Source organism: Haemaphysalis longicornis, unplaced genomic scaffold (genome assembly GCF_048455015.1).
Source record: "Haemaphysalis longicornis isolate Haplotype H1 unplaced genomic scaffold, Haemaphysalis longicornis Haplotype H1 scaffold_6, whole genome shotgun sequence".
NCBI lineage: Eukaryota > Metazoa > Arthropoda > Arachnida > Ixodida > Ixodidae > Haemaphysalis > Haemaphysalis longicornis.
The window spans coordinates 9,627,450-9,771,628 of record NW_027526407.1 but is presented as its reverse complement, the minus strand read 5'-3'; the positions used below and the strand labels follow the sequence as shown (position 1 = coordinate 9,771,628).

Genomic DNA, 144,179 nt, shown 5'->3' with positions numbered 1-144,179 from the left:
TGGTGTCGGGCTCGCGGAGCAAAAATCTGGCATTGCGGAGCACGTCGTTGCATACGCGAGCCGGACGCTCACAAAGGCTGAGTCCAACTACTCAGTCACTGAAAAAGAGTGTTTGGCCATAATATGGGCATTGGGAAAGTTTCGTTCATACTTCTATTGGCGCCGATTTGATGTCGTCACCGACCACCACGCACTGTGCTGGCTGGCCTCCCTCAGAGATCCTTGTGGTCGCCTTGGTCGATGGGCTCTTCGCCTCCAAGAGTACGATATCAACGTCGTCTACCATTGAGGCCGGAAGCACTCAGACGCGGATGCCCTCTCGCGCTCTCCGCTGTCGGCTGACGTCTCTCACCTCGCCACTACCGACTGCAGCTTGTCGTCTCTCAGTGCTACTGACATGTGCGCTGAGCAGCGGAAGGACCCATGCATAGCTTCATGATCAGCTTCCTCTCCGGTGCGTCATCTGACTGTGTATCAAGGGTCCTGCGAAGGCAAGCTTCTCACTTTCAACTGCGCGACGAGCTGCTTTACCACCGAAATTATTTCTCGGACGGTCGCAAGTGGCTTCTGGTTATTCCACGCCATTTGCGCGCAGATATATGCGCTTCATTTCATGACGACCCGAGCTGCGTCCATGCTGGCGTCATCAAGATTTACGAGCGACTCCGCCTCCGTTATTATTGGCGTGGAATGTACAACTTCGTACAGAAGTACGTTCGCTCGTGTCCGGAATGCCAACGCCGCAAGTCGCCACCTTCTCGCTCGACCGCGCCACTGCAACCACTACCTTGCCCGGAAAAACCCTTTGACCGTGTTGGGATCGATCTATACGGGCCACTGCCTCCTACAGCTTCCGGTAACAGATGGATAATTGTTGCCGTTGAAAACTGACAAGGTATGCTGAAACTGCTGCACTGCCCGCATCCACGGCTCGTGACGTCACCACTTTTCTACTACATTTATTTTATACTTCGGCACGGGGCGCCTCGGGAGCTCCTGAGCGATCGAGGACGTGTCTTCTTATCCGAAGTCGTGAAAGCGCTACTCGTCGAATGTCACGTGGTTCATCGAACGAGCTCATCATACCACCCACAGACGAATGGGCTCACGGAACAGTTAAACCGCACCTTGGGCGATATGCTTTCAATGTATTTGTCATCTGACCACTCCAATTGGGACCTCGTGCCCCCATTTATAATGTACGCCTACAACACGGCAACACAGACGACGACGGGATTTTCCCCGCTTTTCTTGCTTTTGCGGACGTGAGCCGACATGCGCCCTGGATACCATACTCCCTTACAACCGCGATGCCACACCGCGATGCCACACCGCGATGCCACACCGGTATCACAAATGGCGCAGCACGCCAAAGAATGTCGACAACTAGCCCGTTCTTTTACAACTGCTGACCAACCGCGCTAGTAGCATCGTCGTGACGACTCTACCGGTCCTAAGACGTTTGATCCTGGTTCGCATGTGTAACTTTGGGTGCCCTGCCCAACACCCGGTCTCTCCCAAAAATTGGTGGCCAAATATCACGGTCCATACAAGGTCATTGCCCGCACTTCGCCAGTGAACTACCTTGTTGAGCCCATTACTCCGTCCTCGGATCTTCGCCGCCGTGGCCGTGAAACAGTCCACGTTGATAGGCTCAAGCCTTACTACGAGCCGCTCGTGTCGACATCACCCTAAGTCGCCAGGTTGGCTCCTTTTTGCAGCGGGGGCGATTGTAACGAGGGTAATGAACAAATGCAATAGACGCAACATTCCATCCAGACATCGGGGTATGTGCCTCACCAGCATAGCCCATATAGGATTATGCCAAATTCCCACACGGGGATATGCTCCAGAGAGGTGTCAGGGAAGACGATGAACCCCAGCACGTGCATGCGCCAGAAACGCGCTTGGTGATCGCTACGCTCAGACCTGCGTTATTCATGGGCTTCTCTCCTGCAATTAAACAACCTCAACCGGCTACCGGCGTGTCGGTTGTCTTTTTAACAATATATATAAATAAATATACATAAATATATACATATATATATATATATATATATATATATATATATATACGTGTGTGTGTGTGTGTGTGTGTGTGTGTGTGTGTGTGTGTGTGAGCGTGTGCTTATATATATATATATATATATATATATATATAATCTAAGATTAGCACCAGTATTTACACAAAAGCAAACACCGCGTTGGCCGTAGCATGTACCTCCATTCCCTCAAGTTCTAGCGGCCCCTCGGAGAACCAGCATGCCCTTTGTGATCCGTGTCGCTGAGCCCTAGGACGTATCCACAACGTTTGTGCTATGCACTTTCTTTCATTCTCCGGCACCGAACACATGGTGTGACAGTGCATATATATAAAAAAAAATAAACAGGCGCGCCAACGAAATGTGTAAATCATGCATTCTTACAATGTAAAAATTGTTTCCGTGCGCAGGCTCTACCATTAGAGAAGACCCATTCTTCAGGTTGTGGTACAAGTGTTGCTCAATATAGGTTCCATTTTCCTGCAATATTTGCACAAAGACACTAACGGTTCACGCGCATCTTTTCGGTTAATGTTTTAAAAAAGGCGGTACTCACTTCAACGTATTCGCCCTGATGGTGAATCATAACTCGGGGAGACATTACGGAGCTTTTTTGTAAAGTTAGGTGGGCATTTTTTTCTATGTATAAAATTTTGTCCCCTTGGTATTCGCGATCTTCGTAAACAAGTGGGTACACCACGTGGCCGTCACTTCTAGAGCTCTGTAACGTAGCAGAATCTGTAACGTGGCAGAACAAAGTTCACATGCAGATGTGTTTTATCGTGAATATATAGTTTATTTTTTTCTGGTGACTAAACAATCAAGATAGTTTCAAACTTTTTTCGTGAGTGCTGCTCAGAAAGCGGTCAAAAGAAAAGTTTCGAGGCAGGCAACCTCAGTATATAGTCTGGTGAACTAAGTTCTTGTTTGTGGATTGTTGCCAGATTCACATTTTAATAAATTAAATTTTGATGAAGAATAATGCCAGCATCCGCTTGTTTTTTCAGCGCGAAGACTCACAAAGCTGCTCTTTTTCAAGGAGAACGAGCGAAAGTGTCCGACCAACGTAGATTGTTACATTTCTTGATTACGTTTGTCTCGTAGATACCGGGCCATCTCCTTCATCAATGTACAACACGTTGGCGACGTCTGATCGGAGGATCTCTCTGTTGGAGGTACGCCCTTTGTAAAGATTTGCTAGGACGATCCAAAGCTTCTGGACTACGCAAAATTGAAATAAGGTTTACGTTTGGGTGTGTTCAAATTATTTTATAAAAGTAAGAAAGTAAAGTGTTTTATCTAGCTTTCCGGGATAAAACGTTTTCGCCACGGTCGTGGCGTCAGCTTGAAGATTTAGTTTTTTGTAGACTGTATACTCTCGGCGTAACCTACAAAATTTTAGGAAAACCCTTATGTCCCATGCACGGAGAAGGGCGGTGAAGTGAACACATCGGCGTAATGCCGAAGCATCCTACGCTAGGGTTTTTTCTGTCTGCCATCCTATGGACTTCAGCCTCGCAAAGCCGCATTGGGGGAACGAGCACAAATTATAATATATTCATCATCATCGTGTTCCGGATCCGCTTATGTACTTCTAGGCTTAGTCCTCTGCGGGGACGACATCAGCGAAGACGCTTTAATAGGCTACAGCCACAAAGTCCACTTTTCCCCTTAAAATCTCTTTGGATAGCACATCATTTGGGGAAAGCATCGATCTGACATCAAGCTGAACGGGCGGACCGTATTGTTTCGTCTGTCGGTAGATTCTTTATCAACTTCTGTGCCATTGAAGATCTCTACGGTGACACGCCGCGCTAAGCCTAACTTCCAAGAAAATGAACTACCAACGTGTCTGCCACACCGCGGAGGGGCTAACCCGGTCGGCATGGTCGGGCGACTTGAGACACCACAGGAGCAGAGCATGGTGGCACGTTGTGGCATCCAATCAACATTGCAACAACCCGTCTTCAGTGACGACGAATACCACATGAAACTTCCTGACGTCAGCAAGGAAGATACAGAACTTCACAACCATTACACCGATACGCCGACAGAGCGAGACCACGACGACGACGACGCCGGCTGGAAACATTCCCTCAGCCGAAGAGGGAAGAGAAAACTGCGCTAAGAAGAAAAGTTCCATCCGAAGTCCAAGCTACACCTGTGGCGTTGGAAAAAGATGCAAGACACGCAGCAAGACCGTGTTGAATTGTGCTAGCCACAAGCACAACACGTCCCGCAAGTGAGTGCCCCGCCTACCAAAGGGGACATCAAAATAATCTTGCTACAAACTAGAGGGCTCCTATTGGGAGCACAGTTTTGTAGAAACAATAAAGGCGATCGCCGAAGGCAGCAAGAGCGGCAAACAACTACCGCACAGGTATGTGGTCAGACCTAGAAACAGTTGGAATATTTTTGTCGTCAGCACGCCCGACACAGAGGCTGCCGATGAATGGAGAAAGATTACGAAAAGTACCCTTCGAGGGGTCAGCCAAAAAATAATCACCTACGTGGATTTCTGCGAGGAGGTAGTGGGGGGTGTTATACATGGTTTTCCGGCCGGCACCACACCCCAAGATATAATAGAAGGACTAAGATTGTGGCCACAAAATATTATGATCCTTCAAGCAACGATAGCTGGTAAATCCAAAACAACCTTCATTACTTTTGAGGGCAACAGAGTCCTGAAGTTGGTGTACTAATACGGAGGGAAGATGCCTTGCTTCCTCTACCGGCCCAACGAACAAGTGTTCCAAGTGTGCATGAAGCCTGGGCACTGCTCAAAAGTCTGCCCGACTCCTAAAGTCAAGACATATCATCAGTGTTTGACGGACAGCCCACTGGAGGGACACAAGTTTAAAGTAAAGGGTTCATTCTGGGGGCTGCCCACCTTACGGGGGCTCGTGCGTGAATGATAAAACTGAGACGTCCAGTGATCCCACCGGGCAACCACGATAAAAAAAGCTGAAAAGAGACCTCGAAAATTACAGACAGAAGAGCCAGCGGTGGTTGAGCTATGAATCACAACGTGGGGAAAAACGAAGCCAAAGCGTGTCTACTTCAAAGTCTACGGTGAAGAACCAAACACCAGAGCACAACCCAAGGCCCATCATCCGAAACAACGAGAAGGACAAGAAGGAGACACTCAGGGTGGAGAGAACATCAGAAGAGGATCATGTGAGCTGGCCCAATGTAGCTGCCTCCCTATCTGATTACAATACCAAAGACCATAATAATATTCCGAAGAAGGCGGACAGCTTATGAATACGTGTTTCACTGATTAAATACGATTAAATGACCACTTGTGTGTATAAAGCAAGAATTCTACAGGAATATTCTAACGTACATTTGGGCATCCTTCAAATCAATCATTTCTTGTAACATAAATAAAGGCCCTGATATGCTCGTTAGCTAAGAAGAAAAAATATACAACCGTTTCGTGACATTGGCAATGTCACCGTTTACACATGTATAACAGCAGCGTACAAAAAAATGACAAATCAACAGGATACATTCAATCTACAACAATTATGGTAATGAATACAGAGCATAGCACATGAAGCCTATAATTCTGGAGCAATGCGTTGAAGAAATGAATCACACCATCCGTAGAAACAATCTCCTTACTAGGTTGCTGAACGGCGTTTGAAGTGTTGTAATTGAGCCGTGTTTAACATCTTCGGTAAATGACGCATCGTGTTTTTTGCCTAGTCAATCAGCGTGATCAGTGTAATACGATACTGTTTGATTTTGTGGTGCCGTAATGCCATTTATTGTTCTTTATGTTGGTCCAATTGAGGCAATATTTTCCGAATTGTTGGTCAGTTCTCCGCCTAAGTATATTTGAGTATACAGCGCGAAGTCAAATTTATTGTCAAGGCACATCGAAACTTGAAACGAAAAATTGAAATGTTGAGATAAAGCTAATACATCCCAAAGAACATGGTGCGTGCTGCAAACGATCGCGTCATGAGTTCGTTTGAAGATATCAAATCTTTTGTTCCTTGCTGGAACAAATTATTCTACCAAGTCATAACAACGTCTCTTCTGTCTAGCATACTTTAGAAAACCAGGACATTTTACTATCCTTCGGTTTTGGCATTCATATATTGCCACTCAAAATCGAGCACCTACTCATCAAAATACTTTGCTTAGTAATCCAGACTGCCGCAAAAGTAATGGCTTCCTTGAGCTGTGTGTACTTATCGAGGACTGTCAGGCTACATATAATGCAACAAGGATAGAGATAAAACGTTCTCGCAAACCAGTGTTTTTAAAAAACCTCACCAATTTATATTAACACTCATAACGATTGTTTGGTGAGTTATAGGAATAATTTTTTCTGCATGATTATCCAGTCGAAAATTAAAATACTTAGCACCATTTCGTTTTAGCCAGTAACTGTAAGAGGGAACTTTGGAGCACTGACCTAAACACAACTAAAATACAGCATCAGCATTTTTAACAGTGTTTCTACTGTTGGTGGCAATATTTATATACCATTTGAAATAAAACTGACAGCTCCTCCACTTTCCTCCAGGGGGAAGCATGATGAAAATTCCGCAATAAAGTCGGACAGTATATAATAATCACGTAAGTAAAAAAAACTGTTGGTGAGATAGGCGAAATACACATTCTCTAGTCAAACGCAAAGTTCAAATGGCATGCTTCATACCATTTTTGCATTATTTTACCGCACCACCTGAACATTTTGGTATTACGTTTTAAGGACACCTGGAAAAGGGAGTGCTATGCACGACAAAAAAGAAACTGCGAAATCTTCTTTATTGAGCCATCCGGCTGGCACCAAAAATTTAAGTATTAGCTCTCTAGACTTGTCGATACCCACTTTAAAATGTTTCTTTTTCAAAACACCGTCGTTGAGCGCGCTTGTATAACGATTCACTATCTGATGAAAAAAGAAAGTCTTGGGTAAAGGTGCACTTTTGTTGTTAACATTAAAAACACAAAGCTGAAAGCCCAATAACCGCAGTATGGACCGTTAAAAACGGTTGTCTCGCACTTCATAACATATTGTATCTGCAAAATGTATGTACTTTATTCTACTAGCATAATATATGATTTCGTGTTTTCTTTGCTTGGGATATTTTCTTTATTTTTACTGCTTATTTTCTTTATTTTTACTGCTGTCAAACTGGCAAAATTGTGCGTTTTGACACAGCATTTTAGCCCACCTTCAAAAACAGCGCCTTGTATGGTTCCCTTCTAAATGATCTATTAGCTCATTTCATATCTTTATTTCGGCGTATTAAATATAATATCTCGTCAAACTGAGCCCTCCTACAAGCTTTAAAGAAAAGTGTTGGGCTTATCTATGAATTTGTACTGCTACATAATGGTTCATACGTTATTTTCCTTTAATTACATTGTGTTTCGAAGCAAATAAATCACGTGTCACTATTGAAAGCGTAAGACGTCTATTCCATATGCACAGGTTCTGCTTAAATCCTATCAGGATAATTGGTCGCGCTTCCCACGTCAGTACTATTATTCGTCGTATGGCAGAGTCTGAAATTGCTCAGAGGCCACAACCACGACTGCTGCTTTGGGCACAATGTACCAAATGGCACGTAAACCGAAAGATGCTTTTATTTGAAAGGCGTAAACAGTTCATCACGCCTTCAACGAAAGGAGTTGCATGTAGAGTAAGAACAAAATATCCTAAAGCGGAGACCTTTCTTTGCACAATATGGTCTATATCAGTATTCGCTCTGCAACACCAGCGTGAGAGAAACGTTTTAGTCCAGCACCGATGTCGCTTGATGAATAAGAGCGCATCTTCCAACCTTTTCCACACCACAGTAAAAAAGGCACTCTCCCACAGCCCTCTCGCTCGTTATAAACGGAGTGGAAGATTGAATACAAAATCCCAGCACTGTGGTCCACCGCGCCCATTTACGGTGGAAATACTAACAAGCGGTCCAACGTGTACTGGTCAGATCGAAGCTATTTCGAATCGTCACGGCGGGTCACAAAGCAAACCGGCTCCAAAGGAAAGATTCCAAAGCCTTTCCTACTAAAGGAGGTGACACATTTCATTCTAGATGCTCGGCCTGTTTTTCTTGTTACCGGCTGCATGAGAGGGGCTAAGGCATCGTGTGATCATGTATTTTGGTTTTTCAGAGGTGGACAGTTCGATATGATATCTGTTAACGGCGATGATAACGACAGTACTTTCGCTTTTGAGAATATATTTGGTACGCTGCTTTGATAACGGCCCAAATGGACCGTATTTATTCGCATAAAGACCGTACCCGCGTTATAATCGCAACCTTAAAAATTTGTCTTCAATATTACTTTTTGAAGACACCTTGAGCTTGTCGCCGGACTGCGTCGCATGGGTGCCAAGTCTAGCTGATGATGGTTGTGCTTACCTCTGTTTCCTTCCCTTTGAACGCGGACATTTCTACGTTACCATCGACGTCTTTCGGATGTTCGCGATATTGCCAAGCATGCGTTCAATATTGATCCGGTAGAAACTCTCAATAAATCCGCATAGAGTACTCACGAGACAAAGAAAAAAAAACAAAGCCAAGCTTTCTGTGTTGTGCGCCATGTGACTGTTTTTGTAATTCGCGGAAACACTGCAGTTTGCGTCACTTTGCAAGGCGGCTGACGGCGGTGTGCAAAGGTCTTGTTGATTTTATTTATTAGTTTTTGTTTTGTTCATGATGGTTATTGTAAAACTTTCGACCGGCCACTAGTTCGAGTTTTTTGGGCTCAAAATCTTTTCGCAAAAAAATTTATCTCGCGTAATGAACGCATCTTTGAAACGGCATCACTTGTGTTGCAAAAAAAAGGGCAACTATTAGGCGAATAAATACGGTGCATGTATCAGCACAAAAATAATTTTTGCAGTTTTCATCCCCTACACAGATAAGGCTCAAGAAACAGAATTTATTTCTGAGACAATATATCTGAACCTCAGATAGGCGTTTTATTGGGTGGTAGGACAACCGATAACGAATCAATAAAATTACTAGGTAAATAACAATAACAAGCACATGCAAATAATGTTAAAAGGTGGCAGAGGAGAAAAGCGTTTACGAACAAAGAATTTAGCTGTTATTTCAAAAATTTTACGAAATTTTGTTGATAGAAATATGTGTTCTACAAAACAACGTGAGACACAAACGGGGTGTAGCCTTGTACGCAAAAAAATAAAAAGAGTACTTACGTGCAACGGAGGTTCCAAGAAAGCTGTGAAAAAGAAGCGACGTTATTAAAAAAGAGATATGACCAACTTCCTTCATTTGCTGCTGCTTGAACACGTAACGAAGATGTTGCGTTAACTACGCCTTTTAGAAAAGCTAGGAAGCAAGGTGGAGTACAGCTTGAATTGGTTCACGCTTCCGCACTTGTTAAATTGAAAATGTTTAAAAAAAACCGTCCCAGAATTTACACTGGATAACAAAAGCACTTGAAATATTTCCAGCGGCATTCGGAAAAAAGTCAGCGGTTTGCAAAAATTAAAGGCGCTCCTTCACCGTGGAGCATTTTAGAAGGTTGTATATTTTAGTCGTGCGGACAGAAAAAAGTAATCAGACGATAAGCAAACCGCCTTGTCCTAAATTTTGTCGTGTAAACTATTTATTCAAAGAAGTTTTTGTATAGTATAAAATTGGTCGTTAGAGAATTGTGAATTCGTGTTTGCTGAAGTGTAAAAATGGGTAACAGTCGTTCGCTTAGATGGTGTTTGAGTAAAGTTGGCTTATGTCAGACGAAAAGAACGAAGTCCCATACAGATTATGGTAGGTGCTGGTTGTTTTGGAAAAATATGCAAGTTATTGTGTTTTGTCGTTACTTATAAGGGTACATAAATTATCGATTCGGTGATTGAAAAAGCATCTTTGTAAGTGAGGAGACGACCCAAAAAACGCAGTGTAAGCAAGGAATAGGAGTAGTGGTAAATTAATTACTACTGAACACCGAGGGAACAAAAGAGCTTCGAAAATTCTTCTTTGGGGAATTTGGGATGGTCCTAATAAATTCACGCGAACCTCAGCGCCAGCGCTTCACAACAAACTGCGGCCAACTCTATGGGTAACTGAGGCACTGCTGGCGTCTGGCTGTTTGGGCAGATTTGGTAAAGACAGTCTGCTGGTGCTGCCACAACTTCAATTACCTAGACAGCCGGCACTTGGTCTTCGAATTGAATGATGCTAGGAATACTGCGTTTACATTTTTCCCTCTGTCAGAACTTTTTCTTGCTAATTTTTGTGTTTGTAGCCCCCTTTTATCTATGGAATAAGCATTGAGAGCGGTTTGGTGGATTAGACTTAAGTCTTTTCGTTCTGAGAGGAGGTATATGTTAGCCACGTTGCAATTCTTTCTGCGATAATGGAGCCGTACTGCAATCTCTTTATTCTGCCAATACCTTTATTTTTCTCTCAAATTACTTTTGTACTTTTTTGCTTTGGTGCGAAGCAACTACTTCATAGTCACTGCCACTGGCTTTTTATGGATCAGGGGAAGTAATCATGCAATCGCTTTTTTGTTGTGGTTAGAACCGAGAATCATGAAAATGGCAATCTTTGGTGGGGTGAAGATTGCAGGTTTCTTTCTTTCAATTGTTTTAGTATACACATAAAGGAGCAGATGAATTACATAAGGGGGAGGGTAAGGAAACGACATTTACAGAAATACAATAGAACCTAAGTGAGGTTAACAAAACACAAAACACGCAAAAACTGGAAAGCATCACAGTTAGTAAAAATTACTAAAGTAAGGGCCCCGCAAAATAGGTCTTACAAAATTTGAACAGGGTAATAATAGATCGAAGGAGCACCGTAAAAACTTGAACCAATACATCTTGCTAAAAATATCTTCTGTTAACAGCAATAAAACTTCAATTAGAACCTTGTGTAGCAATATTTGTTTGTAATTTATGTGTAAAACGTTTATTTTCAGTGCATGTGAAGATGCGATCGGGCAACACGTTCCATAGAATTACAGCGTAAGGAAACACAGATAAGCTTAATCCTAACGTACTGCCGGTACGTCGCAAAAGCACTGATTGGCGATTTTTGAAAAAGCCATCTATTATAACTTCACTGAAGTGCCACACTTATATAAGAGCACATTTCTTATAACATTTGCACTTATATAACCCAAGATAGAGTAATACATCAGAAAACAATAAAGTCACGTGTTGTGCCTTCCGTTTTGAACCGACACCCGTAACGATGACGAATCTGAGAGCTGCGCGTGTAATGACCCAGGCCGACTCTTGTGAGCCGTGAACATTCCGTAAAAACATGATTTACACCGCCCATGAGTCGTTTTATTTTGTCTGCTACCCCGTTGCATTTATGGCAGAGTGTGCTGGTTCACCCCAATTTTGTTCCCAGCATTGTACGCCTCCGCATCAGGGCTGTGGTAGAGGGCAGGTGTGAACTTTCTCTCAAAAACACTCCCAACGTAACCCTAACTATGCCGCGTCCCCTTCCCTGTGTCCAAACTCCGAAACACCAGTAGCCCCCCCACTGGAGCGAAGCACTGTCGACACAAGGTTATTATGGGCCTCCAACCGTCTCATGTAAACACTCAGAGTACCATTCAGGACCTCGTTATTGCTGGATAAGGTATGAATAACATCGTCATCTTCATTTGAGAAAAGTGATTCTTTACGTACATCTAAATCGCATAACTCATACATACAGGTATCCTCTAATTGCCTCGATTCGACTGAGATAGTCTTTCTTCATCATGGTTATATCGCAGGACGCCGGGCAAGTTATCCCCCTCTGCCATGACCCAGTACCTATGACGGCAAAGAAGTGACTACCACAAAAATCGAACCTGCTCTCTTATGGTCGGCTTGTAGATATTGCTAATATATCGCGCAAATCTCTCAACCAGGGTTTGTTTCGTCTGTTCTGGTGGAACTTAAATATATTATACTTCAAGACCGATGATCAAAACGGCAAATGAAGGTATTTCTTGAGGTTTTGTTTTACAACATTCTAAGAACAATCATTGAAGATGTTTATACATTTAGGAATAAAAGCGCTGTCGAAATAAAACATGTTTTTCGACAGCTAATGTGCTTTTAAAGACACCCACAAACTTTTTATTGACTCTATGCCTTTATTACCAATGCAAGACTGTTTTTGGGCGTGTGTAGTTCGAAACACGAGAATTCTCCACAGCTTTTCCGAAGAAGCAAGGCTCGTAAAGTCACATACATGTACATTGAAAGTTTGTTTTAACCTTAATAAAAACTGGTCTGCTGGCGGACTGATATTTTCCCGTCTCTTAAGGTATTCGTACTTTGCATACTTTATTCTTTTAAGAATTCAGGCGTCAGCATTAAAAGACGCATTCATGGAGTGGCGGTTCGTTTTTTTCCACTATAATAAGTGCGGTGTAATAAACAACCAAATTTAACGGAAAGTAACATGTACGAATAGCTCTAAACGCATTAACGGGCCATGTTATGTAGTCTCTTGGTAACTCTTTTTTCTCATAATTTGTAAAACAACTTTACACCGTAGGACTCCAAACTGTATCGGGACGATTGCTGACACTAGATGGGATATATGCGTTAGAAATTAATTAAAAATAATTACAAACTACAATTTGACTACAAGCCTGACGGGATGAATAGTCGCTTTAATATTCGTATTGAAACGGCACGTCTCCCTTATTATTACATATTTTTCAGCTGTTTGAAAGTAGACGGTTAGCAGAGATGATAAAATGATTGTTTACATGTTGTGTGAATAATACAATATATAACTCGCCCTTTCCGACATATGTAGCAGGCTGCCTAAAACGTAATTGAGGTAACTCGTTTTTAGGTTTATTCGGCCTTACTCGTGAGCGAGAGCTGTTGTCATAGACCTTTGGCGGTTGCTGTTTCCGTAGCACGAACAGACAAGCGCCACCGACGAACGCACTTGGTGTTCTCCCCTTTTTGTTCCTGCCTCTTGGCACCCGAGCAGAGATCGTGGATCGAGCTGCCGTCGAGGAGGCTGCACCATTTGTCAGCCCAACAGGGAACCTTGCGCTGCCTGACTGGAAACGCCTTCCCCTGGCGTGACGGAAACCGCCGCACAGTCTGATCCCCTAAGCAGGTCCGCGATTCAAACGCTTCGTGGGGAGACGGTACTATCTAAAGGCTGTGCTGAAAAGTTTTTCTATCTCATCACGTGAATGGAGCGCACCAGCGTCTTGTATGGAGTCGACCTGCGTTCGTCCTTGAGTTAAGAAACGTCACCAGTAGCCTTTTAAAATATTCATACCATTTCTTGTTCGTTCCAAGTGCCCTTGTGGGTGCGTGGTTTTTTATGCATAGGATAACTTTGTGTATCTTTTTTCAGCCAGTTCACTTGGCCTTGGTTTTAGTGGAGCATTTGCTATAATGACAGTTTCTAAATTTTGTAGTACACTGTTTTAAATACAAACTCAAAACTTTTGGTCGTCTTATAAAAAATATATTTACTGCATAGTTGTTAGGGCCTCCATTATGTTTGATATGAGGTGTAATGCGGGATTCCTGAGGATCAATTGACGCCCGCGCACAAAGGTTCTTTCAACCGATTACAAGAAAACGAAAACTGCCAGTTTTTTTAGGAGAATTCAAGGATGCGTATCGTGAGAGACATAATCATTGTTGCGTGGTAGTGGAGCTGGGGGCTATTAGGAGGAGCTCCAATACAGACAAGGAGGAGGACAACAAACTGAGGTCGCAGCTTTATTCCCATGCTTCTATATAAATAAATACGCGCAAAACCAGGTGCATTTTGTTGGTATGCTGATGTGTTCATAGAATTTGTAAATACACAGAAAAAAACGGTTCGCCTAAAATTTTTTTTTATTTGCGGACCCCTACTTAGTTGCCATAATATGAACTAAAATGTTAATTGCAGTACGCGCTCTTTTTTAGTGGGACGATGAAGTTTTAAAGTTCAAGAAAACAAAGTACAAACGTTTTTTTTTCTTGTAAGAAAACCACAATCCCGTCGGGAATGATAATAGCCATGCGGTCTCTGTTTCCACAAAATAGCTATCGCTGAAGTGCGCAGCATTTTGTCGGAGTTCAGAGAACAGCTACCTTTTGTCAGGGCAAGTATGTGCCGGAGACCCGGCATATACAAGTCAATGGCACACGAGCGACTCAACATGTTTTTCACATTCCAAAAAAGTTTGACACGTGTTGGTAGGTTAAATATAGTCCTTTGTTTTTCAGTACATTGGTTTTCGGTTCCAGAACTTGCCTATCTTAATACAAAAATTACCTCCAGAAAAATTGCAGCAGCTAAATGTCATAGAAAACATAAAATATATCGTTACTGTTCTGCTTTTGATCCTGCTTATTCCATAATCCATGTGAAGCAGAAGGTTGACGGGCTTCAAGGATTCCAAAGTCAGTGTTCTCATCCCTCGTAAAAACGTTTACTACACCATTGCATCCCGATGCTATTACAGAAACCTGGTACCCTTCCTTTTATATCTGATAAGTTCTTTCGGTGGTGGTACATAAAACTGTCTTGCCAGCAAAGAGAAAACACCATTGGGCCAGTTTTAGCACAGGTATGGTGGGCACCAGGGTATGCTAAACCCTATGTTAGCAAAAGCTGTATTAGATTCACTACGTAAAATTATACTAATACTATATAATTGTGATTCGGATAACCTCAAAGGCTTTCGTAGTGCCAATATTGTACTTCACACGAGTTCACATGGTTTTCTGCATCAAGAGTAAGAAAAAACCACCTCGAGTTACCGGTCTGAATTATTGCCATGAGTGTTTTATTTGCTAATACATGCGAGCATCCCGATGAAGAGACGGCTCTTAGAGGAAATATTTGAGAACCCCAATTCTTGTATCCGCCACATTAGTCTACTGTACGAAGAGGATGGAAGAAAGCTCCTACCAGAACTAATGAACCAGAAACTGAAAAAGGAAGAAATAATAGACCACAAAAAAGCAAAAAAGAAGATGGTTTTATATGGCATCACAAGTTTTTTTAGCTTCACAAAGGAGCGATATTAGTCATTTTTTGTCTGAACGACACAGATTCCATGAATGCCGACATATAATGTAGCCAGTAATTTATTTTGGGGCAACGAGAGACAGAGAAAGAGAGAGACCCTTTTTTTGGACTTGTTTTAGGGTGCGGGAGTGGTGGTGTCAGAGAGGGCCGCGGCGAAGTCGAGGGGACGGCTGGTGATGTGTCCTTCGCGGTCGTGGTCCGAGCACCCCCACAGGCTGTTCTCAGAAGGTAAGGGAGAAATGGTCGGGCAGACATTCGCGGAAAGAGTGATAAGCGTGTCCGATGCGTCGAACAACGCCCAGCTGGGAGGGTAAAAACTGTGCGGGTATGTATGCACTAGTGAAGTTCGGTGAGGGAAGGTGTACGTCTGAAGAAGGCGCCACATGTGGCCAGCCTCAGCTGTGAGAGAGAATTGTGGTTGGGTATGTTGTCTACGAAGAAGGCGGTAATTTTGGGTGATGTCCGGTATGTCAGAAGTGTTTTTTTTATTTCCTCAGTAGTACGAGCAGGTAGGTTCGGACTAAAAGCTACAAAGCCTGATAGAGGTCCCAGCCCGCTTTGGTACAGTGCAATAAAGAATAAAAATAAAACAATCTGGAAATTTTATTGTTTCAGTTGTAAAACTCGAAGCAACCTCTAGAGCTCACGACAATAATGAACAATATGGGAGAAGTACAGTAAATTAAATTACAGTACGAAAGAATAAATAAGGGCAGAAATATGGTTGCGTTTCAAAAATAGACACAACTAGAAACCCTGCGCAATAAACAAAAACAAAACATCTCGGGAACGCCGTGTTTAGATGTAAAAAAACGGTTGGTCGAGGTGTCAACGCTCGGGTTGGGCCTTGCAAACCCATTTAGCACCTATGCGGTTAGAGCCCAGGTACACAGCAGCATCAGCGGTTCGGAATGGGTTCGAGGGCGAAGAATTCGGAGGAAAAGATATGAAATGCTACCCTTGAGGTAATTTGGGATTTGGTGTTGCGAGTCTCAGAATACAATGAGGGGAGGTGGTGCTTAGGTGAGGGCAAGGGTTATTGCCGCTTGCTCCATGATCAGTGTAGTCGATGTAAGTACGGTGGCAGAGGCTTTCGGGTCGGCGCTAGATGCCCCTATGACGAACGAGCGTAGGCGGGCTTTCTCGGGTGCTGAGCAGTCTCTACTTATAGGGAGTCCTGCGAAAGGGGTCGCGTCTCTGATGATCGCAGGAACGGGCTCAATGGTGACCAGTGTGGAAGGTGGGATGCTCATTGCCAAGAATGGGTTTGACGTGGATGCCGGAGTAGGTTCAGAGACAGCTGGCACCATTGGGGGGAGTAGGTTGGGTGGCTTTAGTTCCGCTCGTTCAAGAATGCAGCGTCGTGTGGGCGGTTTGGAGGCGAGTGATTTTGGCAGAGCGGTGGGCTTCGAGTAGCTGTGTCACCATGTTGTGCAGGCCCAGGGGAAGGAGTCTTTTGGTTTAGGACGCATGTGGACAAGAAAAGCGCTGCACGATGGGCACATATTAAAACAATAGTTCAGGAATTGCCGTTGACGGGTGGTGTGTGTGGCGTACGGATGTGATTGAAGAAGCAATACATGTGGAAGGTATGAAGGTGGCAAAGGCGCTCTGATTTAAACAGGCCATTTTGAATCTTACAGAAAGCGCAACACTGACAAAACGCGACACGAACAAAGTGAACATTTGTGGCAGTTGATTATGTAGGTGTTTGGTTTGGTTTTGGGTTTTTTTATTGTTTTTTGTGGTTTTTGTGCTGTTTCCATCTGATTGTAGGAGACGCATGCCTGGTCTGATGTCTGGGAAGATATTTGTGCTTCGTCTTTTTTTAATAAACTTTATTTATGAGTAAAAAAACTCTCGTCCTGTGTTTCCTTTGTTCGTGTCACGTTTTGTGGGTGTTGCTCTTTCTGTATGTTTTAAAATGCAATTTCACCAACTAAACAAACTCGCCATTCTGCTGCAGCGTAAAGCGGCTAGTTTCCCGCTCTGTTATGCGTCCATTGAGGCCAACAATGTATGTGGTGTAATTTCGAAGTTGGGGATAGTGTGTGTGCTCCTCCGAGTTGAGTGTGCGTTAAATCAGAGGATGAGGACTTCTGATACATAGGGCATAATTGGTGAGTAACTGACACATAGATGCCTTGAGTGGAACCGTGTATAGAGGTGTGGTGGTGTTTCCGAGGAGGTAATGTTTGTCATTCTAATTTGGGGACAGAGAATGTGAGCTAGTGAGAAGGGAGGAAAGCGTGTGTTCGATCATGATATCACTACCGCTGTACACCAATAATGTTTTGTTGTCAGCAAGATGAACAATCGATAGTTGGGGGTGTGTTCAAAGGATCAAGCGAGAGATAGCCTAGCCAGATAAAGAAGACGCGGAATTAGGACGGCACCTTGGGTCGTGCCGCGTAAAGGCATATGGAAAGTTGTGGATAGAAGTGAGCCGATGCTCAGTGTGCCGGTGCATTTAGAACGAATTTTAATATGCAGGTGTGTGCGGCTACCTAGATTGCTGTGGCTGGCGCAGACAAGAATGGCTGTTTAGGAGAATTGACCAAAAGCTATGTCCATCAAGTGCGAGGATGGCAGCGTTGTCGGTTTTAGGTGAATGGGTAAGGCCGCCGGCTTGAATGTGGAGGTTAGCAAGGTTAGCATAGTACGTCGGAAGGCCAGGAATAACGCTCATCATTTTGGGTCAGGGTAGCTGGTGCTCACAGAGGAACCAGTAGGGTGGTGGTAATTTTATGCTCTAAGAGACTGAATAGAGAGAGAGCGAGCGATATAGGACGGAAGTGTTCAAGTGCAAAAGCTATTTTGAGTATCTGCAATTAAACATGTTTTGATCTGGTAAACAAAGTCGTGCGGCTATCACTATAAGCATCGTTAAGATTTGTAAGTAGGTTGGCAGAAGTGGAGTCGGCGCCTAGTGCGGCTTCACGGTGCAGGGAATGAATGGCCTATATGACTTTATTTTTGAAATTTCAACGTTGAGTGTGAGTTTGGAAGCTCCGGCGTAGCATTCAATTGTTTGTTCAGTACTGTTAAAGATGGATATGCATGGCTCTAAGTATGGATACAGCATCTTCCTTGGTGCCATTTTGCTTCGTGAAGAGCTGTGTGATACGTAAATATTAGTTGGATTTAGATTTATTTTAGTTATTTATGTCATTGTACCCTCATGGCCCAAGGGCACTGGAGAGGGGAGTGGTACAGCGTACATTTTTAGCAGAGAAAAATGTTCAACAAGTTCGTTTACAGACAAACTAAACGCAAAAAAAGATTTGAAAAGGGTCAAGCAGGTGTCGTAACAGAACCCAAATGCGACACAATTTGCCATTTTAAGGTGTGCGGCGTGTCGCGTTATTTTAATGAATTCGTGGCGCAGGGGACGGCGTTGCTTGTGTTAGCGCCACAGTCACTCAAGGCTACTGTAAGCCACACCTGGTATATCATTTTTGAGTCCACGTAGAGGGAGAAGATCATCGAGTCTACAAGTTTCTCGTGTTGCTGTTTAACTTGCAGCAGGTTGGTGATACACTGTGAAGGTCAGCGTCTTTGTCTGGGGTCGGGAAGGGATAAGCTATCTGTGTTCTGGAAACACATCCCGGTCCGTTATATGCGTGTGGCATGGGTTCTCGTGTTAACAGGTGTGTAGCGCGGCCTGCAACTCAGAAATGAAGTGGTCGCTTCCCAGGTATGTCACAGGGCTTCTATGTGGCACGATCGAGGCGACACGAGCAAGTAATATCGCGGGCCGAGTCGCGTTGTACACTATCCCCTATGCATGTGGCGAGATTTCAGTCGTTGCGGAAAGTCACCTGCCGATTGCCTCCCAAATCAGGCGCCCTTAACAGGTTGTAGGGGAGTATCCCTACATCATAAGCATGGCATTAAAGTTACCCGTAATGACAAGGCGATGATTGCCGACAAGCTGGAACCCCAAATTGAAGATGTAATGGAAGATGTGGTGCGTCTTGCTGGTGAGCTGTAAAAGTTTAGTATATTTCTTCGTTGCGGCAGGACACCGGTGCGACAAACAATTGCAGACGATGAATTATCTATTGATATTATGTGCAAGCAACGATCTCAGAGCCCACGTAGGCTGCACACAAACCACTCTTTCGTAGTCGTCATCGTCATTTTTGCAGTGGGTCGTGGGTTAGGACCCCACGGGGCATTGCTCGCCATGTCCCATCAAATACCCCCCCCCCTCGCCTTGGTAGAGGACGACGGTCCGGGTCGAGCCCACAGCCAATGGGTTGGTGGAGTGAAATGCAAATGAGAATGAGGAGAATAACGGTCGAAAAGGTCTTTCCACCATGGATGATGTTGAGAGGTCGGTGAGCAGCTGCCGATGAACAGCGATACCGGCCGATGCAACGGGTCAGCGTGCCAAAGTCCTCTTAGTAACGGTTTAGAACTGGGCAGGGCAATCAGTATCGTCTTGTTACGTCACTCCTGATCACACCAGCCGGTCACGGCGGATCATTGGCTTGGACAACGCTTGTGGGGATAATCACGTCCATAGCTCACCAGGGCCAGGGAGGGCAGACGTGATCCAAGAGGCTCGGTGTGTTTGCTTGAGGAGCCGAGGCCAGGCGAGTCTGTGGTCATGAGAACGATGTATACCCCTCTCCTCTACCAAGATTGTACGTGGCGGCAGGACACATGTAAGAGAACCATGCCAGATAATGGAGGATTTAATTGCATTATGCAGAAGAGGCGAGAGACAGAACGCGCGTTGGCTGCGCACCAGCACGTTCGTCGTCATTGTCGTCGTCGTCATTCTTGGCGTGGATGGTTGGCCGTGACCCCATCAGCTTTGTCCGCCATATCCCATTACAATATGAAGTTGTCTGTTTCCTATACGTTTGGATGGGATGGTCGGAAAATGGGTAAGCTGGTGAAAAGCAGGGTGTGCTGCTCTACACACTAGTTGTAATGTGTGACAGTTACGAGGTGACAAAAATCAAGGCTTTGTGATTTAGCAGTATGACATTTGGGCTAGTGGTCTTAAGTGCAATCACTATAGGCATGTGTAATAGCGTGGTGCGGAAAGCTTGAGACGATGCCCATACCTCTTGACGTTGCCTGTTCCATTGTAACATACTGGATGTCATTGTCAGCTTCTGCAGGTTTGGTGGCGTCCGAAGAACTTAAGATCCTTGAGGACGGTGGTTTCTGGGAAAACTAGCTCATCAATTGTAGAATCTCGGCCTAAAATTCTTCGATAGATAATTGTAGTGCCCTAAGTTTGCCCTGATGGGACATGAACATGAATTGATATTCAGCGCGGAGTATCTGCTGTAAGTGGCCATCAGTAAAGACCGGCTGACTATCGCTTTCGGCTTCATGATTCAGACGAGAGGTGATTGTGCATGTCTACGACGAGGGGATGACAGACCAGGCAAAGGCAGTGTGGACGGCGTGGCGGGGATGGCGCGGAAATGATAAGATTTCACGAAGTGTTTGCTTTTCTTGCACTTAGCGGGATTTTGTATGAGGTGTACGACTGTTTCGCGTGCTGCTTTTTATCCAGAATGACGTGGTCATATGGGGTAATAGGTGAGGTGCTAAGAAGGGTACACGGACACTAGGTGATATAATACCCTTTCCTACCATGGCCGTGAAAGCACCCCAGCAAGAAACGAGTCGAATAAAGGACGCTATTTTATGTAACTTCTGGTAGCAGTCGAACACAGTCACCCCTGGTGAAGAAGAAAATTAGGCCAAAATTAAACCAAATAACATTTCGTTGTAGCACATCGGTCACTTGCACTTCAATGACATTGCGCTCAGTAGCTGATACGCGGTATGGTCGCTAGCATAAATGAGCAAGGGGGGTGGTGTCAATGTGGTGACGAACATTCGAAGAACGGCCCAAAAAAAGTTGGTTCATGGTTGAATGAGCCAAGGAACATGATCAAAAGCGTGATGAGGCGACCGCGCTGCAATGGGGAGAAACCAGGGTCGATGGAAGGTAGAAAAACGCGTCATGTCGATGCACAGGTTGGAGTGAGAGCGCTGACAGCAGGCGGAGGGGTATCGTCAGACATGTCCGCGATGAAAGTGGGGTCTATACCTTCGACGCATCTAAGGCACTCTCCGTCAGTCAACGTCAATGGCGATAAGGAAGTATTGCAGACGGAAAGGTGGAAAAACAATTCTTCAGGTGAAGAACAGCAGTAGGAAGTATAAGGTTCCTGCGTCGTGAGAACAGTTCGGAAGGCGTGAAGAGGATTGTGGAGTCGGGGACAGATGCACACGACACGGGAACTGGAACGGCAGAAAAAGGGGGAATATCTGTATATGTAGCGGCGACAAGCATAGAAAGAAGAACCGGTGGCATATCGGCCAATGGCACTGTACACAGGGGAAACAGTTCAACTTCCGCGACAGCACAATCAATGACGGCTTCGTGACGTGACAAAAATCCCAGCCCAATATAATATCATGTGAACATGACGGCAACACTTAAAATTCGACAAAGTAAAGAACGTCTTGAATTACCACTCTTGCCGCGCACGCAGCCAAAGGAGCCACGTGTTGAGCGCTGGCAGAGCGAAGACGAAGGCCAGGTACCGGAGTTGTTTCCTTTCGAATTTTGCGGCAGATCTTCGCATGCATGACGGACACGGCAGCTCCTATATCGAGAAGGGCGTACGTGACGACTCCTTCAACATTGACTTTAATCGCATTCGTAGGAGAAACCGGAGGACATCGGTAGTTTGACGAAGCCGCAGTTCTTGCCTCCGGAACTGCGCTCATCAGTTTTCCTCGGGCGGTGCACTGGGACGACGGTGCATCGGCGGCAAGGAACGGCGATGGTGTGAAGGCGACCGGTGGCGGCTGTGTTCGTCAGAAAAAAAAACTAAGTGGCTGCCCAGGAGGCGTGGGTTCGTAGGGTTGGCGTGTCATATAGGGTTTGCTGTCATTGGCGAGACACGGTAGACTTGTTCGGGTCTCTGAACAAGACGACGGCAGAAACGAGCCACGCGACCCGGCATGCTGCAAGCAAAACTTATTGGGCGATTATACGCCCTGCACCAGGGGTTAGGTTTGGCGGACGTTGTGACTCAAATGGGAGGACGTGCTGGTGTCAGTGTAGAGCGCACCAAAGGGGGGCCGGTGTAACGAGGTCTGGCAATGACTCCATCATAAGCAACAGGCTTGTACAAATGGTAGGGCGTGGAGGAACCTTGATGTCGTAGTGCACTGGCCACGTCGCCATAAGAAAGAGGCGCCGTCCCAGTTGTCGGCTGACAGGTTGAAGGAAGAGCCTCAGTGAATAGTTCCCGAATAATACTGATGAAGCGAGGAAAACACGCCAGGCACTTGAGCACACGGAATCTGTAGTGTACACAAGAGAAGAGAAGGTTGCCGGGCTACCTCTCGCGCACGAGGTTTTTAATCCTCTCTTGTACTGAAGGGTCGTCGAAGGACAGCGCTGAAAGGGATGCGTCGATTGCAGCTAGTCGGTGGCGAGTGTAGACGCGCTGCTTACGCAGCACATCGTACCTTTGACATAAGCTAACGACTTCACCGATATTTTGTGGTTTTTTGCTCAGCAACATCTTTACTGCGTCTTCTTCACTGCCCTTCATAATGTGTCTTATCTTTTCACTTTCGGGCATTACGGTATTGACGCTCCTGCACAAATCGACAGTATCCTCGATGTAGCTGGTGAAGGTTTCGCCAGCCTGTTGTGCCCGTTCACCTAAACGCTGCTGAGCGAGAAGTATGCGCAGTGCTGCCCAGCCAAAGACATCCATAAGTTTGGGTCTTGAATGTGTCCCACGTTATGATCTAGGCTTCGTTGTTATTAAACCGCCATTCGGCGACTTCGCGAAAGCTGAAACCGACGTTGTGTCTCTTCATCGCGTCATCCCACCGATTGTACGCGCTTACCCTTTCGTAAGCCAGTCTTAGGCATCCTCGTCGCTAGTGCCTTTCAGGATTGCCGAATCACGCTGTAGAATCGCCATGAACACATGATCGCCGGTGGCGCGGTTCTGCTGTCATACGGCATGGCGGGAGCAGAGAGGGCTGGTAGCGTCCGGTTGCGCTGTTCCAGGCTGGTGGATCGAGTGGCGTTTACCGCGAAGGAGCCAAGCTGGGGTCAGGATGGGCTGAACCCGCACATTCCACCAAATGAAATGGTATATATTGGGAGGATAGATAAGGGTGCGACCATGAGCAGTGCCAAACGAAGCGTTCGTTGCAGCCGGTCGGACCAGGGCGAGCACGAGACAAGCGGGTGCGATGAGGCGTCACAAAAACAGGACCTATGATAGTGTCCTGACACTGGTGCATGTCCACAGATGGGAGATTGTCCGTTGCAATACCTCTGTCACTACCTTTTTTACAACATATATATATATATATATATATATATATATAAATAGTACGGAGTGCGCAAGTTTAAAAACCTGCTCGTATGAGTCATACATGTCAAATTGCTCGTCTCAAAGCAAACTTCAGGCATGCTTGAAGCAAAAGGAAGGAAGAAAAGGCAGGCTACTTTACCTGTCTATTTGGAATTTACATTGGACTAATCCTTGATATAGGGTGAAAAACAAGACAAACAACATCGGGGTCAAAGAGAGGTCACAGAAAATCAAACAGACGATAAAAGTGCAGGCCCGATATAATGCCAACCGAACAAACGAACATACTGAAACAAGTACTTGCTTCAAGTTTGCTTTGCGAGCAGTGCGAAAATGACATGAAAAAATTTAGGTAACATACAATCTTCAATCAATGCTGCATCTTCGTGGTTACTTGATCAAACAGAAAGACTGAAAACTGAGTGCTTAACGCACTTGCTCATTTGTTATTCTTTATCAGCCACAACTGTTAACTAGGCACAAATTTTTGTGTTAGTTTTCGAAGACTTACATTAAGATAAACTTGTTCATACAAATGACAAATTTTAGTTCATCAAATACGCACACTTTCTTGCGGTTCAAGTGTTTCTCCGCAGGCACAGAGTCGGAGTTACGGCTTCTAAACATACGTAAAATAAGTGGCCTCAGCTGCTACCACTATTGTATCACCTGCTCAATCCAATATTAAAATAAAAGTATTCGTCAAAAGGCAAAATAAAGTTTTGGGAACTAGACGTGGATACAAACGAAAGGGGGTGAGCTACTGAGCATGTCCACAGTCCGGAGAGAGGCCCCTGTGAGGCTCTCCTTATATCCACTGGGAAGTAGCTGAAAGAATTTGTAATGAGAAAACCGGAAGGGGAAATTTGAATTTAAAGGGGATCGGGTACATGAAGTTGTTGATCTAATGCTTAGTTGGGTGTGTCCTTCTGTAGTATTGAATAGTTCAGGATGGGCATCAGATTATGTATAAGTTGTTGTTGTTGCTAGTAGATCTTCAAAAAGGTACGAAATATCATTATTCTTGCTGAACTCCTCAAATTTTCCCACACACGGGAAAACTATGGTAAGAGCGGAAACAAAAGCCTTTAACGTTTCAAGCAGCGGACCTTATCAACATTTGGCGTGGCAACAGCAGCAAGAAGAGAACGCATGTAACGCGCGCGAAAAGCCAAACTATGGTTATCAGTATTATTTACAATCGAAACTACGCTAGGCGTCGTGTTCTGTAGCGGTGAAAAAGCAGTACATGTATTTTCCAAAATGATTAACCCCCCTTTGGTCCGAGATTGTCCAGGAATTGGGGGACGCCTTTTTCAAAATTGTATTGAAAGCAAGCATTGTGGGAAAAAAAAAACAGCGAGTCATGGCGCACACCCCACACATATGTGGGCAACAACGTGCATTATATATTACGCGTTTTCTTCTCTTCTCGTGACCAAATTAGGCATTTGGTTATGCTGAGTGAGACACGTTCCTGGACAAGGTGATTCATGTCAGATTTGAAAATCATATATATGAAAATGACACACAAAATGCCACATGACAGACGCAAACTCACAACTGCTTAATTTTACCGAAACATTCCCCCTAAATACTCTTGCGCATCCATAGAAACGTATTTTAAATAATACGTAAAATTAGCATTTCGATACAGTTGAATAAATGGTTTTTCCTCCTCCTGAGTATAACCAACCACTGTCCAAAAATGGTATTTATTTTAGAAAAAGTACGGAATGACACGATCACACAGACGCTTGCGGGTGTAAAATACGTGTCAGATAATGTATGGGCGATAGCGCACGGGTCGTGTGCAGTGTAAATGTTTTTGTTTATTTCTTCTTTCTATAAGGACACAGCGCAATTTTACAGGGGTGTGGAATTTGCATGCGTATGCACAGGCCTTGTCCCTTCTTACCCGTTTCGCGTACTAAACTTTTATCCTTTAAATAATCGCCACGCCACCTTCAAAAAGCACCCTTCGACGTTCCCGAAACGGCAGACGACTGCACTCAACAATAAGAAAAGTGCAATGTGTGGAAGCAATGTTTATAACACGTTTCACACTCAAGCGGTGACCACAGCGAAGATGTTTCGTGGAATTAAACCAGCTCATTAACCCGCACCGGCCGCTGATTCTTGCGTTCCTAGAGGAAATGAGCACGCAGAGGTTACTATGTCATTGCTTACTGCCAAACGAGCACACATATTGGTTGTTTTGTCGTGTGCAGCACGTGTCTTGCGCCGCACGCAACGTGAAAAAGCAGACGACGCGAGAACGCCATCCACACTAGGAGCGGTTCGTCCCGCCGCCGCCAGGGGCCGACTGTGTTCGCGCTGGGGGCGAATACTTTATTTGGGAAAAACCTTAGCGTAAATACACAGTTCGGATGTCATGAAACGGAACACCAACAATGTGTGGAATTCTTCACGTGTCCATCTAAGAACTCGAATTATTTAAGTGATTCCCAACAATAAGCTTAATTCCCAACAATTTAATGTTAATCCAGGACTTTATATTCAGCCCCGCTTATCTCGTTCAACTCGAAGCACCCATGAGCACAATCTAACTCCAATGTTTGCACGCACTAATCTTTTTAAGCACTCCTTCTTTCCCCGCACAATTGAGCAGTGGAATAGATTGCCTGTTGATGTGTTTTCGGCGCGTGATGTGTGGGATTTTGAAAAGCGTGTACTTTCTGCAATATTTTAAACATTCGCTGTGCCGCTACTTTTCTTTGTGTACTGCTATCATTCCTGTTTTTTGTCAGTTTCTTATTTTTTCTTTCTGTTTTTTCACACTTGTTTGACTGTTTTCAGAAATATGTACCAATTTACCATGCGGATTGATGCTTTTTTATGTATTTAATCCCTGCCCACCTGCTTGGTCTTCGGACTGCAGTATGTCTTAAATAAATTAAATAAATAATGCGACTCATGGTGTACTCATGCACTTGTTTACCGCCTTGTGAATTGAATACGCCTCCGCAATCTGCCTTTCATGCTTATCCCTGACCCATTTTAAAAACGTGGCCTGTTTGAAGAGTGGAGTGCAGTTTCAACACTGCAGAGTGTTGAAACTGCAACACTCTTTTCGTGCTGCTTGGTTTTTCTTTTGTTGAAGTGAGTTTGTGTTATGGAAGGCTCTGCAATATCCGGATCGTAATCAGTGGCTGAATGAGTGTAACCGTTTATTGTCAATTCCTTCCTTCTCTTACCGTGATTAAGCATTTTGTGTGGGCAACAGGTTCAAGATTTTCTCTTTTTTTCTTTAAATTCTGAGTTAGGCTCTCCCACTTGACGCTAGAGAACGGCGAGCATTCTTACGCGACTATTTATTTGTAGTTTACTTTAGTTTGTGTCTGTTCAGAATCAATTTATTTCTTGATTTGTGAGAGACCAACCGGTGTTGTTCCTTTTGCCCCTGTTTTGGCTAGGAGACCCAAATTGGTTCCGGTATCAGTTTTGGTCGGAGAGCATGCCAGTGTGCCTGGTAGGTAAGGCTCTGCTGATTCCAAGGGCCTGGGTTCGACTCCCGGCCACGGCGGCTGTTTGGCAAATGCTACAAGAAAACTGTAACGCGCGCGTATCGACATTTTGGTGCACAATAACGATACCGAGGTGGTGAAATTTATTCCGGAGCCATATATACTACGGTGCGGCCAGGAGCCGAGGTTTAGCTTGTGCACGTGAGTTACCGGAAATTTATTTTGGTCTCCTGGTGGAAAGACGCTTTGGTGTGATGGCGGCAATTGCAGGCACTGCTGGTGACCGTGTCAGTCGAGCCTGCTATCACTGACTGGGCGTTGGACGAGCTTCACTCTGAAGGAGCACCACCTACTGAAAATGCGGGTCCTGTGTTTCATCGCGGCCGTAGTATCGTTGTCCTTCTATCCACAATTCAGTTGCCCCCACGCAATTGTCGGATTCTTGCCAGCCCTCGAATCTTGCTGCCTTAATCGTAGCTTACGGCTGGCAGCGCTCACGTATTTTCGCGGACGTTAATGGGCACGGCTGATAGCGGATGGCATCCAGGCACGGCAAAATCGAAAAATATGACTAATAACGCTGTGGCCTTTAAATTTTACATACATATTTGGGGAGGGAAGTTTGCTTTTCTAGACACACTAGGGAGAGCGTGTTGATCCCACATATTGGGCGTTTACTGTGGTGCAGGAGCACGAGGAAAAAGTTTTATTTTTTTTTTTAAAAAAGAGGAAGGAGAACGAAGAGTGGGTGAAGGCCTCAGTACCGGCCGCCTTCAAGCCGCAGTGCAGTGTGTGCTCAAGAGATAAGGTACTACGCATCTTCGGGGTGGTAGCTGCTCAGCATGAGATATTACTGCTTCAATGCGGGTGATGAGATTGGGTTGGTATGTTTACCTCACACCGCCCCCACCTCCAGCAGGGGATAGATAGTGTTTGTTGCTTTACACGTTGCTCCGGTGAAAGAAAAACTGGGGTGATATGCGACCTGCTTGGAAAGTTCCATTAACTTCCACCGATAACTTGGAAAGATCCAGTTGTTAGTGTGCGATGGCCTTCTTGTCTTTTTCGTTCAGTCCTAGTTTTTTCTGCGTTCAAGTTACAGTCATGAGATGTCACATAGAAGTGTGAGGTTGTAAGTCTGTACTCGACTCTTGCGCGAGATTTGGGAGCCTGGCTTGTTTAGTGATAGATGAGAAGGTCCTAAATGAGATCCCGGCAACACTGCTACCAGTTTGATGTGTGCTTTTGAAACTGAATTTCTGGCCACGGCGACAGGCGTTGTCGTCACCGCGGCATTACGGGAAAGGAAAAAATGACCAGGCGTCCAAACAATGCTGAGGGGAGATAGAGCTTTGGGTTGTTTTAAAATTGAGTAAATGCATAAACATTCGGCCGGATAGGGGATGCCAGTTGTCAGTCAGTAGTCTCTTTCAAAAATTGAAGCCGTTCCACTCAACGTGAAAGCTACGGGATAGGCAGAGAAGTGATTCGCCATAATGGGCTGTAGCGCCGTTATCCGCTCACTACTGCAACCCAATCCAATTATAATTTACCGCCCCACAGTGCCCCTGCCTCAAACAGCGCCAGAGGTAGTACTATTTTTTTTTTGCGCTTGCTTTGCTTCCCGCATGTGCTGGTGTTGCACGCCACTTTGTTTTCGCTTAAAAACCAACCGAACGATTGTTCTTAACAAAATGAATGCGGGCGCTGCCGGTTATTACGTATTTTTTGGGTGAAATGCACTACTCTTTGCGCTTTAGAATGAGGCGATGTATAACAAGTGCCGGCGGATCACGGGTTTTGAATGTTTTTACTATATTAACCGCTGGGCATTGAGTCCTCTGGGTTAGGCCGCGACAACAGTGGCTGGAACGGAATGCCCCTGTGGTTCCAGTTGGGTCCAGGGAGCGATCTGCGACTACAACGCGAGCGCCTAAAGTTCTCTGCACTTAGAACGTCATTTGTCCTTGCAGTGGCCGCTATTGCGATAGCTACCTTTTTTGCGGCTTCAGTGTGCAATGTCTTAAGAGTTGCAACAGAGATAGTTGTTCGTTCGGAATCTACGACACCCGCGACGCTGGCCTGGTGGTCGTATTTCTTGTCCTGTCTCTGGAAAGAACATCTGACTTAGAGAAATTCATAATTATCTTGTTTCTGCCTATCCTGTGCTTCTGTATTCCGTATGCGTGTCTTGAAATAGGGACGACTGAATGAGAGCCAACGTTTGATGGGATGCGGTAAGCGCCTTTCCGCGTGCCTAGCTTTGTAGCCCACTTTCTGGACAACTGTCCTATCCATTCGAGCTACAGCAGGTCATGTTAGCTTTCTTATATTTGGCGCTTTGAGAATTTCACTCTTGGGGTTCAAGACGTCATTACGTGTACGTGTTCAAGGGGTGAGTTTCACCAAACCACTTTTTATAGGGTTTGAATTGAGGCGTTTATTTTGAGAGTTCCTTGGTTCGTATTTAGATGTGTGGGGTGCCAAAAACTAAGAGGCTGGTCCACCGTTCTTTGACTAGGCGGCCGATCTGTTATTCTTCATTGCCATTTTAAATGGCCCATATTACTTGAATCAAGGCTATCAACTGCCTTATCAGGGTGATGGGTTGTTGTAGCAAGTCGGTAAGTGAGCCATCTCCACAAAATGTACCTGGCCATATGCGATTCTGACGGTTGGGTCAGGTGCGTGGTTTGGTGCTCTACCCTGTGTTCTAGCCCTTTCCCGCCCAACAAACAGTTTTCAGAAAAAATGGCCACATGTAATTAAACTTTGTGTATTTTCTCGTTCCTAATGGGGCTTCGAGAAGTGGAAATGAAAAGCTCAGAGTATTTCACGCAGAAAAGAGACCCACACATATATGTGGGCTGGGCTTTGGTTCGAAAGATCTACGCATGGTAAGAATACCTTCAAAGCGGCATCAAGCGCAGAAGAACTGCTTTTTCACGTATTATTTATAAGTGTTTTATTGTTTTCAGGAGAATTGATATTAGTAATGAGATTTTGAGACAAGAAATAATTAAGTCTCACTTATAAAAACAATAATTATAAATAACATAATTACCATAAGTAATTATAAAACTAGTTCAAGCTTAGGGCGCAAGAAAACATCACCAACGAGCCACCACAAAACCGCAGATAAGTGAGACACCAAGAAAGCAAAGTTTTTTTATCCGTAGCGCTGCATTGCACGAGCACATCACCCGGTACCTCCCAGCCAAATTTTCGTGAAAATGAAATTCCAGCCCACGCAAATGTGTGGGGGCATTTTTCCAGCGTGATGACGGAACTCACAGAAAGGGAATGGGTGCATTTTTTAGCCGATCGTGTTGTTCATGTCCTACAATTCCTGTCTACCGCTTGTTACCCAGTAAATACGGGAATAGAACGAAGAAATATCAGTTTTCATCTTGAGGGCAGCTGGCGTGATCGCGCAGGAGAAGGCGCCGTTCCTAATGGGCCATTCCTCACCACCTCGTGGCGACATGAGTGAACTCCAGAAACCAAGAAGTATCGGAAACGTTCGCAGCGACTATCCAGGGCTGTGAAACCGAAACCGAAACAGGTGCCACTTAGTAAACAAATTTGTTGACCCACACGTTTGTGTGGGCTGGGGCATAAAGGGCTAGCCGCCACCACCAGTAAAGACAACTTAGCAGGGCCGCGTGGAAGGCCCCTTCATTATAATTACTCCGTCATACAGTGAATCGTCTTTTGAAGTCGGTTGTGCTGCTCTACGGTTTATCCTGTGTTAGTCCAGATGGTGAAATCTTCACCGCAGAAAGTGGTAAATAGCTTGGGAATGTCCGATAATTTGGAAGGCATTTCAATCGGAGCAATAATAAATTGTACAGGAAAACAACGGCGCCTTGTGAGAGAATAAGGATGAGAGAAAACATTTGATACAAACTTTTCTTGCGTCAAACAATGCCCGTGGCTGCAATCCTGAGACGGACGGCGGCCTGGGTAGCTAGGGTAAATAAGGCCGTTCGCACGTGTCGGTTTGAAGCTACGCAGATGATATTCTGAATGCTCTTCGGATGTTATTAGGTTGAATGCATGTGATGGTAATGCCATATTTAGTTAAGCAGATTGGCTGGGGCACCGTGTAGGAGGCACTCAGGGGTAACGTTAATACACAGATGAAAGTGTTAGTAAACTACACCCTTCACTAGTTAGGTTGGCACCTCGTGCAACTACCTCATTCGCAATACCGTTGCGGGGATTCGGATTGCGTTAGTTTACTGAGGCGTCAGGCGTATTCTTGCTCTTTAGTTTGTTGTGCGGCGGGGGGCACAACTTCCGAGAGAGACAATACCGTTGTGCCATTTCCTTGTAAGAGACTAGTCTGTACAACCCTTGCAGATATGGCTGCATGGTTTAGCTATAAGCGTGTTTCTCCCCGCAAAATGCGCCTTCGGGGCATTTTGAAAGCTGCCTATTTTTTCAACGAAAGCAAGAGTGCGTCGGTATTTACACTAGTTCTTCTGTGGGAGCAAGAAAATTAGGTTCAAAGTTTTAAGTTTTAACCCAAATCTTCCAGCGTCCGCTGTAGAACTTCAGGCGGTCGTTTGATGGTCTTGAGAATATGCCCATTTGCATTCCACCTAGTCAAATTTTAGCAGTATGGCGTGAAAAAAGCGCTCATATAAAGTTGAGTGATTGTGAGATTTAACGAGCCGACGCTACACAGGCGATGAGGCGTGCCGTAGTGGAGGGTTACGCGTAAAATTTGGCCACCTGGGAATCTTTACGTGCGCCGAAATCTCGAACACACGGGTGTTTTCGATTTTGGCTTTTCGCTGTCATCATAAAGCGGCCACAAGGGCTGGGAATCGAACCTGCCTCCTTGTGCTCAGCAGCACAACGCCTTAGCCACTGAGCCACCGCGCCTACATAGTTGTACGCTACTTCTCCGCAATTGGTTAGCTTACATTGCTACGAACTCTTTCGTTATTTTGTGGAGTCGTCGTCGAACGCTCCTTGATTGTCTGTAGACAGTATGGTACTAGGGATGTTGGGGTGAGGTTGTCTATACTTTTTACCAGCGTTAGCAATGCGTCTTGCGTACACGCATTGGAGCGTAAATAAAACATAATTTGAGAGTAGAGTTTATTATACGCAAGAAATTCTGTACCCGTCGTTTTTTTTAAATTCGTTTTTTATCAATCGCTTTTTTTTCTAAGGTAGCATTCACGGACATCTACCAGGAAGTTGTGTCGCTAGCCTTGGGATCTTTTCGAATATAATAATTTACATTCAGGCGGTGTCAGCCTGCGTTGGTAACTATTCATCTCATAACATCTTACTGTTTATAAGTGCTTTGTATACCGACACAAGAATAGTAATTGCAAAATGCATGTTCAATGGCGCGACACTTTCTTAAGCAATTAGAAAGGTGTTTTTTTTTTTAAATACTTGGCTATGTAAGGCTCCTCCCTAATGGCAGACATTACTAAGTAGCGGAAAGATGCTTTGGTTTACCAATGATTCGCTTGACATGTATTTACCACACTTTTAAGGCATTAAAATGTGCACTCTACCATTTAAACAAGTGACTTTCAGGTGACATTTTACCTACAGCGTGAAAGTGATGTTTAATTTTAAAATTGTTAGAAAAGGATCGAAGAAACTGACGTATTATGAAATGCTCAGCTAACCTACGGGTAAATTGAAAAACATAACCTTCACAGAACTCGAATTATTTGTAACTTAAGGGAGATGTTTATCAATGTGTAACTACTGAAAATTCCAAATGGGAAAAATAGGTTCCACATCGTGAATAAACACCCGAGTCTAAAAACAAAGACACACCCAGAAGAACGTCCAGTTTTTTAAATGCAGAGCATTCCTTTAACTCACGATGTTCTGCGTCCGTAACTTGGCGTCCGCACCACGGCAGCTGCGCCCTCTCCCCCACTCCTCCTCGCCCTCAACACGCTTGCAACAGGTGCAGCGCGCGCTCCGGCGTTGCAAGCACCGTAGCAACAGCAGGTGCAGGCGCATCGTGGCGGGACGGTGGCGTGATAGCGCGCTCTCTCCGCCTCCTCTCCCTCTACTGCGTTCGTTGGGAATATAAACCCGGGTGTCGGCGCGTCAGCCGCACTCCAGTTTTGCTTCGCTCTCTTCTCGTCGTGGTTGTCGCAGTTGCTAAGCGATGGAAGCAAGACCTTCAACTAGTACCACCACCATTACAACACCCATCACCACAGCCACGCGCGTAACGCGGCTAATGCTCTGCATTTACTCGTGCCCCTCCCGCGGGCGCATGTCGGGGTCCCTTTTTCGCATTATGCTATGAGATTCCGCCTAGAACAAGTTTGCCCATAAACGGGAAAAATATGTCCGTGTCGCTTGAATTATATCGATTTGTAACAATATTTACGGCTCCAAAACTATCGCCCGAGCAAAAACAACTTTCGAGTAGGTTGTTTGAACATTCATGATAATGATTGTTTTTTTTTTATTTCACTGCTGACACAGGCGATTTGAATATACGTTTAATATGACAAAAATCGAATGGGTAAGCTTTCCGCGAACAGTTAGCTGAAATATCTTTATATGTAATGTTTGGTGTCGTTGCGAGCCCACGCTGACTTTTTAGGAAGTTCAACGTGATTAAGAAAGTAATTAGTGGTGAACCAAGTTACGAGAACAACGAGACAAATAACAATGGCAAACGTAAGTCCGAACACAAATGGGGAGAGCCCCAAAATTTTTCCATCGTTGACCTCGGGCTGCTTGCCTTGGCCGCGACCCACTTGGTTACCTGGAGGCAATAAACGACATGCAATGGAAGTATGATAAGGCTACTCAACTTCTACTTTTTTATGCGCGGAGCACTCTAACGGCTAGGTTATCAAATCGCCGTATTTTTAAATATTATACAGCGAGCTAAACACAAATAAGGGCCAAGTCGGAAAAAATGTACATTATATGTGTAAAAATCACTGATTCCAAATAAAAGTTTGTATATTGTATTTCTGCATGTGTGTTATATACCTGCAGTATTTTTTTTAGAACAACAGAAAGTGAAGTTTGCGGATGGGTACGAGATTACCGATGTTGCAAATAAATATATATTTATATTCCTCGCTCCATCTATTTTCTTCTGTTTGCTGTTTAGTGTAATATTTGTCGGTTATGTGGGTCCGTAATTCAAAAAGGAATCCCTGATCATTTTACGACTGACATCCTTATATTCACAATTATCATAATCCTCAGGGTAATCTGTCTGTACGTGCCCAATACAGGTGGAAGGTACTTCCATAGAGAATTCAAGCCATGCACACTATGAGCGGGCTACGAAGTTTTCATTCCCTTTGACGCCAAATGGGACGAAATCCATTGAACCCGTATATAAAACCATTGCTGCTCAGTGCTTGCACAATAAGTAAGGAACGCTGACACGCTCTTTTGTGGGGATCCACGCTGCAAACGTTGTAGTTCTGGTTTCGAGTAAGTGAGAATTCATCTTTTTGAGGTTTGTGGCAACTTTCCTGAAAGAAGCGCCGATGGCACTAGGTGGAGCGCACTGCACGATTGAGTCTTGCAGCTCAAGAAACCTTGGTATGAAGAATGACATCCGCAGCTGCACTAATTCCTATATGCAGATTGACTGAGAGATTCGTAAAAATTTCACGGTCATTGGGGTACGTGCTATGCATGTGTGCAAAGGCCAAAAATCTGGCTTTTTGCACTGACGTTTTTCTATTGTCTCGCATCTGTGGAACATGTAGCTTACACTCGAGGCTCTCATAAGACCATGTCGGCATTGAGGTGAGAGTTTTCTTCAGTCGAAAAATGCGGAGAGGTGACAAAATGCGCTATCATTTGCACCGACTGTCTCCACTGATCCCTAGAATGACTTCAGGCAAACAATTACCGAAAATGTCACGTCCTTGGGAGATCGTTAGCATTAGTCTTGCATCACAAAAAAGGTACAAAATCGGACGCACATCTGCTGTATTGCTTCCGGACGGGCTTAACGAAGAGCACAGCACGGCTTTTCAAGGTGGGCCTCATGACATCACCTCTGCGATTGTCATGGGCAGTGATAGAGGATAAGCCGGCCCAGCGAGCGCGTTTCAAAATGCATCCCCGCGCCATCTGATATTGCACTTCTGGTGTGGAGACATGTATACGCGCGTGCGCGTCCAACCACACTCGGTATCCGGTTGTTTTCTTCATTACAAGCTGCAAAGGTGATCACATTCAGCGGTTGGCGATAGGGTCACGGTCCTTGCTAACATGCCTCGCTCGCGCACTATTCGTAGGCAAAACTTTATGGTGATGTGTGCGTTGCTCGCTCTATCCCAATTCGTCAGATAGCATATACTGCGCGTGGCGGTGACGAACATGTGCCACAGATGGGCTTAAAACTAATTCAAATTATTTTCCTTCATCTTATGACAATGTAGATAGATCTAGAGCTGCAAAATCTCAAACAATAAAAAATTTTCACAAAACACTGTGCACGTGCCTTCTTTTAGAGCACATAACTTAGTTTTGGGGGTGTTAAACTTTACCCGCTAAAACGAGTATGACCAGGATAAAACAAACGGCTACCCACGAGGACTTTAAAGTTGCCACATTGTAGTAGGACCCTTTGCTACCGGGCAACAAACGCACACAAAAGAATTACAACGAATTATCGCTTCAAATTCAGCTCTCTTTTAAGAATTATAGTTTTTGGAAATCAGGAAAAGTATGAAAGGCGATCAGTGTGCCAATGTATCATCCACATGCTTCCCAATACAACTAGACACTATGTCATGTATTGCCGCTGCGACCAGTCGGATAATATTGAAGAATAAAAATGAAAAATTCAGACGAGCACATTTTAATGATCCTAGATATATCGATCCGGCTGTTATACCGACCATACTTCTGGCCACCTACAACTTCCCTATGCTACTACGCATTAAAACTGTGTCCAGATATACCGAATCATTTCCAAAGTGTGCCTCTTTTACAACAAACACTTCTGACGCGGCCAAGGTAATTATACTGATTTTATGGTTTTATGTGCAGAAGCAACGCAGGCGCTGAGGCGCGCCGTAGCAGAGGCCTTCGGATTAATTTTGACCGCCTGGGGATCTTTAACTTGCGCCAAATTCTCGTACACACAGGCGTTTTCTTTACGCCTTCATCAGAAAAGCGGCCGCCACTTCCGGCAATGGAACCCGCGACCTTTGGTTCGAAGCGCAACGAAGTAGTTTTTGAGTCACCAGCCAAGATAAAACTAAGGCGTATACTAAGTGAAAAAAAAAATAAATAAAAAATGCCTTAAAAGCATAACAGAGGCGGGGTGCTGGTGCATTTGCGGCTTCAGTTTATGCGCGATGAAAATATCCGAGACCGGAGAGCACAATTTCTATGAGTCAGAAAGGCAGTAAAGAAGAAAAAAAGTTGCATTGACATCTATGTTTATGCCTGAAGATGTACGACGCAATACCGTTACTTCGACGCCCAGAGAACGTTTTAGAACGGAGTTCAGGCATTTCCCATTTATGCTTTACGAACACCTCAGTTCAGTCCACAGAGCAAGAATAGCCTCAATGGATTTAAACCACCGCAGCACATGACAGACGCGCCATCCGCGGAGGTGTGGCATAGTATGTAGGTGTGAAAGGTTGCGAGTGCTTTCTGTTGATCAGTTTCCGCGAGCCTCGGATGCAGCATCTCGATGTCTGCCCTTTCAATCAGTTCAGGCTTATGTTGACCTGGGACGATATAGGTCAAAACTGCCACCAATCTCTGAACAGAAGTGGAATAAGTATTGTCCGAGTTGGTCTCCGCTGTGCACACCCTTTGACACAGCTAATTTTTTGTGGAAGAGGGAGCATAGTTTCCGCATTTACACGGTTTCCAGATAAATTAGAAAGTTTCTTACCAAACACCTTTGCCTAAATTGATTTGTGAATATATAGATTGCTTTGATTTCTGCTCAGCACCGCTTATGTGTCCCGATAAAGGCATTTTTGTGGTTGTGTTCGGCGAGCGTAAGTTTGCAGTACCACAGGCTGTACGATAATCAGTATCTGCATAAATCTTGTTGTTGGCTCTTTCATTCTTGCTGCTTCCCTGGTTAGGCGCTTTACAATGGGGCACAGTTCGTTAAAGCTTTTCAGTATTTTGGAGATAGTGAGAATAGTTCTGCCGCTTTTCTGTAGGGCCATGCCGACGAGTCATGCGTGAGTGTTCTCTGTAATGACACCCTTAAATATTTTGGGTTCTTTTTTTTTTTAATCTTAGCTGAGTGGCACCATCACCCGTTTGCCCCACACACTGAGGTTATGACTGAACCTGTAAAAGTTTTAAAGTACATCAATAATAAAGAATCTAAGCGCAATAAACTCGAATTCATTTTTATTAGGAGACGTTTTCGTTCGTTTTTGCTTATGTTCTAGACGTACCATGTTTTATGAGACACTGGCGAAGATCTTTTGCCCACCTGTTTCTTTATGTGACCCAATGTTGATGCCCGCATACGTTGCGATTGGACAACCGCTTTCCTGATGGCGTCAGTTACGGGCACGGCTCGTGACGGTGCACCGAGCATTTTACCACACACAGAGCGTACTCACGCAGGCGCTGCGCATGCTCCACTCGCCTATAATTTCTTTTGTCTCGGCGGTACTATAGTTATTCTTCTTTTCGTATATCACTTGGTGCTGCTCATATTCAAGACTCAGGAGAGCCCTCGCTTCTGCCTGCATCAGTTTTAGCTTCCTGTTGGAAGCGGTGACGCATTTCTGCGGAAGCTTGATGAGCACGGCTCCTAGCTTACGGCCTGCAGGCACGGAAAATTGAAAGCCTTATAAAGCTATCGCGTTAAAAAGTAAGGAGGGAGCATGAAGCCTGACGGGAACTTGACGTCACTCGTGTCGACACGAACGGGGCACCGTGCGCTGCAAAAAGTCCTGGTGGTTACTTAGCTACCATCGCGGTGGGTGACACTTTGTTTGCACAGTTGCTGGTAAGATATCATGATGACGTCCAAAATTTTGAACTTCGCTCTTCTGCGGCTGAAGCAATGAAGGTGCCGGTATAATTCAGCTGGGCGTGGCTGATGATAGCTATCGAAGCCATTACGGCGAGTTTGGATTTTGAACACGCTCTAAAGAAATAACTCAGATTTATTATGCCGGTAGTGGCAGTTAAGATGCAAACACAGTTTAATTCGTTCGAAAGCAGGCAGCGGGCGTTTCTTCATAAGGCGAAAAGGCTTAAATTGTCACCTAAGAGGTTTTCCCACATGTTCGCTAATTTGCGGTTGGCTTCAATGCCGTATAAAACGAACAACGTACGGTTCAACCACTTTTCGCGCCACTTCCGAGTTCGCTATAAGCTGGTGTGACTCTACAAGAAATAAGCCCCAATATTACAGGATTCGATAGACTGTTTCGTTATATTTAAAGAGGAATGCTGAAAAGGACTTTCAGTTAGGTGTCCACGTGGTTGTATTTGCTACTGTTTTAGTCACCGGTTCCTCGTGGGTTAACTTTGTTGGCCTCAATTTTATTATCATGCAGGTTCATCTCACCAAAACGGCACAGCCATATTCGGTAAACGGTTGCACCACCCTTGCTGCAAAGGCCATTCACAACTCCGAGTAAGTCAATTGTCACTGTTGTAATATAATTTTTTGAATTTTTAATACCTAAATTGTTCTTTGCGTTGGTTTGAACCAACGCTGTAGACAACGCCGTACAAGTTTCTTAGAAATTCGTCGCCAATTATGGTTTGCATATAGCCGCGGCAGAATAACGTGAGGAAAGATTTACTTTCGACTGGGTTCTCCGGAAAGTAAAGCCTGAAGCTTAGTGACTACGTAGTACAATACACGATTGCGTGCTTGCTGTGTGCCTTACCTTTTCCACGAGTAATCTGGCTTGGAATCGGTGTTCCTGCCGCTGGTAGCTTTCTTTCATTGGCCGATGATGCGTCGCTGTGATGGTGGGTGGCAACCACATCTTCATCACTGCTGGCAGTATCAGATGACGCTTTGAGTCGTTCCTTTCGCAGGTGCGTCAGTTTTTTCTTCTCAGCCATGTTGAGATCCAATACTTCCTGAATGTTGTCGAGGGTATCCTCCAGCTATGTACCTTCACCAGTGGTTTCGCTGGAAGAAGATGTGGACGTGGCTTGTTGGCTTGATTACCATTTCTGCTCGGCCATCGCAAACATCACTGTTCGTCGTCTTCTTCGTCGAATGACCCTGCGCTTTAGTGCATTTACCATAGAAACAAGCTGTTTTGACTGTGTCACAAATCGTCACCAACGTGCCGACGAGAACATACCCACGTAGGGTATGTGACGCCCCGAAGTGAGTATACACGCCCTGAAGTTATTATAAACGTTAGGCGCTGATGTTTACAACGTGAAGTACCTCTTGTTGTCATGTTAATTGGTGTAACTTTTGGGGGGGATTGTGCAGTGTACGGTTTAACCAACGTACGTAAAAAGCGTTCAGATTGACGTGAAGACACACTGTCAAGACGCGCTTTTTGTGAAAAGTAGAGTCCGCAATCCTCTCAAACAATGCTTACGACGTCCCTCTCTACTTCCAGCTGATGTACAAAGGGAGACACAATCTTCTGGACCGCGCAAGTGGGTGGGGAGAACTGCCGCTGCGCTATCTGGAGGCATAGTGCCGTCTGCCATACCGGCGCGCCAAAGATGGGCCTTCCTGCCAATTGGCATTCAGGCCACTCCTTTTCTGGATTCTGAAGCTCACGTGTTATTGTTAGTGAAGTACCCAAGGCCGACGCCTTTGCAGCAACAATTTCACCGCGACGACCAGTACAAGGCCATCTACAAGGCCATTTGGAGCATGTTTTCTTTACTTCACAATAAGTCGGATATCAGACAATCAGAAAACAAGAAACAGCAAAGAATCATTTCCGCCTAACTTAAGATAGGCTCGCTGTAAACCCACATGAATAAACCAAGTGAAATATATGCGAACGCTGGGCCGGCTTTATGTAATGAGAGGCCACCGTATCGCTCAGTGGCATTGCCTTGTGGCACGTCACTAACAAACGAAATGCGGCTGCCGAAAGCCTGAAGATTTGCGGGCGTGCAAGTAAGGGTATGTCCGGTCTTACGACGTAAATGTCATATAGTGATCTATGGACATAAAAAAAGCGTGTCTGGCCGTTCATTTGGCTGAAACGTGGAATGCCGACACTCTCAAAAGTTATTACGGCAGTTTCGGCAACAGTCTGAAATCGGCCTAAGCCATGAGGCGCTTGCACACAGCGCCTCCTATCACTAGGTGCAGTGCCTCAACTATCTCCTGCCGCATGTTTCTCGACGCGCTCGCGCGGTCGATAAACTTGTGTACCCGACAGTAAAACAGGGTTAACATGCTTCAAAATTCTTTAGGAAAAACTGGACAGGTACTGAGCGTTAACCACAGCAAGAGTGGTATCAGAATAACGTAACTATTGCGTTTGCTATCTCTTACTCTTTGGAAGTTTGGTATGTACCATATGCAACATAAGGGCAACGTTACATGCCTTCCAAGAGCCCTCACCCAACGATGTGTATTGGGCAAAGATTTCCACCATTTTTTTTCATTTACGGTTGTGCGAAAGCCCACCGACTGCTTCATAGTACAGAATCGTTTTTTACCCGCCAATGTGTATGTGAAGCCCTTTTCACAGACCCGATAACAATGCGCCATAATACTTGGTTTCTTTTTAACTCGGGATTGTGTCCCTTACCCACCTGGGAGATTGCCCAAGTAGCAGCCCGCCAAGATTAGGCTATGATGTGGAATAGCTTCGGTAGAACAAAAGAGAGTAAGGAGAATGCTTAGTGACATTTTTTTGAAGATAACAGATTAGTAAGCGAAGAATGGGATTAAGAATTCTCTTAAAGTAGGGCCACCTTCCTGTCACTGCATCGAAGACATTAAAGACGCATGACAGGCAATTTAAGGCCTGCAATGGATATTCCTTCGTTGTGCTTGGTTGATGGGGTAAGGAGTGGCCAGCCTATCATTGTGGGGCATTGTCCACTTTGTTAGCTTTTGAGAGTATATGTTTAATTGAGTACTATCCCTGTTTCGTTTTATATACACCTTTGGAGATGCGAAGTCCTGTCGAGCCTAAGTAGGTAATCGACGAGGAAGGGCCGGTTGCAAATAAGGTGGCAGCGCCGCTGCTTTGTGATGGCAACAAGACAGCTTTTCCATCCTTACATGGTGGCTGCCACTCTCTGGTGAGCGGCTGTGGTTTTTCTCAGGTATATTAGACGGATGCCAGGCAAGCTCCAACCTCCGGAAACACCCTAGTTTTTTACTCCTCCTCCTGCCTGCAGCGTGTGCCTGCACAACACTCCCCTAGTTATACTACTGTTATGCACTCAATGGAAAGTTCCTTAAAGCTGTGAGAAGTCCTGTCTGAATGATTTCAATTTTTTATTACTGGGCTCAAGGTTATTGAATAATTTTGTGGTTACCTGCGTTGTATCTATTTGTATTTCGTTCACCCTATTTATCCGCATATAGTACCCGCTATTTTTTGCATTGTTCCTAAAGGGTACCCACTTTTTATTTTTCGTGCCTTCACTTCCTGATCTTCCTTGTTTCTTGCCTCCGAGGCAAAAATCTCGCGCTAATTTCATCACAAAACAAAATGTTCTAACAAATGTGGATTTTTGAAGCATAATGGTTAAAAAGCGAGGATTGGGGATTTTTGCGTAAAAGATTTCTTAGAAGCGCTCGACAAAAAACAGACGATTGCTACAAATGCGGCCTAAACATAGGACGTGAATATTGCCCAAAAGCGAACATCACTCACAAAACTGCTGGGATGCCGGACGTGTCACGTATATTGCGGCCAAAATTTGGAGTTGTCTGTTCCAACATGTGGCTACCGATGCATATTAGCACACCCATATGCCGAAAGTTTCCAATGATCGCTAGTTTCACTGGAATTAAAGTTGGCACGAAAACGTTCGCTCTTTTTAAAAAGAACACATTTCCTCATGTTTTCTCATCTCTTGAATCTCATCGACGTATTTAAAAGAACAGTAGCAACAATACTCACAAATAGCTTGCTGTTTTTTATTGTATTTTGCAAGCACAGGGTGAAACTGCACGCTCCACGTGTTCACTGAAGATTTAAAAAAATTGTGTAAAGAAAAACGTTCGAAGAGTGCCATAAGTCCAGCAGGGATTTCACCGGAGTGAAACTGGAGGATTTCTCTCAGCGCGAGCACGGAAGGTCACATCACCACGTTTTCGTGCAAGTTTAAAACTGTTCATTTACATGTCACGTCATCCCTCCACACTGTGCTAGTAGTAGTCATCCTCATCAGCATCAATATTGTCGTGTTTGTCATGCGTAGTGTCACGTGAATGGCAGCGCTTTACGACAACTGTGGAGCAGCGGCGGCGAGCACATGCACGACACATGAGGGCGTTGCAGGAGTCGCATTGAGGATCGGTGTTGTAGGTGTTGCGGCAGGTGTGACGTTGTTCGTTGCTAGGCAACGCTAAATGAATCTCGATGTCCTCGCGAGTATTTGTTTTTTCCAACGGCACTGCGTGAGCCCAGGAGTTTCGGCGCTCGCCGCCATGCACTCGCTCCCGAACACCCGCATTTTTGTCGTATTACAAGGCGTTGCGTGTGACAGGTTACGCGTCACACATAACGGCCACCCCGCTGTTAAAAGCTTGGAAAAAGAAATACACACTTGCATGTTATGCAGTCCACCGATTCATTATTCGGTGCCGGATAAACATTTTTGGAACATAACGTATAGTGCAGTTATGAAAGGACCACGACGCACATTCAGGCATACGCAGAATTGCTTATATGTTTGCCATGTAAAAGGGTTAATAAACCCTTTCAAAACGTCCATTCACGCAACGCGGAACTACATAAATCTTTGCCTTCTAAAAGGGGGATTGAACCACAAACTACAATATAGAAGCTCCGTAGTACGCTTCGCAAAGTGAAAGTCTTCGTACGTGCCTAATGTATGGCGCACACCAATTGTGCAGACTACGTTTTTTTTAAACCTGAAATGATGGGAAGAGAACGGAGCCAAATATCCTGCAGCAAAACCCAACCACACAATAAAAAAATTCAAACTTAATATTTCCACAGCAGGTTATGGTGATATGGAAGCCAAAATACCCTGTTTCTATTTTAAACGAGAAGTGAAACTAATAACTTTATCGCCAACTAAACAGTTATTGGCACAACTCAAAATTTGAGGTTACTGCAAAAAAAACACTTCTTCAGCTTATCAATAATCTCACTCCTCATCTTCTTTTCATGGGGATCTCACTCCTTGAGTCGCAAGTGTGGCTTTAGAAGCCCCTCTAAAGGTTACGAGGAATGACCGTGTCTCTACCCGATGATTCGTACAGTTTCATGGCCCTGTCTTTTTGAAGTGACACATGGCAGTAGTTGCATTACAGCCTAACATTATCTTGTCACCCTCACCTAAACAACAGTAAGGAGTTGTACCATGAACGTCGGATGCGGTAGGCCTGCCTTTCCGTCGAATGTGGTTTACTTATAATACTGCTTACCTACACGGGCCCAAACACCAATGCACAGCCTGAAGCGGGGGCTGGACAGCATACAATAAAAACGTTTTCCTTGGGAGCGGTAATTCCGATGCATGTTTTTATGTTTTTTCTCCTATTTAAACAATACACACCATCGCCATGTTTAGTCACTAAATAATTCACGACTGTTTTCGTGGACCCAGATTGTGACTTCGATTACCGACGGAAGCTGAAATCCCGTTTACTTCAAATTTTCATTTATTACCCACCGACTGTTCAATAGAAAAGGTGTGACCACCTATTTCCATGTCATTTTGTCACCTTGCTTTGAATTGCACAATCCACAACTTCCCCTAAAAAGCATACATGAAATAATTTTTAACAACAAAGACGAGCATATCAAACTAAGAACACGAACATAAGCATTGTTTTAGGTTATATGCGCCGTCTCTGTTTGAGCGCATCTGATAGGAAGTTTTCAAGAGTAATTATGACAAGGCAACGGCATGAACGAAGAGACATGTTTTCGTATGTGAAAGGGGGGATGTGTTCCGAGCCAACTGTGCTGATTGTGGAATTGCCATTTCACAATTCAATAAAACGTGAGCTACATATTATCTTCAATTGAACTAAGTAAAGAAATGGGCCTGTGAGAAAAAAAATTATTCTGCTCTATTATTTTTTCGACATTCAAGCCATCAATCCTCTACCCAAGATACGAGCTGTTCTCCTTAGCCCCTGAAACAAAATTTATTATATAATGTGGCCAGAGAGATTTTTGAAAATAGAGCTGCTGGTTTTATTGTCAGCAAATAGACCAATTACGTATAAAACAAAGAATATAAATTGCAGGTGTAACTCTCATTGTGCCCTCAACACGGTGAAAATTGTGAATATATATTGTAGGATCCCAAGAAGTTCCGGAATAAGTCACATATAGAAAGTTCCTACGTAGCGTGCTTGCCAGAAGACAAGTGAGACAATATATTCAGTAATAAACTACAATAATGATGCCAATTTTAACTCAAGGCCGAAAGTAGATTGATCGGCCGACATAAAGTATAAATTGCTGGCATATGCTCAATTCATGCTTTCTAGTAAAACGAGTGTTTAGGTCTGTTCATGCTTCTTCAAGGAATACCCTACGGCACCACAGTTCCCAATCATGCTACGTGCCTTTATAACGATGACAGCCCAAGAAAATAAATTGATCTCGATAACTTTTTTAGAGCTCCTTTATTGGCAAGTATTATGAGCCGCATTCAGAGCGTTTTGAAAATTTTGCAGACGATGCTTTATTAAACCGGACAATAATTCAGAGCCAGGTGAGTATAAGAAAGGTGTTCGCTAAACATACATATTTGTATACCCTTAGGTGTTTGGTGGTCCACATGCTGGGTTTTGCGAACAACATATTAAGTTCCAATGCCGCAAGAGCGAATGAACGAAAAGCGCATTCATCTATGACGGCATGATTCTTTGTACTCCCGAATTGCCGCCAAATCGGCACCTCAGCTCTTATATGCGGCATTTTAAAGGGTCTTCATGTTCGTTGAAATATTAGGTGAGTGCTTCTTCTGTAAGGCAGAAGACCTGTTTCCGAAGTTGTACTGTTATTGTTCTGAAATATTCAATGGGCGAGAACCATTCTCAACAGAGTCATTTTGGTATGCGTCTTCTCGTTTTGCGTGTGCTAATATTTATGCCTTCTCTGCATAGACACCATCGAAAAACCTTAGCAAATGAAACACCGCTTCTAAAAAGGCCCGTGGATGTATGTATTATCCTACTCGTAGTACAAACTGTACAACCTAGTGTATTAGGGTGAGCAATTACCGATAACCGACAACTGTGAGATTAAAATGTTTTTAGCGGAAAGATGGTTTCTCCGTGACTTGTCGATGTAAAATCTTTCTCTGCCCTAATAACCATCTCTGTAACTTTATCACGCATTTTTGCAGGTTTCCGTCATTAGTTTTGTGGTAAGCGCAACTTTAATTCGTATTTGTTCAGCCACACTACAATAAGGATAAATCAGGTCAACAAGCTTTACAGTGCGTAAAAAAGTTAAGGGTAAAAGAAAGCTGCAGCAAGAACTAACCTTAATGTACCAACAATGATGTGTGCTGGACTCGGGTCACGCAAGAAGTGTTGTAAAAACATTTGCTCAGTACCAACTTGAGTTTAAAGGCTTTAGGGCCAAACACTTGGCTGGGGTTAAAAGCAAACTCCAATGGATAGTTTTTCACCTATATGATGTAACGTCTGTGCCTACAGGCGAATATTGTTAGAGAAAAATCAACACAAAACACAAAGATAAATACAACAAGGAATAGGCACATTCGGCTCTTGTAAATGTAGTAACAATTTTATTTACCAATGTTTGCCGGTTCTCCGACCACTGCTATTAAAATTGTCACGCTACAAGGGAGATAGGAATATTCCGGTTATTATAAATTACAGCCATACAATCGCCCCTGTACTGAAAAGCGGCACCCAACCCAAACGTGGTGTCTCGTACTAATAAATTATTGCAATCAGAAAGCATTTTTTCCGACCACTTTTACCACAAGTCCTAGATGATTGTATAATATTCCCAAGAGCTCTGAGTCATTGGTTTTGTGGTAATCACTACTTAGAGTAAAGCTATATTTTCTTCAGGCTGTTATACTCACTACAAATCATCTCTCCACGCTCTACAGCACTTTTAAAATGTAAGCGTAAATAAACCTGCAGCGAGAAACTCAATATAGAAAGAAAGTAGCCGCACTTCATGCCGCTTATGCAAGATGGTTTCTAGGAATAAAGAGTAAATGTGAACTTGAATTTGGAGGCTTTAGAACATAGTGTAGCAAATGGCATTGTGCAGTGTCGTGGACAATATGCTGAAGAGCGGGCCCAGTGCTTGCGGAAGAGAAAGCTCCAGGAAGGATGATGAAGAGGGAGAAGAGGCAGTTCTGAAGCGGTCGGCCAAGACGGCAGCGGTGCCCTCGCGGTGAATGCCCGAGGTCTGTCGCCGTTGCTGCCGTCCAAGTCACCATCCGTCGTGGTGTAGGCCCGACGAGAGCCCTGTACGCCGCCAGAAACAGCAGGAGTCCGGCGCAGGAGTAAGCGATGCGCCGTTGACGCAGAGTGCAGGAAGCGAGGCCTCGTTTCGGGCCTAAGCTGTCTCCTCCTGCGGCTAGTCATCGGCACCGCCACGCTCTTCGCAGTGGCAACATAACGACGGTTTGGAGATCTTCGGCGCACAGAGCTGAGCAGCCTCGCGGACAGTGCAACCTCGCATCGATACGCCCAAGCCACCGCCCCGTCTCTCCGTGACGCTACTGCACCGTGCCAGCCCCAGCGGACTCAAGTGAACACGTTCCTTGTTAGACCTCTTTGAATGTTGTAAATATTGTTCCCCGCTTTCCGTACCTGCCGGTTGGGTTGTCTCTTGAAAATATCGCAAATGCCCATTTGGATACATTTTTCACGGATCACAGCTCTCGGCGCCATCCGGCACATTCCTTCGTAACACCGAGCACTTTTCTCTGGTTTGAAAATATCAATAGCGGTATATATTTCAACACCTGTACGATATAAAATCTTTGGCAACAGGCTCGTCCTGTTAGGGGAACATGAACTGCAAGCGCAAAGATAATTACAATAGTGTAATATTCGCGTTCGGCTAGTGAAACTATAGTCGCATTTCGTATAGCCTAATCTTCGCTGACTATACGACGATCACTTTTAAAATCATTAATTGAGAATGCAGACAGTCCTGTGGAAGTTTTCGTTAAATAGTCAGATAACCTGCCCTCCTAAACGAGAATGCCTCGCACCATTATGTAAGTGAAATACGGCATGTCGCCGCTACAACCACCGTGACCACATGTCCTAGAATAACTGTTGAATATTCCTGAGAATTTTTCTGGTTCAGATTTTATGAAGATTGCCTAGTGTTGTTGCAAACGATACGCATCATGCGTGTAAACCCGTTCCAGATAAAGTTGTCGGTGATTCTTGTCAAGGAGGAGTGTGTTGAAATGGGATGACAGGATTTAAACCCCCCCCCCCCAAAAAAAAAGGGTGAATAAACACGGGCTTCGCGCGAAAAAGATATACACAGAAAGGACGGGACGAGCGCAGATGCCCTCGTCCCGTCCTTTTTGTGTTTGTGTCTTTTTCGCGCGAAGCCCATGTTTATTCACCAAGATGCACCAACTCGCCCAACAACAAGTTCTCCCAATAAAACCGGTTTAGAGCATTTTTAGTTCTTATACGTGTAATGAAAATCGGCGCAACATGGTTTGTTTGCATCCGCAGTGGTCAGAGGTAATTTATGGTAGTGTGTTATCCACGCTGTTTTCACTTCTTCCACACCACATTTGTCGGTAGCATTCGCCCTTACAGCACCAGCCAAGTAGGTTTGGTGTCTCCATCTGCCAAAAAAAAATAACGTCATACTGTTTGTTATTGTCTAATGGGAACTGAAAGGGCAAATTAGACACAGAAATCGAAAGGAGACAACAGGATGAGTGCTAAATGTCTGCTTATACTTATCAGGCAGCACGAACTGATACCTGCAAGGGGTGTTCTCGAGAGATTTTTTGGAATAGCTATATTACCACTTAAAGCCAAAATCAAAGGTACAAGACAACTATTCGGCGGTCGTGCTTGCATACAGTCAATTTTTTGTCCCTTTCAGAATTTCTTGTGAAAAATGTAAGGTATAAATTGGTATAGACTCACAGAGTCTACCCTACCATACGTATTTATGCAACAAACCCCAAACTTTTTGTTGGCAGCCTGTGAAAAAAATAGTGTTAAAACATGACCCAAACAAGGCCTCGTCATGGCGGAAACCTAAAACCGGCTACCCTAACTAGCCACAATACTTTGATGAAACCACAAAAACAGTAACCCGTTTTTGTTCTCGAGCCCTTTTGAGATACCCGGTAACATAGCTTCCTGCGTTGTCTGAAAAAACAACAATGGTATGAGCAATATATGGGAATAGTTGGCACTTCTAAGTACTTTTGTATATGCAACGTGCCGCTAATATTTTCTTGCTAACCAACGCCCACGCCGAGGGCAAGGTGACGGTTAATATATAAATCATTTTAGTGCGTATCTGTGAGCAAAAAGAGCATAGTTACTGTAAATTTGGCGTTAAAAATTACGGCACAACCAGCTCACATGGCTTGTGTACCGCATTAGCATGGCTGTCTCGGGCTGGCAATTTGACAATACAAAGCAGGTATTCCACAATAAAAAATCTCACGAACCACTGGGACTCCGACCCGACATATCCAATTCGTGTTACAGTGATGCTCCAAAAAATTCTGGGTATAATGAGCATCAACTTAACAATTGAGGAGACTGAATTCCTTCCGGAAGCCGGGTATAAATCTGTACAAACGGTCAATTTCTTCCACAAAAGCCGAAGTTAAACTGCAGGCGTCGGCTTGGAGTACAGGGTGGAGTTCTGGTAAAAATGAGAACAACGACTATACTTCCTATAAATTTCGGGTCTCTTCGAATGTACTTTTTCATTTTCGAAGAACATGGCAATATTTTGAGTATCACAAGCAAAAAGGGCCTGCTATTTCAGCGAAGTTTAAACAATAATTTTGTGAGGAGCACAGACCTAAGAAGCCTTAGACAGACTGTAGCTTCCTGTGATAAGGACAAGCTCTGGCCCTTTAAGACACAGAGCCAAAAGACAGTTTTTGTTTCAAGCAAAGCAGCACCTAATGCGATGAGTTATAATCTCGGTGGACTGTATCAACTTAAAAACACCCGTCAGTCATTCGAGGTTATATTCAAACATGGCTGAATAAGCCGCCATATCGAGCTACAAAGCTGGTTGGCCGCTTTAGGGCGACTCGCCCTCGTTCCTTGAGAACAACTGAACGAACGCCAAATACTTTAAGTTCACAGTGCTTTCCAGGCAATACGAAAATAGATTCTACGCCTTCTTCTTTGTTGGTCCGTATTTTTGAATATTTGCTCATCAGGAGTGTATACTATATATGTGTTTATGTGTCGGGCTTGGGGTAGTCTACGGACCACAGCCGCCATTTCGAAGGAACTGATAAGTGTGATTGTCGCTCCTCGTTCAAGGTGTAGTGTCCAGAAAGCATATCCGTAATCCGTAATGTCAGATCTTTGTTTACTGCTACAAAGATCAGGTACAAACAACCTTTTTCGGGAGGTGTATTTGGGTTGCGTCCGGCATGGTTTCTTCTACCGGCTGTTTTGCCTAGCGCGTAATATTCACAAAATATTTGTTCAAAAATATTTGGTGTTGTGTTAATAAGGCCAGAAAGAACGCAGTCTTCCGCATGTGAGTGCATGTCTAGCAGTGTTTTGTGCTTTTTAGCTCCAATGTTTGTGTGCTGCTTTTACGAGAGTTCCACTTTTGCTATTGTGGTTGCGTCAGATTCCGGCAGAAGAGAGTATTGTGTGTTCGCGATACTCATCAGCAAAGCTATGACAATTTTTTCACGTCTGCTTCGCTGAAGCTGAAAGTTGTAAGGCGAAGGAGGTCTTCGTCCTCGGACACGTGAAGGAAGTTTATGAGGACGGTAAAGCAGGTCACCGGTTAAGGAAATAAATAGCTAACTATTGCAGTAGCTGGTGCCTGTATCCTGGCATGTTATAAGAAAACCCGCGTTGCGGAAAGCCCATGTCGAAGACTGCCGGAAGAGGCAAACAAGCGCTGTTTTTTGTACTGACTTTAAAGTAACAGCTTCGATAGATTCACAACGTACAGTGCATTCTCCAATGCTTCTGACGACAGTTAATTTATTCCCAGTGCCTTGGGTGCACTCTAGCATTACTGCGAAAAAATGACGAATGAGTAACAACAAATGTAGCACCTCCTTTTAAAAGGCTATACATAGGTTTTCGAAGTGGCCAAAAGCGCATTAGAGCAGCTATCGGCACGCACCTCCCATTGCGCAAGCAGTTTGTAAGGCCTTGAGTGACAATTCACAAGTATGCAACCATGCCGAGTACAGCAGTCTCCAACTTGTCCTCTCTGCAGCAGCGCCTTCGAAGTAATCAAAAAAGAGCTGTTGCAATTGTATTGCGTTGCTGCAGCACGGCTGCTCCGCTGACGATAGGTCTGCGTCAATATTTACATTGGTTGGAGTCAGTGGTCTCTTATATCTTGACACCGTCAATGTTTATCCTTGATTCCCCAGTTGTTATGGGGAGTCTATGTGGTGCACTGAAAAAAACTGTCCCTGAAGATCACACCTATGTAGTGGGAGGAGATGGTGGTGGTACTCAAAAATACCGCAGACCATGTTGTGTGCGACAATATAATTGGTCATTTTGCAGGCCGCTGTACGACCGGATCACGAGCCCGAGAGCAGCAACGTAGTTCACCTTTGTGCAACCGCCCTATTAGCTGACCTGCTGTGCACCGCAAATCCTGGGTACCTTCGTAAAGGACAATCGCACGTTCCGGTGAACGGCCAGAAAAGCAGAAAAGGGACTGGAAGAAGGAGTTGTGGAAGTGGTCACAATAAATTTGGCTCACGAATTTGTATTCCCATTGAAGAAATTTTTTTGCGGTCAGATTTGGGCTTCCGAGGTACAACCCCGCTAGAAAGGAACTAGCTCACGATATACAAACTGAAGCTTTCTGAGCCCTTCCCGGTAAACAGTCCTGATTACTTTGTCAAAGGTATTCCGTGAAATCTCAAGCTGCCTTGTGGAGAGAAATGTGTTCTGGTCGAGTGTGTGGCCCGGCACGCTCATGCCTAACCCTCTAAGTAGCTGGAATGTTCTCGATAAATTATTTAATGTGTATTGTCGGTTTCTCACGAGGCCGGAAAACCGTTACTCCGTGACAGCTTTGGTGTGGTAATGTTTACTTGTTTGAAATTGAACACGGTGATTTCAGCGAAGGTGCGACATGTTCTTCACGAGCATTGTGAAAGTCTCTTTCGCAATATGAGTATGTCACTGCAGCAAACAACAGTTTGCAGAGACGGTTTTTACTAAAATGCGTTTACTAGATGCACGGCGGAAGTAGTTTTACGTCAACAAAGTGACCTTTGGATTAGTGTACCAAGTGCACCCCATTCTTCGCACCCGGGGTCACACCCTCTACTTCCTGGGAATGATTAGTTCGAGCTGCACCGCTCCTAAAGCGAGTTATACTTTCTTCAGTATCTTCGACCCCATTTTCACGAAACACATTCGGGATGAAGGGTATCTTTAGTAATGCAATAATGGGAAGTTGTGAAGTTTGCTCCGCTTGAACGGTAAACATCCGCTTGAACGGTAAACATCCACTGGGACCTTCTGTCCCTGTGGAGAGGGTATCAATGCGGCGAGGCGTTTCTACGATAGCAGCACACCGGACTCAAAGCATTAGAACAACGTCTCCTTCAGCACCAGTGCCACGACACGGTAGTTGTAGGTGAAAACAATGAGTTGTCGGAAAATCTATTACATGATAGGACGCCGAATTTAAAAAGTGTGGAACCGCAGGCACTGAAAAAGCGCAACTGAATACATTCTGCGACACCAGTACAAGAATGGAAGAACAACGGGGTTCGACGCCGTCATTTGATAATGTTGGCGGTAACAATACACCCCATGTAACCCTCACTGGGAGATTTTGCTACGCACAGGGACACATTGCTGACACGTGTACACGCATACGAAAGGGAGTTTATCGACTTCACCCGTCTCAAGGAAGCAACATGTTGACACAATAGTTTTATACAAGTAGCATTTGTAACGTATATACTCGATAAAGAGCGCTTTTAGGTATGCATGCGTGTTACCTGTATTCAATAACGATTGATTGACACTAAAGAAAAGAAAAAGTTCAGGAACTTGAAATTCAGGGCGTTTGTGTAGTATCCGGTGAATGCATCTAGTGCGATTTAGATAAAAGGAGGAGGCCTTGTGACGCTTCTAAACTAAAGCCCTGCACAATTAATGCAAACGCTAATTTCCTTTGTCTCATATGATCCACATTTTTATTTTTATTGACATTTATGAATAATAGCGAACTGCCTCAATATGAGCTGATAGTTTGGGTAACCCTTTGTGGATACTGAAAATACAGAATGATTTTTGTGAAAAGAAATTTTGGTAATCGATCCTGCCCTTTTGCGAAAAATATAATGAACATCTCGTGGTGCAGAAAGTAAATGAGATAGAAAATATGCTGCAGCAATGTTAGAACATTGAAACATTTTGGTATCAATAGAGTGAATCCCGGCTACCTAAGTGCTGTTTTGAGATATCTATTTTAATCCATCTATAAAACGTGTTGCATTCAGGACTCATTGAATAGAGAATGAAATATATTTTGCCTCCCTAGAACTACACTTATAGTTATGTTGAGGAGACTAAAAAACTTCTCAAATACGCGTGGATCATTTGAGTACCTATTTGCAAAAATTGAAAACAGAGACAACAGATTGGGACAACCAATTTGGGCAATCCATGCGACCCTCGAGCATGAAAATCAATGAACCTCTTGTGGCACGAAAGCAAATATCACACAAAATATGCTGAAGCAGTGATTAAACAATGAAAAGATATCGCTGCCAACACAATGATTACCAACGACCTAAATTACGCGTTTTGAGATAGTTATTTCTAACCATCAGTGTAACAATTTGGTTTCGCCTGAGCGCTCTACATTCATTGGCGCGAGAATAAAGTTTGTTTGTCGGTCGTATATTTTCATTTATTGATAATATTTGTGCTTGATAAAATAAGTCAAGAAGAAGATCATTCTGACCAAAACATAATATAAACGTATCAGACATGTGCACTGCATAGGTTTGCAATATTCAACAACGTTTATAACCTGTAACGATGCTGCCAGCACGTTTTATGAAACAAATCAGACGTATCATTATAAAATAACTTGACTACAATAAACAAGGTGAGGGGTTTACCTGACAAGTAGTATTGCCCATGTATGATCCCCAGTACCAGTTTTCACCAACCTGGCAGTATTGGTGGCAGTCAAAAACTGCCCGTCTCTACAAAAAAGATAAAATGTTTTATTCGCTACGAATCATCCACACTGCTTAAAAAGCCACATAAAAGATTTATACTATATGTACAGCATATGTAGATTAAGGGTTTGCTTTTACTGTGTTCTTGTTTTTGTTCTTTTTTCAGCTGAATATTCAACGTAGAATACAAGTTGTATTTTTCTTAATTCTCTTTTGAACTTTTTAGCTGCAACTGAGCCGGCACTAGCCTTGATGTCATACATAACGACATCACTTGCTAAAAACCACTGCTTCTTTAAATTTGCCATACAACACCAGACGGAAAAGCACTGGTATTTTGAAATGTGTCGAGCGGGTTAAAAAAGATGAAGATTTTTGACAAGCTAACAACACAAGCAAGTCACGAGGAAGGGGAACAGCAATGAGAGCTTGTGCGGGTAAAATACAGCTACGGATGCCCATACACCTGCTATAGAGTAAATATTTGCTAAAAGGGAGGCATTTATACCTTTATAGTACATATTGGATACTATACAGAGCTACTATACTGTGTATACAGAGTTCGATAAAGGGAGGGCGAAATTGGTGCCGGGGACAACTTCACGTTATTAACAGCACCAAGTATTAAGGCAAAAAGACGAGTGCTCACAAAAAAACTGCTGTACAAAGAGACTATGCAAAGGAAGTGTCATAAAAGATATCTGACATATTTCGCATAGCTCACAGGCGTTGCACGACCAACACAGCCGATTGATTGATTGTAGAGTTGAAGCGCCGACGCAACGAAGGCGATGAGGCTCGCTGTAGCGGAGGGCTCTAAATTAATTTTGACCACCTGGTGATCCTTAACGTGCGCCGAAATCTCGTACACACGGGTGTTCCTGCTTTAAGCCTCCATCAGTAAAGTGGCCGCCGCGTCCGGGAATTTAACCCGCGACCTCGCGCTTAGCAGCACAACGCCTTAGCCACTGAGCCACCGCGGCGGGTGACCAACACTGCAGAACTCTAAGCAAATCTAAGGTGGCCTCCAAACCAGTCAGCCATTTTTACCATTCCACGCATTTCGTTGAGGCAAAAACAGTGCTTGACCATGTGTACGATCTATGTGTCTAATACCCACGCGTCTGCTTCCTTTATTGCGAACAGAAAACAATGCAGAAAAATAAAAAAGCAACAACCTCTGCGGGCTACTTACAACGGGTAAATTCAGACACTGTGATGGGACATAAATTTATACAAATTATCTGAAAACGTTGTTTGGACAACCCCAAAATTGGGGTTGTAATGCTTTTTTCTGGTTTTCCTTGAATGATACTGTCATTGTATATCTGTATTCTTTCTTGTGTGTTGGTTTTTGTCGCGAAATAAATATTACCATTGGAATAATCTGAAGTCTGCACTGCGGACCTGTTTACCGTATAGGCTAAGATTCTTTGTAGACGTTACATCATTTTTGTTTGGTTATTTTGTTTTGAGACAATGCTTAATATATTATCCCTCACCAGCTTTCCTAGAAAATCAAATATTTCGTTCCTTTCGATAAATTGTGGCTTCAATTTGTAGAATCCGATTTTAGATGGTTTGCTTAGTATATCGCGTTCTTTTTTGTAATTCTGAAAGTTGTGAGATAATGGCCAAATTTTCTTCGTACCACTCCCAATCTGCCAGTAATGTGATCGGAATTAATGAGTTTTTTAGAAATGTAAAGCTGCCATGAACCCACTTGCGGACCCACAAGGGGGGATTGGCCAGGGCTAACTCAATTGCTCAAATTCGCGAGGACCTCAAAATACCAAATTATTGCCTGAAAGAACCATGCCGTAAAAAGAAACTTCCAGCACAAATTGCTCTGGTTCGTTTCTTCTTCTTCTAAAGCCACGTCCAACCTTTTTAAACGTGTTCGCTGCAACGGTGGCTTTATTCTTGTTCCCCGAGGTGAGACGGCGTTTGAAAGTGCTCGAAAATCCGCTTGGTGTGGCTCCGTATGTAGGTCCGTAGGTCCTTTGTTTGAGTCTTTGGGCGTGATATATGCGAAAAAACGAACGAGCCGCCAAGACCTGTTCTCATGAATGCTTTAATTTGATAGGTTAAGACCCTCGTATGCATTCAGTAAAGGACCAGATATGATACCGAGTGGCTGACGTGTTGGTAACCACATGCAAATAACCAGTGACAACCAAGTTTGCAGCTATTCAGTTTGCCAGTAGCAATCTTCGCCGGTGGTAGTGCACCTAGCTGACTTAGTTATAGCGACATACATTGCGAGCGGGTTTCATAAAAGGTTTCTGTATGGCCGTATTCCCATGCAAATAACATTTTCTTCATAATTTGCTTGAATAAAAATCTGTCCTACGCAATCTCGCTTAATAAATGGTAAGGTAACAGTATTTTGGAATTCCTCTATAAAGTTTTCCTAAAAATCAACGCAAAATTCACTCAGCAGATTCTTTCTAACAAGGCCTTCAACCCACCTGGAAATGGCTCTTATAATGTCATTAGGTTTTCAACGCATCGAGAGGACATTACTGTGCACTTGTAAACACGATGATAATAGTAGGCGGGTCATAATGCAGTGCATTACACAAAAAAACAAAAGTCTTTTGAGGCAACTTGAGCTGCTTGCAATCCAGAGTGTGAATCTGGCCACAGGATCTTGGTACCGATACTTAAGAAGCCGTTGCATCAGTGTCCCCTCCACTTGCAGCGCATGAGGCTGACCTTGCAGCGCTACCCGTTCAAACTGGTGCACAAGCCAGGCCAAGACGTTTTTCTTGCGGATGCTTTATCGTGTTTTTCGAGCAAAGGAGCATGCGTAAGCAAACGGAGCAGTTTCAAGTCAATGTGCTAGAATTTCTTTCCGCCTCGGAACCCCGTTAAAAAGCATTCTTGCAGCAACAAACTACGATCCCGTTCCCGTCAAGCTGCGGGAATACGCGCTGACCAGTTGGCCTGACAAAAAGCACGAGGTTCCTGAAGCACTCCAAGCCTACTGGTCTTATCAGGAAGCGATGCAGGCACCACACGGTCTCCTGTTTTGCAGCAACAAGGTAATTGTACCACGCTCGAGGAAAAGAAACTTCGGCTATTCTGCACGTCAGTCGTCTTAGAGCCGATTAGATGAACGCGCGGGTGCGAAGCGTCGTGTTCTGACCCTGCAGGGCGAGCGACATTGAACAATTTTGCCGACACTGCGAAATATGACAAAAGCGTTCGCCGCGAAACGCAAATATGCCGCTTTTCCGCCATGAGGTTTCAACCTTACCCTGCGAGCCTGTAGGAATAGACCTATTCTTTTACGAGGGCCGACAATTTGCTAATATAGTTGACTTTCATTCCTTTTTTAAAATTAATGAATTTCGCTATACCACTGCCAACTTACTTAAGTCTTGGTGCGCCGAGATTTTTGCAGTTTTTGGATTAACGCTAAAACTATGTAGCGAAAACAAGCCGCCATTCAACAGCACCGGTTCAAACGAATTCTACATGCACTCGGTGTTACCCACGTAACATCAAGCCCGTATCATCCACGCTCAAAAGGGATGACGAAGAGGGGAGTGCAAAAAGCAAAAACACCAACTAAAAAGTGCTATCTTACAACGCCCGACTTCCAATTGGCTCTTCTTGCATGGCGTAATACACCTCGAGATGCTGTTTTAAAGTCCCCAGTGCAGAGACTGATGGGGAGGCAGACGAGGACCCTGCGGCCCGTACCCACAAGCCACCTGGTGCCGGAGGCCGTGCCCAACCAAGCCGTCCAGAACCGCCTACAGGAGATCCGCCAACGCCAGAGGATCTACTACAACCGCGGCTCCAGGAACCTGCCATCTCTATCGCCTGGGCAACAAGTGACTTCATACGACACCCACTGAAAGACTTCGACACCTGCGGTCTTTCTGTGGCCGGCTGAGACGCCGCGATCATGGTTGTTGAAAACGGAAGAGGGTCAGAAACTTCGACGTACGTTCTCGCGAGCATTTGTGAGAAGCACCTCCGCCACATGGCGAAGAGAGACCGCCTGCCGGTTCCGAGCAACAACTCGATGCCCTGCCCACTCAAGAGCTACGCAGAAGCACAAGGGCACGCTAAGAGCCATCCGCTACCCCCAACCTGAAAGAAAATTTTAATTGTTTGCTTCCCTAAGAAAGGGGAGATATAACACGGCACAGTCACTCTGACGTCACCGACCCTTTTGGTAAAATCACGTGACCTGTTACATCACCCTTCGTTCCTATTTCTACTTCGTTGCAACAACAATAAACGTTGTTCGTCACCCGACCGCCGGCCGCTTACAGTTTACAAAATTACTCTGAACCCCTAATTTCGGCTTTTATATGGCGCAAGGCACATTTGAGGTTGCGTGCCGTGTTGCTGCATGTAAAAAAAACGTTAGGTTAAAGGGCAACAATACATTATACTGTATAGGAGGCCTTAAAAAATTTATATGGGTTCTTCGAACCTAGAAGCAATTAACGTTGGTTGTATGGAATACCCAAAGCAGTGTTTATGATGGCTTCTAAAAAACCTAAAGTGCGCATAGACCGGCCACCTTAAATGTTAATTGAGTGACGGCTCAATTGATAATATTTCTATAAACAAAAAAAATCGCACTGCGTATACTTTTTCAGCTCTTAGTCTGCATGGAATTGGCCTTGAGCGTTCTTGCAACGAGGAGCAATTATAATGTAGTCCTTCTATTAAAACTTGTGAAGACGCCCCCCAAACAAAAATGTCAACCGTTCAGAGTCACCATAAGGTACTAACGACTTAGAAAAATAACACAAAGAAGGTGTTTTCTACTAACTTTTACTTTAAAAACACAGCTTATATAAGCGTCAGCCGCAAACTGAAACGCCCTCACATAACAGCACTGCACAAGCCATACTTACCCCAAAGTAAGGCTTTTCCGGACAAGCATAAAGGCTTGGGTGGAAAACTTTTTTCAGGATTGTGGGGTAATCGCCCTCTGCATATAAACACATTCATAAAAATAAGAGAGCCAAGAGTGTAATCGTTTTTAACCAGTGTTCTCAAAACATAAAGTACAAGTACAGGCCTTAAATAAAAAGTGTGTGATCTTCCACAGAGTGCAACGAAAATTTTTAAACGGTACATTTTCTTAACTAAACATATTGGGTTATATGACAGCAGTTATTACCTGGAAAACGTTCGGCTCATTGAACTCGAAATAAAGCACCATATTTTAATGTACTGATTTAGGATTTATGAATGCTCAGGTATATTGGACAGGAAATAAAAAAATCTAAAACAGGTCAATCCTAACAACACACTTTCTGTATTTATGTTGCTAATTTGATAAAAAACAGCTTGCAGCAATTTTTCTTGCAAACGGATGTATGGAGTAAGCTTCGTTATATGTTACTTCTCGTGCAAAATTTAAAGTGTGTGAAATTGCACTGCGGTCTAGTGCTTCTTGCTTTAACCGATATGTTGTACAAGAATCAAAGCAAGCATTTCTCTTTGACAAATTAGAAAAAATCGTAGCCAGTTACCAAGATAAGCAGGCATTCGGGTAAAGCTGCGCGTACGCCTAATCGGTAACGAGTTAATAGATGTTTTTTGCACTTCTTCCTGAAGAAAATTTAGAAAGTTTTTTTTTTCCCTAAATGTGATATCCTTCGTGTTACTACGAAGTGTATTCCAGAGAATTTATTTCTTTCGTTGAAACAACGTAAGAGAATTCTTCGCAAAGATACCTAAGGAGGTTGTTGAAGACGGGCGCGCTGCAGTACCCGTTATTAGAAAGCAAATGATCGCACATTTAGGTTTGTTGGCTCTGTTAGGGTGCTTTAAGCATGGCCTGAAATCATCTTGTTGATGAAGAGAAATAAAAAAAATATTGATATTTTATAGTTTTTTACTTGTATGCAAAATGTTCATTTTTACAATCACACAGCTTTAGACGAGATTGGTTAATCAATAAATTTTCGCAATAACGGGAGTGGTATAAACAAGTCTGCCAGATTTGCAGCTGTGATGCGCAGACAGGAAACAGCGGACCTGGTGGGCTTTACTAGGTATAACTGCCCGAATCCGAATATACAGTCCGCTTAAGTATAAAAAAAATTTTTGCGGCTCTGCTCAACTAGCCTTGGATGTGCAAAAAAAAACTTTGGATTAGTCGGGCTGAGCCTTGGTTTTGCTTGGTTAACCTGCGATGTAGCTGTGTTGCCGACCACGGCTCAAGGTTAGTCGGTCCCGTGCAACGCTCACAAGGAGGAGGCCCGCTTTCACTTTCGGCGAACGCGGCGTTCCTGTTTCAAAGTGAACGCGGGGCAAGATGAGTCACATATTCCGAGACGACCTTGCGGGGCATGCGTGGGAGGCCACGGTTTTGGTCAACTGCCGATCAGCTGAGCAGCTGCCACCGTTAAGTCACCAAACGGGTTAAAACGAGGCCTTGTGCGCAGCGCCGACAACGGGCACGGAGAATCGCGCGATGCGCTTTGAGGGGTGTGTCGCCGGGGGAGCGTCCGCGGTCAAAAGGTTAAATTGCGTACCCTCCGCGAAACCGCTGGACGACAGTAGTAAAGCTTTTCTTGAAAACATGGATGTAGAAGCAAGTTGCTATGGGTTTATGGTACGGGTTAGTATGGGTTTCTTGGTTTTACGAGGGTACGCGGTACGGGTAGCACTTTGGGCGACAGCGAAATGCAGTGCGTTGCGGAGCGCAATTTTGTTGGGCTAACTTAAGATTCAGGAATCCTCCAATCACAAATACCCCCTTCCAGCCAATCGAATTCATGATCCCGTACCCCCTATCTCCAAGTACGGGTTTCTTCAAGACCGCTTGATAAACGTAGATAAAGCAACACTTACCAACCCTGCGAGATAGCCCTCGTGGTAGTGCAACCGCACCAGACAAACCATTTTTCTAGGTATCCCCGGCTGAAGAAACAGAAGAGTCGTTCAAGACGCAACAAAGCATCCAAATCTCTAATAGATTGGACTAGGAGAGAACTTTCCGGCATGTGTTTTTCTATTTGAAGGTGCTGCTGAACTCTTTGAGAACCACGTTTGCTCTTCCGCAGAATCGACTTTATTTAAAGGGCATTCACCATGCTCGTGCAAAACATAACAGGTGGCGCTTTTCCTACAAGCACGCATCCGAAATCCCAAAGAAAGGGTCTCGATATTTGGTATGTAATGAAGACCTTGTTTCGCGGTGCGGATACCGAGATGGCGCAAGAAATGAACTAAGATTTTTGATGCGAGGGGTAAAGCACGATTCCTTCACTGGGGTTTTCTGTAACACCACGAAGCCGGTTTCAGTATTCGCGTCTTAGTTGGCCCCGATGGGGAACACAATTGATCTTCGCACGTGGCAGCTAAACCACAAAGTGAAAACACTGATTCGGAGAAAATTGGTGCCGGAGACTTAAGTTCCGGTAAACTGGCGAAACCATTCGCGCAGTGCTCAGGAAAAGGGGCAGAAGCTTTTCTTCCCGACGCCGAAACTCCATGTCGTCTTCTAAGTCGAGTGATTCGTAATGCAGTCATACAAAACAAGTTACTCAACCAAGCCCAATGTACAGTTCACGGAAATATTGAGGAAGCACACAGAAATCAGGGCGGCCCAATTATAGAGGCTGCACATACACAGCGCGTGTTGGTATCCTGCTGTGGCCTCTCTTTATCTGCGGTATTTTGTTGCCGTGATTTTTATGAGGACACATTTTTATAGGGTGTTTTGTTTCACATCAGGAATAACCGTTTTGCGTTAGGATTTTGACATCAGGCGTCTGATTTATAGTTTCGGCACATATAACTGTAGGAATTCTTTAAGACATCGAAGAAAACATCGCATGCTGCAAAGACAGTAAAAATTTAATTATAGGGTGGAGATGATCCTTCCTACTACACTCGCAATACGAAGTCTGTTTCTCTTGCTCTTACAAAGAATGCTTTCCCCATGGTTTCACTTAACGCCCCATTCTGCAAGTTTCTTAATTGCAAACTTTCTTACGGTGTATATGCGAAGACTAGCACGGCCGAATTGCGAACAGTGGGAAAGATTGTAACATCGCGGTCGTTCCTAATTATCGTTGAAATTGGACATAAATATATGGCTGTCACTTAGCGCACTGTGCCCAGTTTTTCAGAACATAAAGCCCAGGTAAAAAAAGCGGATTATTGACACTGTCAAAGTAAGGGAAGCCCTACCACTTTAGAATGTTAGTCTCTTATTTTATCTTTAAAATCAGATCCAGAGTATAAATTTTATTCTAGGCAAAGCAATAATTAAGGTAGAAAGATAGGTACATATTTTTTTTATTTGGGGGGTAGTAAGATCTACCTCCAAGACTGCTACATGCTTTTTCACCTCCAGCTAGCAGCCTGGTTACAAAAGTTCGACCACGTATGTAACATCCTCATGTAGAAAACACTCAAATTTGCCGCGTAAGTACCGAGCAACGCAATTCACTGTGCAATATCAGCTTTAGACTTGAAATCTGCGATTCAGTTATTCCCCGTGGGAAATTAATGGGGTTTTATGGAACAGACACGTAATATTGCATTTTTTTTAATTCCAAGCAACCTTTTTTATTGGTATTAGGCCTGTTGTTCCGCTGTTTGCTTGTGACACAGTGGGTCGTTTTGAAGGCTTAGATGTCTATAATAAATTGCTTTAGAGATTTCTTTCTCTTAGATGTAATGTTAGTAAATTGTATGTAAACTGCAAATGAAACAGGTAACTCTGAACTCCAATTTTTATGTTTATTTTTACTGAAAAACATCCTGAGCCATATTTTGTTGTTCGTCTATGGGTAAGGTCTCCCGAACACAAATTTCAATGGTTTTTGTGTGAGCGGGTAGTAGTTGTTACGTAATGATTAGAAACCTCGGGCTGATGATGCCTGCATAGGTATTTCGTAAGCATTAGAAAAACCCAGAAACAGGTAAGTCGGCACTATCGTTAACAGTCGCAGTCTTGTGGACAAAAAGCGCTGGGTAATATGTATGTGATTTAAGAAAAACAGCACGTCCTATATTGTGAATTTGATCACTTAATGGAGAACGAGGCATTGCAATAATCCCATTGCACATCACAATAATGCCCACTCATACGGCCGTATACCAGGACAAGTATGATTCCACATATTTCAGTGATTTTACATGTACTCGTTCCTTCAGACTCTCATTAATCTAGCAACCGATGTTTTTGATACGGTGGTGCTTAAGTATTCTAAACCAGATTAGTACGCATCATTGCGCAGCATCACATAAACAAGAACTCACCTATGTCTTCGTGCGGAATACATGTGCCTCCACTGCAGAGTCCAGCGGGCCCTACTCGCCTATTTCCATCTCCAGCAATCACCTACATATATCATAATGTCATGCGTACAAGTGACAGATAATTAGGACTGGTGAATGATTCGCAAATTAAAAAAACTTAACGCCTTTCTGTGTAGGCGATTGCAGTTAGTAGTTTGGTGGATCTGTAAATGCTGTATGAATGATTTACTATATATATTGCTGTCAGGCGTGCAATAACTGGTTTGGCTTTGCTATTTCTTTCTGAATGTTTGCTTGCAGAGTAAGCTTTATAAAATACAATGTTGCAATACTTCCTTGCTGCATAGTATTAGTGCAGCTGTTTTGTTGAAACTATTTTTTTCGCGGATTTCTAAGTTCCCAGAGGCATATCATGGTCAGTGCTTTTTAAACAGGCAGTATTCTTTTAAGTATTTAATCAATTGTAAAAACAGTGGATATAGTACAGTTGGTAGAGCACTGGCATGGACTTTGCAGACCGGGACTAAAATCCCATCGATGATACACATGTTTATATATAATTTTTACTCCGGTTGCTATTTTCTCCACCGGATAATAAGAACAAAAACAACGTGGCAATTTCGAAGAAGCGTGCGCTTGAGACGTTTATATTAAACAAAGTACTGACTCATCCCACAGAAGAAAATCTTTTATGTTAATGGGCTGGGGGGCAGTATTTTATTGCGGATCTAACAAAAATGGGTTAAAGGAAGACGGCTTGGCAAAAACAAACCACTCAAGGATGTTTAATGAGGTGTAGGGTTTAATAATTTGTAAACGTTAGTTGAAAAAGAGTTCCACAATAACGTTGTCGAAAAGGTTTCGAAGGGTGTATTGATGAAAAGATATATATGGAGGCGCGGGTTTTTAAAACCTCATGAAGCATCGTATGAATAACACAGACACCACTTTTAACACAAAATTTATTAAAAAAGGCTCTGTATTTAGGAGAAAAGAGGATGTCCATGCGACCTTCTGGCTCATTTCCCAGACTAGAACGTACGATATATTATCGACAGCTTAAGGAAGAGGAAAATACGCCAAACAAGGCGTTTTTTCTAAGCGGTACCAACGTTTCGGAGCCCACTCGGTGCGGTCATCCGGGGTGACGGTGTATGACAACAAACAGCTGTTATATAGGGTGCCTTATGTTTTTTATTTTTACTTGCATGTTGCCCTAGCGCGTCAGGAGCCATGGGCGTAGATGTTGGGAAGGGCTCCCAGGGTCCGAGGCCTTCCCGGTTCCTTTGTAAGTGCCAAGACTCGAGGAGTATTCTTTTTTGAGTAATTGGTTTCGGTGGCAGTCACCAGCGCGCCGTCACAGTTAAACCGCTGATCAGCTCTTTCGCAGTGTTCGGCCAATGTACTGCGCTGTGTGTCCGGTTTGCGAACATCGTTTTTGTGTTGTAGGAGGCGTTCAGGGAAGTTGGTGGTCTCGTCAAGATAACTAGCTGGGTATTTCGCTCAAGCACTTTTGTAGACGACACCTTGGGCTTTTACTTTTGTCGGACGCTCTTTGTGACGGTGCATGATCCGTCCACTGGCTTGTGGGAGACGGCAATGCCTGCCCTCCGAAGAATGCGGATGTTTCAATCACTCCTTTGACGTAGGGAAGGGAAATATGTGTGGATCGGTGGGCGGAAAGGGGGGTGGGGAGACGGTGGTGGTGGGAAAGAGATTGTCGATCTGCGGCGTTAATAGAGCGGAATTTTTGGGTTGCTGCCCTATAGGAGGAGACGGCGTTTGACGCACTGTATGAAGTTCTGGTGTGTCCAGTTTTCGACCGATCACCGATTACGAAATATTGTCTTCCTTCCGGTTGTCTTCTGGTGACCATACCGTTGAAGCTCTGGGTAAGAGAGCTTAGATAAGAAAAGATTTGTGGGAATTCTGTTGGTAGGAATACAATTACAGTGAGCGGCCGGTATGGGTGGGTTTCCTGTACACCGGGACATTTAGTCGATCTGACTGTCTTTTTTTGCAAAACCTCAAGGAATGGTAAGGTGCCGTTCAGTTCGTTTTTCATGGTGAACTGAATGGTTCGTTTGTTCTGCTTTAGTTGCGACAGGAAATTGTCTGCTGTTGTTTCTTTGACGATACATAATTAGTCGTCGGGGTACCGGAGAAACACCTTCGCTTTGCGGGATATTTTCCGGAGTGGTCGTTTCAATTTTTCTCGTTACCAGATTCGCTCTGGTTACGGAAGTAGCAGCGCCCGTCTCTCTTCCACTCGTTTGCTTAAAATATTTCTGCTTGTAGCAAAAATATTTGCTCTGCGGGAAGAAACCCCAATAGGCGAGGGGATAGGTGCGACAACCAGCAATTTCCGCTTGAATGTACTCGTATTTGTTTAAACCAATCACATTAGTGGGACGTACAATAAAGTTACGGCCGCTTTCGCAAACATAGCAGCAGTCTTGCGTAATGCGCTCACTATGCTTGTTATAACTACCCAGCAGTCCACCGCTTTGGAGTTGTCTCACATGACAATGACCAATTCGAATAGGCGACACTGTGTTACGTAATGCTGTATGTAGAGCATACCCGTAGTTTTACGGAAATGTTGTGCTGAGCGGTTAAAAAAAAGGCCATGTGCAAATCCGGTAAAAAACAAACCGAGTGCGGATAGTGTGCTGCTGATGATGATGATGATTCCTATTGGTTTCCCCTTTGAATCGGGGTGATGACATGTCATCTTACCAAAAAGGACTAATATAACCATGTTTTACACTCTTGGTTTAATACTAGCGCTGCTTATGGCAGGCCCTAAGGCTTATTAGGCCCGAAATACTTTCTTTTCCCTGTTACAGGTGGTAACTGTCCTAGGCAATATTCCCCTCTCCGCTTTTCATCCACCAGCATTCTAATCTTCTTTTCGTCCCCTCGACAGCCTTGAAGTTAACTTCCTCACTGATACCCTTAAATCCTAGGGCTTCTGAAAGCCCAATATTCCCTTCATGTAGATTTGGATGGATACCCTCACATTCTAACACTATGTGCCGCATAGTTTCTGTTTCTTTTCCGCAGACCACACATACCCCATCATTTTGTGAATACTTCCCCACAAAACTCTTACTTCGCAGGCACCCTGCTCTAGCCTCAAAAAGCAAATCACTGCCCTGGGAATTATCGTAGAAATTTTCCTTTCTGATGTTCATCTCGAGCCGATGTGCTCGATGTGCTCGAGCCGAATTGTGGCGCCCTCTAAAGGTTGAACGGTAAATGAAGCAACTAAGGACGTTTCGTCATCTGCTGCAGCCTAAGTCATTACACTTCAGATTTGTTTCAAATTCCTGACTCGGATGCGTCATCCCTAACGTGACAAAGGATGTAATTTGGAAGGGAATTGAATGTCTTGTTTAAATATGTATTTTTTATTAAAGCATCGCTTGCTGCCGCACAAGCACTGGGACATTAAAATCTAATCTTTCGAATAAATAAACTTGTTTTTTTATACCAGAAAAAAAGTATAAATAAACGCCAAGTTACGATTTTGAAATTTGCGTAAGAAAGAACGTAAGGAAGAAAAACAAGCGTCTAGAGTGGGGACTAAACCCGCGCCTTTTGGAAGGCGTGGGCGTGTGAAAGGTTACCTTATTTAATTCTTAGCATATAGTTACTTACAAGGCAACGTGTGCCTCCAGGGTAAGTTCGGGATTCCACGCGACCTGAAAAGGACTCGCATCTGTACGAGCAACCTTGCGCATAACCAACCTGAAAAAAAATACTTGTTAGCAAACTTCCCGTAAGGAACGTTTTATCAAGAAAGAACAATGCAGCAAATTCGTTTAGCAAACAACGTATAAGCTGCTAGGACAAAACTCTTTAATGGAACAATTTTCTTACGGGAATAGGTTTACTCATTATTCCCTGAGTCATTATTTGAACCCCAAAAACCATATATTTTTTGAACAACATTGCTCAAACGGCGCTGACGGGCGTTTCCCAGTGCCGGTCGGAAAGTGGGACAGCTAGAAAAACGTTTTTCGACATACAATACTATTTTTTTTGGCTATAAAAGCATTAGAACTAAATATTTCAATCCTAATTTAGGTTGGTACAAAGCATTAGGTTCTCCTTATAATAGAATAATTTTTCTTCTAGCTAAGAAATCTTACAATAGGCTGCGTTTTCTTGTTTTTTGCCATAAATAAATTTGCCCTAATAAATTGACCTAAATAAAAATAATTAATACGCTTTCCTTAGGAGGCTAAATTATCTGTTTTCTTGAAAGTAGAATTTATAAGGGATTTTTGTAAGTCCTATAGCTAAAGCGCTCCACTTCGATTTTCACTTCCAACTTGTGCTCTGGAGTGTCTCTTTGCATTGCGCACTGGAAACTTGGCTTTAGATATAGCCTCAACCATTCAGATTTTTTTATCTGCATAATGCAGGTTGCGCAGTCTCTGCCCCTGTCATCGTGCAATTTAACAGTTGAGGATGAGGCGCAAATTTACTTGCTTGTCTATTCGCTGTTTCCGCAGCGCTGTTTGGTTTCCCCGGTCTCAACTTTAGTGGCATGGGCGACCGAACCATGCTACTTCGGGGTTAAGGTTGGTGTTGTAGGACGCCCCATCCTCGGAAACTCACACGGCGCCCACATCATGTTTCGTAGAAAACGTAGCATATTTAACAAATTTGCAGTTTTTATAAAGTAGTTACAGGCGGTGTTTAAAGGCAAACCAGGCCACTAGCATGCACTCCCAAGCCCCTCTAGCTCCGACATCTTCCTCATCGTCTCCCTGGCTATCTACCAATAACAGCCTTGCAGCAACAAATCACTGAGGCCGTTGAACACCTGATTCTTTTACAACATTTTTACAGTGCCGATTTTTGTGCTGTATAAATTTATTTGATAACTCCATTTATAGCGGACGTTTTATTGTATAACACGTTACTCAATGCTAATTGAAGTTGTGCAGTAAGATTTATTTGGCAGTGTGACCTATTTTTGATGCTCATCAGGAACTGCTTTTAAAATCCGCAGCCACGTTTAACTGTACTGTACTTTGTAGTATTTTATACATATTACGGAGCAATCGAAATAAGCACGCAAATAATTTTGCCGACATGCCATGAGAAAACAATTTTCGTGCATGATTAGTTATGAAAAGAATTCTTAAAAAATCTTTTCCAGAAGTTACTAACGAGCTACGTGTAACTAAAGAAGTTCTACATACAAAACCAACGCTGACAGAGATCATGTTTAGGAAAAAAACATCACTCTCACTCAAGAAATAAAAACCCACTTAAATCGCCCCTAGAAACTTGAAAAGACGGAATATTCGATCAGCATTTTTATAATTTATTTGTTTACTTAAACATAGTGTCAACACTCATTTAAGGGTCATTACATGGAAGGAATACAACAGACTAAAACCTACAACAGTTCACTTTCAATTAGCGAAAAAACAGCATGCTGATATCGAACATCACGATATCACCAATTAAAAAATTGCAAGGAGGAGCTCCCAAGAAATTAAGAACATCGAATGAGTTTCAAGGAACATACTTTCGAGGAACATAAGTCTCAAACCGGTTTCAGACACTTTAACATCGGTACACTCAGCAATTTGAGCCGTAAGATCATTCCAGTTTTCGATTATACCAGAAAAAAAACGAATAAGGACACATGTTTGGGCGGGCGGCATAGGGTTTGATTGCTGCATTATAGTTTAACCACTTGCTATGTCTACCAGGTGCTCGTATGTACATATTTTTATCAATGTTTATATGACTATGGAGGACCAGAAGTCATAATGTTCTCCTGTTCTCCTCTCGCCTGGTTGCTAGCAATTCAAGATTGCACGTGTTTAGCTTGTCGGTAACCGAATCAGTTTTTTTGTATTTTGAACATATGAAGCTGGCGGCGAGTCGTTGAATTCTCTCATGTTCAGCTTTCAGACCTTTTTTATGGGTTTCTTCAGACTACTCCGGCGTATTCCAGAACAAGAAGAATAAATGTTTTGCATGCCATTAGCTTGACGTCTTTCGTTGCGTTTAGTAGTTTTGCCCGAAGAAAACAAAGCTTTTTATACGCTACCGCGCCACATTTTTAATGTGGTTGCACCATCTGAGGTCAGCAGCAGTCACTGCAACGGAGTATCTGAAGATTGCGACCTTTCACAAAATAACATTTCCAATGGTGTTCTAGAAAGATAAAGCACTTTTCTTTCGGGTAAGGTGTGCAAATGTTGTTCGGGCAGAATACTTTCCTGGTTCCATTTTTTGACACCAAGCATAATTACCCTCGAGACACTGGTTATTTTGACCTGGTAACCTCCACTGGTAACTGGGCAATAAATTAAGCAGTCATCTGCAAAAAACTTCAACACCACTGGCGGCTGAACAGCTTTGGCAACATCATTCTAATGATGCAAAAAAAATACACCAGATAGGATTCCCAGAAACTCGATACTGAATTACTAACACGCACAACTTGCTTCCGTTCAGTTAATAATGCTTGTATTCATTCTAAAACATCATTAGCGATACCAACATTACGATGTTTATAAAGCGGTTTGCTATACGTCACCTTATCGAATGCTTTCCTAAAATCAACACAAATCACATCTGTTGTGCCGCTGCTCGTCTAAGGCTACTGAAAAGTCGTGGACCGTTTCGACTAGTAGTGCAACCGTCGAGCGGCCGCGCCTAGAGCTTTGCTGGTTTGCACAGAGTAACTTATTTGTTTCTTGAAAGCGCAGAGTGTGTTTCGCGATTACTTGTTCTATTTGATTGCAGCAGACAGATGTCAAGGAAACAGGGCGATAGATGTTCGGAAACAAGCGATTCCCGCTTTTGAACACGGCAATACCAACAGCGCAAAGCCAATCTTCTGGAACAGAATGAGTCCGCATTCGCAAGAATTTTTAAAAATAATTACTCGATAAAACGTCACCCACTCGGCGTATCGTTTTAGCAATGCGGTTGGTATCTCGTCAGGGCCACTGCCTTTCTTTGAATGCAATTTCAGCAGCTGATTAAACACACCTTCAGGGGTAACAGAACGAAGCTCCATGGAACATGCGTTGGAATGGCTTTCCATCTCGGCGACGTCATCTGCTATCAATCGCGCGTCTGTCCGAACATTGCTTGCAATTGTTATGGGGTCTATTCTTGATTTCTGTGCTCCCTCAAAACGCCAGAATGTCGTGGTGAGGATCTAATAAAGTTGCAGAGACTGCCATCGAAAAGGTTTCTTTTTGATTCTGATAGCTGTGTTCTGAGGCTTCTACGTGCGTGTGCGAGGTCATTTAGCTTCTTTGGCTGTTAGCATAAGCATTTTAGTTTTCGCTTTTGTGATATTCTCTCGAGTTAGGCATATATTTCGCTGCTTTCTTTTTAAAAACGACTTAGAAGAAATCTAGTAATGCTATTTGCAATAGTGCATTGAAATCTCTGCAACAATTGCTCAACTGTCTCGGACCGCGACGAGATTTAAAATTAGTCGACATATTGCTCTAGGTAATCCAAAACTGCAATACTATCCACTCTTTCATAATCTTTGACCGACACTTGTTGCTTTCCTGAGTTATTAGCATGATAGCATGACGAGGGCAGGATGTTCACTGAGACCATTGTGTGGTCTGATATGCTATCTTGACTTGATACACTAATTTCCGACTTTAGTACACCAGAAAATCAAATTCAATATAGACCTGGATTCAGGTGTTACACTCGTGTACTTTTTACCAATCTGTCTTCTTCGTGATAAAAAGTGTTTTCAAGTAATGTATTTGCATTGGCCTTATCAGTGTGGTGGCATGATAGAGCCGCCCAATACATGTGCCCAAAATTGAAGTCGCCGGTCAGTACTGCTCGGGTGTTACTGTTTACGTGAGTGCCGAGAAATTCGTTAACGTAGTTTAAAAATTGAGGTGGAAAAGCATACCAAACCCAAATTTCCATCCGCCATAACTTGACTACCAACGAAAAGAAAGACCTAGGGGAACCCGCCGGCTCTCCCGACATAATTAATAAACCGGCCGATAAGGGAGGCGCCATCGTAATCCTTGACTAAACCGACGATGTTAACGAGGCCAATAAGCAACTATCGGTATCGACGTTCTACAAAGCCCCACCCAATGATCCTACTCAAGTAATAAGCAAATCATCAAAGATAAACTAGTTGAGCTTGCTAAAAATAAAACAATAAATGAAACCACGGCTCGTCCAATGATACCCTTATAAGCCCAGTAGCCGGTAAATTCCATCTTCTCCCTAAAATTGACAAGGTGAACAACCCAGGGCGCCCCATTGTTTCTGGCATTGGCACTGTTACGGAAAACCTCTCTCGCTATGTCGATAATCTCATTTCCGATATTCCGCCCAGCTTTCCCTCCTTCATTAAGGATACACTGACTTTCTCTGAGACATCTCATACCCCCATGAAGATGGCATCACCGCTGTATCGCTTGCGTATGAACAGTCCTCGTGCGAAAAACCTATCGATTCGTCTCCTCTCCAAACTTTCCCTAGGATTATTTTTGAACTTAACAATTTTGAGTTGGATGGAGTTCGTTACGTGCAAGTCAGCGGAACGTCAATGGGAACCCTGAATCCGACGAAACTACGCCAATATCTTTATGGCTCACCTGGAATCAAACTTTCTTGACACTCAAAACTTCAAGCCACTGTGCAATAAAAGGTAAATATGACATATTCCTGATCTGGCAGCACGGTCACGCGGAGCTCCTAACCTTTATTGAGGCATTTAACCTAGCCAATCCTACTAATCCGCTGGCTCATTCCTATTCGGAACACAGTGCAAACTTTCTGGACGTCACCGTTACTACTTCCCAAGGTTGGCTTCAAACTAAACTGTATACAAAACCGACAGACACGCGCATCGTTTTCGGAGAATTTGCACGAACCAAGCCGAGTTTCACTCAAACTTTCGAGAACTCAATTCCACCATCCCGAATAAGAAATACCCGGAACAAGTTCTAGAAATAAGTTCTAGAAAGAAATATCCGGAACAACCCGGATCCTAGTAATAGGTCAAAACGTACGTGCAACACTTGGAGAACACTGAACAGGGATTTTATTAAACTCCTTCTTCAGTGCTCTCCAAGTGTTGGCCCCCAATTTTTGATGTGTATATATATATATGTATTAAATATACATATGTTATGTGTGTGTGCGTATTTGTGCTATAAACGTGGTGCTATACTGCAATTCTTGATGCAGTGCATTCTGCATCTGGAACCCAAATTTTATAGTTTTGTCTTTTATTTCGTGCTTTTATAGTGCGCCTAGAATGCGAGTGGTAGCCGAGCGTTGGAATAAATATTAGGGCGTCAATTTCCTAAAAGAAAGTCGCATAGCAGTCAATGAGCAGAAATATCTGCAGGTATATATAGGATTGTCAAACTATAGTATGGAGAATAACACTTCAAAGAATAGAATTACGGTTGCTAGCAATGAATAATAGAAATTTAACGCATAGCAACGCCACAAACAACTTTACTAACGCACTTTTGACCGATAAGTTAACTGCGCAAAAGTACCCCCTATAAGGATTACAAACCACATACCATGGTGGGAATTTCATTGCAAGAAGGAAGTGCCTCTGGTGGCCCTGGCCGAGGATGTGAAGGTGGGCGAGGAAGATCGCTTCCTGAAACAGAAAAGCAACGGTACCAAAATTGCATTTATAGACCGAAATTTGCAGCCGAAGAAGATACATATTTCGGCTACCTCGAAATATTGTTGGTTACATAAAAAAGCGGAAGAGTTTGGTATACTTCAAGTGATTTCACACCGGGATTTCATAATTTTAAATACTTAGGTCGACGCCGGGCTAAGAAGCGTGGTCCCGCACAACTCAGGTAATGTGCTCTTATCTCCTGAATGTATAACCCCTTTCATTTGTAGGGTATGAAGTGTTTCTAAAGAATACCCGGTGCATTAAAATATAGAAGAAAAAAGCACCCCTCAGCAACTGAACACTGCACTTACACAAAACTTCCCTCGACAAGTGATAAACTTTAAAGTATATGTGAGAGCCTGTGATACTCGGAATATATTAATTGCCCCTGCTTTACCGGTTTCCTACAGAACAGGCATTTAGTCTTTCATTTGTGGTAACGCGCCCAAGAAGGTACTTTTACATACCGAATACTTGTGGAATATATATTTACATACAATACATTTCATCATCATCATCATCACCAGCCTATCTACGCCCACTGCAGGGCAAAGGCCTCTCCCATGATTCTCCCATTATCTCGGTCCTGTGCCAACTGTGACCAATTTATCCCCGCAAACTTCTTGATCTCATCTGCCCATCTAACTTTGTGCCGCCCCCTGCAACGCTTGCCTTCTCTAGGGATCCACTCTGTTACCCTTAATGACCAGCGGTTATCTCGCCTTCGCATTACATGCCCTGCCCACGTCCATTTCTTCTTCTTAATTTCTACTAATATGTCTTTAACACCAGTTTGCTCCCTGACCCACTCTGCTCTCTTCTTGTCCCTTAATGTTACACCTATCATTTTCCGCTCCATTGCCCGCTGAGTCGTTCTCAATTTAAGTTGAACCCTCTTAGTGAGCCTACATTTATTGATATATAAATTGTCCAATTTATTTATAAAGCCATGTTATTTCAGACATCCGAATGTTGTAGTTCATGTTTGCCCATATTTGTTATAGAATATGCTTTGTGGCTCTCTAAGTAGACATCCGGCAGCTTTCCATAGATAAAAGGCATGCATGTGCTTAAAAGGCACATGGTCACTCCCACTTTTTAGAAGTAGAGGTTAACCATGAAGTAGAAAGCACCAATTTCAAAACCTGCCAATGATGTCGTTAGTATTGTTAGTATTGTGCGTGTCTAATGAACCGGGGCACTTGATAAGAAAACCAATGTTATCTGCTTCCGAGGAGGGCATGACGTCTAGGAGCGCAATGACGACGTGTTGGAGAGGAATGCTTTTTCAGCCTATTGAGGATTACAAAGTGCACTAAGTTGATGGCAAAGTTAGTTAGACTTACACAAATGTTTTTCATGAACTAATTTGTATTGTTTTGAGCAAAGCTAGGGCCAAGAGGAACGATCGACGGAAGTGATATTATTGAATGAACAACAGAACCTCAGACTAACAAAAAAACGCGTGCAGCGTACTTCACCTGACACTCAACATGCAATGCAAAAAATTTGGCTAATTTATTTAAGTCTTGGTTTCACTTGGAAAAACATGTATCTATCAGTAATTAGTGTACCATTCATTCAAAGCACGTCTTTTTGCCATGTTGTAATTCGGCTTCCGGCGTTTTCCGAACCAAGCGGGTTGTTTGGGCGATATTCGCGATGTTGCCAGACTCCGCGTGCTGACGACGGAGCAAGGCTTAACCTGCTGTCTAACCCTTAAAAAGACCACCTGGGCTCGCCCTCATTCCAGCCGAAGCTAGCATGCACGTGGGGAGTTACAGGCGGAAGCGCGCACAAGCTCGTTGGAGGGCATTTGCCTCGCCGTAAACGGTGGCGGTAGCGTGTCAACACGGGCGTCCACTAGATTGGTCCGGTAGGTAACGTGAAGCGTTTCCTATGATACATAAATAGAATAAAAAGTTAGAGATCGAAGGGCTAGCCGGGATTCAAGGAAAAGAGACAGTGCTGTCGAAAGCAGAGAAGAGAAGGTCTTCAACACAGGCGACAAAGCGCCTGCCCAAAGAGGGTAAGATGCGACCACACGCGGAGAACACGCCGCTAGGAAGGTAACGCTACGGCAGGGACAACCAGTTTGGTCCTGAAAATTGACAGCACGCAGAACCCTCTTCTTAGGGCTCCGCTCAGGGGCTTGTGCCGTGGTAACGCCCGTGGCCGGAAGGCTTCGCACAAAGTTAAAGTAGAAAACAAAAGCACCAAACCTGGCAATTCACTTCACGTTCTTGAAAAGGTGTAAGGATTAGGGGTTGTTTTTGCACACGTAACGAATGATATGAACCAACTATGTTGCTTATAGAGCATCTTTTATTACACACAATTGCGTTTTGGCCCATAAGGTCATCACTTTAAATCAAGAAAATTAAAAAAAATGTGCTACGATATTTGTAAAAGCCGACTTCACCACTTCATTGTGATAGGGCGGTCGTTTGAAAGTTTCTGCATTCCAGGAGCAAAGAAGCACATAGGAAAGCCAAGTGCGGTAAGGCCTAACAAAGGCATTGAGTTCAAAATGTCGCGAGGTAAATTAAACCAGATTACACAGGGAAGATGACTTAGCCCATTCTGACCGCCACAACTAGTTGAAAACTGTGTTATTCTGGACAAAACTACTATTCTTACTAATGGCTTTGGTTTAGAAGCCCCTGTCGGGGACCAGACAAAGTCATTCTTGAGTCCTTTGAACAATACAGTAGTCCCCATAATTTATTGTCGCTTAATTAAAATCCTTGTGCCATTGCAAGTGTTTTGCTGGTACTGGTTATTTTAGATCCATTCCACGGGAAGAAATTGTTTAATACGTCGAAGCTGGAGCCCAATATGAGGCACAACTTCAAGTTTTGCTGTGGAAGCAGCATCAATGTTATCGTCCTTACTCGACAAAATTAAGAGTTTTCAATCGCAAAGACACTATTGTGTTTTCGTACTGATGTCGGCGCCATGGCAAATGATGCAGCCGTGGTAGATAAAGTGGCAGACCAGTTGCGGCTAGCTTCAGCGTATACATCTTTTTCATTTGGGTGCTCTAAATAACCTCATGTTGCTGCACACAGCGTTAATTATGTAGGCGTTGTGGTGAACGCTTCACCGTTTCATTTTATTGATAAGTCACAACTAGCATGGCAACCCACGTCGTACGCCCAACTTTGGGATGAAAGCCTAGATTCTGATCATTATAGAGACGTGTTGTGGAATGATCAATAGGATGTTGTTGTCTTCTTGCTTAATGGAATGCTCTATTCATTGAAAAAATCTTCCCATCCTCGCGGATATTCTACTAGCGGGGGTAAACTGTATACCTAAAAAAGAGAGGTACAACCTTGCAAAAAATCACGACATTCTCAAGTGCATCCTTGTTGTAAATTATTGACTTCCATTAGTCACCTGGCTGATTTTTGCCGGGTTGAAGTAATAAAATGTGCTTAGGAAAAACATTTTTATAGCCACCTCACATCTACCCAATAACCTGATCACAAAACTGCCCTTTGCTCTAGGAAGTGCTCCCGCCAAGATGGGAGGAACATTGAATAGCATCCTTTGCCTTTTTTAGTTTTGTTCACCACGCTTTGCTAGCTGTAGGGCGGGTTCATTTTTTACCGTATGTTCCCAAACTATGAGCGACCGGCAACGAATGTGAAGTGTCTATTTATTTTCCTTCGAGCCGCACATTACCACAGTTTATGCATGAACCCTTTTGGACAATGCAGCCTTCTAACGGTCGGGCAAGTTTGCGCAAGCTCATTCGATTGACTATCATTTACCCAAAAAACAAGCCGTGAATAAATTTCCCCTTCCATCGTACGAGATTTTTTTAAAGGAAATTCTGGTTCGTGTGCTGTTAACGTCTCTGGTTTATATCAAACCCCCCCAGAAAATCGTCCAGCACTTTACTGGCCATCTGAGGAAAGATGTTCCGTTTTCGTATAGTTGTGACGAGCTCAGTGCTTATGTATTGCAACTGAGTGTCTCATTAAATGTTGTTCATTTCTACATTGCTTCAGTAGAAAAAACTTCGCAGTGGCCCAATTAGCCACAGTGTAGGTGTCGCCCTTCCTCCAAGCAAGAGCGCTGAAGACCCGGTTTCCTGATGGCTGCTTTCCCTAAAAGAATCTCCAGGTCCCTAAAAGAATCTCCAGGCCGTCACAAACTTTTCGAGTCGCGCATAAATTAGGTTGTTTCCACTAGGGCGCTAAATGCTTAGCTTGGGAATCAATATTATTGTCTTCGTGTCCCTTGATTGGGTCTGGATGGGTATGTTTTCTTCTATGTACACGCACCTTCATATCGGTGTCGGGCTGTACCACCGCGGGCATTGCGCAGAATAAAAAGCCTCCCTTTCCAGTCGCCTTTATGGATCGATCGAATGAAATGCACTGTATTTGAAGAATGTCACGTAGTGGTATATATATATATATATATATATATATATATATATATATATATATATATATAGTAAGGAAAATGAGGGGCTCGTTGAGGAAATACAGAAAGATAGATCGACAGTCTACAACGCAAAGGAGGCATAAGGGTGTGGTTAGGCTCTTTTTTGTTTACTATGGTTAATGAAGTTAACATTTTTTCAGATATACGGAAGAAAGAAATAAAAACACGCGCCTATAGTGGGGACCGACCCCCGATTTTCGATTAGATCTCGATTAGACCTTGATCTCGAATGCCGAATTGGTAAGGTATCCGAGATCTTTCTGTTCAACTGATGCCGGTGACGTCTTGTTAAACACGTTATGGTCGCCAGCGCTTTCCTCTCTGGGGACAGAATTCTTTGTTTAAAGCTGATGTCCACACCTGTCAGTGCTCCTCTACGAGATATAAACTGTAAGCCGTCAGCTATAGGCGATGCGTGTTATCTGTTTGCTAACCTGGATCCTAAATATTTCGGTTCTGACCTATTTTTCTACAGATTGACATGGTGCGGTTAAGTGTAGGCTAGAAATGTTTTGAGAAGACACACGTTTCTCTTTAGTGCTTAATTTCATAAGAACTCAGACAAAATATATAGTATTTAATAACTTCTGCCCAGAGAGACTAATATTGGAAGTATCTCTCGCGAGGCGCACGCTAATTTGTTTTTTGTATTTTCCTCTGAACCATTTTTTTATGAGTAGGCCAACGCAAAGCTTAATGTGAGTCTTGAAGTTTCAGTATTGCCCACCACTGCCTGAAGAATTATCCACACACTATATGACTATTTCAGGCACGCCTATCGACCTCACAAAAATAAATTCCCAGGGATGTGGTTTATTGTGGACAAAAGAAAGATTCTCCTAATAAAAAGTGTGATAATGTATATAAGAACCCAGCTGTTTGAAAGTGGCCGTACTCTCACTCTGCACTTACAGCGCTGCCTTATACAGTGGCGAGATATATACCTGGTTATGGTGTGATCAACTGGATACTAATAATTTAACGAAACCACATCATTGGGTGCGCTTTAGTTCCTTCCGTATTTCAGTGTAAGACAACTATGCTAAAGCATACGATTCCCGGTGCACTTGAAGAATAGGCATGGGACTACAAGAAAACCTTGTGCAAACAGCGTGCTGTTGGCGTTAAGGATTAAGGGCCTTATTCTGGTAAACACCTTTAAAATAAGTACTCTCAGGCTCGTTCAAGCCATTATTCAAAAGTACATAGTATTTCCCTACCGGCAGGGAGTTTTGGGGGATTATTTACAAAGCACCTTTGAGTAAAAACCCTTCCAAGTACGAATCGCAGTAAACTGAGATAATTGGCAAAGTTCGCATTAGAGGTACAAGGCTCGACTAACACCAAAGCTTGCAGCCCTCTGCTGTCGTCGCAGACCCGGCTGTTGCAGCTCACATGAATTTGCTAACCTGCCCCGAAAGTCCACGATGACTGGCAGGCCCGGATCGTTTTGTCTGAAGGCCTTCACATCTTTCTGAAAGAGAAACGTGTTAGTACGCGCTAGAACCCGCGGCAACCGGCATCGGAAAATCTCCTTCGGCAGTGTGAGATCGGCGTCTCTGCTCCCAACTTCATTCGTGCTCCTGCGCGAACTGAAGAGGAGAACAGCACGCTTAGTTGGCACCATGTATATCTTCCTAGAGAAGCCAGTCCCGAGATAGACAGGACAGAGTTTGCTGGTGGCACCGTCGTTTCGGCACGGGTGCTAGCCGCTGCACTCAACCTTGCTCGTTTCCGGGAAACGCTCCGGCCAGTCGTTAACAGCGGCTTAAGACATCGGCCCTCCACCCAGCAGCCTGTTCTTCGTAGTCGACCGCGGAAGCAACTCGCGCCTGGTAGTCGACACGGGAGCCGAAAACGTATTGTCCCAGAACCCCAAAGATCGCCGACGTAGCAAGAACATATCGTCGCTGCAGGCGGTAAATAACACTGCCATCGCTACGTACAGCTTCCGCTCGCTCGCTGAAACTAGACGCCGGGCTCATTCGCCTTGTTTCTCTGCGTCTTCGTGGTAGCGGACGATAATTTCGCCATACTCGGAGCAGACTTTCTCAGCCCCTTCAACGTGGATGTGAGTTTACGTGACCGTTGCCTCAATGATAACATCCCTCAAAGTACGTGGCTTGGAGTCAAACAACGCCTCATCTGGCAGATGCCCGTTCCGGCCAGTATCTGCCTACCACCACATTCTGGGCGAATTACCTTCCCTCACCAAGCCACGCAAAACGGAACAGCCGGGCAAACATACGTTACTCACCACATGGTCACTACCGGGCCGCCAGTCACCGCCCGGCCACGACGGCTGTCCATCAATAGGCTTCAAGCTGCACGCCGTGAGTTCCGGCAGCTGGTAATCATTCGCACTTCGTCTAGCAACCATTCATTGCAGCTGAACATGCTGCCTAAAGGCGACTGGGAGGACTGGCGCCCGTGCAATGACTACAGAGCCTTTGACGCATCGACAACGCTGCACCAGTATCCTCTGCCACACATTCACGATTTTAGCGCGTGGTTGGCAGGCACAAAAATATACAGCACGATCGACCTCATAGTGGCATACCACCATATCCCTTTTGAACAGGAGGACATACCAAAAAGAGCCATAACAACTATATTCAGCGTGATTGAGTTTTTTCGTATGCCCTACGGCTTAAAAATGATGCACAGACCTTTCAAAGCTTCATGGAGGAGGTCACGCGGGTCTTCCTTTCATATTTGTCTACCTGGATGACATGTTGGTCGCGAGTAGAACTCCTAGCGAGCACGAACACCACCTCCGCCAGCTCTTTCAGCGTCTTGATGAGCACGGTCTGCTGTTGAAACCTCAAAAGTGCGCGTTTGGTGTCGAGGCTCTCAACTTCCTCGACCACCACATCACTTCTGAGGACATTATGCCATTGGAATCAAGGTAGAATCCGTCAAGAAATTTTGTGCTTCAACATCTTTCCGCAGGCTGAGAGAATCCCTGGGGCACTTAAACATCTACCGGTGGTTCATTCCGTCCTGTGCTCGAGTACTCGAGACTTTCACCGTCCTGCTCCTACCGAGACGACCAAAACGCACTAGAATTTTGTTGGTCTGGCGAGCACCGAAACACTCTGCAGAAAGCTAAGGACGAGCTGCTCACGGCTACCCTTCTCATTCATCCACTGCCTGAAGCTCCTTCACGCCTCATGGTGGACGCCTTCTTCACATCGGTCGCGGAAGTGCGGCCGAACAGGAGGGGGCACAGTGGAAGCCTGTGGGCTTCTTTTCGAAACGCCTGAAGCCTGCCGAAGTACGCTACAGCACTTTTGGAAGGAAGATGCTCGCAATCTATTGTTCCATTAAGCATTTCCGCTACTTCCTCCAAGGTCGTGAGTTCTACATCTTGACAGACCACAAGTCCCTCACCCACGTTTCATCAACAACAGTTCCTCCTATTTTGAACGGGATATTCGTCAGCTCTCTTTCATCCCCGAGTTTTATACAGACATCCACCATGTTCCCCGGGTCGAAAACAAATCAGCCGAAGCCTTTTCTCGCGTCAGCGCTTCCCACAGGAAAATCCTGGACTTCGAGGCGATAGCCGCGGCTCAGCGGGAGGACACTGGGTTGACGGCTAAAGGTGGGGGATCTTCACTCGTGCTTTCAGAGGTCGCACTTCCTTACGTCCAGGGAACAATAACCTGCGAAACCTCCCAGGTAACCCCGAGAATTTTCGTCCCACCTCATTTTCGCCGAGTGGTATTCAACACTTTCTCCTCCATCAGCCAGAAAGCTGTCCGCGCCACCTATCGGCTGCTAACAGAAGGCTTCGTTTGTCCCGGAGTGAACGCGGAAGTGCGACGTTGGGATCAGGCATGTGAAACGTGTCAGCAAGTGAACGTGTACTGCCAGTTGGGCTTGTTGGTAGATTAATAATGGTAAAAGCGCTACTTGAAAACAACGACTAAGGAAGAAAGACAACTCGAAGCGCTACTATCAACTGAATTTTATTGTGAAAATCGAACGTACATATATACTAGGAAAAACGAACAAGAATCTGCGTCACCACCAACACATTGATAGCAACAATACATTTCAACCATTCATACATACATCACTGAGTTCGTTTTCAAGTAGCGTTTTTACAATCATGAAGTGAAGGTGACTCGCTACACTCGTGCTGCACTACAGGAATTATGGACTCCTGAGTAGAGGTTTGACCACGTAAACCTCCACCTGGTGGGACTGCTACTGCCCTGGCAAGGTTTTAGGTACCTGCTCACATGCATCGACAGATAGAGCTGATGGCTCGAAGCTATACTAATTGCGGATATATCAGCTGAGACCGCCGCGTAGGCTTTTATTCAGACATGGTTGTCCCACTTTGGCTGCCCGCCCGCATATCAACTGACCGGAGACAGCAGTTCTAGAGCAAAACTTTTTTCCCCGCTTGCGACCCTCCTCGGAACGAGGCTGCAGCATACAACCGCCTAACACCCCGCCAGCAACGGAATGGTTGACCGATTGTACAGGGAACTGAAAGCTGCACTTCAGCGAACCTCGATCGGCTGTGCTGGCTGGAGAAGCTTCTGCTCGTTCTTCTTGGCCTACTCTCAATGGTGAAAGAAAACATCGGCTTCAGCGCAGCGGAAATGCTGTATGGCTCAACAGGGCGCCTCTCGGAAGACTTCTTCTCCGACCAGACACTTTCCGCCCAGCAGCCTCCGACCACATCAGGAAGCTGCGTGCATTGCTTGCGCAACTCATGCCAACAGCACCTCGCATCATCCGCCACAGAATGTTTTCTCGTTTCCCGCAACGAAGCCTCCCCTAACTCTGCCATAAGACGGTCCTTTCAAAGTTTTCGTACGTAATATTAAGACCATCACAATCGACGTGCGGGGCAAACGAGAAGTCAACGCCGTCGACCGCGCTAAATCAGTTCCTGTTGAGGTTTCTGTTAATGCAGCCTCTCACGTAAGTTTTCAGTGATAACCAGTGGACTCTGACCTTCCGCCATTCAACCGGTAACAGCTGCCTTTCTTTATATGCTCCGCAATATAGGGGGAGGGGGAGCCTCTGCAGCGGAAGCCGTTCGGAACTCCAGAGCAAACGGCTCTAGCGAGACGGGGCTTTTTCTTTATCTCCGGTCTGCCGCCGGATCGTCGACAGTGCGCCTTTTGTGGGGGTCATTCCCCCGTTTTATTCAAAGGTCGCCTTTCGGGGGAAAGCTTAACTGGTTGTCCGACCGACTCCTGGCATTAGTCCTGGCGCCGTTGCCATCTGGTCGCTTGGGGGGCCTTTTTCCTGTCTTTTTTGACAGACGCGGGAGTTCCCCTTCGTTCCCTCATCGAAGCACGCTCTCGGCTTTCGCATTGCTTGAAAATAAATAGTCTTTTCTTGAAACTGCAGACCATCTTCAACTCTGCTTTCTCACCTCCTTCAGCAGCCGACATTCCGGGCTGCTACAAGCAAACGCTCACGGCGTGCGCAGAAAAAAAACATAATACATACCACCTAAATTGGCGAGAACTGCAAAACCTAGCATCTTCAAAGGCATTACTCAGGAATAATTTGACCTTAAGGACGATTCAAACTTAAACTGTTTGTCTCATTGACTGTGTGAACAAGGTCACCCAGCAAATATGACACGGCATTTAACTCAATCGACACGTCTGTACAAGAATGAAAATATTTATGGTGGCTTTCTGGCTAGAATACTTTTAGCTAATAATTAAAAAAAGGACAACACATTTATCTTTGAAAACAAACCCAGGGCTGTCCATTTATCTCTGAAGAATACTATGTGTTTACACCAGATATCAATATACTATACTTACAACTTTACTGTTAACCTGTAATTTTAAAATATAAATGCGATTGGCCGCAATGCTAGAGCCGTGTGATCGGCTACTTGCCCTATGTACTTTTATGCAGTTTTAATAAACAATACTTACAGCGTTTTTAAGGCAACAATACTTCATTTTGTGTTCAGGATTTGACAGCAGAAGGATACTTTCTAACATGTGCACCTTCACTATGAAGTGTGTAAGACAAGTCAAAGAAACTCCGCAAAAATGTTGAGTCATGGTAGCCGCCTCTACAATACATTTTTTTCAAGAACACTAATTTATAGTGAGTGATACACAGCATTTTCGAAAACCTAATTATTTGTGGTGTTTCATTACGATGTGTTGACTCATAAGCCTCCACGACCTCCTGAAGGTCGGAATACACATCCTTCCTGCGAAATGTTAGCTGTTCACATTTTCCTAAGAAAACTTTAACAAAATTGTTAACGTCATGTAAAAAAATGAATCCTGAAGTAATGCTTAACTCCGAAAAGTCATACTGCCGATGGAGTGGAGGTTTGCTGAAGTACTGTACCTGCGTCACAGTCATCTGCAAATTTTGGCTGCTTTGCCTAACGACATACCTTTAGAACGTACCGTAAGTGATTTTAAAAGGAAGAGCAACGTTTGATGAGATGAAGTGTGCGAGCGAAAACTCAAACACAGAAGACCTCGCGATAGACATACACCATCATAGTCGTTTGCCGCTTTCCTCGAAATAATTATTTTACTGATTTTTTTCTGTACCCCAATCGTGCAAAGCGATGGCTGTGAATACGTATTGATGGGAAGAAGTTGTTGTCAAGGCACTATGGACATTTTGGTCCACTCCATTCTATACGTAAGGTGGAAAATTCGACCTACTATCTCGTGTACATGAAACAAGTTAGCAGTTGCCCAATAGCCGGACTTCGGCATCCATGAAACGACCAAGCTACTCAAATGTCCTTTGACCTAACTGCCGCATTGTCTGGTCGGGGATGAATAAAGTAGCCTTAAGATTTAAGAAAGGAAACTTCTAACAAACACAAGTATAATAATTATGTTCAAGATTATGCGCAAGGCGATGCTATTGGTAATGAACAATGGGTATTGATTCAGAGATTGAGAATATTTTGAGATTTTGAGGAACATGAGGAGAAATTGTCATGAAATGCAGAGCTCCTGAGGCCCTCTTCTGTGTGCGTTCTACCCATTGCTCGAGAAAGATGTGCGACGGTTCCAAAAAGCATGAGAATTAGTTTGATCCGTAGGGCACAACTGTTGGATACCACTTGTCAGCTACAAAAGGGGTGTCTTTTGGCCTTAAAGACTTATTTCTGTAACAAAAACAGAAGTGGGATTTTTTGAACCTGCTTTGGTGGCTCAAGCTCTCCAAAAAATGTCTGTATATGGTTAGTCGACACAATATGAATGTAGTTTTATCGATACCTAGTAGATTTAAAGCATTTAAAAGAGTCTGGTGGTGTCGTCTAGAAATACAAAGGCAAAAATTACTCCTGCAGCTATTACAGACATAACACAACAAAAAAAACATTTACACATTTTTCAATTTTATTCTTCTTACCGAATAAAGACCTCAGCAAGAACAGAAATCTCTTTGTACATTTTTATTGACGACAGGCGTTTCTCACATACCGCCTTCTGTACACACATAAATGCAATGGCAAAATTACTCCTGCAGCCATTACAGCCATGACACAACCAAAGAAACATTTGCACATTTTTTCAATTTTATTCTTCTTACCGAATAAAGACCTCAGCAAGAACACCACTCTCTCGGGTTTTTTGTTGACGACACGTGTTTCTCACATACCCCCTTCTGTATTTTTTCCAATTACCTTTCCAGTCATCGCACAATTTTGCGGGAGTTCTGACCTCATCAGCATGAAGTACATAATAAAGAATACGCCGACCACCAGAGAAAATAAAACAATGACATTTCGGCCCCCCGAACGGGACTGTGAACAAGGCTCCCGTTCGGGGTGCCGAAACGTCATTGTTTTATTTTCTCTGGTGGTCGGCGTATTCTATATTATGTACTTCAGTGTCATTCCCGACCAGACCAGCGTCCGTCGAAGCCTCGATCTCATAAGCATGCTAAGTTGGACCCGACAATCGGTCAAAGTATGTTGTAAAATGCGGCAGAAGAAATGTAAGTACACAAACGGAGACCAGCAACATTGCGCTGTTAAACATTTTGCCTTTCGTTAATTATTTTACTTGCTAAAACAGTGAAAGAAGAGCTAGGCTCGTTGCTACTTAACTTAGTTCACGCGGTATTTTTCTGCCCGCTTTGCTGATATAACGATAAAAAGTATACGTAAATAATAGTGCCACTGCACATACTGTTTTTATTTTAACTGCCAGCTTCCGATTTGGCAGTCTTGTGTTACCTAACAGAGAACAGATAATCGTTTTTATCAAATGCACTTAGCAATTCGACATGGCTTTCTCACTTCGGCCGTTCACCACGAGATCATCCACCCAGGCGTCGAAGTTTTTCAAGATACCCCTGTACACTAACAGACAACCATTTCTACATCTCAATAAATGCGCTGACCATTTCAAAGCCAGACAAAGATTTTTCGTGGTGTCATGTTTGTTTCCTTGATCATTTCTAATATATATTTTCCGCGATGAGGTTCATGCGGAAAGAGCTAAAAACAGCCCTGGCAAATTGGTGGGGCATTGAGAAAAGGACGACTTCTTGGGCTTCTTAATCGTTCAGTGCATGGAATTTGTTTGTGAGAAAAACTGGCAAAAATAACAGCCGTGTTGTTGTATTCGAATTTGTGTGACCCATGGTTTCTCTGGTTATTTTACTCACAGCTTGGGAGCTTTAACCCTTAAAGGCTCATTATATGAGTCAAAATAAAGCTATTCAATGCTAAAACCTCATTCGTATATTAAGGTGTAAATATGTAACTTTTCTGGAAAACATGCGCGCAAACGTTCTCAAATCTAACAACACCTCAAATATCCACGGCGTGTATTGTCCAATTTTGTTTGAGACACAAACGAAAACGAAAGGACAAATCAATGTTGCCAAATCAGCAAACACTAAAAAAAAAGTTGTTGACCTCCTACACACTACACTACTGTGTGTTTTAGAGTGGTATATTGGTATTAAATTCCCTTGAAAATAGCCTAACTAACCAAAGCTATATTGTCATGTTTCAACTAGTTTAGCATACACATTACGGTGGTGTAGGTGATGCAGCATCATATGGTTCATACAATTGCTCAGCTAAGAACCGCTGTCGGTGTTTAGCTTAGCTAGCCTTCTTACCTGAAACCGGAATGCAAACACCTCGCATACACTGACCAACACGCCCTCTCTGGCCTCGGAGCTGTAAAACACGAACAAAAACAGGGCAGCCACCTTTCAGTTAGCTGCACGTATCCCGAGTTCGGACTGGGTACCCTTAAGCAACCTATGCCAAAAATTTTGACAAGATACAGGTATTCTTGCTCCAATAGTCCAACTGTAATATTTTTGTACAGGGTTCGATATAAAATATTGTAAAATGCCAACCAGCGCTGTCCCTGCAAACCCTTGTAGATTCAGAAATTCTTGGCTTTACAATTTTAAATGGGTAATAAAAGTAAAAAAAAAAACCTCCCCAGACAATTCAAGAAACAACGCCAAAACAGACGACTGGGGGAGTTGGTACATTGTCTTGCTTGGTAACAGCGCAAATAAAACAGGACACAAAAGGAAGAAGGAACGAACACAGCGCTGACACAGCGTTCCTTCTTCGGACACAGCGGACACGGACACAGCGTTCCTTCTTCCTTTTGTGTCCTGTTTTATTTGCGCTGTTACCAAGCAAGTCAAGAAACAAGTCCGGATCAATAAACATACATATCACCAAAAGAAATGAAGTCGTTCAGGTGAAAAACATTTTAATACGTTTAGTTTCTTGCGATAGCCGTTCACATTTAATGATATTTGTTTTACTAATAAAAGCAAACTTGAGTTCAACTGGCATTGTTTGCAATCTACGACCGTTCTTCTTTTGAAATACTTCGTAGAACAATATTTACGTAGCATGTACCTTTCAGACCCCACAGCATTAGTAAGGCAGCTGGGTAATACATTTATTCTGCATAGAATCGAACACGCTACTGCAAATGACAAATGGCCTGAATTGGGCAAGCTCGTATTATACGATGAATAACCTGAAATATGTAGGAATTTTCGCTCATTCTCCAAGCGGCGACGGCATTCTTGTGGCCTTGATGTGTTTATTTATTTATTTATTTATTTATTTATTTATTTTTTATTTTTACCGAGCCGACACTTCACAGGTGATGAGGAGCGACATAGTTAAGCTCCGCATAAATTTTGGCAACCTGGGGATCTTTACGTGCGCCGAAATCCTAAACACATGGGCGTTTTGTGCTTTTCGCCTCCATCCGAAAAGCGACCGCGGTGGCCAGATTTTTGGCCGCTACCGCAAGGAGGCCACCAACCACGGCCTCTATGGCGTGTGGTCTCCTGTTACTAACAAACACAGCGAGAAGATAGTTAAGCCTACGGTGACAGCAATGGTGAGAACTCCAGCTCTCTGCAACTTTTAGGTGGAGTTTTGAATTTGGTGAGCCAACCTACACAAGAAAAATAAGCACAGACTGTCCGAATTAAACTGTGACCTCATCACCTGACTGAACCTCCTCAACAAATTGCTTACGAGGTTTATATATGGGGTGGCCAACACATCAGTGCAAGCATAACTTCTACTGCTCCTAAAAAGGCCAGGTAAGCATCGTATTGCAAATAAACATCATGTACTGCCTTATTCCACCCAGGTTTTCGGTTGTTTCTCCAATTTACGTCTAGCCGATAACAGTGCCGACTGATTGCGCCTTGAGAGCTTACCTTCCTTGTTGTTTCGACCTATTCATGCTTACTAACGTGCACACTCAGTTTTATAACTATTCTGGCTTGCAATGTATGCATATAACGTGGGGTACGTAAGCATTGCTTTGAATATTGACTACACGTGTTCTCGTCGAAAGTGAGTTACCCTAAAGTATGAAGGTTTTTTCGAAAAATATGTATTTTTGATGTGCACGGTCACAATTATGTGTTGCCAGGTGGTGATAAGTTTGCTTGATCCATAGTTACCAACTGCCTATTTAAAGTTCAGAATGTACAGTGCAGTTTACTGGTGGCGTTCTTTTGAATTTAAAGCTTGTTAGTGGGCTTGAGGGCGTTCCGTAAAAAAACTAATCTATTTTCCTATAGACCCGTTGTTCAACGAATACGCCGCAATACGATCTCCGGAAACACGGCGGATGGGTAAAACCGGCTTTGCATTGGATCAAAACGGTAGCTTCAAAATCCCTAAGGCACGGTTAAGATAAGGCAATGCACGCATTCATGCTAAGGTATGTTGCTACCCTTGAAAACGACGTTTTTTTCGAATGTAGTCATTTTTATTTTCCGCTATTTTAAGAATCTAAATCTACAACAATTTGCTGTTGTAGAAATTGTGTCTCTCTCTGGTTTCGTTCAAAAGTTATGATGTCTTCTACAACTACCGGTAGACCTCTTTGAAACCGAAACTTACATTTTGTGAAAAATAAATCTACATTTCAATCAATAAAACTAATTTAGGTTTGTGCCTAAATAGGAAAGATACATTTGATTAGTTTTTGGTGAGGTATTTTAGAGGTTGATAACATTGAGCAACGCGAATGAATGCTTCAGTGGGATGTTTGGGCAGCGTCTCCCTAAAGATGTCTACTTATTACTGCGCACGGTTTTGTTTGAACTATACGATTGTATATGTCACAACAATAATGGAAATAGCGGCACGCTGGACATCTTGAAGAAGGCTGGGGTCGATCTTGGCTACTACACCACAGTAGCTTGCCGACCGAAGACGCTTAAAGAAAGCCAAGCGCCAGTCAACGGTGGACGAAAAACAAACCAGAAAAAATGACGAGCTACTAAACGATCTCACGGTGAAGTCTTGGCAGTTAAGGAAGGGCCCAGGTATGAGCCTGGTTGCTTTTAGCCTCCCTCCCACGATCTTCCAATCATATATAAAACATGTCTGGAAGACTTATTTCTTGTTTTTCTGAAAACTTCAATTTCAGTTCTGTTTTGTTTCGCAGGAAATCATAACTTCTGAATAAACCAATATTTGCTGAGGAAACTTCCCAAAGTTTTTCCTGAAACATAAAACTATGCAATGAACTGGGATAATTGAAAAGCACGAATACCTTTTGAAATTATAAATTTTCGACACAAATGCAACCACCTGAAGTAACGCCCTTTTTGGTTTTTTGGCTATACCATACTTAATATTGATGACAGAGCAAAGATTCTAGTTTATTGCGTAGCCAGCATGTATAGCTATATTGCTTCCCAGCCATATTTGTTTTGCATCACAGGATCGGTGCGTATGACGGTTGGCCTGACGGACATATTTTGGGTAGTTTCAGAGATTAAATTGTTATTTATTTTCTTCCTTATTCTATTACATACCTAAGGGTCTTTTTTTAAAGTCCTTGTTAAGGCAGAGACAAACGAATCAGTTTAGGACCAAAATCTAAAAAGATTTCTAAAAAGGCAGCAACATACCTTAAAGCAACTAATAATAGTCCGTACTTATCTCATAAATTACACACCGGTATACATTTAGATCGTGCGTTTTTAAGCGCTTCTAGAACGGAAACAATTATTGCATGTGTCCGCTCTTTGTTTCAAATTTGTGTCTTTGAAGGTTTGACTACAAATAGGACGCACTTTTAGCGAAGGATGGACGCACTTTGAGCTTTCGCGCTTCTCTGAACTTTTGGTATTGGGTTAAGGTATATTTTTATGTATACACTTTAGGCGATATCTAGGGTCTTACTGAACACCATGGTATTAGGTATTTACGCTGAAAATAAGCCTAAGTCGCACTAACAAAGTTGGAAATGATGACCCAGAAAAAGCACGCAAGAAAATTTGGTCTGGCATAAATAAAACTTCACTAAACGTTATTGTATTCCGCAGAAATATATAGAACTATCATAAATTGTGACTTGCACGCCAGTAGGAGCTATCTAAGCACTGCAGAATCTTTACACTAATGTGCGTTGTTTGGATGCAACCTGCTTAATGCGAAACAAGAAAATTGGATATCAAAAGACACATGACTGCGCTGAATCACGCAGCCGCAAAGAGACTACACAGCTGTTGTAGTAGGCGTCCAGAATCCCTCCGGCTCTTCGAGAGGTCGGCCGTTAGTTCAGCAACACAGCCAAGCCTTCGAAAATAGTTTTTGCCTGCTAAGAAACCGAAGCATTACCATCAAAAGCTTTAAAAGTTTCTTTTTATTGCAGGGTGAAAACCTTGTTTGTGAATGTATCCGGGGAAACTGCGGTGTAGTGCTCACCAATAAATTTAAGCTACGGTGCTTTTGCAAGTTCTATATTATTTAAACTTCCGGATTGGGTTGTGGTATATAAAAATAAAAGACACAACAGGGCTTTGTGTTATTCATCAACATAAAAATAACATTAAAGGAGAATGTTTTGATACCATTACACAAGTAGAGTGGCTCTGTAAGTACGCAAGAATATTGAATTACGAGACATATATACAATGTATACACCCCTTATATGCTTGGAAGACGAGGCTGTTGCCTTATGCTTATTGTGAGACTGGAATTGATACGATGACCTGTAGCTCCAACTAGGAATTAATGCCTCAGTTAAGTTTTCCTTTAAAATCTACTGGCTGTACATGTTTTTCGCAACGTCAAATTTTGTACCTGCAGCCGCCTGTGGAACACTCGAGAATTGGCGAAGGGTTTATCCACGGGTTACAATAATGGCGCTATAATAACGGCGACACCAAATATAAAACGCAATATTCTAGTTATACCGCGTGCATGTAGTTTTCTCCTGCTTTTATATGTTGAATTTTTAAAAAATTGAAAAAAATACACAAACCGAATAAAGGTTTTGACAAGTACTTGGGAAATTAGCAGAGGGGCTGAATAAAAGATGTTTTTTGTTATTAACAATCTTTTACTTTTTTAACCACTTCCAGCATCTTATAATGTTTTGTTGGGGATTTGTATATTTTGACTAGTCTGATTGTGTTTTGTTTGCGTGATGGATCGATATATAATTCCGGGAGCAATGATTGATTGATTTATTACATCGTAGAAAAGTAGACTTAAAATGTAGAATCTTTTATTTATTTGTAGTAAATACGAAAACTGTACAATACTACCACCTTACGCCCGCGAACAGAAATAGCCCAAAGAGACTCCTCTGAGAGCTAGGGGATAAATTTTAGAAAATATTTATTTGAAACTTTGAATCCGTAATGTAAAGCATAGTATTGCAGAGCAACTCAACTTAAGCTTGTTGACTTTTTTATTCACAGCAGAATACAGGTGCCATATCATGCCGCACTAGGCCGCACTACCTTTTGAGGCCTGTTTCTGGATAGGTGCTAGTAGTCGGCTAACTCTCTTAGCGGTGTGGCGTTTAGCGCCCGCCCAAATCACAAGTATTCACAATACACACGTACGCCTTATTGCCAAAGTAATATTTTGAGACATATTTATTAAAAGATATCAAATTCCTCATAAAAAAGAGTGTCTCCTTTGTTAACGCCGCTGTAGATAGCGTATCACGTTTTGTTAGCGCAGGTGCAGGAGTATACGAATCGAATATTTTTCTATTCTATTCCCGCTAGTGTCAATCCTCGGTAGCTGGCTGCAGCTCACTCAGCAGAGCATCTTTTACAAATTTTAAATTTCTGTTTCTTTTTACCTCTATCGGTTGGTACTTCAGTCTACTCGTTGTCATCCTGTGTCTCCGTTTTTTTTGTGCTGCTTTCTTTACCAGCTGGCTGCCCCGGTTACAAAATATCTATTCACTCTGCAGGTGTCGCGGAAGTGAGAACCCATCACTTTGCCGAACACGTGCGTGCAGAAAACTGTGCGGCAGTAAATCTGTACATATAGGGCCTTACAATTCGAAAGCTGAACGTTGTAAAATAGTTATACGTATTTATGAGCACGAAGTTTGTCTCAAGTTGAATCGCAAGATAAGGACACTGTTGAGAGAATATAGAACACACTATAGTAGAGCCTAAGTGATAACGTCTATCTGTTCCTCTCTTAAATCGTTTGGTGATCATCTTCTCGATCCGTAGGCCGAGGCATACGCAGTGTACCTATGCCACGCTCATACGGCGTTTCCTGTAGCCCAATGTTGCCAAGGTACAAATCAGCTCACAGGTTTTCTGATAGTTTCCTCACCCTATTTATTTAGGCAACGAATTTTCGCCTTAGTACGAACATTCGTTTTGAGTAGCACACTTCACAATCTTGAATAGCATGTGTTTTTTCTATAATATTTACGAATGAGTATAGTCAAGCTGTTGTTTTGTATTTTGTTGTGAGTACCCAATTTTTTTCCGCCTTTTTATTCTGCAGTTTATAATATGCTACACTGCTCTTTGAATCATTGTACAATGTACTTAGTTTTGGTGTTCGTGTGATAGAGCTCCTGCTGATTTTCATTGCCCTGTAAAGCATCACTGAAATGATTTACCCCCCTCCTAAGCGCTCCTCATTACACTTGAAATATTGTCGCAACACTCATGCTAAACACCCGCACGCTGCTTCTTGTTGACTACAACTTTCTGGCGCTCTTTTTGTTCCACGTAAAGCTTTGGTGAGTTGGTGAAGCATCTTGTACCACCAACCAAACGAGAAGATACAGGACGATAGTAAGAGCACATACGAAGCGCTTACAAGCGCAGCGCTTCGTGCTCTTCCTGCAATCATCCCGTGTCTTGTCGTTTCCGCTATGGTTGAAAATCTTTTGCACAACTTTCCCTTTTATTTTCGTCTGTAATTATGATCTTTATAATTTATTTAAAGACGTGGAAGATTTTTTTAGCCACTGAACAATTTGTAGCGCGGCTTTCAGGTGCCAGCTTTGGTGGTTTTGCGTTGTCCTTCGTCGTCGGCTTTATTACAACCAAGAGAAAGCAGAGGACACCGAAAATATACCGAGTAGAAAAGCGGAGGAAGAAACCATGGTGAAAGGGGCAGCGGAAGTCTGTAAGCCGCGGTATTCTCCACCGCGGTGACACGCCACGAGATAACGCCAGGCTAGCCCGCGCCCTCGTGCATTCTCTGATGGGGCGAGCTTTCTCTAGGTGTAAGTGCTGCCCGACCTGAAGCTCAGCCCCACCGATGAAAGAGTACACACGTGCGCACCACTGACGCTGCAGCGAATTGCCGTAGCAGAGAAGATTTGGTCGTTCAACCTGTGTCACATGCTGCCTTAAGGAGTATCGTAACCAAAAGACAGATTTCTGTTAGGTCAAACACACCCTTCATTATGTAACCAGACTTTTTCTATGGAGAAAAAGCCGTGCCTATGTACATTTCAGGCTTTTTGGAGTGGCAAAAAAATTTTAAATGCTGCCAATTTTTTTTTTCATGCAATTCACCGGCTGTAAGAGCTTGTTACCTTAACTTCAATATGTATGTCAAAATTCCGAATAATTGGAACTGCATGATTTTTTCTGGTAAGGCTTCCTGTCAGTCTCTGTAGATTTGAACCGCTAGATTTGAACGCAAAGGCGTTTCTCTAAAGATACTCGGAATCGCGCAACCCCCCTCCCCCACTGGTGGCTTCGTGGCGGTTGCAGGGTAAGAGAACCGTACCCGCTCTCAACAAACAAGGTTATAATGCTGTCATCCAAACTGCGTCCGCTCATAGGAAAAGTGACCGATTGATTTGATTGATTGTAGGGTTTAACGCGCCGACGCAACGCAGGCGATGAGGCGCGCCGTAGTGGAGGGCTCCGGATTAATTTTGACCACCTGGGGATCTTTAACGGGCGCCGAAATCTCGTGCACACGGGTGTTTTTGCTTTTCGCCTCCATCAGAAAAGCGACCGCCACGGCCGGGAATAGAAACCGCGACCTCGTGCTCAGCAGCGCAACGCCTTATCCACTGAGCCACCGCGGCGGGTGTCATAGAAAAAATAAAACAACCACTGTAAGACGTATATCTCGTGAGCAACGGTTATGTAGAAGTGAGTTCAGGGATGCGTGGTGGGCTGACTAATGAAGAATGCATACATCGAAAGAACAGAGCCTCTCACTCTCAGTGAAGACATGGAACAGGATGAAGCAGTAGTGCGGCAGCCAGCTTGCCAAAATATCAAGATTTATAGCCTCCCTGTTCTTGATCTTTTAATTCAGGGAATATGGCACCATGAGGTATATTTATTCGTTAGAAAAAGCTATTGCATATCAACCTTCAGTATACAAGAAGTTGACAGCAATAGCGAACGTGTCAAGGAGTCAAAATGGTAATACGTTTAATTGTTTGCACAGCGCAATGTGTTCGTATTATTCACGTTCATTACTTAGAAGTTTCATTATTTTGAACAAAAAGGTGTTATTCTTGCGGTTGAAAAAAACCTTTTATTTCATTTTATTAGACCAGCTTCTCTGAGCAGCTGTTTTAAGTTTGTCACCGAGCCTGTTGTAGCATGGTGCACATATGTAGACTCACATTTTTTTTTATAAATCGTTTACACTGAAGGGCGTTTTTGTTTTCGTTTTTAAATCATGTTGCAGCTGTCGAAAACCTTATTTCGGTGAGGACAGTGTAGCTTGTGCCATGGACACTGTTTGTTGTGGCTCAAACTACTTTGAATAATAATAAATGTAATTTTTAAATTTTACAAAATTACGCTATTTGGCTGGTATTTCTTTCATAGTAAAGGCGCAAGCACGAGACAAGAAGAAGAGGGCAGAAACACAGCGCTAGCAAAGGCTTTTATTGCTTGCGCCAGTGGTATTTAGGCACACATAGTCAAAAACCAACAAAAAGGAATAAGAAGGAAACAATAAATTCGCACGTGAAAACTTGAGATGACGTGAGCGTCAAGTGATAATGGCTTGACACTTGACATTTTCTTTACGCGGTGAAGAGCTTGCGTAGCATGATGTACAATCAATACAACGCACAATCTTTTATAAAAACCATAATAGCTGTTCGGAAACCAACCATTGATTAACAGTGTAGTGTATTATTTGCGCAAAGAATTGACACTCCTTCTCGGCGAGGGCAATAAAAAGGTGCTGGCGCATTGGTCACGTACCTTTTTTTTTCACTTGTCCTCTATAATTTCTCGCGTGACTTGGTTGGCATGCTCCTCTATAACAACGCTCTGGTCCACTTGCGGCCGGCATTTTCTATCGCAATCGCGATAATGCATGGCGAGATGACTACTGAACGTTTTTAAAATGTTGTAGTGGTGCAACCTCGGTCTGTAATTCGGTACATCGGCAAGTTCGGCTGATGTAATGCTTGCCACACGAAACTACACAGAATAAACACTTTCAGCGTAGGTGACAGATTTGTCATACTGCTTCGTGTACACTTTTTAGGAATTCTACACAAGTTTAAATTTCAGCACATTTGCGTCAGTTTCAGGAGGACCGTAAACACCACTTTCACAATTCAGCCACTACCTGCGTTCTTCATGCCTTTAGCAAATCTGGGCATGTATGACACACCCTTCCCTCACCCACGAAGCCGTTCGCCACTGGCGGCTACTACAAACCCACACAACCCCTTGCCGAACTCTCCTACACCGCATCAACCCCAATCTCTACCCTTCGCCTCTTTGCCCTCAATGTCTCCAGCCGGATACCCGCTACCATTCCCTTTGCGAGTGTCCCCACGACCCATTTCCCCCTTTTCCTTCCCCCTTACACTGGGAGCAGGCCCTGGAGAGCTCCGACGCGGAAGTGCAGTTGGCACTAACCAACCGGGCTGCCCAGGTCGCGGAGAACATCGCATCCTCCGCCACCCCTCTCCCCTAGACCCAGTTTGCAAATAAAGTGTTTCTCCATCCCCTCCTCCTCTTTTGGGAGGTGGAGTCAGGCCTGTCATGGTTGTTTTCTTTCTTCTTTTGTTCTTTCAATATCCACTCAGCAAGGGTTGCTAGAACACACGTTTTGTACCCTGCGGCCAGAAGGCGCTGTGTTTTTGCCTGAAACTGCTCTGGAATGCATAGAGGCAGGTTTTCTCTAACGCTTTGCAAATACCAGTCCTGACGACTGCTTTTTTCAGGAGTTTCGTTTGACCTGACACGGGTATTAGGATCACCTTGTTGCAACGCGGGTCGTAATGCCAGCTCGCGTGGTTATCTCTCAGCCGGCGTGTCAAATCAAGAAACTTTATACAGCCTCTTGACGGGTCATCATGGGTCACGATCAGTGGTGAGTTACGTGGATCAAAAGTGCTCTTGATCTGAGCCAATATGCACGTTAAACGTGCGTCGTCAGCGTTAAAATACAAAATATTAGCCTACAAAAAAGAACAGCTTTGCCGTGTTTGAGCCAAGTAAGTGACTTTAGGTCACCTGCTAGGACTGGCCAAAACCAAGTCACACAGAACTAATGCAATACAGGACCCAATGCAGAACCCGTTTTTTGCAAAAAACGCGCTGCCTTCCCCGCAAGCGCAGGACGAGGTCAAGTGCATTGTGAGCGACTCAAGGAAACCCCGCAGAGACATGTCCAGGTTGTTTTGAAATGCCACCCTTCCACAGTCATGAATACACTCTTCATCGCAAGCAATAACGTTCCTGTGTGGTAGCGAGTAATACAGCTCCTTTACATCAAAAGAGCATGCCTTATACAACGGTCCTTAGTATTCTCAATAAAGCTTATCTATTCTTCGGAGTTACGTACTATGAAATAATCCAGAGTGGGAAAAACTTTGTTTTTCATGCAGAGTTGAGGAGACAGTATGTACTACGACCCTTTTTCTGAAACGATAACACAAAAAGGGCAACCATCTTTGTTCGTTTTGCCAGTGAAAAATAGCTGCAGTCCCAAACTTTCCCTCTATTTCACAGCCTGGCCCAGTTTTTCTAGGCGTAAGTCAGTACACCACCTCTTTGCGTTGGATTCCACTTTTTTAAGGTCAACGTCCTTATACCGATTAAAGGTGGAGAAATTCGCTTCTTCCGCATTTTTTTTTATAAACAAGTCTCGGGGTAACGGCAGGAATCCCCTTCTTTATCGTCCGGCAGGAGGGCAAGGGAATGCTATTTTAAATGAATAGCTATCTCGTTCACAAAGGAAACTGTCGGAACAGGTTTGCTTTTCATAAAACGTTCAGCCCTTATGATACGCATGTATATCCTCCTGTTTCGGGAGGTAGCCTTGATATTTGTCTTAGAAGCAGGAAGTTCTGCCTGGGACTTCTCTGGCCCGACTGCAAACTGTGGACTTCGTGAAAGAAGCCGTTGCATGCTTTTCGGTAGATTCACATTTCCTTTGGTATGAGAGACGTCTTTTGCGGCATTGCTGCTAGAAGTCTCTGAAGTGTTAGTGCCCAAAGAAACTCTTTGGATGCGCATGTGAGAAGACTAAATGTCTGAAACTTAGTGTATCGAAAACCTGGCTCCACGTGAATACGCCGGAAGAGACATTCGCAATGCAGTGTTGCATGGATTTCCACTCAGATAGAAACATTTTGCAGAACCTTCTTTCGTGCCATTGAGACGGAGCGAGGCGTCCATACCAAATAAGCACTTCAGGTGGCGGGGCCTTAAAAAGAAAGAGCCATGAATGGGCGGAATTGTGAAAGTGGTGTTTTAAGTCCCCGAGAAAACAGCAAATGGGCCGAAAAGTAAACTTGTTGTAAAAGTACAGCACCAACCAAAAAGTGTAGAACGAAGCACCATACCAAATTCGTCACTTGGGCAGAAAAAGTTGTTTATTCTGTGCTACTTTCGTGCGCCAAGTATTACGCCGGCAGAACTGCCGATTTTTGAATTACAGACTGAAGGAGCATCACTTGAACGTTTCCAAAACGTTCGGTGGTCATCTCGCTCAGCACGTGCGACTAGTATAGCGAATTCCAGCTGGTCCTGGGCCAGAGAGTTGTTATAGGGGGGCACGCAACCTAATCGTGCCCGAAATCATAGAGGCCACGTACAGGAAAAAGTTAGGGGGCCAATGCGCAAACACACCTTCTATTACCCTCTCAGACAAGGAGTGTGGATTCTTGGTGCATGATACCCCACCCTGTCAATCGTTGTTTGGTTTCCAAACAGCTCTAACCATTTTAGTAGGAGATCGTGTGTTGTGTTGATTTTTTTTGTTGCCCCGTTTGTAAATTACCACGTAAAAAATGTCCTCATTATCACGCGATGCTCATGCAGTCTCAAGCATCCACGTGTCAATTTGTTGTTTTCTTCTTTTTCCAGTAGTTTTTTGACTAATTGTGTATAAATACCACTGGCATAAGCAATAAAAATCTGTGTGTCTGCCTTTGTCTCTGCTCTGTGATTCTGCGCGCTTTTGTTTGTCTTCTGGTGTGTGCGCTATTACTATGAATATGAACCAACTCGCCCAATCGTCGGTGTTATGCGTTTCTTTTTTGGTACTTAAGCTGCATGTTTACCTGCTCGTTGTAACGCCCCCCTCCACTCCGCCTCTTGATATACTAAAAGCAATATATAGCAGCATATAACTTTTACTTGTTTGTTCTCGGATAACTGGAGCCGTTGCTGGTGCACAACAGTTTGGCCATCATCCGTAAGATTAGTAATTTTTAACTGCTATACTCAAATTGCAGTTGGTTTCTCGTAACCAAGACACCTTGAGTAACTATAAGTTTCGCATACATAAAGCCCATTAACTAGGCCCAACTAAGTCGTTTATGACGTAACGTGGCAAGTACGCCTTTCTATTTTTGTGGCAACTGAAAAAAACAAACATATCAAATTGCCGCGAACCATGCATTGGGTTTGTTTATTTGTGTTGCCGCCCGGCTGCGTCGGTCTGTGTTATCCGTGTTGGGTGTGCCAAGTGAGGCACGTGTTGCGTTCTCTATTTCTGCGCCGTATGTATTATCTCTTCTGATAGGGAGAGCGCTCCGAACTAATGTGAAGAGCCTAGAATAATCTTCGTTGATCTACAGTGTTCTGGATACAATTCGAATATTAGAGAAACCCTCGCGCCGAGTGATAAATTCCTGCTGAGCAGATGCCGCGGCATCCGAACCGTCGACACAAGTCTACGCACGTCACTTTGTTGACTGCTGTTTCGCCGCCTGTGTATTCTTTGAGTTGTTATGGGAGCACAAGTTTGCTCTAATAAACTTTTTTTCTTCAAAATTGCTTCGTCGTCCTTGGCTACGTGAGAATAAAACCAGAAGAAACAAAAAAAAATCAATGTAAGTGTTTTTTACGTGTCACTGCCGATTTTGTTACTATGAGTGAACCCATCAGGTATAGGCCTCATAGAATGCTACGTATACTGACTTATAAGGTGGAACAACAAACGTTGTGCTTTTTTGCTGCCTGCTTTTTTGTCAACCAGTCATTCTGCACTTCAGCAGTAAAAAACGTACAATGCTTAAAAACCAACGAATTAAAACATAAACTTCATATCATTCTGCTTTCATGCAGACTAGAACTGAACCCATAGGCGTTGTTTAACAAATTATTGCCACTCTTTAAATGAAAATTGGTTCCCGAAACTGGATCGGCAGCAACTATTGAACTTTGTTTTAAAATAACGAATAAAATCCACCGTGATAGTTTAATAAGGAAATATAACGCATGCGAAGAGTGTTAGGGAGAAATATTGTTCATTTGAAAGAACATGCCTCTTATAACAACGTACACAGATATGATAATACTCGGACTTAAATTCCTCATGTTGGTTTCGAAACTAGGAATGAGTTAAAGATGCATAAAAAGTCCTGTCCTTTCCTTTTGTAAAATGTAACGTACTTCCTATCACGCGTACTTTTTGAAACGTTATTTCATGCCATGCACCATCACAACCTGCCCTTTCACAACAGGCATCCTCATTCTCTTTCGCTGATTTTACTTTTTTTGTTGAACTATTTTACACTTCATGCTCACATCCTTCATACCTAACCACTGTTTTGGCGATCTTTGCCCTAGTTGGTGTTGCGCCAAAAAAACCAACCGTCATCATCAACATTTTGCAAAAGAAAATAATAAATAAATAAGAAGGTTCACATCGTTCTCTATCCTAATACTGGTTTAGTTGGAAGCACTGGACAATTTAAAAAAATCCCAACCAAAGACTACAACCATGCTTCGTAGATAAAAAAGCAAGCCATAGGCTGTTTGTTGATAACAATGCGACCCCGGGGGGAATAAACAAGATAGTGCAGGAGAAACGTAGAACGCATGTTGTAATAATACGACATTTTATGGCAGGAAACCTCTGCTGAAGTGCAGCGTCCTGTACTCGAAGGATAGCCGAACAAAACAGTGCAGAGACGTACTTCTTTTTTTATTTTAAGGAGGCCCCTGTAATTTGCGCTCACTATTATGCCTCTCACCCCTTCTACATAACAAAAGCTCTATGAAACTCCTATATTCAATAGTGCCCCTGAATATAGAAGCTGTTTACTTATTAGACTATGCTAAAAAGTATTCACGCGTTCACGGGTAAAATTTTCTAACCGGTCGTATTCTGTTTAATGTAATTGCGTATAATGAATCAAACCTGTTTTGATGTAGTTTCCGGTGTACCGCAAGGTTTCGTTCTTGGGTGTCTTTTGTTTATAATCTTTATAATGATACCCCAGACAAAATTTCATCTACTATCTGCCTTTTTGCCGATGATTGCGTGCTTTACCGTCGCGTGTTATGCTGCACTGACCAAATTACACTTCAGAATGACTTGTCTACCATACATAAATGGTGTTCACAGTGGCTAATGCAGCCTAATTACCCAAATGTATATTCATGAACATTTCACGCAAGCGCACTAATTGGTCCTTCCAGAATTCTGTGAACTTCCAACCCTTAACCGAGGTCGACTCGTATCGTTATCTTGGCGTAATATTATCAAGTAAACTAACATAGTCCGATAACATAGACCAACTCGTCACCGCTTAAGAAAAATCACTTGGCTATATCAAAAGATCCCTTACGTCCTACCCACCGCAAATCCGAAAATTAGCTTACAAAACTTTCACGCGAACTTAACTTGAATGTGCGTCCGTCATTTGGAACCGTCATCAAAATTACTTACTTAACGCATTAGACGCAATTCAAAATCGCGGTGCCAGATTTAGCACCTCACAATACAGTCCTCGCTTAAGTATTACCACTATAAAACTATCCCACAACCTCCCTCCCCTAGAAATTCGCCGCAAAGCCACTCGCCTCTGCCCTCTGCTAAACTATACTATAATTTCCCGTCATAATGCCATACCGTTCTTCTCCCTCCTGCCCGTTCATCGCGTCGCCTGTTTAACTCACTAGGTTTACAGCTCTTACATGGTTCAAATAACGCTTTCAAGAAATCATTTTTACCTAAAGCCAATAAAGATTGGAATAACCTGCCTGAATCTATAGTCCATGAAAAAAACCCCTAAGCAATAAACAGCTAACACAAATAAATTGATTTGTTGGCAAATTTACAATTGTCGCCTTTCTCTTCAATGTATATTACTTACCTTCTGTTAACACTGGTTTTATAATGTAGTTCACTCACGAATATGCTTTGTACCATTAACAATCATGCATCAGTTGAATTGTGCATTTGCCTCCCCTTTATGTAATACCCTGCAAGGGGCATTTAAGGGTTCGATAAATGATGATGATTTCTTTTATGATGATGATATCATATAATTGTTTTGTTTTACAAAAAGAAATTGCTGCATAATATTCTGGAACAATTGCATCAAATGCTACTAAATGCTTATGAAATAGGATAATCAAGAACAGCATACCTTGCAACGTGTCAAATCCGGAAGTTGTCCTCTGTACCACCTACCACCATTACAGCAGCGATAGTAACATGAATGCTTCGGAGAAGCCTGAAAACGTGGGAGAAACATTAATATGTAAAATGAATTGTACTTGCGAACAGCAAAATAATTCCAGGTGGTAACATCGGTCGCCGCAATAATATTGCAAGCTATTTGTATTGTGTGCAATATATTCCTGGATAAAAAGACGGCGAATTTTGAACTCAAAAACAGTATTGATACACAAATGAACATATATTGATTTTTAGTGATTATAGGGCGCCAAAGACGCATATTTTTTTAGATGAATATTGGCCAATCGCAGCTGATTGGCGGTGTGGTTTAGTCGCAAAATAGAAATATACATTATGATCAACGTTTCATATACAAACAATTTATTTAATGGGCTCTGCGGAAAAAAAAGACACAACATTTATACTGTTTCCCTTATACCTAATACAAAAAAGCACTAGGGCAAGACGCGGATAGGGATCAGTACCACTGATGTGCGCTGCCAAACTTTTGATGTCTAAAAAGTAAGTGTAAAAATAGTGTTTGTATAAACTAGGGTGTTGAACCGGAACTGCACCGGACCGAAAACCGGAACTGAACAAATAATTTTGGCCGAACTGAACCCGAATCCGAACCGCAACTGAACCGAAAAGAGAAATAACGGTCACTGGTTCATGCCGAAACAGTTCGACCCACCGTTGTTGATATTGCACAGTCAATGCAATTAAGGCCTTTTTTTCTTACACGTACCATCAACTACGTTCCCGCTCACGCACTTTCCCTCCAGGCAATTGAACACTATCTCTCTCGATGTAACAACAGGGGAAATGAATGAACACCAATGTTGCAATGATCTCTTTCTGCTGGAATTCTCTGCAGTTTGCATGGGATATAAAACCACTTTGCCCTTCCCTAACTGCGACTTTGTTGGAGCAATCAGACTGCAGGAGTGCTCCACTGCGCAACAGCGAAACCCCACACCCGATGTGTGCAAAATGTTTGCAATTTATAATATGTTTAAAAGGCCCGACACCTGCCAATCGTTAATACTTGAAACGTGTGACCACAGCAGCTGCTTCGTGGCTAAGTCGTTTGCAGCTGACCACAAGTGGCCTCGATCTCTGTTCCCCACGACCGTTTTTCTGAAGTGGATGGAAATCGAGAACGTCCGTGTATCGAGATTTTCATCCACGTTTAGTATCACCAGCTGGTTCGAATAAGTCTGCGGGGCTGCAACATAGGCTGCGCCGTGGAGCAGATATATAGTATGGGGCATAAAACGCGCTAGTTTTTACCTGTGTTTACACGGAAAACAACGAACAAGAAAAGGAAAATCACGTTGTTTTAAAATGCTACGCAAAAAGTAAGTAATACCGAATAAGTAAAAAAAGCGCTAAAACGTGAACATTGCACTATACATTTCATTGCCCTGCATTCACAACCAAACGTGTCATCAATGCGAAAGAAGTCATGTCCGTGGTCAGTTTTTGAGGACAGTACACGGGACAAGTTCCGTTTTTTACAGACAGAAATAACAACAGATATGTCAGGGAAAACTGCTAGGGCGCGCACCTATTCTCTTGGCAAGGAACTGTAGCCATCGGCCTTGTCTTCGAAGCAGAAACAGTAATAAAGGAGATGACACGTGCAGACAGCAGGCCGGTACCTCACACTGTCCCATTAGCGTAGTGATTATCTTTTCTGCTGGTTCTGCAGTTTTGTTCTTTCAGATGTGCTTTTTTTTGAAGGTGCACTTGTACCGACTGCCGTACTCGATTGATTGTAGGGTTTAACGCGCCGACGCAACGCAGGCGATGAGGCGCGCCGTAGTGGAGGGCTCCGGATTAATTTTGACCACCTGGGGATCTTTATCGTGCGCCGAAATCTCGTACACACGGGCGTTTTTGCTTTTCGCCTCCATCAGAAAAGCGACCGCCGCGGCCGGGAATCGAACCCGCGACCTCGTGCTCAGCAGCGCAAGACTGCCGCACTCGCTACATTACTAGTACTGCTGTTCGTTCCGGAGGGGAGTACTGCTGTGGACTAATTTAAGAGCGACTACCCAAAATAGTCCCTTCTGAAGCTCCACGCGTCAAATTTTTTTTTCATTTTGTAGCAGCATGATCGTTTATAGGATTCCTCAAAATACCCCACGGAACAATGGTCGGGAGTCTTCAGGCGGTAGAATGACATACTTATTGTAATGCACAAATCCGGTATGGCTATTGTAAAAAGAATTGCAGTGGTCCGAGCGATAATGCACTGACTGAGGGTAACTAAACCTGCATTTGAACAAAAGTGTGGCTAACACATTCGATAAGGTGACAGCCAAGAAATTATTCAGGCTGACCAAATGTTTATTCATTGCTAGTATTTATGCGCCTGTTGTATGATTTTTCTGTTTTGTTACTATTATCAAAAAATGTGCGCCATTGGTATCAGGCGCTTGTATTTGAACGCACCAGTTCGCAGGCCTGCATTTAAGGCTTCAAGGCTAGCGTGATGCCCGATTCCATAGCGCCGATTACCATTTCAACAAAAGTTGAAGGGGCAGAAAATATATATCCAGCCGTCATATCTGTTGGCAGTGGCTTTATGAATAGCCGCTAGGACAATATAAAGTCTGGGCGATAAAGTAGGTGCTAAATCGTCGCCACTTCATTTGTTTATCTAATATCTCGTAATTGTTAAAAGTTTGCTTTGCAAATTGCGCCACTACCTTGGGGAAAAAGAAGAATTTTTAATTTTTGTTTATAATTTTATTTGACTGGTATTTTAAACTACTAATGTTTTTTTTTAACTTCAGTGAAAATTTAAGTCATCGATCAGTTCGCGAACCGGCTCAAGCTCCCGAATCAGTTCGCGAACAGGTTCGCTACGTGAGTTTGTCTAACCGCAACAGAACCGGAACGAAATAATTTCGCCTGAACCAGAACCGTAACCGAACCGAATTTTTTTTCGGTTCGACACACTGGTAGAAACAAACGAAAAAAACACAAAACTAAAGAAACATATATAAAAAGGGAGCCACATCATCATGAGGATTGCCGTTTTGCTTACTGCATATTGTATGCTTAGAGTTATTACTTGAAGACAAAGGTAGGTAAGCCTCATTGACAGAGTCCGCCTGGGGCTTTTTGTTGAAATGTTCTTCTGGTACTTCCCCTGCCACAGCCTTACTAAAGCTTAATAAAATAATGGCTTTTCAGCTTCCTAAAAGAACCAGATTCGAGGCTGTGTGAATTTGACTGCAACCTTGTTTATTATCCGCTCAAAGATTGTGTTCTCTCTGGCTGCCATTACGCAACAGTGGCTTTCTCTCATCTACAATTTCTGTCCATAGGGGCATCTGCGAATGATGTCCACACGGCTAGCGGTGCACTGGAAACGCCGCGTGTTGTGGCGGGTTCGTGTTGCACCATTAGCTTATTTGTGGCACACGCTGACCAACATGCTTGACAAAAATTGCCGTGTATCTGCTCGTTTCGTTGGAAATCTGGTCAAAAGATGATATTCTTTGTAGATATTTTACAAGGAATTGCCCCCTTTTCTTTCCCGCTCACCTTTCATGCTGTTCATCTTCTGTCTCGCTCATCCCAAAGTGAACACACTAAATGTTTGCTTAAGGCGATTTGAATTTACCGCGTTCCAGAGCTAAAGCCCGGGTTCCTCGATGTCAGCGCTTCTATACGGCGGAGACGCGTGTAAATCGAGATGGCTGAATCCAAAGTTTATAGAACAGCGTTGCCGTGCTCCACTTGCGTTCCAAGCAGAACATGGAACCTTGCTGGTCGAACTTTTCGTTGCTTTGGGGCGTGATTGCTTATATGCCGCCAGGATGTGGCCCGGGCAACATCAGGCGGCGGTTTTCTGCCGTAGATGTAGATTTTCATTTGCTATCGAAAAACCAAGCATTCATTATGCCTTGTGTAGTAATTTTCTGTCTTATATTTGCGTAATGACTCGTTCTTGTTCAACAAAGGTCCCAAGTATGAACATATAAACCGGACTTAGATGATTACATTTGGCTGTGAGTATATAAGACTATTTCCCAGTTTCCATCCTACTTTGGGCAGGTGGCTGAATCGAGTCACAGACAGACAGAGAACCAGACATCAAAACAGACCAAAATTTCTAAGTAGCCCAAAAAGATTATTGTCTTTAAAACACAGCAAGAACTTTGTGGCCAGACATTTAAGAAATATTCGCCACTTTAGAAATACAAGGCACGACCTCGCATCTGTTATTTATTCAGAGTTCGCCCGTAGAGCCTAACATAAAAGACTAAATTTATGAAGTAATACCCTGAAACCACTGACGGCAGGGTGCAAAACTAATCTTCTTGCACAAGCTACGACCACTGGACACTGAAACTGCCTGCATGCAATAAACAAAGAATTTGACAGTGGCTAGTTCTAAGCGCAGAATTGCCAGCGCTCAGATTGCAGGTTTTGTAGAAGCGGATTCGTAGGAAAAGAACATTGTTGTTGCACATGGACAAATACAACCCGAAAAGCATGGTCTTATGCCATGTTTACGCAAAAATCAAAACAGTTGCTTTTGTCTTAAAGGCCCTGGGTTAAGTTTAGGTTACTTATTACTTTTCCGAATAGACATTAGACCTGCTCGACACATTCACGGCAGGTTGCAAAATAACGCTTTATTTTGCCAATTAGGTAGTCAGCGACGCATTCAGACACATCAGAACTATCCATTGGTGTTGTCTTGGGGCTTGTCGTGTAGCTCGCAGCAAATATATATAAGAAAAATAGCAGAAATAACAAGGCCACCCAACAGGCAATGCAATATTCTGTGTTTAGTGTCTTTAATACCCGTCTCATGTGCAACAGTCCCATCTTAAAGCTTTCTGTACCATTGTGACCAATGCCCTTTCAGACAAATGAAGTAATTCACCATATTAGATATCGAAAACAAACTCTACAACCGATGAAACACAATTACGACGTGGCCTATTCTGTTTACGTAGACTATAACCGCAGTCGATGTCTTAACAGCAACGTATTCTTTGCAACCTATAATCAATCTACGTAAGTGTATTCAAAGAGTACCAGTAGTAGTAAGGATGTACATACCCCACTCAGAAAAACTTACTCTGGTGAACCTCAGGGACGTTTTGTGTGCTTTTACTCTAGGCGATGAATTTGCCCAATTTTCATTAATTATCTAGGTATATATTATAAGCAGGTAACACAACAATATCTACTCTGATAGTAGTATTATGCTTTTAACTTGACAAAAATTTTGACCTTGTCCAGTGTTATTACGCTTAAAAGTGGTCGGCTTCACCAAAGCCCTACTTTTTTACTTCTATCCCCTACGTACAGTTGCTATTAAAAAATGCCTGTGAGGAATTGATCTATATTTGTTGTAATTAACATTGACATTACTCTTACATATTATAAAAAATCCACAAATTAGTAAAAAAAAATATGCATATGAAAATATTACCAAGTACTTGCCGCGCCCAATTCGCTCCCGGAACTATACGGTTCTTGTACACTTCTCTTGTTCATTCTTGCATTTGTGACTGCTTCATTTAATTTGTAAGGCACACCAGAGCTACAAGAGATCAGCCGAGACACTTCATAATACACAAGAAGCTTCACCCCGTCAATATCTCATTGCACTCAAGCTACGTCATTAGTTCATAAAAGCCATATGTTAAGCTTTACTGAAATTAATAAATACAACCTAGGTACTTGTATGTATACACATGCAAAAAATTTTATTCCCCACATACTTCATATCTTACAAGGAACAATCTCACAAGGTTTGCGTTAAAAAAAAGATATCTATTACCAAATGTTCATAACTCCTGCGGCAAGCAGACAATTTACTTTACAGGAATTTCTCTTTGGAATAGTTTATCCTTTCACCTTTAACAATACTAGTCCTGAAATAAAATAAAACCAAGCTGAAATACCATATCATGTAAACTAGCTGGCTGGTTTTACTATTTTTGTGTTAAATGTTGGTTCAGAGTTGCTTTCTTAAAATACTTGTTCTTTTATGACCTTGCTGTTTTTCTTTGATTGAAGAATGCTTTCTGTGAAAAACCTTATACTACAGTTTTGGTTTCCTGTATTAGTAATTTACCAAAGTTCTCGATCTCTGACATGTGTAGGAAAATCATTGTAACTGCTACATTGTATGGCAGAGCTTTTAGAGTCACTGTCTGGGGCTATCGTTCTCTATTTTTTCTGACGTTCAGAATATTTTTCACCGATTCAATAATTTTAAATGTAGGTTTCCAGATGAACCGGCTCAGTTTAGTGTAGAGGACTACCATCTTCATGAACGGTACTTCTGAAGAGAAGTACCGTTGGCGGCAGCGCGAATCGGGTGTACAGCCACTGGAGTAAATTGAGAGGCCGACGTACCACAAAGCATGCATAGAATGTTAGCGTTATAGTGAAGAGAAAGTGCGTTATTTAAACAAGTTGCGGCTTTTTCCCGTTTTACAAATACCTCCGATGAGGAATGGCTTTCGAGTGTAAGAAGAAAGAAATGTTTCTGCACAATTCCTTCTCACTCCTGAACTGTGAGGGTGCGGGTGTGAAAGCAAAAGCAAGATCTACGCTCAAAACGATACTCGATAACACATCATAAGTTGTCAATGTAGATGTATTCTGCCAGTGTCTTTTACTCGGTTTTGTTCGTTCTTCGTCCAGTCATAACACAAATAATTTCTCAATCAAAATCCAAAACAAGACTGCTATTGCGCCTGTTGAATATTGAGTTTTTTGTGTTTTATTTAATTGGCCTCTTTTGCGCGTTGGCTGATATTAAAGTGTCTTTCGGTAGTGGAGTTACAGTTATAAACGCCGATATGTAACACCCCAATGTTATAAATAATTTAATAAAGGAATCAATCAAAACTGCACCTGATAATGAAAACGAAGTTTCTAAAGCGCCAAAACGTATTCTATTCTAGAGAACATCAGGTCATACTTCGCTGAACACAATATTTGGCGACGAAATGTTACAATAAATTATAGTTTGTGGTTACGATTCTTTGTTTTGGTGTCTTCTGGAGCCATACAAGGAAAAGACGGCGCAGAAATATACAGACCACAAGAGTGGTCGGCGAATTTTTTTCCTGCGCCACGTATAGGGGTGCGTTTGCCCAGCCCTTCCTGCTCGGTGTGATATGGTAAATCAAATGTGAACAAATGGGCATTGACGCCCTTCTACAAACGTGAAACACTAGTTCACCTATTTTTTCTGCATCCAATTGGTTGCGAGCGCAAATTGTACGTGTGTTATATTTCCCCTTTGAACGCAGTGCGAATGAAAAAATCTACGTATAACTTTTTTTGCTTCTTTAATAGCTAACAGCCGGACTGGTGATATGCCAGAAAGGTTATAAACCGAATTACGAAAAAGTGAATTTAAAGTTGCAGTGAAGTTCAAGTTTCCGCCTGCTAAAGTTGGTATTAGCGATGTAAAGAACACAGACAGCATTTTGTGCTTGGAGATAGTAACTGCATTGTTTATGGCTTGTTTCCAGAATGGTCGCACAGATTATGGCTATTTTATCACCTAATAAATTCATTCAAAGGTAGAACAAGGACGCAATGGTGGCTGCTGTACGTGGCTTGGAGCAATTCAAAGGCTACAGGGACACGAACTGGAAGTATCAAAGTAAATTTCAGCTGTCCCGGAACCATGTGAACTGATATCAGTGAAATTTTTATAAACGCTGAGTTGCAGGTCTAAAATAAAGACAAAATTTAAAAACCCGTGGATTGAGGATATAGCCATCCTGGTTACCGGCCGGTGCAAGGATGGGAATAATTCTTTATTGTTTAGTGAGGACGGACCTCACAGTCAGACATGCAGGAGAATGGCTGGCACCTATGATAGCTGGAATCGAAATTGTGCAGACATACGGTGACCAACAAGTCCACTCAGACGACCTCCCACACTGCTACATACTCCAGTTGCGCTTTATGTATACCAGGCAGCATCGGTTAACAGATAATAAAAAGTGCTTGCAGGAGCGCTTGGTATTTCACCCTTGGTCACAACAGTCCTCAACTAAATGAAATCCGTAGGTCGAAACGCCAAGAAAAATAGAGCCTCAAAAGCGGGATTGTTTCTTTAAATAATAATAATTGCGGTACAAATTTTCACTTGTGATTCCTGCTTCCTTGACGCCATTCGGTGTTTTTCTGTCGTGTTTTATGTCATTTACCGCAAAATCACGCAGCAAGGCTCCGGAAAATACGGTACTCTATATCTACCGTGAACAGGACTTCCATTGTAGCGTTTCAAAAAGGGGCAACAAAGGACATTTCCGAGTTAACCTTGTTTTATCGAACCCAACAGCGGTGAAATAGATCGCCACTGGTTGCTGCGAGGGGCAATTGCGTAACCAGTACTGCTCTTCAGACACACAAAAAGAGCCACGCGAACACGCGAATCTGGCACGCGAACACAGCGACGGTTAAACATACCACATAGGGCTTCGGGGTCGTGTGAAAGCACAACCAGAAAGCCACTCTTTTGTTCCGGGCGGCACTCCTTTGCGGAGCAACGATACAAGTTTTCCAGTGCTGTCGTGCTCTATTTACTTCTGCATGGACCTACACTGAATAGATCCCTGCTTTGGATCAGGTTCAGCACGACACACCAAACAGCAGGTCAATTTCTTGAGGACCTTCACTCTTACGTCTTTTTCCCGCCTTCGTTCTTTGAAACACTTACGGTTCAATGGAGACGCTTTCTGGGAAGCGTATTTTGTTGGCTTCTTTTCTTTAGCGCCGCCTGTGCTTAGTGTGATATTATTGCAGTATGTATTTCTTGAGAAAAATGTACAGTGGGCTAGTAGATATAAAAATCGGGCGCCAATTTAGCACGCAATAACTGTATTTGTCACGTCATTAGGCAAATTACATACCCGGTTAGAAAACGTAGCTTTCCCTTTTCAATTGGCTGTATTCTTTCCTACCTCGGAAGGAATATAACACTTCTTGGAATTTTATTGGTGTAAGCATTTCAATGCTACAGAAAGCGTTGTAGGACACGATAATTTACCTAGGTAATAAGGGCGGTGCAAATGCATATCCAAACCTTGGAATCGCATCTATCCTATACTTGAAGTTTCGAAAGCTTTGTTAGACTATTGTCCTTGATTCATTGGTGGCTTGGGACAAACAAGCTGTGTTTGACTTTTGAACAGAGATTAGCGTCAGTGATTACGTTAGCGGAACCCTGTATTTGTAAGATTCTAGCTTTTTAATACCCTTTTCAGCTGTTTGGTTTAAGGGGGCAGACTGGTCTTAGAGCTATATTTTTATTTATGAACCAATTTTAATGAAACTGCACTGCGTTATAGAGTTTTTTGTGCTGATTTCAAATCTCCTATTAGATTTTTTGTAAGCTGATTATATTTTGAGTTAATTAATGATTAATTGCCATTATTTTGGGACACAGTTACAAAATAACCACTCCATGCAGAATGGCAATTATCATGTGGCTAGGCAGACAAATGACTAAAGAATACAACATAGGAAGAACTTTTTTGATTTAGCTATTTTTGGTCGTTTTACAACACAGGGAACTTCGCTTCTCCCGTGCTCTGCCAGAAATGGCTCGCAGGTGGTGCCAATTGAACACAATAATAATTTTCCAAAGCCTCCATTTAAAAAATTTGTTTCCTATATTGTATTCTCCACACATTTTGGTATCAGAAGCAAAAAAAATTAAAGTTGTACCTGCTCTGGGTGCCAAGATATCTGAGGATGAAATGCTAGCTTTGCATTGCAAGAAAAGTGCCGTTTCACCATCGAATTCTCCGCTAACTGAGCTGTAGAGTGCACTTTAAAATGCTATTATAATATAATAACAACAAAATATGATGCCTTTTGATGAGAAAATTTACAGACTGTTAGAAAAATGGCCGTGGAGGCCAAAAATTCCATTTTTGAGAAAACGCTTTTTTTGACCGTTTTTCGGCCCCAAAGACCCAACTGCCCCCTTAAATAAGGAGTGATAATTAGTACTATTCTTCATTTTATATTTAAAAAACCAACAGTTCCAAAAACTGAATTTTATTAGACCAATTGATTTAGAGAATAGGTATCATTTACCTCTCTAACGTCTTATCAGAACTTTCTATTTTTTTGCAAACAGCCTGAAGTGGGTTTCGTTTGCGCTGTGAAAAATAGCTTCTTTAAATCTAGTTTTGTGGGTATTCTCGGGTTCTTCAATTAGCCTCGCTCAGTCAGAGCCTGTTCAAACATTTCGCGAGAACATTTCAGACAGCTGCTCATGGGTGTAGTTTTTATCGTTGTTTCGAGCAATAAGTGGAAGCAGGGGTCCAGTCATTGTCCATTTTATTTCGTCTGTAGCCATTTCCCTTGTTGCGTAATACTTGCAACGTTGGTAGTGCCTTTTGGTATATGCCTTACAAGAAAAGCGGCGGAGGTACGGCACTGTTGTTTCAAACATACGCTTGTAAGGGACTCAGTCTGGTCCGAAACATTCCTGGAAACAATCTGGTATAAACGGCACGAAGGCGAGGCTCAATTGAAACTGTAATGCCGAACTTGTGTTGGTGTTGTAAATATTGTGGTGCCGTGGTTCTTGCACCCGGCCGCGGTACCCCAAGAAGACACTGCGCGCAATAAAAGCACACCTTTACTGGGGGTCCTGTTCCGTTGAGGTCAACTCCTCCGCCTTTCTGTCTGCGCATACGTAGTCCAGCCGAGTCCGCCATGTTCTAATCTCGCTCATGTCGCGCCACATCCTAATTCTCACCCAGAACATGTCCATCCAATGGGAAAATCCCCCACCACTATTGCCGGGTTACCACTCTCTCCGCCCCTCCGAAGGAAAGGCCGCCGCGCAGTGCTCGAGCCAACCACGAATGAACAGGGATGGCATCGACATCGGCATCGGCATGCTAAAATTGGGACGACACAGAGAAGACTAGCATGGCCCCTGCGCAAGGTAGAGACGAAAAATCCTGAAACGTTCCACATTTTTTGTCTATTGCTCTTATCCGCTGACCGAAGCACAAGCCTCCTTTTTTGTAAAGTATTGGCTTTACTTCTAAAAGACTTTGGAGCCTCGGCCAAATGTGGTACCGTGGTTCTTGCACCCGGCCGCAGTTCCCCAGAAAGACACTGCATCCCCTAAAGCACACCTTTACTGGGAGTCATATTCAGTTGAGGTCCACTCCTAAGCCGAACCGGCTGAGCACACCTAGTCCAGCCGAGTCCGCCATGTTCGAATCTCGCTCGTGTCGCGCCACATCTTAATCCTCACCTGGCACATGTCCATCCCGTAGGGATCGTCCCCCGCCACTATTGCCGGGTTACCGCACTATTTACGAGCTGCCAATTCGGTGGTCAGGAAAATAAAAGTGCAAAATAGAGTAAGGCATACACACGCTATCTGAGAAAAACAATGCTTATAATAGCACATTGCGAGTCTTCGCAATAGACTTATTCCAGAAAATCATTAAATATGCATAGTCTAGGCTTTGGAGTACTGATTTAAATAAAAAAGAACAAGAGGTGGGTTTGCGCTTTCATAGTTTGAATTGAATGGCCTAACTCTTACCGAGCTCTTACTTTGAGTAACTTGCAGAAAATATCACTTTAGTTTATATAGCAGAAAATTCATTAAAACTGCTTAAAGTGCCATACATATAACGTTTTCTTTGACTAAGTGCAATGGTGTTGTGACAATTTCGAACAGCACAAAAAACTTGTTTTCGTACGTTATGGGGATGTTCGTTGCCTAAATTGCTCCTTAGGGAATTTTACGTGTATCTGCGAACGGCGCACAAGCCAAAATGTCGCCTATCCCTTTACGGCCCAGCCCACACAAACGTGTGGGTCAACAAATCGTTTACTAAATGGCACCTGTTTCGCTTTCAGTTTCACAGCCCTTGGTAGCCGCTGGGAACGCTTTCGAGACTTTGTTGGTTTCGTTAGTTCACTCATTTCGCCACCAGGGGGCGAGAAATCGCACATTAAAAATGGCGCTCAAGCCAGCGCGATCACGCTAGCCGCCTTTAAGATGAAAACTGATATTTCCTCTTGCTATTCTCGTAATTTCTGAATAACAAGTGTAATACACGACTTCCAGGACTTGGAAAAACGCGATTGGCCAAAAAATACACCCGTTCCGTTTGTCTTCGTTCCGTCATCACGGTTGAAAAATGCACCCACACATATGTGCGGGCTGGGCTTTTGTCGTCACGAAAATTTTGCTGGGCACTACAGGGTGGCGGTCTCGTGCACTGCAGCACTAGCGATAAAATTTTTTTCTTCCTTTCTTCGTGTCTCATTTATTCGCGGTTTTGTGCTGGCTCGTTGGTAATGTTTTCTCGCGCCTTAACCTTGAACTAGTTCCGTAATTACTTGTGAAAAAATAATAATTACAATTAACAATTATAATAATTAAAACTTTACTATTAATAATTTTACAAAAATCCCATGTATAATATAAGTACTCCTGAAAACAATGTAAAACTCGTAAATAAAACGTAAAAATGCAGGTTTTTTGCACCTGGTTCCATTTTTAAGGTATTCTTACTTCTCGCAGATCATACGAATAGAAGCCCAGCCCACACATATGTGTGGGTTTGTTTTCTGTGTGAAATAATCTGCGCTTTCTATTTTCACTTGTCGAAGCATGATTAGGAAGTGGTAAATACACAAAATATATTTACTTGTGGCCTTGTTTTCTAAAATCTTTTTGTTGGGCAGGAAAGGGCTATACGACAACAATATTTTATTCCTGATTAGCGTAACACACGTCTGAAGGAGCCTATAGCAAACACTATAAGATCTGCAGTTGTGTCACTTCGGGGTTCCTCTGTAAATACCCCTATTATTGCTCTCTTATATTATATTTTATTCTTCTTCAATGCCTGCCTAATTGTTATTAGTTACTTTTGCACTTCATTGATTTTGTTTATTTCATCGGTGTCAGCAGGATTGTACGTTTCAGGATAATTTGAAGTTTACGGCCTAAATAATGACCGCCTTTGTGAAAAGTACTTTGGACATAGAGACTCATTTGCTACCGCATTCTTCAGGGAAAAATTCTTGAGCTGGTTTTTTGGGTTGGTCACACAAGCCTCACAGAATTATCAGTATAGCCATCTTATTGAGGCTATCTTAAATCAAAATAATAAATTGTTTTTTTATTTAGAGCAGAACCTAGGTGCACTGGCATTCAGAAATGCCTGTCGAAATATAAAAGAAATCAGTATGTGGTTAAGCCTTTGCTTACGCAAACCGTTTTATATGCCCTGCTGAATACACATTTAAAGGCTTTACTTGTACTCGTCATATGCGCCTCGAGCTTTGCGATGGCTGTGCCGCCGGCCGCCGCCACCGCTTCCCCTCCGCCGGACAGCGCCCCGCAGGCGGCGGTGGGGCCCGGAGTGGGGGATGGGAAGCGGAGGCTTTCACTGGCGGGGCACACTGTATATGGCGCGGCGAATTTACCCAACGTTTCCCGTGCTGAAATGCCTGCTCGCCGGCGGGCGCGTTGGCGGTACGGCTTTGTCGTCTGTTTTAACGGCGGTTGTTTTGAGCCTGTTTTGGAGCAGCTTCGCGTTCATTGCGCGCTCCTTTAGCATGACTTGATTATCTTGCTCGACAGCACCTCCTGGGTAAGCCGGACTCGAAGTACTTAAGTGGTCGTACGGCAAAGATACGTTATGGATTAGTTTCCAGAGTGGGAAAACCAAATGTAGAGACCACATGCAGACATCCGGTCGCTAGAGAAACCGTACTTTTTGCACACAGCTTGCCACGTATGCAACTTTGTGGTTTAAATTGGTGAATACCAATTTGGTTGTGTTTTAAGAGGCATTTAAAAAGTTGCAAATAGCAACTCGTACTGATAAATAGAGATTATAAAAGTTCCCCCAGCTTTCTCGCAATTCCCAAACTTACTAAACTAAATAGGTTTAGTCGATTTACATGGTAATCACAAAGCTCACAAGCCGAATTGTTTTAGTGTCTGCCCTGGTGTCACGTTGTGGTGTAGCCCCGAGCTACCATTTCAAAATGGATAGGTTCTGTTGTCTTACCCTTCGAAAGATGCTCCTCTCCGCATTCTTTCAGCCGACGCGCGGGTCTTTTACAGGGGCGGTGCCCGACGCTCTAGCATGGCCATGGCCAACGCTGCTGCGCTCGGTTTCCGCCACCACGAATTCCAGCTAACGGCTGGCGCAATCTTTGATTTCACGCTTAGTACAGCCACGGGTGAGAATTCAAGCGACGTCGCATGGGAATTGTTCTGGGCGTCTTTTAAAATCTGGCTTCCCAATCACATTTACAGCAGGGTTCGGATCATTTTTTTCTTTTTCGCGCCCTAAGAACTTGTGATGGTCACGCTTGTCAGCAATTACTACACTCAGGACGCTTCAAGGAACAGCTGCGGCTTGGTAGAATGCCCGAACGCCAACAAAATCTATCCGAATACGCGGTTCAGTGCACTCCCTCACCACTCTTTGGGGCGTCAGCGACGGCAGCAGCAGATCACCACTGTCACTTCCAAACACGTCAGTCACATGTGAATTCTATAGAAGCCTCGCATACACCTGGAACTGACAGGTTGAATTCGTCTTACAGCGCGTAAAACAAATGCGACTTCGTTTTGAATATATGCCTCGTAGAAAAACTTGTTTCCGAGATGTGATCACGTGATACCTGACCATGAATTCTGCCTTTTGTGCGGTTACAGCTCACTCAAAATGTTTTTCTTGGTGCAAGATTCTACTTCAATAAATACGCCACACTCACACCTTATATAAAAAAACAGAGGTAGGTAATGGAAGCACAAAAAATAAATGGTCTTTAAGTCATGATCGTACAAAAAAGGTCCGCTGAGTAACGAACGTGACGAAGGGAGGTCCGCTGAGCGAAAGTTAGAAGGATGTGAGCTCAAGTTAAGGAATAACTTCATTTTGATAAAGAATAAGGAACAGCTCGGCCAATGCAGTGGAGCGGAGGTATGCACCGAGGTGCCAGATGGGTCGGAATGTAGGAAAGGCAACAGCTACTCCAGCATGTTGCAATATAGCCAAGGAACAGTAGTCGGAAAGCAGGGTGCCAGTAAAGAGCAGCACATGGCAGATGGCGTAGTAACCCTTCTAACATTAGGAGTAGTAGCGTTGCCGTAATAGAAAAAGTGGAGAAGGGTAAGCGTGTGAAGTTCCGGCATTCCCCAGTCAAACAATGCAGACGGTGATGGCAAGAGCGAAGGGAGAGCTGGCCTTGTCCAGTAAAGCTAAGAACCCTGTCGTGATTGCCATGGTGCTTATTGATGTTCTCAAGTGGGTGAAAGAAAAACTTGACCTGGGGATATAAAAGTGTGTAAACTACCTTTGGGTGAGAACCCCAAATGTGCTCATTGCAGCATGCAGAATGCCGGGAGTGACAAAGCTTGTCGTGAACACCAGTTGGGTAGTACTCGCGGGTAATTGCGAGATCGTGTGGCGCGGCCGTCAACTTGGGCTCCAAGTGATAGACTTGAACCGGGTAGTGGGCAGCACTGGGCATAGGCATGCTTTTCAGAAGGACAGAGATTCACTTCAACCCCATGTGACGGAACAAGTTGGGGTGGAGCTTAGGGGGCAGAGGGGTGGCTTTTTTCGGGGATTCCGCGAAGTAAAGGAAGCCAAAATAGGCAAAAATTGGGAAGAGAGTGATATAGGCACGCTAAACGCTGGGAGGTCGCCAGGCTTAGATATAACCAAACAACCTATAGACGTAGCTGAGAACGTAGACAAAGGCGATGAGGTTCTCTGTTTTTTGTTTTTTCTGTAATGGTTCTCTGTTGATGTCAGAAAAACCGGCTTTTAATGTTAAACCCAGGAAACCAGTGTGACGCACGAATAACTTGGGAAGGCGGTAACACAGAGTCAAGCATAAATATGGTCTAGTGTCTGAGGCAGTGAATGAAATGTTTCCGGAAATGAGGATGGATGAAAACAAAACAGACAGCCTACAAAATGACCACAAGCAGCTCATATACACTTTGGGGGTGCAACGGGAACAAATGAAAAAATTGGTGCAACCGGACAAACTAATCTGAACAGTGAAAACCTAATGATCATCGCTGATATGATGGAAGACAAAATCAATGAGTACCCAGACAATATTTCGGATTACGATGAAATGATGGCGTTCATAAAGCAAACGACGAATGAAGTAAAGCAACAAAACCGGTGGAAAGCGAAGAGAATGCCGCGAATGTGGTGCAATAAGGAAGAAAGCGACTGTTTACCAGTGAAAAAAGGTGACGAGAGAACATAGAGAGGTAAAAAGAACGTCTGTGAAAGCGCTGGTAGTGAACAAAAATGGGATAGCTACTTGGAAAAGAGACTAGAAGCACCGACACTGGATCAAGCAAGTTTCAAGGAAAACAGTGAACCTTGAATGCCAGTAACCCAGAAAAAAAGCAAAAGTGCGCTAAAGAAGCTTTGAATCAGTGTAAAATGACAAACGTAAAATCACTGACGTCAAAAACCATATATATCAAAAAGTGTACATTGGGGAGAAAGAGAAACAGTTCTTAGTAGCGCAGGCATGCAACATTTTCATTGAATGATTATTTAGAAGTTTAGGAGTATACAGGCACGGCAGCCTGCACCGATAACATCAACGCGCGAGAAGACTGCAGAAACAGAAATAAGTATTACCTACCTTGATAGGAAAAAAACAGAGCAAAAGGTTTCCCTCAAAACCAGTACGGCTGGAGAGGTAAGCAATGCCGCTGATAAACCAGCTCGGACCAAAAAAATAAGACATCGTTTATAAGGGCAATATACAAGGTGATACAAACAAAGCCCATACCGGAGGAGTGCCTAGAAAGTACAAGGAATTTAATAAACTAAGGCAGGGGCTACAAAGGCAGTATTGGACAGGGGTGTAGAGATTCGTTATATCAATTGGTTAAATCGCAAATTCAAGCATGGATGGAAGAAAATGAATGAAAACAAGAGAGGCGCTTAGATGATAATTTGTTCGTGATAAAAAAGTGCAAGAAATTGCGAAAGCACAGAGTGAGCTATTATAAATTACGCTCTTGGATATTAAAGGGGCTTATGACAACATGAACAGGGAACTGTTGTGTAAAATGCTGAAGTTCCCAGGAATAAATGACTAGGAATGCAGTTCTTTAGAGCAATCTATTAAGATAATAGAGGTCGCCTGACATGGGAACGGCAGAAATGCTCACAGCAGGTCAATACTGATCCAGAACTGTGAGTAGAAATACCTGTGACACCAATACTGTTTAGGCTTTATTTTTTAGGCTTATGAAAGAAACAATGAAGAAAGAAGGAAGTCAGTTAGGGTTCAACCTAACCCATATGTGGCCAGGCAAAGTGGTACAATGAAGGATTCCGGGAATATTATACGCAGACGGCGCTGTTCTTTTAGCTGATAATGATAGCCATATGCGACAGCTGATAAGTATTAGTGGTCGGAAATTCACAGACCTCAAGGTACATTTTAGCGCTGACAAATCGGGAATATTAGTTTTCAGTGACGCGTGCACTGATGCAGTTTCATTCTAGCATGGCGAATTTCCAAGAGTCAAGGAGTGTATACTTCGAAGTGTGGATAAACGAAGTGGACACTACATCCGAACTAATGAGGAGCAAGTTAAGAGTAAAAGAATTTGAAACGAGCTAAGTGAGACATGCAGCTCCGAGTGGTATAACAATTATGAAGTTGTGAGAGGAAGGTGGAAAGGAGTAGTGGTTCTGGGCCTCGCATTCGCGAATGCAGTAGTCTGCTTAAACTCAGATGCTGTAGCGCGCGTTGAAGTGAACCAGAGAATGGTAGGCCGTTTGGCCATGGGAGCGCAGGGTAAAAAATTTAACCAGTGCAGGTAGATACTGGCTGGGCGTCATTTTAAGTTCAAGAATCTCTTGAGAAGATTATTGTTTTAGGGGAGGTTGACAGCTATGGATCAAGGTAGGTGGACAGCTAATGTTATTAGGCACCTACATCTTTTCACCACCCCACAACCGACGCCGCTATGGGTAAATTCCAGGAAGAATTAGACCCGTTCAGCGTCCTCCTAGATGCCACTGGAATGAAAATATCGCTGACAAAAACACACTTCCTAGCCCTACGAGGCACGAGTGCAGAGCGGTCCCGGATTCATTTAAGGCGTTCCGCTCCAGCCTGGTACACATGATTGGGTGCGTGTCCTTGGGGGGGGGGGGCATCACATGACATAGGCCGGCGTTTATGCAAGATTTACTTGTGTCCAAAGCCACATATGGCGCTATGAGCTGTTCAGTAACAGAATACCAGACCCGTCAGCTGGAAGACCTTTACCGGGTAGCACTCCGAGCTATAACTAGGCTTCCGCGACACACGCCGATCGAGAAGCTCTATCTGTTCGCGGCTCTTCCCAAACACGGAAGCAGAATCCAATGGAGGGTAGACGGTGCGAAGTACCGTCGCAATCTCAATCGCCAGGGCCGCCGCTTACTATGCCATGCGGTGAGGTAAACACGCCCGCGCAGTAATACATGAGCATATTTATCCTGAGAGGATGAGCTTTTTACTGAGCAATGACCAGCCCTCCCTCAACGTTCCCAAAGGATCCACCCATTGTAGAGCAATGCTAGTTCGGAGCCCGCAATACCCCCATACACAACAAACTCAACAACACTTAGTGGTTTCGTGGATGGTTCCTGGTGGCGCGGCTTGCACAATGCTTCACTTGCGGCCGTTACAGACGTGCACGTCATACACACAACCCAGGTATCTCACTTGTCCATACCACCTACCCCCACAGAGCTTGGCGTTGCGCCATCATGGAAGTGGTCCAGCTTGCTGTCCGACAGTATCCTGGATTAGCTGTATCCTGGACAGTCCTGGATTAGCTGGACAGGCTGAATGTGCCTGCATCAGCTAGCAGCAGATCCGGGCACGTTCCGAAGCGTCACGACACTTTCAGACGGCAGAGAATCTTTACGGGATCTTATTGGACCACCCAGACTCCAAACTGTGGCTCACCACATCAAACGTTGCGTTGCAGCGCTGCGACTACGCACTGGGAAAACAAGCAATACCGCAAGTTGGGCTAGTTGGGGCATGATATCGAAAAACCTTCAAAACGCACAAATAGACGGGGACAAACAGGAGGGATACACACACGCGCTTACTCGCAACTGCCGGTTTTATTGAAAAACACAAATTTATACATGAACACAAAACAGATTAAACAAACATTGAGCCGATTAGTGCTTGCTCCTTCCCGTGAATAATAATGGATGATTTGCTTATACACTGCATGCCGTATCTAGAGATATGTGGATGACTATTTGGTTTTTATGCGCTGTGAAGAACCTAGGTTTGAATTACACCACATTTTGAATGTTTTCGACAAGTGTGGGATGGGCCTAACCTTCACATTTTAGCAAGCAGTTGAAGGGTGCATACAGTTTCTGGATTTGAAACTTGACATCTCAAATCAACACCCGTGTTGGCGTTACCACCCGCGTTCGGAGAAGCCGTTGCTGAACTCCTCTTCTGGCCATTCAAAGATAGTGAAAAGAGGAATAGCCATGTCATAGTAATGATCAGGAGTCCAACTAGTATCTCGCACCAGACCTACGACTCGCTCCGTTGCACGTTGCCAGCACTTGTATTTCCCACACAGACAAGACCAGTGCCGGCTCGGATGTCAGCGTCGGTGACTGCCCGAGACTAGTGAGAAGTTGAGCTCCTCGGGCCTACGCCGCGAGGCAAGCGGGCACCAGGGCTGTTTGAGCGCTCCTCCGGAACAAGGACGAGAGGTACGCCATGTCTTCTCGCCGGCCTGGAGGTCCAAGACGCAGGCCCGAACCACTGATCGGGCAGCTTCAGTTAGCCCGTCCACTCTTTTTCCCTCGTCTTCCTCCTTTTCCACAGCCTGATCCAGCCATCTGACCATCCTAGGGGTTGGCCACACACGCTTTCCATTCACCTTACCACAGTCATGTCTTGGGTAGGCTGTTAAGAAGTCGTGTGAGCATTTGGTGGGAGAGAGTTTTTCGGAGCAGATCACTCGCCTTAAGGTGGCGGGTTTCCCTCCGTCTGTACTGTCGGCAGTGTGTGGTGGCCTTGTGCGCCAGATAAAGTGCAAATTTTCAGAGGAGGGGAAGGACCGGCCTAAAAGAAAAAAATTCCCCCGCATTTCCCCGAGGGGGAGAATGTGAAAGTGCGAATGCACGGTTGTCGGCCCGCTTGCGGCGCTTGCGCTCGGCCCCCGCAGCCCACCGCCTCGCCGCCTTCTCTTCCATCTCTTCCATCGGGTTTGTAGTATCACGTGTACACCACGCAGTTATCAAGCCGCTATAACGCCGCTGAGTCGCCAACGCACGCCGCTGACGACGTAGTTTGAATGCGTTAAAGATATAAGGCGCGTCACTGACACTGATATCAGCGTCGCGTCCGTGGCTTGGTCGGTAGAGCGTCGCGCTGCGGCCGCAAATCCTCGGATCGAAACCTGGCGCCGGATGCTGTTTTTTTTTTAAATATAGAGGAGCACTGCGGACGCCGCCGCCGCCACCGCCGCCGGCGGTGGATGGTTTGGGGTCGCTTATAAAGTGCATTCGCACTTAAAATTTGGTGTAGTCCCGTACGTCCATAAAACGGCCCATGGTTTGAAGAACGTGGGGTCTCGACACGGCGTAAGGGTGTTGTTCTCGGCAAAAACAAAAGTGGGCAGTCTCTACCGCATTGTTAACAACAAGGACCGGCCTAAGAAAAAGAGGAATTAGTGTGGCGATAACCAGACGCAGCCTTTTGTTCCTTGTGCGATTGGTGCCGTTTACAGAATCCCGTTATCATGCAAGTCTGTGTATGTGGGCCAAACGGGACGCTGTTTAAACATTCGTTTGAATGAGCGTGCGTCAACTGTGAGAAATTCAACAAGCGCCAAATTGCCTGCTCATTGCAGAAAGTGCAATTGTCACCCGTTGTTTGGTGACACAGAGGTGCTCTATCGGCATAATGATCAAACTGTCAGAGAATTGGTAGAGGCATACTGTATCAAGAAACATAGTGACAAGTGTATAAGCAAATCATTCATTATTCTTCACGGGAAGGAGCAAGCACTAATCGGCTCAAGGTTTGTTTATTCTCTTTTGTGTTCATGTATAAATTTGTGTTTTTCCATAAAACCTGCAGTTGCGAGTAAGCGCGCGTGTGTGTCCCTCCTCTTTGTCCACGTTTATTTGTGCGCTTTGAAGTTTTTTGTGGGATAACAGTCACGATACGCTTAACAGTTGGGAACCTACGATCCCTTGGTGGGCCTATCAGCTGGCGAGCGAGGCTTGTCGTAATTTCCGCTCGCGCTTGACGGATCGCTCACCGAGGAGTTCTGCTTTGATACCGATGGCGAACGCCGTCGCCGCAAGAAGAGCCTCCGTCATGACCTCCTATCGACAGTGCTCGTCATCGCGGACCCACTGCCTCCTGGGATTCTCCGCGACGCACAGGTCTACCTAAATTGTGCGGGTTCTGAATACGCAACAAATGATGAATTCGTGGACAGGGGGGGGGGGGGGGGGCACACCTCAACGAGAACAGTACGGGATGGGAATTCTACTACAGCAGCTTCCGCCGATCTTTCACCTACGCCGGCATCATCATCCGACCCTTCATACGTGTGATATGCATGTGGCCAGGCACTGAAGCCCACCATACATCATTGTGTATGGGGCTGCATAGGTCTCATGGGCCCACGCTTGACACATCGTCCACCTTGGGTCCTTCTTACGAAGACTGGATCCGTCCAAAGGGCCGGATCAAAAAGTCTTTATCCGCATTGTGGTGGCTGGGCCTTGACTGCTCTATGTTAGGACATTATTGATGCCCTCGTGTTCCCTCGCTGCTCTTGGTCCCATGTGGCCTTGAGCCACCCCTCTCAACACATATTCGTTTGTTTTTTTTTGTTGTTTGGTTTGGTACATGTACATGTAAACTGTGGAAATGCAGTGGCTAAGGAAGACTAGAAGTCTAAGGATGAAATACGGAAAAGGCAGTGGAGAATCAAGACAGCCAGGATAACCAGAAATAACCAAGGAAGGTAGAAACAAAGTAGAGCGAAAAAAGTGAAGCGCAACGTCGTTAGTGATGTTAGGGCAGCGAAGTTGGACTTCAGAAAGAAACATTTTTACAATATTCTTATGCGCAGTACTCTGCCTTTTCAGTATAGAACAGGTTGGTGGCTAAATAACAGTTTTTGGGAAGTATGCACAAAATGACGGGTATGCGTGGCCTGCAGAAAAGAAAGAGAAACAATGCCGCACATAGTGTTAGAATGTGAGTGCATCCCTACAAATCTACATAAGTGAAATATTCGGCTTCCGGAAGACATACGATTTAAACGTAGCACAGAGGGAGTTACCTTCAAGGCTGTCGCAGCGACGAAAAGAATCTTTTTAATACTTTTGTTTAAAAAGCAGAGAAGAGAACATTGCATAGGACAGCTGCACTTGTAGCAGAAAAAAATAGGTATTTTGTGCCGGCCCAAAGAGGAGCGCTAGTGTTAAACGAAACGCATAGAAAATAGATACATTAGTGTTCTTGGTATAATGACTCGTGTTTACGTCGCTAGAAAAGGCATACGACCAGCAATCATGCTAATCATAGTCATCACCATCATCAATGACAACTGTTGTCGTGTTCCTATGCAGAGCTAAACCCATCAATGACGTTTCATTCTTCGCTCACACAAGCTGTGCGTTGACTTTCTCTTCGTTTTTCAACATTTAAAGCAAACCTGATCACCCGGAAGAGGATTCTTTTGAGTACTGGATAGGCGGTTCACAAACGATAAAAGGTTTGGTTGGAAGAGTGCGGCACCTGATACGGCCCTCTGATTTTAGATTGCGGGAGTTTTTGCAGAGTATCTTTGTCATATGGTGGGGTTTCAACCAAGCATTTAATACAGGACACGGCTTATATACTGGTCACCTCGCGACTCGGGGAGGGTATATGTAACCGAAGAGAAATTTTGGCGCGCGCCCATCTTTCAAAAAGACAACCCAGCAATAATTTTTTTGTCACAGGAATGATGTGGCATTATCTACCGTATTTTGTTGTGGAATGAACTTAATACCCTGTATCAATATGTATGACACATTGACTTGCCCATGGCCGTGTTGAATTTCTGATGTGTCATACTGGCAAGCGTAACTGGCGTGCTACACGGCATGGGGGTTCCGCAGGGTTATGTATCCCCATGAAATCCAATACATCATAGTGTATAGCCGAAGCCTGAACTTCTGAAAGACGTCTGCTTACGGAGACACTGATTGTAAATTTCAGTTAGAGGAATTAAATTTTGCTAAATGCATGTGTCTGCTTCTCGACGCTGGTCTGTGACACACACGTGATGCGCAAAACCGAATGCTTTTAGGAATATTGAAAACGTTTCCAGTCTTGTAAATACATCAACTTTGCAAATATAGTTACTTCGGTGCATTACTACTTTGAACGAATACAAACGGTGAATCGCTATCGGGAACGTGCCTGAAAGCCGCGGTGATTGCGGGGAGGCGGCGGTTCGTCCCCAGGTTGCTTTCGAAACGGGCTGCTAAGGTGATTTTTTGGCGCCCCTACAGGCAACGCTCGAGGCGTGTAACCGCCAGTCTTAGTGACGCACTTGCAAAGAATAGTAGTGCTATTTTTAAAGAAGGTGTGTTCACCCCTTGAAATATCGGCTTCCGCATAAAAGATCTCAACACTTCCCGCAAGAGGTTGTAGCGATAGTCGCGTAAAATTCCACGTTCCATGGTGGTACTCGTTCATTACGAGAATATTTGTGGCATTGTTGTTTCGCTCTGTAAAATTACGATTACCGTAGTCTTGTTCTGAATGAAAAAATATTATTTAAATGTTTTTTGTAAAACTTAAGCTGTGGTTGCTTTGCCATGAAATGCGAAATTACTCTGAGTGTCGCAAATGTTTTACAGCATGGCATATGGGGAGCGTGGCTTATTTAACTGTAGTGTAATTGTGCTAAGAAACAGAATACAAGGCTGCTAGATCTTGCCATCTTGAGGCATCCAATTTAAAGCATTTGACGTCAAGGTTGTATTTACACGTCAGAAAAGTTTAAAAAGCAATATTATGGCGTTCGTGCCTAGTACTAGCACAATGTGCTAGGTTCAGCTAGGGGCTGTCATATATAATGAGAGTGAAATTGTTGGGTCACAGAGTTGACAATGTTTTTACCTACTGGTAACTGGCTCGCATTTTGGCTTCACGCTGTTCGTTAAAATAAGAAAAAGTGCGTGAAATGCTCTGTAAACAAATTATTTTCTCCACAGTCTTTCTATACACATGTGTCTCATACAATTCATTGAAAAGTACAACTCAGCTTTAAGCTGTCTTCTCATATTTAAAACTTACGTTTTGCAATTGAGAGCAATGGTATTCCAGAGGACAGTTGTTATTCCAGTATGCGGCAGTTCCTGAGTTAGAGATTAACAAGTTCAGGTGTTAGTTCACATTAACAAGTATATAAACCCAAAACAAAAGATCGGCTTCGTGAACAAATGTAACTGCACAATTGCGTAGATCATCACCGCCATAGTGCCAAATTAGGATTTCAGAGAAGTGAAGTTAGTGGCTTCCTATACTGTTTTTAACAGGAAAACGCAAGACCACCACGCAAGGGGTGTCATTCTTCCTAATTTATAAATAAGCAATATTGTTAATGTAATATTTATTACCAAAACCTTGTAATATATGTGTTTACCCACCAGCATGTTTGCTTGCTTGGAACGAAGAATCAGACGTTTCAGTTTGCTTCCGTAAAAAAACAAGGTAAAATTTGTATTTCAAACAGCTTGTTGAAGTTAAAAAACTTCACCCATAGACGATACTACACTGTTAGCGTTTGATTACTCCCAAAGGTATTGTTTTACTTTTTCGACACCGCCAACATTCGCTCCATGGCGCGGTTTCACGGTTTCTCGTATTAAGAACGCCTTTCGTGGGTGCTTTCTGAAGTGCCCGCGGAATCATCTTTCGTAGACGACGAAAAGAAGAAAAAGTGCGCATCTGAATAATAATGCTGGTCTTACAAAAGGAAATGTGTGTGGTATATTCTACTAACCCAACACACACTTCTCCTATGTTTGGAGCACAATGCATTTTCTGTTGGCCCGCTTAGCTATTTCGCTACTTTTATAGCAGACCTGCGGTAACTTCTTAAAAGTGACGGAAAAGAAACGTTTAAATTTACAATTTTTTGTAAATACTGCTATTGTTTCCAAAAATATGTTCGTGGCCAAACAGACACGCATACAAGCTGGCAAAAGTTTACCTTGTGACGTAAACGCAAAAATATAGCTTAAAACAAATAGAACCAAAAGAATAGGCAACGTATACACACCAGAAATGAAGAACACAGTCCAGACATACCACCAAGCTACTTTGCTCATGGTTGTTGCTCTGCGGTCACAAAAGGGTAAATAAATGTAAACTCGAAGGTTTTTCTCGAATAAATTCTACATTTGGACTGAAACCCAAAAGCGTTGCGCGCACAAAATGTGCCCTTTGCACAATCGAACTTATTCATTGCAATGTCCAACCTACCATCTGTTTCTACCTCGAAGCTTTCCCCCATACATTGTTGAGCATACAATGCGAATGTGGTCATGTTCCTCGCTGATGTCAGAACAAGAATGAGAAAGCAAACCCACTGTACATACATATGTTAGTGACAGGGCTTTTATACATAGCCCAGTAATTCTCTTCTTCCACATATTGTCAGGAGAAGGTAATATAGGTTAAATGGGATAAGAAAATAGACTTTTTAAATTGACCCAGACGCCGTAATAAAAAAGGAGAAAAAATCAGACTCCCAATATGCATACCAGAGAACGAGAGCCAGAAAAAGCTGCTTAGCGGTTTTACTGCCACCAAGGACCACAAAACAATTACTTTGAAAGTCCCAAACAAGTTATAGTAAAAGCAATGACAAAACAACCCTCACTCCATGGGCACAGTTTCATCACACAAATAAAACCAACTATGCTAAAAAGCTGAATAATAAATGGTTCGCTATCCCTGAGACAGCATTCCTTTTGAACATCTTTTCAACAATTTACCCATAACCCAATACTCGCCCCTTAATTAGGCTGGGATATGTAGACACAATGTACAAACACAGAAGATCGGGGACACAAAGATGACAATAAAATGGCATAGAAGAGGTAATTAACGTAGTGCTACTATTCTACACAGTTATTTACGGCACAGAAGTCAGACCAGGCGGAAAAACTGAGCGCAACGTTTTATCTTGCTATATCCCGCTGATATCTAAACCAAAATCAGAAAAGCCGCTGAAAATCTGGAAAAACTAAAACTCTGCAGGTGCCAGTAGTGTAGCCGTGGATTGTAACTGTAGGGAGATATTATTCTGCCGGAAAAGCTTGCGCCCTAATATTCTGAAGGCATAAGGACAATAAAGGCACCCATTGTCTGCAACCAGGCCTACGCTTATTTACAAGAAGAAGATGCCGAGGGCAAAAAGCATTATAGTTTGATTTTTCTACGTAACTAGTATACAAGCAGTTGAGCAAGGTATTGCCACTTAATTGACACCCGTGATTTAGAATAACGAAAACCACAGACCGCTTGAAAAACGACACACTAAAGAGATTTACTTGCATGTGTACTGCCATGTAATCAATAAAACCGCCGAGTTTTATGTTTATATATAGACTCGTTTTTTGGGGACATCGTTCAGTAGAAACATCAAAAAGACATTGTGTTCTGTAAAAAGTTCTAAATGCACCTTCGAAGACCTTCAAGCCTTCAAACCCCTTTAAAAGTATCCTTTATTAAAATTGTTACAAGTGCAGTGGAAAAAGCACGAGGTCCACAGGTGACTTTCTACCCACAAGTGGCTTTCCAACATCCTCGAGAGGCTGAAATCTTTCATTTTAATTTGTTCAAAGACGTGAAAGACGGGCTCAATCAGTTTGAGCGCGTTACGTCATTCAATCAGTGGAACGAGGTTTAAAACTGCAACAGGTGTACTTTTTTTGGATGACGATGCGAGAACGTGGCTTGAAAATCGAGAAGGGTGTTTGCGAACATAGGAAGAATTTCGCCAGGAGCTACGGGAAGCATTCCCTAGCATGGAACGCCGAGAGCACACACAACGGCTTCTTGAATCGCGCATTCAGAAACCGAATGAGTGTGTAATCTTGCTCTCCGACGCCATGGCCACCTTTTTCCGAAGGCGGACCCCGACAAGTCTGAACCCAAGAAGTTGCGCTACTTAATGCATGGTGTTAAGAAACAGATATTCGACGGGCTTGTACGGAACCCTCCGCGGACTGTACGCGAATTTGTGAAGGAGGCGACGGCCATCGAACGAGCACTCCAGGACCGATTCCGCCAGTATGATCGCTCAAGCAAGGGATCGTTGGTGAATACCGTTGTTCTGTGCGCTGACAACGAGAGCTCCCAGCGTGACCTCGTCCGGTCGATCTTACGCAAAGAACTCCAGAAACATAATGTCTGTCCCAACCAGACAGTTCGATTTTCTGCTGCGGAGGTCGTACGTGAGGAAATTCACCAGGCACTTGCACTACCCGAACATAACCTGGAAGAGCCGCAAGTAAACTACGCGAATGTTTTGGCTCTCCCACCGTCGGAGCCACAAGTGAGCTACTCGAATATCTTGCCTCGCCAACAGTTCCACAGGTCAACGGCACCACGTCGACAGCCATTTGCTTGATCAGGGCCTCGGCCCGAGCCGAGATTTTATCCTAAGGTACGCAAAACGCCCGTGTGGCGTACTGTTGCCTACCCGCCGATGAGTTATCACGGCAGTGAATCAGATCACGTCTACCGTCACTGCCCGTACCAAGAAATTGGACTTCCTGGTTTTTCGCCATCTGCTCCCCGCCCCCGCTTTTGGGAACGAACTCACACAAATCGAAGATTATCTTGCGACGAGACCAACTCCCAGGCTTCAGCCGCGTTCACAGTCACCGGGTCGTGCAAACGGCCAACACAACGTTCATTGAAGCCGTCAAGACGTGCCTAAGAAAAGGTCCCGAAGTGCTGGGAGACGGGGAAACTAAAAGCGGCAACCTCAGTAGGAAAGATTGCTAAGGACGACAGCTATCAAGCCTCTCCAACGACACAGACAGACAATGTGGCAAGGTTGACGTGTGAGGAAAGTGGTGATGACGTGGTGACCTGCGCGCCGACGACGCTGACAGCTGACGAAAGCGCTGATGACGTCGTCAGTGCTGAACTGCCTTTTTTGTCGACGCGCCCAAAGTGACTGCTTTGGTGGGCACTGGTGCGGGCTTTTCAACAATTAGACAACTTCTCGCGGTACGCTTACGAAAAGTAAAACCCCATGGACCGGACCTCAAGTCCGTTCTGCTGGAGGACATCTAATGGAGCCCGTTGGAAAATGCACTGACAGAGTTCGCATCGACGCTTCGGATTTTGTAACCTCATTCATCATTCGGCCGAAGTGTGGCAAAGATCTCATATTAGCCTTCGACTTCCTGGGGTAACAAAAATCAGTAATAGACCTCCGCTGGCGTTCTGTCACATTTTACACTTGCTATGTACCTTCAGAACTAGAAGAGGACCGAAGCTCGGTATTGCACGTTATCAATGACGGCGCTACTTTGCCACCCCGATCATGTGCCCTTGTATCTGTCCATTGCGGCTCGTCATGGCACGGGGATGGCATAGCAAAGCTGAATAGCGCTGTTTTTGTATACCTTGGCGTCGGCATTGCTGGATGGTTGCACCGCGATCTTACTTACAAACATTGGACATGAGCGTCAGCAAATCCAGGAAGCTACCGCCGAGGCAAGTTTTCAGAACATCGCTGACGACGCAGAATGTCCCGTGTTACACACAGAAACATCACACACTGAGCGCCCGCCCCCCACTCTCGCTATTTGTCTAGACCTGCCACCCGAAAAACCGCAAGGGCTTCTGCAGTTATTGCTGGAATTTCATGATTGCTTTTCTTCCACGACGACGGTTCACCAGATAGCGATAACAAAGCACCGCTTCGTTACCGACGACAACAAGAGGCCTATTCATCAAAATTCTTACCGTGTCTCCCCAAAGAAACGCGATGCTATTCATCAGCAGGTGCAAAAAATGCTCGAGGACGATGTTATTCAGCCATTTCAAAGCCCGTGATCATCACCTGTGGTCCTGTGGTCATAGCGAGGAAGAAAGATGGCACTCTACGCTTTTGCGTTCACTACCGAAAGCTGAATCAAGTCACGAAAAAGGATGTGTATCCGCTTCCGCGCATTGACGACTCTCTGGAAAGACTGCGCAATGCGCGCTACTTTTCGTCGATGGACCTAAGAAGTGGTTATGGAAAGATACAAGTTGATGAGCGGGATCATAAAAAACTGGCTTCTTTACACCAGACGGACTTTTTGAGTTTAGGGTCCCCTCCTTTGGATTATGTTCTGCTCCGGCAACGTTTCAGATGATGATTGACGATGTTTTGACCCACTTGAAATGACAAACGCGTTTAGTCTACCTCGACGACGTTGTCGTGTTTTCCGAAACCTTTGATGAACACTTGAAACGACGGATTTTGGTCCTTCGGGCTCCTGTTCCGCTGGACTCTCCCTAAAGCCTGAGAAATGCCATTTTCGCTACGAAAAGCTCTGTTTTCTTGGCCGTGTTTTTAGCCGCCAAGGTGTCCGACCTGACCTCGACAAAACTGCAGCCTGTCGCTGACTTCCCTGTGCCTGCAGATAAGAAGTTAGTGCCAGCCTTTTCGCACACTGCTGCCCTACTGACCCAACTACCACAAAATGACTCGAGTTTTGTCTGTGCTGAAGAACAGCAACCGGCTTTTGACGAGCTCAAGCAACGCCTACAGGCTCCACCTGTTCTCGCGCATTTTGATGAAAAGGCCGACAAGAGATTCCACACTGACGCAAACAACGTCAGACTCGGAGCGATTCTCGTACAACGGCAAGAGGGCGCGGAAATAATTATCGCTTTCGCGAGCAGGGCAGTTTCCCGCGCAGAGTCCAATTACGCCGCCACCGAAAAAGAATGTCTTGCTGTTGTGTGGGCTCTAATGAACTTCCACCCTTACCTTTTGGCCGGCCATTTCAGATCATAAGAGACCACCACCCGGCTGTGCTGGTTGACAAACTCAGGAACCCGTCGGGACGTCTTGCACGCTGGTGCTTACGGCTCAGCCAGTTTGACATGACTATTGTATACAAATCCAGTCGGCTACATTCAGATGCTGACGGTCTTTCCTGGGCATCAGTGGAAGCAGCGGACACTAACTACGAGGACAATGACGTGTTCGTCAGGGCCGTAGACATCGTCACAATGTCTGAGCAGCAGCGGCAACACCCAGAACTGCGCCTATTTATTGACTATCTGGAAGGGCACACATCGGTCGTACAAAACGATTTTGCAAGAAGCTTGCTAACCCTTTTGTTATGCAGTAGCGTTCTCGACAAGAGGAACTTCGCGTCTAGGGGCAAGGAATGCCTGCTGGTAATGCCCAGAAGTCTCCACAACGTAGTACTACTGGCCTGCCATGACGAGCCAACTGCTGGTCGCCTTGGCTAGGCCTGAACACTGGCAAGAGTCAAACGAAAGATTTACTGGCCAAAGATTTCAGCGGCTGTTAAGCAGTACGTATGGACGTGTCGGGACTGCCAGAGCCGAAAATTCTCTCCTGACCACCTTCCGGGCTTGCTACAATCCCTTCAGCCGCGCCATTCCAGCACGTTGACATGGACCTTTTGTGCCCGTTTCCCACTTCATCGTGGGGGAACCGAGTGATAATCGTAGTAACCGACTGCCTCATCCGCTGTGCCGAGACGAGAGCTGTACCTCGATGAACAGCTGCAGAGGTGGCCCACTTCTTCCTTGAGAATATATTCCTTCGTCATGGTGTTCCATGCATCATCATCCCGGATAGTTCAAAGACATTCATGGCCCAACTTGTCCGAACATTATAGACACTCAGCGGTACTTCTTACAATAAAGCTACTGCTTACCATTCGCAAACGAATGGTCTGACCGAGCGGATGAACAATACAATCCCCGACTTGCTGTGCATGTATGTACACGTCGAGCATAAGAAGTGGGACGCCATTTTGCCATATGCAACGTACTTGCACAATACGGCACGACAGGAAACGACGCGAATGACTCCATTTCATGTTCTCTCCGGACGTGACGTAGCCACAATGCAAGACCCGATGCTGCCCCAAATTGAAAATGATTATTACTGTTGTGCCCAAGAGATCATGCAGCGCGCTGAAGATCCAAGACAGCTAGCCTGTGTCCGCATCTGGAACCAACAGCAGCGCGACGCAAGCCACTACAATCTGCGCTGCAGGCACATGAAATCCCAGTAAGGGCATGAAGTTTGTGTATGGACACCCCTCAGACGCCGCGGGCTCCCCGAAAAGTTGTTGAGAAGATACTTCGGACCTCTCAAAGTGCTGAGACGAGTATTGGACGTTACGTACGAGGTCGTACCATCCAGCCATGTTTTCCCGGCAAGTCGCCAGCCTCGACCAGAAACTCTTTATGTGGCGCGCATGAAGCCCTACTATACAAATTCGGTAATTACGCCCGAGGTACCTGACACAAATACTCCCTTTTGTGCATCGAGACGATGCGCCTTAGGGAGGGGGGCTAATGTCACGGCATGGCCTGTTGCAGGCCCCTGGCCACCAAGAAAAAAAGAATGAAAGGATGTCTTGTGGAGCAACTAACCAACCAACAGCACCTTACCAACTACGCCACGTGCTGAAGAAGGGGGACACGAGGGGGCGCAAGAGCGCTCGGTGGAAGCGGCACTAGAGCGTTCGTTTTATCAGGCAGAAGTTCGCCTATTGAAATAAATCTGTTTGTCTTTTTACTGCCAACATCATCTTCTTGAGCTTGTGCATCGCTACAATATAAAAGTGAATGCTTTTCACTGCACTGGACGAGTGACGAAAGCAAGAAAAAACGCGAGAAAAGAGCTGGACTAGAAGTATGAAGGGAAGATTCGAGAAGCTTGACTGAAAAAAAAATAAAGATAAACGAAAAATACAGTATTACCTTGTTAACCCGAAATGACATATTTATAACAATCGGCGAAGTCAACGGATAAGTCAAAAGTTTCTACCACAAGAAACCATTTTCTAGATGCCCGAAGTATTGGCTGCCATTTATGTCGAAGTAGGTTAGGCCAAACTACGGATATCTCGAAATCTTCACTGAGAGTGGAACGAACATTTTGTCCCCAAGGACCATCTCACAAGATTCGCGCGATGCTGCCGCCCCAAATTCGTGGATTTTTTCTCGTTTCGCCGCGCCTAGCACAAATCTGATGTTTTCCCCGAACGAGAAATCTGAGCATAGAGCCATTTGAACTTCGTTAAGCAAACGCGGGGCGCGTCACGTGACGGTACAGAAAGACGCACAGCGGCGGAGGTACAGTGTACTAGGGGATAGAGATGTGTCGTGCGGTGCAAAACACAATGCAGAGCGGGGGTCACACGTGAAGGGAGCAATAAAAAAAATTGAATTGAGCTCAGGCTCTTTTCCGAGAACTCCTGTTGCAGCCAGCACGACACGTAAGTAAATAGTAGCGCCTTTTCTCCAGTGAACTCGATATTTCTTGGCAATTCGTGCAACTTTACTTATTTCAAAAGTCTGATTATGTCGAAATATTTCCTGGTTGTTACTATATCGAGTTAACGAGGTATTACTGTACTTCAGGCACGTTAGGCTTGCGACGTTATAGTCTCGGAAAATAATTTCGCAGACTGCAACAGCAAACCAGCGCAGAAATTACACTCTTTAAACAAAGCCATGGAGATATCTATGCCTATGAATGAAAAAAATGAATTACTTAATGCAGAGAGGAGGCAAACAGCCCTGTGGGTATGGGATGGAAAAGAATTTTGGGAAGGACGCCACACAATATTCTAATACATCTGGCGAAGCTATGGTTAGGTTAAGTATGAATAAATCGAAATAATTAGTTGTAAACTCGCTTGAAGCGCAATTTGAAGTGTAGATAATAGAACGCTAGAACAAGTAGAAGAGTGTAACTACCTTGTACAGTTTAATAAAATGGATTGTTGGGCGAGTTGGTTCATGGCTTCAAGAAAAATAAAAAGAGCGTAAAGGACGAGGACAAAGAAACACAGAACGGGACGCGCGCTCCCGTCTACTGTGTTTCTTTGTCCTCGTCCTTTGCGCTCTTTTTATTTTTCTTGATACCTTGTACAGGTTGTAATGCTGATTCAAAAAACTGAAAAAGAAAATCCTGCGGTTGACGTATGTGGGCTGCAATGGACTCGGCTACCACTCGGAAATATTAAAAGAGTAAGCTACTGTACGACTGAAAAGCACAGTATAAAGCCATTGCGTCCTGCTGGAAGTTTTATTGGAGAAAACGTGGCACCCTACTCAGCTCTAAAGCAAACTTAGGTAGGCTCAACGAGCTGTGGAACCTAGATTGATACGAGTAATGATTAGGGAAAAAACTGCATATGAGGATGGGGGAACAAACTTTAAAAATATATAGAAGTTGCAATTAGGAAAAAAATTAAATTTACTTAGAATAAAGGACAACCGGTGGAACACCAGTTTAACAGTGTAGATACCAACAGACGGGCTTATCAGAGGAGGAAGAAATATGACTCGGTGAAAGAAATAAATAACGACATTCGGCGGCACATGGAAGAGCCACACAGAAGCGGGTGGAGGTCAACGCGAGAGTTCTTCGGCCTGCATGTTACATGATAGGGCGTTGGGGATGGTGAAGATGTGCATGAGAAGTAGCGTCCGCTACTTGTCGCCCAAAAGATTGTTTAATGTCAAAGCATATTGTGCAAAGAGTTTCGAGTCCTTGTTTTAGCGCCTCGGTTTTAACACAAGCTATCTCGACTGCAGGCGCTATAGAGTTCGCGTTTTTTAAAGGAATATTGTAAATGGGGTATCTGGCGTAGTGTAAAACTCGTTTGAAACTGGTGTTATTCTATTGATGATTCTCTTTTTCTTTGTCATTGTTCTAGATCAAATACGAATAATCTCTAAAAAAAGCGAAAAGCAATATTGAGATCAGAATAAAAGCCCCAGAATTCCTTCTGATGCCTTTCCACAAAAAATTCAATGTCGTTCAACTGCTCCTTTGACATTGTTGATTACTTTATATTTATGGTGATCCCGACCGCAACTTCATTTTTGTTGCTTCTCAAGAGAACAAAAAACACTGGCAAAAACTACCATCAGCGACAAAATGCCGAGTGCTCATGAGCTCGTGCCTTGCTCTGACGGCCACGAGACCAGGCTTCAAACCCCTTCAAACAAAGATCAGGCTAGCACACTGGCGCAACACTTTCAACATGTGTCCAGCTCTGCACACTACAGGAAAACGTTCCTGAAACATAAAGCCAACTGTTAAAAGAAGTCCCTCCAGACAACAAATCGCACACTTCTTACAACTCCCTGTGTTAACTACATGAGCTAAGGGCTGCTCTGAGCACGTGTAAATCCTCAGCTCTAGGCCCCGACAACATTACACACACAATCTTACAAAACCTACATACAGACACTCTTGAAAAACTCCTACACCTTTACAACACAATATGGCTTTCGGGACACATTCCAAACTTTTGAAGGGAGGCTATAGTTAGAATTTTCCTGAAACAGGGGAAGGACCCTCTTTCTTTTGCTAGCTATCGACCGATCGCCCTCACAAGCTGCCAGTGCAAGCTTCTGGAGAAGATGATCAAGAGGAGACTCGTCTACTTTTTAGACTGAAATGGTCTCTTCGAGAGGTCCCAGGCCGGCTTCAGGGTAGTGCGGTCTACCAACGATCAAGTTGTCACTCTTGAATCATATGTCAAGGATACCTTCTTGCATAAGCAATTTTGTCTTAGGGTGTTTTTTGATCTTGAAAAGGCTTACGACACAGCCTGGCGATACGGCATCCTTAGCGACATCAAGTCCTTTGGTGTGTCAGGTAACATGTTGAACACCATTTCTAGTTACGTGTCCCCGAGGACAATTCTTGTTAAAGTTGGGTCATCTCTGCCCGGGATACATGTGCAGGAAAATGGTATGCTGCAAGGCGGGGTTTTAAGCTACACATTGTTTATAGTTAAGATAAACTCTCTCTGAAAGGCACCGCCACCATTCATTTCCTGTTCCATCTATGTAGACGATGTACAAATATCTTCTAAATCCTGTAACCTGTCAATTAGCGAACGTCAAGTACAGCTCGGTGTTAAGAAACTTGGTGGACGGGTGGACCGTAACGGTTTTGAACTCAATCCGGCAAACGTACTTGTGTTGGGGTCTCGCGCAAGCGGGGGAGTAATGCGGACCCTGAGAGTACCCTTAATCATGCATGTATTGCTGTAAAAAGGGAGCACAATTTTTAAGGTGTCGTATTTGATAAAAACTCACGTTCGTCCCACACATTAAACAACTTAAACATAAATGCCTCAAAACACCAAGCACTCTGAAGGTCCTTTCTAACCAATCCGATGATGCAGACAAAACGCTCCTTGTCCGGTTTTTTACCACCTTAGTCGGGCCTCGGTTAGACTACGGCAGTGTCGTGTATGGGTCGGCATCAAAAACTACACTAAAGATTCTTGATCCAGCAGTCCATTTGGGCCTTCGCCTTGCGTCTGGTGTGTTCCGCACTATGCCGGCGCAGATTCTGTACATTGAATGTAACAAATGATGCCTGTAACATCAGCGAATGTACATAGATTTATTATATGCTTTTAACGTTTCATTATTGAATAAACAACCTTTTAAAACTGTCCATAAAATACGTCCACAACCAAGCTCTTCTCAAATTGTCCATCTGTTTCTTTTCGCTTTTCCCTGATGGTGAGAGAGGAAGCTTCAGGTCTTTCCGTTCAGTTTTTAGACGTATATACATCATCATTTAGTGACATTTTGCCACCATGGCAACTTCAGCCTGTATTATGTGATGTTTTTTTTATGAAAATAGATGAAAACAGGGTTTTGAGAACTGCGATTTTGCAGCACTTCTTGTCCCTGCTGAATAAATACAAATATGCCGAATTTTATAGTGATGCCTTTAAAACTTCAACTACGATTTCGTGAGCCGCTCATGGTCCTAATTTAAATTCTTGCAGAACCCTGAGTTTATACACCACTAAATTTTTTACATAAGCATATGGCATTTTACTTATCTTTCAGCACATTCTTAAAAAACAAATTCCTAAGTCCTTCATCTTTACAGACTCTTTCAGCATTGTGCAAGCATTGTCTTCACACAGACCAATAAAAACCACTGTATCAATCTTGTCTTTATTGCGATTATGTCTATATATGCTAAAAAGTTTCAACTAATCATGTGCTGAGTTCCAGACCATGCTAGAATTGCGTGGGATGAGACGGCGGAGACGACTGCACTTGCAAACACGGTGGACATGACCACAATACCCTACACTGACCTCAAGCCACACATAGGACAACACCTTCGCAAAACATGGCAAGCCAACTGGGCTACACAGACAGACAAGTAACACATAATAAAACCACATTCACGACAATAGACTACTGACTTACACAACAGATTCATCAAAGTTGCCCTAGCTAGATTACCGATTCGCCACACACACGCGACACACTCCAATCTGCTCTCTGGATCTCCAAGATACTTGTGTATTAGGTGTGGGGAGGGCCTATCCACAATTCACATCCTCATTACATGCAAAGCACTCCACACAACAAGACGCCAACACTTCCCTCAAGTCTACATACAACACATTCCACTACACCCAGCACTTTTTCTAGCGAATTATCACATCATAAATCTACAACGTACCTTTAGGTTCCTGGGCGAAATCAAATTTTTCACCTCATTTCCTATCACCGGTAGTTTTTTTAGACCTCATTTCATCCCAGGCACAATCACAACCTGGCCTTACAGCCCGATACCTAGAATAGGTAGATAGACAGGGGTGACAACGAAGCCCTGCGTGGCCTGACCCGCACCCCCCGCCGGACAAAGCAATAAAGGGCATTTCTCTCTCTCTCTCTACACCAGCAATCCTCATTGTTTTTTAATGATTTTACATTTGTTTTTGTTGGACGATTTTATAATTTACGTCTACATCCTTCATAACTAACCATTATTTTGGCGCTCTTTGCCCTAGTTGGCTTTGCGACATAAACATCCAATCATCATCATCATGACGTCATAAGCTGGAAAAGAGCAATCTTATCCCCACCAATAGCAGGTGACTTCTGAAGAAGCTTTATATCTACCGATCTTTTGCCCATGGAAATTCCAATAGAGACCCCCACGTTTGCCATTCCAAACAGGCATGAAATATTAGCTAGAATAAGACAAACCCCTGAAGATATGTTTCTCGTGGCATCATGCTACAGAGTAGCACGTGTGTAACCGGCTGATCCTAATGCGTGCAGCGCTCATAAAATCCCTAAAAACCAACAAAGTGGACAGAGGCAGGAACGATAAAAGTCGTTATCGAAATCCGCTTTTCTATTATTAATATAGACATCCCCTCGCTGTGTGGATTGCGGGGTAAATGAGGCCACCCCTAACTTTTTTCTATATCAGGCTGAGTGATGCCTAAACCAAAAGTGATACATTGCAAGCAGGATTGGTGTATTGGTTTAAACACCTCCAGGAAGAAATCGCGATTTACAATTTTTGGCGTTGTTCCAAGCCTGGTTTTGGCAAGCCGTGGTGTCTCACACACAAAAGCTACATCTTGTTGCCGCGGGTGATACACTTATCCGTATCAATGAGTAAGTTCTCATCTTTATTGTCTTGGTAAAAGACACAATTTATTCGACTATGAGTTTTCTGTAAATACGTGTAAACAAATTTTACTGATTTTTTGTGAAACAACATTCTGGGGACATGCTCTAGGAAGTGGTCATTCACTGTTTCGACAGGCGTGGTTTGGTTGCCGCGGATCGTAATGCTGCTAATTTATTTTGCACATTGGGCTGCCCTAGCATATACTTTACAGGATTACTGCATAACCAAAGAGGTGAATGCATTTTACTGACACCATTTTTTATTTACCGCGCAACTACTGTGAAGAACAAATCGCTCAGCAAAGTGAAGTAATTGTGAGAAATAATAGGGCAAACGCTTGCCACTAAAGACAAAGCCCAGAATTTCCTGCGGCGTCAAATCACGCAAGCACCTCTTCTTGCCAACCTGGCTCTCCTTGTGCCAACCACCGGCAATACTTGCTCCTTCCAAAAATCTATCGTTCAGATGACAGCTGGGGTTACCACGTGAGATTAGGGGAGACTTTCAACCTACGTGATGAAGCAGGGTGTGATATATTCCTAATCTGGTAAATGCCCTGTGTGCACCGCGTGCACCTCAGCATAAGGCAGATGGTGTACTGGTGAAGCAGAATGGCAGGGAACAACCTCATCAGTCATGTCATCTCACTCAAGAGCGTTTAGCTCGTAGGATACAAAAAAGTGCCAGAACTGTTATCTAGGAAGGCCTTGACGAAGAACAGGGGTCGTTATCTAGACGACCACCGCATTTTTGATGCCTGATATTGTACCATGCCGCTTAATTTGCTTCTTGCCCTAAATTTGTTTGTTGACCTCAAGTTTGTTTACCTCAAGCTGGACTTGGCGTTCACAAATTGAAAAGTGTCAAGACCAAAAAATATCTGAACGTCATTTACATATGTAGAACAGGAATTTATTGGTAGCAATGCCTTTCGCAGAGAGTTAATCTTAACAATAAATAATGTACAGCTCCAGACACCGCGTTGAGGGACGCCATTTCTTGCACGTATACATTCGAAAGAGTACTGCCAAACTCACCTGAAAGGTCCTTTCTGACATCTGACATGTAGCTATCGAAGGTGTTCAGCATATTGCCGGAGACATCAAACGACTGGAGGTCACTCAAGATGCCGTACCACCAGGCTGTGTCATAGCCCTTTTCGATATCGAAGAAGACTGTTATAGCATAATGGTGATGGGTAAAGGCTTCTTTAGATGTGATTCCAACGCAACCAGTTTATCGTTGGTAGATATACCCGCCCTGAAGCAAGCCTCGCAGCTCTCGAGAACACCATTGTACTCTAAGAAGTACATGAGTCTGCTACTGATCATCTCAAAAATCTTGCACAGGCAGCTAGCTGGTCAGGGCGATGGGTCGGTAGCTAGAGGCAGAGGACGAGTCCTTCTCTTTTTTAAGATTGCTACAACTATGGCCTCCCTCCAAGACTTGGGAAAGTGCCCCGAAAGCCATATATTGTTGTAAAGGTGGAGTGTTACAAGAGTGTCGGTGTGTAAGTGCTGTATCACTTTATATGTGATGTCTGAGCCTGGAGCTGAGGGTTTAGACGTGCTCAAAGCAGCCCCCAGCTCATGTAGTGAAAACAGGGAGTTGTAGGAAGTCGGCGATTAGTTGTTATCGCGTAGAAACGTCAATTCACAGGATGCTTTGTTTCAGGAATGCGTTTGTGTAGTGCTCAGAGCTGAACACGTTTTGCAAGTGTTGTGCAAGTGTGTTAGCCTGATCTTCAAGTGTGTTCCCTGTTGTCCTGACCAAGGGCAGGCTATGTGTATGTTGTGTATTAAGTTTACGTATTCGTGGAATAGTGGAGACCTAGGGAATGGCTATTTCGGCGGCGTGGATGACGTGTGCCGTGAGTAGTTCGGTAGCTTCTTCAATGTTTAGGTGTGTTATGGATGTGTGTTGTAGTTCAGATGATTTACGTGCTACGTGTTTTGTTGTAGCACCATTTTTTTTCTGTGTTTCTGTTGTTCCGTCGAATCGTTTTCACTGCAATTTTTTGTGCATATATTTGTATTGCTACAAATGAATGTAAATATATATGTGCGTATGTATGTATATACATATGTGCATTCCTTTCTGCCTGTTTTTGCTCAATTTTGTTTGATGTGTTTTTTACTTGTTGCCAGCTCTACGCTGCTCAGTTGTGCATTTTGTCACAGGAGGTCCCCCCGACAGTTTTTTATCTACGGGACCTCCTCGGTATTACTCTTTGTACGCTCTTTTAAAACGTGAAAATAAAATAAACTTCAAACTTCAAACTTCAAACTTCATTTGTAATCGTACTCCAGTGGCTCTATCATCATTTAACCTGTTATATGAAGGTGAACTGTTCGGGCCTTTACCTATCATGTTAATGTGATTGGGAAGTGGTCGCTACGATATTGGTTAGTGCCAACATCCCATTCAAGAAATGGAAAAAGTATTGCAGAGCCAATAGCCCAGTCGAGGTGTGAATAAGTGTTGTGTCCTATGTTATGGTAAGTAGGCTTGTTTTTACTGAGCATGCTCCAGAAAATGTTGGATATTTTTCAATAAGGCGACCTCGGGCATCCATTCGAGCAGAGCCGCAGAGAAAGTTATTTGAATTGAGGTCCCCTAAGCGAATAAAAGGTGTGAGTAGCTGATCTAAAAGACCCTCGAAATCCGAGCTCCAGAGCTGGAAGTAAGGGGGGATGTAAATAGAGCATAGTGCTATTTGCCTATTGAAAATTATGGTACGAATAGCAACAGCCTCAAGGACAGTCTGCAATTGGATAGTATGACACGCCAAGGACTTTCGGGCAATGATTGCCACAACCCCTGAAGAGGTACCACCACCATCCCTGTCCTTCCTATAAACCAGGTAACTTTTCAAAAAGTTTGTATGCTCGGAATTCAGGTGTGTTTTTGTAGACATAGGACATTTGGCTACTTGGAGTGCAGCATCACGTACACATCGTCAAGATTTTTCAGAAGGCCTCCTCGCTTTCATTGAATTATGGTTTTGTCTTCCCATTATTTAGTGTGAGAGCTACTCGAGTGTGTATGTTTATGTGTCGCCTTTCGGGGTTGTGAATCTCGTCTTCTTCGGTTTGTCGGGAGTGTTTGGCATCGGGACACGTTCCTTCCGGTGTACCGCAGACAAGCAGGGTCCGACATCTATTTCGTCGTCGGACGTCCTCGGAGTGCCTCAGTGATCAGGCTCCTTACACCGCGCCCCCTTATCGGCGCGCTTTGCCTCGCCCGCAACCGCCGAGGGCTTCAAAAACGCCTGGGATGGCGCAGGCGGTGCAGCGAGGGTGAGAGCAGCCGTGGGGGCCTCCGTCTATATCTCCTCCATGCCCTCGCATATGCTTTGGGCCGGTGGAGAGAAAAATATAGATGAAGCATCATCCTCAACTGACGTTATTGCCACCACACCCACTGCTGCCTCAGTGAGCGGTGTGGTGGCGGGCTGGGCTGCCTGGCGAAACCTGTAGGGGGCGGGGGTAGGACCAAGTCCGACTGGCGGTACTGGGTCCCCGTCAAAACCAGCCGCCGCTCCACCCCCCGGCGAGCTGCGTCGGCGTACCTCCCCAGAGGGAGAGAGGCGAACCTCTTCCACGCCTCTTGAAGGTGATGTTCTCTGTTACGTTGACATTGCTGATTTCTTTGTTCATTTGTAATTTCTCGCAGGCCCGGGAGTATGCCGCGTGTGGTCCACGGTAGCTAGGACAAGTAAGTGTAATGGACGGACAGTTGTCCGTTAGGTGGTCCTGTGCAGGGCATTTTTCACAGGTCGTTCTTCTACGGCAAGAGTTAATACCGTGCCCGAACCGCTGGCACTTGAAGACGCGGCGTGGGTTTGGTATGTAGGGCTGGACTGCACATTGGATAAAGCCCGCATTGATGTGTGCATGAAGTTTGGATCGGGTGATTTTCACGATTATGTGCTTTGTTGGGATTAACCTATCATCTTTTCGGATAGTGATGCACCTGAACGCCGTAACACCCTGCTCCCTAAGGCCTTCAAGCACGTCGACACCAAATTCGGTGAGTAGGTCTGGCTCAGAAATCACACCCTCTGAGCTGTTCAAGCTCTGGTGGAGACTAACCCTGATGTCTATATCAAGGATGCGGGTTTGGGCAAGGAGGTTGTCGGCCTGTTTTTCGGTGCTGATCTCAACAAGGATTTCTCCCATCTTGAGGTTTTTTGCCTCATACTTATCATCAAGAATACTATGCAGGAAATTGGAAATCACAAATACAGACATTGACGCTACGTGTCTTGCGGAGTCAGCTGACCTAATCACCAAGAAACGAGACTAGTTATCGGGCTTGGAAAAGATGGTTGATGGGAGTGGTGGGAAAGATGCTTCGGTGCAGCCCCTTTCAAGGGGCCGATCATGTTTCGAGGGGGGTTGAGAAGATACCATACAGCATGTATTGGAAGTAGGAAACGGGGGTACTTGAGAGGTCCCGGAGCTCCCTGCCTGCTGAACAGGCAGGGAGCCCATCGGCCGGAGCTTGATCTGGGCTCCGACTTCCACCGCTTGAGGTTTCTACTCCTCACATTGAAAATAATTGCCACGGTCTGGAACAGCGTGAGTATGGGGGCTCGGGGTCCTCGGTATCGCCAATGCCATCACCAAGATTGCTCAAGGTGTTTTTTGCGGGGCCTTTCTACTATGTGCAGAAGGACGACCTGCGAAGCTGGTTGAAGTCCATCAAGCCCTTAAAAAATCATGTTCGCCTAAATTTTGCTTGGCGTAATTTCTGACAAATTAGCTGCATAGATCTTCCATGGACTTATACTACAGTCTGACA

At 43.9% G+C, this 144,179-nt stretch overlaps 1 protein-coding gene and 1 non-coding gene across 2 annotated transcripts; one reads left to right on the top strand and one right to left on the bottom strand.

Moving 5' to 3' along the window:
* Positions 1-47,701: 47,701 nt before the first annotated feature.
* On the bottom strand, positions 47,702-127,113 carry LOC144142226 (uncharacterized). The gene is made up of 10 exons (XM_077673586.1): positions 126,936-127,113; positions 125,948-126,009; positions 101,493-101,579; positions 85,987-86,047; positions 72,302-72,384; positions 66,387-66,476; positions 62,724-62,805; positions 58,352-58,428; positions 53,403-53,489; positions 47,702-47,903 (listed from the first exon to the last, which is right to left on the bottom strand). Exons 1-10 carry the CDS (start codon positions 126,982-126,984, stop codon positions 47,802-47,804), a joined length of 780 nt encoding a protein of 259 aa, XP_077529712.1. The 5' UTR covers positions 126,985-127,113; the 3' UTR covers positions 47,702-47,801.
* LOC144143633 (U6 spliceosomal RNA) lies at positions 112,434-112,535 on the top strand. The gene has a single exon (XR_013317141.1). It is a non-coding gene; the product is annotated as a U6 spliceosomal RNA (small nuclear RNA).
* Positions 127,114-144,179: the final 17,066 nt, after the last annotated feature.

Excerpts from the sequence above, each read along its gene's own strand:
- LOC144142226 (XM_077673586.1), bottom strand. The coding sequence starts at position 126,984 with ATGAGCAAAGTAGCTTGGTGGTATGTCTGGACTGTGTTCTTCATTTCT. Across the intron at positions 58,429-62,723 it reads TATTCCGCACGAAGACATAG|AGGGCGATTACCCCACAATC; the intron begins GTGAGTTCTTGT and ends GTTTATATGCAG. Across the intron at positions 47,904-53,402 it reads TGGGCAATACTACTTGTCAG|ATGGAGACACCAAACCTACT; the intron begins GTAAACCCCTCA and ends TTTTTTTGGCAG.